At 40.0% G+C, this 113,789-nt stretch overlaps 1 protein-coding gene and 1 long non-coding RNA gene across 4 annotated transcripts; one reads left to right on the forward strand and one right to left on the reverse strand.

The window, feature by feature from the left end:
• Nucleotides 1–12,634: 12,634 nt before the first annotated feature.
• Nucleotides 12,635–33,845, reverse strand: LOC121947317 (uncharacterized). The gene is made up of 5 exons (XR_006106071.2): nucleotides 33,707–33,845; nucleotides 33,463–33,549; nucleotides 30,057–30,187; nucleotides 13,402–13,478; nucleotides 12,635–12,721 (listed from the first exon to the last, which is right to left on the reverse strand). It is a non-coding gene; the product is annotated as an uncharacterized LOC121947317 (long non-coding RNA).
• Nucleotides 33,846–33,975: 130 nt separating this feature from the next.
• tshz3b (teashirt zinc finger homeobox 3b) lies at nucleotides 33,976–82,987 on the forward strand. 3 transcript variants are annotated; one of them, XR_015777269.1, is made up of 4 exons: nucleotides 33,976–34,508; nucleotides 34,927–35,404; nucleotides 71,687–71,744; nucleotides 71,839–74,764. XR_015777269.1 is itself a non-coding variant. In XM_042484550.2 (3 exons), the coding sequence occupies exons 2-3, from the start codon at nucleotides 35,365–35,367 to the stop codon at nucleotides 81,209–81,211; spliced, it is 3,693 nt and encodes a 1,230-aa protein (XP_042340484.2). In that variant the 5' UTR covers nucleotides 33,976–34,508; nucleotides 34,927–35,364; the 3' UTR covers nucleotides 81,212–82,987. The 3 variants fall into 3 exon arrangements, 2 of the variants coding, with proteins under 2 accessions (XP_042340484.2, XP_042340476.2); XM_042484550.2 differs by lacking the exons at nucleotides 71,687–71,744; nucleotides 71,839–74,764 and adding an exon at nucleotides 77,559–82,987; XM_042484542.2 differs by lacking the exons at nucleotides 33,976–34,508; nucleotides 71,687–71,744; nucleotides 71,839–74,764 and adding an exon at nucleotides 77,559–82,987 and having other exon boundaries at nucleotides 34,648–35,404.
• The last annotated feature ends 30,802 nt before the right edge of the window (nucleotides 82,988–113,789 follow it).

The raw sequence follows: 113,789 nt of genomic DNA on the forward strand, positions 1-113,789 counted from the left end.
GCCGTGCTTTATGAATGATGGAAACCTCCTTAGGCCATCCATATACCTGAATCCCCGGCATCACGACACAACCCCCCCGCTCCCTCCCCACCCTCAGGCCCCCCTGCTCCAGGATGCAGGGATTCAGCAATCTTTCTTGTTTGGAGAAAAATAGATTACCATCAGCCTCCGTGGCTCTCCGGCCTTTGCCCAGCACACACATATACACTCCTTGACTCTATGGCTGCAAAAGGAAAATAGTCACAAATTGTGTGTGTGCAGATCCACACGTGCACTCCTCCTGCTTTTGTGTGAGTTCCCCTATTTTTCCTACCATCAAACCAGCTCCCAGAGTTGTCATAATTAGTGTCGATGATTTGATCGACTTGACGCACAGCCTTTTTTCCGCCATGCTTTTGGCCACGATGACATCCTCTAATACAGAAAAGGTGTTCAAGAGGCTGGAGAAAAGAGGAGCTTTTAAACGGATAATGCATAATGCGATAGATGTTTTAGTCAGTGGATGATAATGAAAATGAGCTAAAGCGGCGAGCGAGGGAGCCAGTCGCTCTCTCACTGGCTGGCCTTTGATCCCATCCAGTCTGGCTTTTAAAGCATCTGCTTCCGTAATGAGGAAGAGTTTACCATAGCCGATGCAGATTCAGGAAATGAATTCAAAAGTTAATGGTGTATTTGTCCCGATGATTAAGAGCCGTGCCTCGTTCTTTATGACATTGCTGATCCTCGCCATAAAACAGGTTGTGTCGAAGGAGAAAAAAAAAAGTATTTATCATAAGTTATAACAATTATCCTAAAATATCCAGGGAGTAATTATCTTTGCTTTAGATGTGGGTACATTCAGTGTAGGTGCTTTTAATGTGCCGGGATGAGCGAGGCCTTGGGCTGGCAGTGCATGGGTTGATCTCTGTTACAGCGTGTGTCAATAAGAAAAATCTGTCAGGGGTGTTTTCATATTCCAAGATCACAGTGCAGCTCATCTAAAGGCGTCAGTGGCAATTTGAGAGTAGGGCGTCATATATAAAGATGTCACAAGCCAAGGCCCCCAGCCGAGAGGTTGAAAGCAAAAAGTAGATCGACAATGAATACTTGCCGGAGTTTTCTGGAGGCTATGAAATTTAAAGGCCTCCCCTTTCATTTCTTGCTTAGATTAAAATATAAAAGGAAAGAAAAGGGAGGGAGGAATTGAGACAACAGAATGTGAGTACGACTCAGAGGAAGCTGGGACGGGGGAGTGAGAGGACGAAATAGAGGGGAGCGTGAAGCCTTTACCGTTAATCTTAACTTTTCAGATTGATTGGTTCAAGCTCCCTGTAAATCAGCACCTGCACGGCAGTCGTCTTCTTATATGATAATCTGGGTGTCAGCAGCAAAAGAGGGAGAACAAAAAAGGTGGGAGTGAGGGAAGGCAGAGTGTAGTCGTCCGATTGAACCCGGCTGATAGCTTCCCTCCCTCCCTCTCACACCTTTCCTCTATCCCTTTTCTCCTTGCTGAGAGCAGAAAATGAGCAGGAAGAGTGTTTAATGTTTCCTCTGATGCCACAACAGAATGAGCTGAGCCCTGCACCTGTGCGAGGAAACAAGCTATATGCCGATGATACTGTAGTTTAGAATATTCTATTGCTGGAAGAAGCTAGATCTCTTGTTTTATCACTAAGAGAACTGGTGTCAGGCATCACACACACACACACACACACACACACACACAGTGTGATTAATGTATGGTAGTTTTATGCAGCGTAAAGAGTTTGCCACATACAGAAATCCTGATTTCAAAACTGATAGATGGATATACTTTTGATTTAGGACTGCATTTAAAAATTATTTTCAACATCAATTGTCTTAAACTACACCCTCCTAGAGCCCAGATTGACACATTTAAGGGCACAATACATTTCCTGTCAATCAGTTTATTTACTGAGGACGGTTTGATGCATACGAAGAAGCCATAACATAATAGTGACTTATCACCACCTTATGAATGGCAAACACATTAACGGACAATAACCTATTCACATATCCAACAGAAACAGTTTTACTAGCATCACCGAATATCTTGGGGTTCAACATTCGCTTTCATTTAACCATTTGAAACCTGGATTGACATTAGTTTTTTTATGTTGTGTTCAGACACCTTGCCCAAGCATTTAAACCACATGGAACCAGAGTAAATTGGTTTGGTTTATTTTAAAAACATGGTAAAAAAAAAAGGCATTGAGCAACGTGGCAAGAGATGTAGAGTTACTAGAACAATAAAAATGACCTTAAAAAGAAGAGAAAGATCAAGAACATTAGAACATTAACAGAAAACTATGGGGGAAAATCCATTCATCCAATATGATTATAAGAATGATCATATTATAGAAGAAAAAAAAATTTAAATTATTTTTAGCACATTTTCAGGTAATTTCTTAGGTTGTTTTTTTTTTTGTTGCTGTTTAATTATTTGTTATATATGGGTTGTTTTTTTTTAAGTTTTCAGGTATTTTCTTGAAACAGTTACTAATTTCTTGCCAATATTTTGGGTCACTTCTGATAAAGCTACTCATTGCCTTCTTCACATATTCTTAACAAGAATCAGGGTAATTTGATTTATTTTATTTTAATTATTGTTAGAGGAACTATCGCAGTTTTTTTTTTTTATTACATAGAAAAAATGTCTGTTAGATTTGTTTTGTTTATCAGCTATAACTAGTTAGTTCATAAAGTTTGGCTACTTCAGTAGTTTATTATGGTTAAATTGGACTAGGCTACACACAACATAGACACAGACAGAGAGAGATAGAGAACAACAGCCCATCCTGCCCTCCACCTCAATGGGTACCCATAAGATTCTGAAAGTAAAAAGTTAAGACATTGTGAAGTACTCTCAGGGAGTTTAAACAGTTTTATGTTCAGCTTACAACATTAGCTAGTTAAGTTTTTGTCCTTGACTTGGGGAGGATGATTGTCACGAAGATGTTGGAACATATTCAAAGTTTTGGACCCCATTGCAGTCACTTTTTTAGCATGCTTAGGAAGTTGAATATCCATCTTCTACAACTCCCTGGTCAATCCCAAAAAGCTCCCACACTGCCGATTTAAGGCATTTTTTTGGCAGATATAAGCCTGGAATGTTCTTTTTTTTTTGCAGCTCTTCTGCTCAGTGCTTAAGGTGAGTGGCATGTCTCACACACACACAGAAGACACGTTACGTACCATGGGAGAGAAGATTGCGCCGCACACATTAACAAAGCAATAATGAAGTGATCAAGTTGGGCTGTGTTCTCATCAAGTGAAATGAAACGTGGCAGGATGAAATGCTGCCAGTAACGGCATAGTATGAAGAGAGGTGGGTGGGGGTGGTGGTGGATGGGTCCAACAAACCCTGGACTTTCATGCGGGAGTTCAATGTGTACCTCCTGTCTGAATGTGATTTTTTTTCCCCACACCTTATCATGTGCCTCCTTCCCCTAATCTTAACCATCTGTACCATCATGAGTTCCAGCATCAAGCAGCTAATGTCACCCATTGGTCTTTTACAGGATGAGATCACATTGTGCTGTGTTAGTTCATGCTATCCAGGCAGGAAGAGGAGGAGAGCCTCTTATAGGGATTTTCCTTTCATGTTGTGTCAAAAAGCTGATCAGTGCCCATCAGTTGTTAGTACTCCCCATCCCCCACCACTCTTCCTTCCATCACACAAATTCTAATTCTTTGGAAAACACTGAATGCTCATAATAATACACTCCGAATTAGAGACAGCATTGCAACTGTTTTTGCAATTTTCACTTGCACATGCAGTTTCATTGCAAAAAAATTGCCCTTGCAACATACATCATGATATTTTCAAAGAACTGCCACAAAATCAGGCATTTTAGGCTGCAATAATCACAAAAGGACGCTACAAATGTTGAAGGGACTGTTGAATGCTGGGCAGGAAGTGGATAAAGAGTTAATAGTTTTTATTACTCAAACAGCTTCTCAGGACTAGAAGCTATGCTGATGAGAGCCATGAGACTGAACCAAAAAAGTAAAGTTGTTGCTGCCAAGCAAAACAATGAGCTGAAAGATTCTAAAACAGTTCGTACAGCCGAGCGTAACTGTAGATTACAGTGATAGTTCTCTATGGGTTTGTCACCATTGGCGACACCTTATTCATTATACATGTAATTTGAGTTATTGTTAATATATAAATATTTATTGGTGCCACTTTATGTATCCTTCACAAATTAACTTTTATGACCTTAAACATTATCAGAGCCCTTTGTTTATTATTTCCTCATGAACAATTTTATGACAAAGTCCTAACATATAACTTTGACTAGTTATATGTTAAGAAAAAAAGAAACTGTAAAACCCATGTTTTACAATTTCATAACAGATACCATTTTTGTATGGAACAGTCTAAATGCTATTGTGGGCAGACATACCAACTATCTGGAAATATATTCAGAAAAATGACCACACAAACCTTCATTTTCTTTCCCTGCCACACAAACGGGCAAAAACTGTACCGCAACACACACATGCACCACAGCTGGCTGCACCACCACACACACGTACAGTATGCACACCACACACACACATGTACAGTATGCACACCACACACACACACACACACACACACACACACACACTTTTCCTCCACAGCAACAGGGGATAAGATTGACCAAGAGATACAGTATCTGTGCAGCAGCCGCAGCAGCAGCAACGACGGCGGCAGCAGCAATGAAGCCCTCTCCTTGTTTCCCCTGAGTGTTCTACATTTATTTTTCCTTTATATATTATTCAAGTTCAAATAATTAATTCAGGATATCAAATCAAGATGTAGGAAATCAATCAAGAGCCTTTTTCAATCTGCCTTTCATTACGCTGAACCCCCGGTCCTGGCTGAGCCTGTAGCGGAGCTGGCCTGGACTTCTATAAAGACAGACTGAAACACTTACGTGGCATCCCGTCCGCCGGAGAAGATGACTGCTTCGCTTCGCACGGCCATGCTGAAGTATTTAGGCTGCATCCGATTGGGTGGTTGGAATTATTTTTGTTTAGTGCTGATATAAAAATGAACCACATGGCAGGCTGGGATCTAATGGTCCACTTGGGTAATGACTTTTTTTCATCGTTTATGCATACTTTTTTTTTTTTGTTTTGTTTTGTTTTGTTGTTTTTTTAAATGTAGGATATCACTTGCTGTATTGTGCTTTATGCTTTTACAGAAAAAAAAAAAGATTCTGCCCTTGGTTTCACTCAAACTTTATTGTCTCAAGGGAAAATTTTATTTCACAGCCCTAAAAGGAGTAAAAGCAGAGCATGAAACACATCCTCTTTCTAAAAAAAAAAAAAGGATACATTTGTGCAAGATGCTTGTAGACTGAGCTGAGATTAAGCAAGAACAGATGTTATTATAAGAAACGATCTGAAGTCACCAGACATGTATACATATTATCGTTCTTTTTATGCCCCGTCCTCTTCCTTAGTCTGCTGTCACCACAGCCACCGACTCTACCCGCTCTGATCCTGCGCGAATCAATAACCCCAGTTCAAATGACACAGAGGGCCTCGATTCATCTCATCCCTTTTTAGGTGGATACTTTAGCCACATTTGGTGCAGCGATGACTCTCCCGTCTTGAGGCAGACGCAATAATGTCGTGGTAAAAATGTCAGTCAAAGAGCACGAGGGAGGAGGGCTGCAGACAGGTAGTGAGTTGTGTGTGGTTGTGCTGGGCAATTTATTGAAGGAAATGTATCTATATTCGCATTGAGCCACTGCGAAGCCGAGATCTCCATCGCAGTGATAATTCGCGGTTGTTAAAATGACACAGTGTTGGTAGGGCTGGTTCGAGGCGAGGAATGTGGGGGCCAGACCTGACAATTAGAGCTCTGTATATCACACACACTCTCAAAGGAGGGGTGGAAGAGAGAGGGCAGGAGAGGTCAGGACACACACAAGCACAAATACACACTCTGGGGGGGAAACACACACTTGCAGAGACAGGCAGTACTTTAAATACAAGCACGGAGAAAGAGGTCAGAACATATCGTGCTGCACTCGGGCACATGTATACAAAGCAGATAACATATGGCTTTTATTTGTAAAAACACAGAGGAAACAACAAAACACTTCTCAGGTATAATAGAAGTTAATTTAATTTCCTCAAGCTGCTCATTTCTGAGTTGTGAGGAAAAAATGTGACTGAGAAAAATCCCTTAACATGTGTATTTGTATCATTGGAATCTTGTTTTACATCGTGAACCATCGCTTTATCTCACTCTGCCTCAGAGTAATGTGATCTAATTGGAGGGGCTTTGTCCAGCACATAATAGACACCATTCCCATGCAGGTAAAAATCTATTTCCGACACCAATACACTCACAAAAACATGCACATGCTTAATACGCCCTAACCCTTTATTTTCCCATTGAGTCTTTTTGGGTGCATCATCACACAACCCGTGCAGAGGTGTAAAAGCAGGAGTCGATATGTGTCTGTGATATGAGGGTGAATAATTGTTGTAATTAATGACCTGTGGGTATTAACTCCAGCCATCTGACGGACCTCTGAGGCTAATTCTGCCACCGACTCTATCTGGTATCAGGTGCATCATCCACGCTCTCAAAACAGCATATTAAAAGATGCGGTACTTTGTTGCACAAACACTTTATGCGTATTATGAATGTGTGTGTGCCCTTGGGAATTTTCCCTGGGTGTGTGTGAGCCCGCTGGTGTGTTGTTTTCCGCTCACGTCTGGCCCCAACTCCTCTGTGACACACACACAAACCTGTCCAAAGTGTCTGAACTTATTCCATGTAAGATAGCTGGAGCCATTAGCTTCCTGTGACCTTTTACCACTCTTTCTCTGCCGTCACATTCCGCCTCGTCTTTGTGTGTGTATTTGTGTGTGTGATTGTGTGTGTTTGCAAAAAAAAAAAAGAATTTCCACAAGCACCAATTGATTCCAATGCCTCCAAAATAACCAGAACCTCTCGTAGATATGTATAGGTATCTACTGTCTTTGTGCAGTTAGGTAAATGTTGGTGTAGATACAAATCGCACACACACACACACACACACACACACATGCAGGCATGTATTTGCAATGGATTTTCCTTTTCTTTTATTTGCTGTAATTGGAAAATAATTCAGGCAACGTCAGGGAGAATCGATAAAGAATTAATGAAAGGAGAGGGGGAGTCATTAAAGGCAATAAAGAGGGAGAGGTTATGATGAAGATGGCATCATGGAGAGACACAGAGGAGACAGACGCCGACGCTGCTGCTGCATGTGTGTGAGAGAGAGAGAATGAGGGAGTGTGTGGAGAAATGCTGTCCATGGTGCAAAATAGGTTGCAGGGTTTTTTTGTTTTTTTTTCTCAGTTTCTTGCTGTAAAAAGCGACAACAAAAGTGAATTACGCAGATGTTATTTATTTTCCCTCTTAAAAATGCAGCAAATAAATAAAAGGAAAATAAAACATTCAAAGTTTGGTTTGATTATAGCAAAGTATACTTTTATGTAACTGTAACATCATTTCAACAGCACATCTATTAATTATGTACGCAAGACACATTTTTTTATCATATCATTTAATAAAAGGGCCATCCTATTCTACCGTTTCAACAGCCGGTGTCACAGTCAATCATTCAAAAGGGTAATTATATGACACTGCAACGCTAAAATACCTACAGTCCCTTAATAGGATCTGAGCCATCGAGATCCAACCTTAAGCTTCCATCCCGGCCCCTACCACTCATCTGAACGCCGTAAAGCTGCCAGAGGAAACAATACTGCCTCTCTCCTCACCGCTGAGGTTAATGGCAAATGGGGCTATGGCTGCCGGTGATATTGTTGGATAAATGATTATTGATTAGGTAAAGGTTGAGCTAATCATTAGGCTTCATCCATTTTACAGACTCTCTCTGTGACCTTTCTGCCTGGCCCCCTTGGATCACCAGGATTTCTCCATACGATGATTTGATCGCCCCGCAGATGGGCGCAGGGGAGGAGAGGAAAAGAGGGGGAGGAGGAGGAAGAGGAGAGGAAAAGCAAAGGCGGATTATTGGAAGAGAGCTGCGAAGGAGCAATGGAGGAGATGAGTGTGGTGAATGTGTGCATCTGTTAAAATAAGGCTGATGCAGAAGATGAAGTCACTCTTAAATACTCCACCTGCCCGCCAAACCGTGGAGCATTGCATTTTCTTTGCACCCTTTATTTGTAGAATTTTTTAATTTACAAAAACACAGATTGGGTTGATGTGGTGCAGTCTGTGTAGTTTCTCAATTGCAAACTAAGATGTAAGACATTTTTTTAAAAAACATAAATAGCTATATTGCAATTAGACAGCATTCCTCTGCAGCATCTAATTCCAGTTATCTAAATTTTGTATACATTTTTGCAGATGTGGGGACTGCAGAGGTGTTGGCATTCATATGTTTACAGTGAACATTCAATTCTTTTCAGCAGTTACAGATTCACATTCCTAAAACACACTTTTTTAACCTTTAAATGAGGAATTATAAGACCTTTAGTCTGCATTATATGTAGTTATATGTGGCAGTAAAATAAAAAGTATAGTTTTATTATGAACGCATACACAAGAACCTGTCGCTTATGAATGACAAGGTCATGATGAACATTATTAAGAGCATGATTTTGGTTTTTGTTCACCTAGATGATGGGACATATTTTTGTATAAAACAAAACAAACAAAAGATAGATGATATCGACAGATAATTACTAAATGACATACAACCCCTGAAATACATAGTAAATGTGATGATTTGAGTTCTCCAGTGTGCCAGAAGAACCAAAAATAAAACAGGGCATTTACTTTAATTTAATATGGTCATGTCCATTGATCATAACATTTCAGTTTTCTTACATAAATATACATATATATATATATATATATATATATATATATATAAATAATTTTATTTATTTATTTTTTTCCTTTTCTGGTAAAAATGCTGACTAAGTCATGCTGTATGTAGCATGCATCTAAATCACGCATGTCTTGGTTTCTTGGTTGGATGGATGTATTCAGTATTTCCCTCATGTTATTTATTTGATTAAATCAAAATCAAAACAGGAACAAAAGGAACTTAAAATAAAGAAAAAAAAACAAACCTCATTCATTTGCCTTTAACCAGAATATTTTTTTCATTTCATATTACTCATAAGTGTCTAAATATTATATGTATATATATATATATATATATATACATATATATATATATATATATATATATATATATATATATATATATATATATATATATAGAGAGAGAGAGAGAGAGAGAGAGAGAGAGAGAGAGAGATAGATATTTATATGTATAATATGTAAATATATATTGGAACCTTAGAGCCTTAGGTCCAAATTGTTATGCAACACCATTTAAAAACCCATATAAGTGTAAAGTCTATAGACATCTGTAAATCCAGCACTAAATTCATGTTCAGTTTCATCATTCGGTCTGCCGGTGCAGAGTTTCAATAGCAGCATTCTTGAGTTACACTGTTTTACATTGAGCTGAGTGTATAAGCTCAATATTAGATCCACCCAATGTGAAACATCCGCTCTGAAACCTTGACATGGTGACAAGGAAATGCCTTGCTCCTAACAGCTCTATTTATTGAATTGTAGCGAATATTCCTGGCAGCGGGATTTTAACCAAACCCAGACTGGAGCTCACATCTGCACCCAATCAGCACAGGAGAAAACCCCTCTGTTCCTTCTCCGTTCCATTTACTCACAAAGTCCAGCACTGGGAAACAGAATGTTTATTTGAAGTAATACTTTGGTCTGAACTACTGGATGGTAATATGTTAGAATTTTCATTGCTACATGAAAAACCTGTTGTGGAAAATGATGAAGAACATGCTTTTTTTTTTTTTTTTTTGGTCCTGTGTTTCTCTTTGTGGAAATAACTGGAAACTGGAATGTATGCCACTTTTCTTTGCTATTCACCTTACACAATATGACTTGAAGTATAGCATGCAAAATTGAAATAACACACTGCATATTAAATCTTGATTTTCTTTTTAATCACTTTGTTTATGAAACACTACAGGGCACTGTAAAGTTTTATTCACTTTTGTTGCTGCACATTTAAGTTTGTACAAGCTAACAAACTCCCCCACCTTCACAGACAGGTCTGATTTCCAGCTTTGTAATTACAGTCCTTTGCAAGCAGGACTTAACATTCAGGGGAACCATACAAGTTAGCGATGCAGCATGAAGAAACATAAAATAAACTGCAAACACAAACCCATGCATGCATGTTTATGGGCATATAGTCCAATGATGTGGGTTAAGAATATGCATACACATACACCTTAACAAACACACGCATGCATGCTTAAATAAGCATTTGCACAGCCAGCATGCAGCTCTGCACACGAGTGGATGAGAAAATAATTAAAGCAAGCTTATACAGCACGTGTGGATGATTGAATAAACAGCACACATATATATACACACACCTACCAGTTCTCCTTTATTGTGTTCTTTTTCTTGGGTAGGAGATGGAATCAATAAATTGAATTACAAACTTCTATCTGAGATCCTGTTTTGCAATTTTGAGGTTCCAAGCTTTTAGATCTCATATGGCAGAAAGTGGTGTACAGTTAAATTCTCTTTTAAATGGGCAAAATCACAGGCACCTAAAAAGGTGCTCTAATGATACAACATGAAAATCCTTCTAACATTTTAGATGAGGTTTTGCAGATAATACTAATAACAAATTTTCTGTTTGGAGGGGTGACTGTGCTAAATAATAATTATAATTTTTAAAAAAAATACCATTAAGTCTTACTTTGTTTTAACACATTTAATAAATGTATTAATTACTACAAAATAGTAATAATATAAGGTACATATTTGGAATAAATTAATAATTTAATTAAAAATCACACAAAAAAGTCATAAAATCTTTCTCTCCTAATTTCAGCTCATTCTTTTGTGTCGTGTTCTATGCTTTTTTTGTGTTCCTCAGTGTCCCACTTGTCTTCTGTTCCTCTTTTTTGGTGTCCATCTTTTTTTGCTCAATTTGCATGTACTATTTTTACATGGACAAACTCAGGTCATCACTGTCGGTGTCTGAGCTCTGAATGTCTCCACTGTTATCATTTTATGTCTGCAGCTGTAGATGAGCTATAATCAGACACCAACTCTGTTAGGAGCTCTGTAGAGTGAGCATCAATTCACTGACGTTTTAAACTTATATTCATCTCAGATCCCTGCATATATAAACAAGTGTGGATACGCTGAGTTATTAATAAAAAAACAGGAGATCTTGTAAAACTGGCAAAACTCTTGAATGTGCTCAATTTTATGTTTTAGCTTCTAGTTAATCTCAGTTAGGTAACAGGGCAAAGGCAGGAAGAGGTGGGACTTTATTACCTGAGCACTGGTTGGCTTTGCAGCTGAAACTTGTAAAACCAAGTTACAGAATGACTTTGAAGATAATACCTTTTCTTCTTTCAAACTGTGGAGGCATTCATTCATGAAAGTAAGAAAAGAAACATGTGAGTAACTGATTTGTGGCTTCAAGTGACGCCGCCTGTGGTCGTTGCATATGGACGCGCCTGGCTGTCTAACGGTGTATAATAACACCATCGGTTCTGTCCAGGTGCATTCTCAGCTAATGCCGTTCGGCCGCGTTCCAGATGGCTTTTGGTGTCACTCATGTGCGCCAAAACGCACACAGAACGGAAATATTTGACAACTGCGAACAGACTGGAACATCACAACACTAGGCAGCCTCTTGTCCCATTCAGCACAATGAACTGGTGGCGGATCCCATCGTTGAGAGAAACCATTCTTATCTGCAGTTCAGCTCAGTGAATGAGAAGAGTAATTGAGGTAAGGCAAGAAAACAAATGAATGAGTCTGAGGAGTGAGATTAAAACTTCTTCTATTAGTGAAGCTTTTCTTTAAGCCATTGAGCTCTTACCAGAAAAGGTTCTTAATTGTTAGTGTTATTGTGCACTAGTGTACGGTATGTTTTAAATGTGCTAACTAGCTAACTAGAGTCTTAATTCGTCTGGTGGGTCTTCGGTTTCCAATTTTAAATGACAATTACAGACCACCTCTACCTGCAGATATGGAGAGTTATTTCTAATGCAGAACATGTGTGCTGGTTTGCCATCTGTTGTCATCTTTGGGGTTCATTTAGGTGCAACTCTTTGGTCAAGACACAGGTGGTGTGAGGTGTCTTGACACAGTGTCATCACCAGTTCCTTGATGCCACTGTGTCGAGATCTTTACAGAGCCGTGCGTATAACAGAAAAAGTCTGAGCCCTGTAATTCTAAGGTAGCAAAATCACTGTAACAAAGTTCTATTTTATTTGATTACGTTTTAGATTCATGAGCAGCTGAGCTGGCACCATGCTGGAAGTACTGTGACACGTACTGAGACTTGCTGATGATTTCAAGACAAAGCGATGTGATCTCACACTATATTGGTATATTTCTCTTCAGGCTACTTCGGTAGGTGAAAGCCAATTCATCTGCACTTCTTGTCGCACGGCCCTCTCTTTGCCAAGAAAAGAAATCCTTCACATTCTGCTCACCATCTCAATATCGTCACTCTCTCCTTCCCTCGTCCTCTGTCCTATATTCTTTTCTCTCTCACCCCCCTTCACCTCTTCTACCCCTGCCGTCTTTCATTTAAATATTTCATCCAGTTGTCTTGCGGCTTCTACAGCTTGCCAAGTGTCATCCAGATCCCAGGGCCCGACACTAAAATGGAGCACGGAAGTCATTTTTAGAGGCGTGTGTGTGAGAAAGAGAGAGAGACAGAAAGAGAAAAGGAAAAAAGGGTGGGATGAGGAGAAGCAGCTCGGCTGGGGTCTGAGACATCGGGTGGTGATAAGAAGTGAAAAGGTGGAGAAGACATGGGAGTGATAACTAATGTACTTCCTGTGTACTTCCTCTTCTGACCTGTCAACCCCTCACGCTGCCAACAACCCCCCCACACCACTCCTTCAGCCTAAAAGATATAACTGATGTGTGATATATTGTGTGTGTGTGTGTGTGTGTGTGTGAGTGAGTGAGTATGTGTGAATCTCAGGTGACGTGTGATGTAAAGGAGTCGGTCTGTGCGTGAATGCGAAGATGTACATTTATGTTTCTGTCAGAGAAAGTGATGGCTGATGCGTAGGCGTGTGTGTGTGTGTGTGTGGTTGTGTGAGTGTGTGGGTGTGTGTGTGACTACCTGATGGCTGATGTGAAAGTGGAATAGTAAGGGATGGCATGGACAGATGAAAGAACAAGGGAGGACAGATGAGTGAAACTTCTACTTAGCAAAGAGTGATGTGTTTTCTCTATTTAACAGATGTATGTTTCTTTGCACGCCAGTGTGTGTTTTGTGTGTGTTTTGTGTGTGTGTGTGTGTGTGTGCGCATAACGTTCGCTCTTACCCAGGTGTATTGTTGGTTCCGGTTGTGGTCAAAATGCACTGGGTTATAACAAAAGATCTCGCAATATCCACGCCAACCTGCAAAACAAAGCACAGGAAGCAGAGAGAGCGAGAGATGAGATTTTGACCACGTAGCACCAATCTGAGACGCCCTATTGTCCTCGCCATAACACCGACTCATGTTGTAGTTTAGATCGTAGCTGTGAAAACATAACGACAAACATGGTTTGGCTTTTAACACATTTCTGCCTGCGTTGTCAGGTAGCTCAGCTTCCCCCGCAGACATGCACCGCCTGCCGCTACAGCACCGTACGCTGTGGTACGATACGTTAGGAGTGGTAGAATCACACCGACTGTACATCATTATTATTTCTGCACAGAGGATCGGCTCGTCCCAAATATAAATGAAAGTCATGCTTTTGTCGCTACAGCATAGTTTGACGGGGTGAGCTTACTGAGTTTTCATACATAGAGAAAAGAGAGAGAATTTTCACAGTTATAATAAAATGTCCACCTGGTCACAGTTAGTAATAAAGTACCTATTAACATGAAAAGTATTACTAGTGTAAAATATCATGGTATGCATGTCACGTGCTTAAGTCCGTTATACATAAGACTCGACTTATTGCACTTACAAGACCACTTATCAGAGCCAGTACATAATTGGTGCAATGAATCAAAACAGAAAAAAAAAGTTCTTCACTTTTCTTTTTATATTAATAGCAAGAATTCTGCAAAATAGAGTTTCTTTTTTTTATCTATATTTTATTTGCCATGCCAGGAATGCACCTGCCATTTCACCTTGTTCCGCAAACCTCAGCTTTGTTGTTTATTCAATTCAATAGTGTGTCTTTATGTTGTTGTATTTCAATTTCAAGTTATCAACATGGCAAAGTATAGCTGGTGTCATCCGACAAACTATGAAGCTTCTGCAGCTTTCTTGTTCAACATGTTGAAATCTGTCTTTAGTTTTAGGGGAGGAAGACATTTCTATGATGATCCCTCTAATTTAGGCTTTAATACCTGGAATAACATTTTGTGCTGCACTATTATGAATTTCACAAATATATATTAATTTTATTTTAGTTATATATATAAAATCATATTACAGGATACAAATAATTGCACTTTCTTGAGGTCATTTGATTGTTTGTTTGTTTTGCTTATTTTTAGGTAATTTTCATTCATTTTCACTGTTCACCAGTGTCTTTCTTTTTGCAACTTTTTGACTACTTCTTGTTAATTTGCTTGTTGACTTCTGCCCATAAATTTGACCAAAAAAAAGTCGAGGTAATTTGCTGAGGTATCAAAGGGCTAAAGGATACACTGATTCATCCAAGTGGGGATTTACATATTCAATGAACTGCTGGTTGGCCAACAGTTTTGATAGTCTGGTATTGTTCTTGCCAAATAAACATTTTTATTTTATAAACATTTCAATATATTTAATTAAAAATGGTTAAAATGATTAAAAAAATCACCATTAATGTAAGATAGAGAATTTGGGGTCGTTGTGATTAGGACAGTAACAATTCAATAAAATGACTTCATCAAGAAAGCCCCTGCCAAACATAAATTGAATGTTTTTATCACTTAAATCTTCAGGGAGAAATGGTAAGTTCTGCCCCATGAGAACTGCAACACATCTAGAGTTTCTGGAACAAATATTGGAATATGGAATATGTTGTGTGATTTTAAGCAATATCATTACCTTGCTTAACTCCTTCACAAAGAACCCTGTCCTCTGGAGCTCTTTGGATTTGGGGCCATCCAGTTCACAGAAGTATCATATTTGGCAGCTGTAGCAGGACGGCTCATTGTCTGAACTGTCCATATTGTTATAATTCAGTATAATGTGTGGCGTACAGTCCCAGGATTTATATCCAGTAATTGACTTGAGTATTTGGAAAATCCTTCAAATTGTCCTGCTCGACACCAGATGAAGGACATAAATTTGTAGGTGCAGTGCAGCTTGTGTAATTTGAAAATGTATCTTTTTTTTCTTTTAAATGAGACAGAGACATGTGAATTCATAAGACTCAACTTTGGCATTTTTTTTTTTTTTCAGGAAAAAAGAATAATAGATTGTGTCACATGGACCTGTACCTCTACTGTAAAACTTTCAAACCCAAAGTTGGCCTTTGGTTTAGTTCCGCCGATCCTCCGCCGACACTCACTATTTTTTTCCCAACCTATTCCCAACCTAAGGGTCAGGACCAATGTGAAGTCATGATTACTGGAAAAAAAAAGGGAAATGAGAAAACAAAAAAACTTCCTGCACTATTTTTTAGACTTTTCTTGCTTTTTCTTGAAAAACCACACATTCTTTTAACTCTGAAGGCTTCAAAAAAAAAACAAAAAACTTTTCAAATTAAACATTCTATTAAAGTAAAATTACTATTCGATAAAACTAAAAAGACATCATGAAGGTTTGCAAGTAGACCAAGTAGACCTTGCTTCGTAGTATGGGGTCACAAGTAAAATAGGCTAAGAACCATTGTACAAACCTAGATTCATTAAAGGCCTTTAATCCTTAAACGTTTGAGTGAATTGGATTCCTTGCGACCATGACCCTGTCATGGATCACCGTCATCACTCCTGTTCCCATTCTTTTATTCCATTATTTTACTTTAAAGCACAATCTGCTTACAGTCAAGATGGTCTATGCAAACCGTATGATTCTACATTTTAATGTTTTAAATATTTTCAGGCTCGCCTCATTTGACTTATACACACACACACACACACGTGCACTTGCACACACACATACACACACACACAATAACTTACCCTTGTGTTTCTGTGTGTATGACGCTTTCGTTCCGCTTGCCAGGCTGCTCACTGACCCCCCACATGTGTGTTTGACCTTTCAACTGCATGCTTCCCCCTCAGGAGAAAGGCCCTGCTCTATGATGCACCTTTGTACACCCAAACAGACACACACACGCACGCACGCACACACACACACACACACACACACACACACACACACATAAAACTGATCCATCCTTCGAGTGTGTCTGGATTTAGCCATGCAAGGCAGTCAGGCTTGTGGTCATCCACGGTAACAGATAAAAGGATATATCACTTCCTCAATTCCTAAAACCACAAGTGTGGGCTCTGGGACGCGCACACACACACACACACACACACACACACACACACACACACACAAGCACGCCAGGCACTGAGCTCCTGAGTCCCCTGCTTAGCACTTGATCCTCTCCCTGGGAGGCTGACACTTCAGAGGGAAAGCCTTCACAAACTCCTTTGGTCTACACACACACACTTGCTCTCAGACCCTTCACAGAACATACAGTGAAAATCCAAAACCTCGGAGGCCTGTTCATGGTGATCTGCTGGTCAGCATCTGTTTACTGTCGAGGACGCTGCTTCCTATTTCCCTGACCATCAGTCATCGCTTGCACCAAATCCACATCTCAGCCTTTGAGGTGCGGCGGACACATCAAGAAAATGTCGCCAATAAACAATCATCTGTGTCACTAAATATCCTAAAGCTAGGAGTCTTTGCGCTCTGCAGAGGGGGAAAATCATTTGAGTATATTGACCTCCCCTTTGGACTTCCCCGAGGTGGGGCAGATTGTCCGGCAGAGAAGCGCTAATTCAGATAGGCGTAGAGCAAGCGTGGAGCAGACACGGACGTCAAGTCAGCTAGCATCTTTGCAGGGCCCTGGGGCACCTGACCACCAATTTGTAAAGGAGACGTTGTGGCCACAGCACCCTAGGGTACCCACATTTAACACAGTGTCCTATCTACTGTTTGTGCAGAGGCGTGCAGAAGCATATGGATGTTGGTTCAACCTGAGGTCAGGGAGAGTTTATGTTAGGAGGGGGGCCATGCACACACTTCGACCTCCACACAATTTAAGTGCAGGGATGACTAAAGCTTATTTTAAATGACAGACATTTCTGTGCAGGATAAGATGAATTTTATTACATACTGTAACTACTACAAAACCCTATTTCCTATTAAAAAGATAAATATGCATCTAATTTAATTTTGGGGTGATGGGTAAGAAATTTATGGGAATTCCAACGCGAGGTGTCTTCGTGAGGTATTGGGCCATCGTGAGCCTCCAGAACAGCTTCAGCACTGCTCATAGATTTTCAAAGTCTCTAGAACTCGACTGGAGGGATAAACAGCATTCTTCAAAGATATTGCTTCATTTTTGATGTTGATAGTAGAAAGCACTGTTTTACTGTTCGGTCAAAAATCTGCCATAGGTGACTGCAAAAGCCATAGCATATGGTTGAAATATTTTTCCTAGTCATCAGACTATTCAGTGTAGCAGTGGAAGCATCTGTTTTTGTTGTTTCTCCAATTTTTGTACAGTTTTTTATGCCACCATTGCGGGGATAAACAAGGCCGGATCAATTATACTTTGGGGTTATCCATATGTCCGTTGTCCATCCATCTATTGTCTTGAATGTAATATCTCAAGAATGCCATAAGGGAATGCAAAAACCTCCACTTGGACACAAGGATGAACCAATTATTATTATTATTATTATTATTATTATTATTATTACTATTTGACTGTCATAGATAAAGGTCAAGGTCACTATGACCATCTCTGTCTCAATCTTGTGAATACATACTCTCAAAAACACCTTGAGACACTTTTTTTTTTCAAATTTGGAACAGACATTCACTTGGATGAAAGGATGAAGTGTTTAGATTTTGGTGGTCATCGGTCAAAGGTCAAGGTCACTGGGACCTTGTTTGTCTCAGTCTTGTGAACGCAATATCACAAGAACACATTGAGGGAATTTTTTCAAATTTAAAAAAAGAATGAAGAAAATGTTTTGACTGGACTCAAGGATGAGCTGATCTGATTTTGGAGGTCCAAGATCAAGGTCACAGTGCATTTGTCTCATTGTTGTGAACGCAATATCTGAAGATTGCCTTGAGGGAATTTCCTTTAATTTGGTGGAAGCATTTAAGTGAACTCAAAAATGAACTGATTAGAATCCATTCGACTTCAAAAATGTGATGCCAAAGGAAAGAGCAGTTTGACTCCCAGGGAATTAACAATGAAAATATTCTGGATATAGTGTACACTTAGACCAACATAGATTCTTTTGGGGGTTTTTTTTAGGCTTAAATGTATTTTGCTGCTAACCCCTGCCCACATTAGTATGTAGGTTAGCTAATACAACTTCAATATTTGGACCTAAACCTCACAAGTCTAAAAAAGACACAGACCCAAACGTACATTCACACTCAGCTTTTCTTTCACTGAAACTGTTTTACAAATGTATGCAGAATCATACTTCCCTTGTGTCACATCAGGGCCTCTCATAAGTGAGACAGCATCAGCACTGTCACAGTGGACAAATGTCTGAACATTTACTCTCTTTCTGTTTCTCTCAGCGTCTCTCTACGACCATAAAATTCATCCGTCTCTCTTACCATTTAGCAGGTATCTTAAGCAGGGTAGGAGTGGATGGAGGAGGGGAGACTTTGGCGTAACAGCAGGGAGAATGTCACAGTAAGATAAACACCGGGTGCAGCTGAAGTGGCTTTGGGCTCAGCACGGGCTGACGTGACAAGAGTATCGGCCCGTGATTTGTATCCACTGAAGCTCTCAGTGTGGAGTGGCTCCCACACACTCGCTATACATCCTGAAATATACAGCGTTTGACTCCTAAGTGTTTCTGTAACCTAGTGCTGTATAGCCAGCAATATCGTAATATACTGGATCACAGTGAAGCTGTTAATGGTGCCACACTCAAAGGGGCTAGTATGAGGCGATGCTGTATCAATCAAAACCTCTCAAAAAGAATTTTTCTTTTATCGTTGTATTGTGACGTTGCAGACATTGCGATGTACTTCTTGATCCAGCTGTCCAACTGTAACTATTTGATGCAATAAAGATAAAATATGGCCTCAGGTCTTGGGTTGGGTTCTGGCCTCAAATTTGGCAACACCAGAGGTTCAGGCGGGTTGGATAATAAAGGACAACCTTGGATTATTAAAACTTGAATTTTACTTGTATTGCGTCTGACATTGTTTCCAATGATATTGTATTCAACGGAATATTCCCGAGATCTCAGAATGCAGCCACATTGTGTTTTGGAAGTAATGTGCTTTTTGTGTAGTTTTATGTTGTATTGCCTGTCTTGTGTCTTCTTCTTTGCATCACTTATATCATGTGCTATTGTGTGTATTATAGGTCTTGTGGGTGTCTTTTATTTTCTCCTCCTCTTGTACAACTTTGTATTATCATGTCATTGTGTTGTGTTTTTGTTCTGACCTGCCAAGGGACTGCAAATGCGGATTAGCTCTAAACTATAATCTGGTACAGTGCATCAAATGATAACATTTATTTTTTTTAACTGTACATGGTCCCTTTTAAATAAAATTAATAAATAAATAATACTGTGATGTCAACAAAGTCACTTGGCGGGATGACACAGCACATGGTTTAAACAACCCAAGCACATGGCAACCAACATCGGAACGTCAAATAATGCATATGATGCCACATAGTTAGGATTAGGGAGGAAGGCACATTAAAAGGTGTAGAAAAAAATCACTTCTGGTGCCCTCATGCTGCTTATATTACATTGTTGCCGGGAGTACTTCAACCTGACACTGTTTTGAGGTGTTTCTTGCAAATTCAACCTGTTTTATCTGGCCACAATCTCAGTCGATGCCATCCAGGGGCATATCATGCAGGCATGAAAGGTGCCTTTTGGCATTGGGAAGTGCGCCAAAAGCACTCATTCGTATGGTTACTCATTCTTATGTAATACGGAGCAGGTGGACCTAAAAGCAGGAAAAACTTGAAAAGGTCACGCTTCAGTTCAAAGGAACAGCAACTGAACACCACACAACCAAATCAAGGAACTAACAAATACTGAACTGAAGGCTAGGACTTATATACAAACGGGACTGACGTAGGGATGAAGTTCAGGTGGAGAAAAAGGGCAGAGAAGCTTAAGTGAGGGGAATAGGGTGATGAGGCAGAGGAACAGGCAGAGAGCTGATTGGCTGGAAGTAACTGAGGAGCAGGAAGGACTAACGAGGCGGATGCAGAGCAGGTGTGCAGCTGGGTCATTGAGGGACAGGCAGCACGGGAACACAGGAGGAGAAAACACAATAAACTGAAACCCCCAAACCAAAAAACAAACAAACAAACAAACAAACAAACAAAAACCCACAGTATTCTCAATAGTAATCTGACCAAGTGAAAACAAAGACAAACTTACTAATAAAGGCAAATTAATAGAATTGTATGCACCAGACCAGTCTCCCCAAAAGTCTGAAGAAATCAGGACACAGACTATGACAAATATATATACAAGTATTTGGAAGCAACCCAATAAGCAGAATAAATGTTGGTATTGTATTTTTCAGCAAACCATGCATTTGTTACGTATATACATTTTATACATGGTGGATATGTTGAAACCTTACTTTTCTACATTGTCATTTTCAATTTCATCTTGTGACAACACTGTGGTTACTGTGTGGTTAGGTTTTTGCACAAATATAACCTGGCTGGGGTTAGGAAATCATGTTCTGGCTTAAAATACACATTTTTTTGGTTAAAACATGGCTGTACATTTCCAAAACCTCAAATTAAAAATTCCCCGCTTTTATCACTACAAACTTGGCTGAAAATGTCTCAACCTGTCGTTTAAAAATATCCATTTTTGTTGTGACAATAATTCTGAAAATGTCCAAACTCTCCTTCCTTTTTTGCTAAAAACACAGCTGGAAATGTCCCAAACTCTCGTAAAAAAAAAAATACCCACTTCTGTTGCTACAAACATGCTGGAAATGTCCTGAACTCTACTGTTTTTCTTGCTACAAACGCAGCTGGAAATGACACAAAATCTTTTTTAAAAAAACCCACTACTGTGTATATTAATAGAGATGGAAATGTTTTGGCTTGTTGTTAAAATATATCAGCTTTTGTAGCAAAACCACGCCTGTAATGTCCCAAACTCTTGTTAAAAAATGATTGCTTTTGACGCTATAGACAAAGCTGGCAATGTCCTGAACTCTCATTAAAATAACTGCTTTTGTCATTACAAACACGTCTGCCAATGCCTCTTGTTAAAAAAAAACTACACTAAATCTACATTAATAAATAGCATTAAAGGTAAGAAGAAAAATATGTAACTTTAATTTTGGGGATAAGCTGTCCTTTTAGCCTGTTTCCTTTGTCAATATGAATATGTATTATAATTTTAAAGCATTCGGTCATCATCTCAGAATGGATGTTCCCTTTGGAAGCTCTTTAAATGTTTCAAAAAATATAGTGCTGAACAATCTTACAATGACATCTTTGAATGACTCAAAAAAAGATCCATTTGCACAGTTGTGCCTTTTTAAAAGCTCTTTTTATCTCAAAGAGGCATTGGTATGAGCCAAAAGATGTATCTTTGTGTTTTCAAAGGATCTTTTGTAAAATATGGTTTAATATGTAAAAATACAATGACACAAATATGCGTGAGATTATTACAGCTAACCTTTTTGAAGGACTTAATATATCCCTCTGGCTTTTTAATACAGATTCATTATATGATGAATCTTTGCCATTACTGTTATTACTGTTATTTTGCTATTTTTAGTGGCCTAGTGACTGCAAACTGCAATTAGTCTGATCCCCAGATTTAACCTCACATCAGTGGGTGTACTTTATAAAGCACCCAGTATTAAAAAACTGGTATCAGCAAGCCTGTAATTGCCTTGGTGGACAAGGGTCATGCCTTCTCCAATATATGAAATATGGAAATCTGATCCCCCGAATAACTGTAATGACCAGACACATCATCAAATCCCCCAAAAGCTGAGAGAAAGCTATTTGTTCGTCTGAATAATAAGAGTTAAAACACTGGCTGCGTAGCTTTGACTGAGCTCTTCCTGCCTTCATGTTGTGTACGTGTCCTGTGCACACAGGTCAGGAGTGTGTGCCAACATTTTTTGTATCATCTGCTCACCCTGCACATACCTCTAATGCACAAGTTGACCACTCGCATGTCTTAGCAAGGAAAACACAATCTGCTTGATCTGCACCATCTCTGATACACATGTGAGATATGAACCACATCTGGACTGGTGTTTTTCAGTGTAACTGGCTGTAAGATGATAAAGTTTCACTCAGTCACTGTATATTAAAAAATGGGTCTGTAACTGATTTGTCGCTAAACTGTGAACGGCCCAGGTTATGTTGGGTGGCAGCCCTGAAGCATGCCCCAGGGCACACACTGTCTGTGGTGCATGGTGCTAATCGCCCATATACTTTGTTCTGTGTTTTATTGAACTTTGACATGTAGCTGCTGATTTAAGAGAAAAACACAGCATTCCGCCACTTTTACAAAACAAGCTCTTACGCAGTATTTGTTCCAGGTGTGTGCACATTTGGATACAAACACGAGCCCGACTGGCCAGTACGACTTCCAGATAGTGTCAGACTGTTGGGAAAAATGTTTATAAAAATTCTAAACTTTTTTAACTGCTTAAAATGTCCTAAATAATAAAATGAATGCGCAAAAGAATCTTAGCAATGCATAAACTGAAATTTATAGGTTAGGAATTAAAAAAAAAAACCACTACCTTTATCACAAGGGAATTTAGATATGAAATACTGCTACAGTGTCAATGTAATATCTGCAGGCAGGAGTTGCACCACATGTACTTTTTTCACTTATTTTTGATATGTTTTTAAAGACACAGATGTCTAATAATTTCCCTTCCTTTGATGCATTTCCTTTTGCATTGTCCCATTTGCACTTTTCATTTGCTTGTAATGAAGCTTTCTGCTTCTCTCTACTGTCCTCTTTCTTCCTCAAAGTGATGTGTGTGTCTAAACGAGGAGGGAGGGATGGCTGGGAGAAGCTTCAGCATCCTCACGTTGAACATAATTAATAAAAGCAGCCTGTTCCAATTTAAGAGGCTGATTAATGCAACAGATAGATCACAGCGTGGAGTGGACCATCTCTCTATCTCTCTGGTCATGACAACACAGAGACAGAGTTTGGCATTACTAGGTTATGGCAGAATATACTTATAATAAATCTTTGTAGATAGATTATTTTTTTCTATAACCAAGTCTTGCAATTGGAATTACAAATATTTGTCTATGCCGACGATACACCCATTTACCACTATGCCGAAGCTTGTAAAAGCCAATGAAGAAACTCAAACTAATATAGATTTTATATATGACTTGCCATCAAATAATCAAAAACTGTATCCTGTTTTGCTTTGGGGTTTTTTGTTTTTTGTTAAAGTGAAAACTTCCAGCCAGGCCATTTTTCATTATGCAATGTTTCAATCTAACAGAGAGCTTCGTCTGGCATTTTTAAATCATCATCACAAAGCAGAACAAGCGATGTAAAGACAAAAAACGCATTCATCTCTCAGGTTTGTTTGTTTTTTTAAGATAATGTTATATATATTCAATGTTACTTTTGGTGTGTTGTTTTCAGAATAATCCTCATATAGTATTGCATGTTTTTTTTTTGTTTGATTCTTTCGTTCTTTCTTCTCGTGGAGACATGTTCTTTCCCCCCATGTGGAAGAGTCAGACAGTGCCAGTCAGCTTTGCTTTGACTGGCCCAATCTGACTGTTTCGACCTCAGAATGGATTAACTCTCAATCAAGTCGATCACCATCACTAGAGAAATGTTTTAACATTTCTTGTTCTGCTTTGTGATGATGATTTGAAAATGCCTGATGAAGGTCTCTGTTCAAAACATTGCAGAATTCAAAATCACAGGGAGCTTTTAATACAGTGTGAAGATCTCCTGTCTGATTATATTGATTGATTGATTGATTGATTACTTAATTTGATTTACCAGCACCTGTTAAAGTTTTTTGGGTGTGGGTGCCCTCAAGCTTGCTTGTAATTCTGACAGAACCACATTCATCACTGCAGCTCACATGTATGAACTTGGTTTATCAACTAAGACTGGTTTTGTGATATATGTTTTTGTTTTAATAACATTGGTTCTTATCCAACTTAGAAACATCTGGGTGTATTTGGCTTACTCTATTTCACTGCTGTTTTCTTTCCTTAAAATATAACAATTCTTTTAAATATTATTACCATGAAAACAATTAACTGATCCTCTAATGTATAAAGCCCAAATTTAGGCCATTCCTCTGTGCCATAGAGAGGGTGCAAAGGTTAGTAGAATGGATCGAAAAGTAATCAGAGCTGACACATTGTTGATTTGGGTATTTTTCCTGAGATTTGTAAAATAAAAGAATAATTCCAGCTTTAACCTTCAGTCTTGAAGCAGACTACTATTTAATCCTCTGTAATGTTTGAAAAAGTGATTTTCATTTTATTGATAGTACAGTAAAACTTAAATTTGACACTTTGATGTTACAACACACTTTTGCAAGCTTTTTTTTCTACTTCTCACTTCCACAGTACGAATATCTTTCTTTGCGGCATCTCTTTGTTTGCATCCTCCCTTTCCGTTCTTTCATGATGCTGCATTTTTAGATCGTCCGCAGTTTAGCACACATTTAAAAGCCGAATAGACACAAAGAAAAGAGCTCACCTCCATATACTACTGCAAGTGTAACTAATATTATCCTAACTGCTGCTACTGCACAGCAAATAACAGGAAAAACAACTGTTAGATATGATACAGTGCTATGTCGGGATTCTTGAGTGCTTCTCGTAAGAGTCGTGCAAATCTTAGAAAAAATAGCGATCCTTGTGTTCTTGTGACATAGAGCTTCAAATAAGTTAGATAAAGAAAAACAGGTAACTGGCCTTTTTTTATGTAATGAGGAAAGCCCCAAGGCTCTCCAAGGAGCCCTGGTGGTCCCTGAACCTGACTTTGAGAAACCACTATTTTCAAGCAGTGTAACCAATGAAGTACAGTAATGGAGTGTAGTGGCCTGAAGTGTAGCTATGAAGTCTTCCCTAATGACTCTAGCACATGTGTGTCTGGCTTTCAGCCCTCTCATTAACGTCACTGGACACTGTATACTCTGTGGCTCCGTGTGTGTGTGTGTGTGTGTGTGTGTGTGTGACGCTGCTGTTTGCCAATTTAGAAAGGCTTAGAGTGCTCCAGTGATCTCATCTCCTCTTAAGTTTGCTCACCCTGTGGCTGGTTTGTGTGTGTGTGTGTGTGTGTGTTTGTCTGTGTGTGTTTAAGTGAACACACACCTACACAACTGTGTTTGTGTACTACATGTAAAGGAGTATACAGTACTTCATGCACAGGTGAAGGATGTCTTTCATTCCCAGCAACTGGTAGGATGGAGTGTGTGTCACCTGCTTTTATAGAAATTAGCTTCCTTTTTCTACATTTTTCACTGAGAACTAAATGTTTAGTAAATGTTTCTATATGTTTTTTATCTTTATTTTTTTTTTGTTGCTGTTTTTTCAGTTACAGATGTTGCAGCTCTGGTTTATGAATAAGCGAGACCTGTGTGTGTGTGTGTGTGTGTGTGTGTGTGTGTGTGTGTGTGTGTGTGTGTGTGTGTGTGTGTGTGTGTGTGGTAAACAGGGTGGTTTGCTCTGTGGAAGAAGGAATTTCCCCCAGCAGTCCCCATCAGTAATAGTGCCTGTAATGAGCTGCAGCTGTCAGCGTGGTTTCCGCGCACACATGCACGTAAAACACACACATGTACACAGCGAGGAGGAAGCAGTGACTCACTCAGCAGCGCGCCGTCACACTGTATGCTGATAAACAGTGTAACTCATCAGACTTGCATCAGACATGAGACACAAACATTTCCGAAGAAATACCTACTTCTAAAAATACCCGAGCCTGTGAATTTACTTTACAGTTTATGACTATTGTATAACCAAAAACACACTGTTTGGGCTTCTCACTTACGATTCAGTGGAATAAAAAATTCAAGTTCTTCTCCTGCGTTTTTTTTTTTTTTTGCTATATCTTGGCATATGTTTAGTATATGCCAAAACACTATTTTTTTGAGTTATTAAAAATCAGTTCCTGTTATCTTGTCTCTGCCCTGTTTAAAATGCATTTTTCACTGCATTCAGGGACGTATATCAATCCATCCAATCAAATCGCACTATGAGACAACTTTTGGCCTCATTAGCAAGATAGTTGTAGAAGCTAGAGGATATCAGCAAAAACGTGTCTGATTGCAGTCTAATTTCTCCCTCGCTCGCCCCCTCATGATCTGACAATGTGAATGAAGAAAGATAAAACAAAACAAAAAAGGAGCTTAGAAAAGATATGTAACATATTAACTTTGCTAATTTTATGATAATTGCTTAGAAACAAAATTTTGAAATGATGGCATATTTTCAAAGGCTCTGAAAATTACATTTTTTTTCTGGGTGGTTCTAAAATATGCAGAAAGTAAATAGATTTCCATATGCTTCATGTCCGCTATTGCAGTTCAGAGTACTTTTTATACAGCATCTTTCTTCCAGAAACCCAAATAATGCATGCATAGCCCACAAAACACAAAACATTTGGTATTACTTGGTGTAATAACAAAGCTTCATCCTCATTTCAGCACATTGTGAGCTTCATCAAATGTGCATTTTGTGTCAAAAGGAAGGGTTTCTACCATTTCAATAATTCCCAACATTTTCATATTTTCTTTTGCAATCTTGTTTGCAGGATTTTAATTAAATTATGACAATAACGCAAGCATTGCGGGGTGCTTTGATTTCATTATTATGACTGTTGTTGAGACCAGTCATGGACCAACATGTGTCTTTTCTTGTTTGTTGATTAATTTCTGATTTTATCGCATTTTAACCAGAAAATTAGCAGAAGTGGCAGTTTAAAATCAGGGGCGTAGCACAAAATTTTGGGCCCAATGCATAAGCATTCTCTGTTGGGCCCCCACCTACCCACCCCTTCCTCTCTTGATACATGCCTCTCAACCATTTTTTTTTTTTTCATTTTATAAACTCACTTTCCTTTTTTTCATTCATTTCTGTACTGGGACCCTAATTTCCCTCCCTTGGGATAAAATGTGTCAATGCATATGCAGTCATTCACTTGGCTCTAGCTGCATTTTGTGCAGGGGGCAGACTAAACCATTTTGCACCTTTAAAGGGTGACAGGGGCCTCAAGAAACTTCCACTGTTGTACAAAGTTCAGTCTTTCAACCGATTACTTGGGGGTGGTGCAACTTTCCTACTTTCTTCCGTTTTGCATGTCATTTTGCAGTACTGTTTGCAGGGTTTTAATTAAGTTAAGACAAAAATGCAAGCATTGCTGGGTGCTTTGATTGCTTTAGTTGAGACCAGTCATGGACCAACATGTGTCTTTTCTTATTTGTCAAATCATTCCTTTTTTACCATGTTTTACCCAGAATCATAGTAGATGTGCCAGTTTATAACAAGGGGTGTGGCATCAAATTTTGGGCTCCATGAACGTCCCGTGTGCCCCCCCCCTCTTTCCTTCCTCTCTTAAAGCATGTCTTTCTCACTTTTTTTTTTTTTTGAGCCCAAATTACCCTTACTCAGGAAGAAACATGAAAGTTGTTGCTCCAGCAGCACAAGCAGTCTGTGTTTAGAGATGAATCCTTGTGCAGGGGTAGACCAAATCATTTAATCACCTATACAGGGTGATATGGGCCTCAGACAGCTTCAAATATTTTTTTTTACACAATGCCAGTTTAAATGTAGTAATGGCACTAATAATTTTGCCATTAGCAAACAAAACCAAACTACGACGCCCCTGTTTGTAATATCACATTAACTGCCTTATTACAATTTTATCTTATTGGCAATAGTTACAATGGACATAAATCTATGGCTACTAATTCAGTCCATCTTAATGAAACATCAGTTAGGATTGCCCTCATTGGCCCTCCCTACAGACCTCTTGGCGCTGATCCACCAGACTCCCCAACAAGTCCATCTATTAATTTGACCATTTCCTCCAAAAAAACTAAAATCACAACCACGGAATATTGAGACAAATAATTAAAGCACCTCACATCAGCCCAGCTGAGCCACAGCTTTGTGTTTTGACTGGCCTGGCCCTCAGTGACCTCTGCCAATTTTTTATCTCATTTCACTCTAACTTTGTAGATCAGACTTTAATTTTGAAGCGCGGAGCACAGGACAGTGATGAATAGGCTACATCAAGGAGGGCTTAAATTACCCCTCTCCCTGGTGGCAACACTGACCGCAAGGAGAGGTATGTGTGCATGTGTGTGTGTGTGTGTACGTGTATGTGTGTGTGGTGACCTAGTAACAGCAGACAGAGAAAGAAAGAGGGCTGGTCAGCACTTGCCCTCTCAACCCTGCTAGCTCCGCAGCACACCCAACTAGGTGCGGGGGGGGCACTGGGGAGAGGGAGAGAAACAGAGAGAGAGAGAGAGAATGAGAGCATCCACTCAATCTTTTTGTTTCAGCTTCTCATGTCGATGTGTTGTCTTGTTTTTGCTTGGACTTTGGAACTTTTAAGGTTATTTGAGGAGAGTCTCACCCTGGCCTCCTTTCCTTTCTTTCTCCCTCCATGCAAAATAGGGTCTTTTTTTAGTGAACACCACCACCAAAACTGGAGAGTTTTGGAGGTCACTCAGATATCGACAAAGCCTTAACACTACATAATAAAACACTCGGTGTCAAATTGAAGTGGGAAAGGCAGAAGGGTTTGGCCAACAGCCACAGGCACGGCCTTAGGCTGAAAGGGAGAAAATCAAAAACGGTGACAAAAAGCAGATATTTTGGAGGGAGAGAATTTTTTTTATAAAACTAAAGTAGGAGTTAAAAGGATGCTTGTGGACTTCTCATTTCAGCCTGTCCACATTAATAAAGAGAATTATTTTTTCCCATTAACAATCTTGTCAGTACAGGAATTTATTTGAACTGGTATATATATAATTTTCTTTATGCTTAAGGAAACCCGTTTTCTAAAAATAAATAAAGTCCTAACAGAATTCATAGTGATAAGAACTTGTTTTGGCAATGTTTGGGGAGCTCCTTTATCAGCAATAATATTCATCAGTTTTGTTCCACTTTGTTGTTGTTAAGGACAGATAAAATGATTCAGGGGCTGTGCTATAGTTTAGGTTTTAGGGTATACTATTTCTTCTATATTTCCTGCGTGTTTTTTTTTCCAGCTGCTCTGCGGACTGTCCCTCCCCCTGGCTCTTTATCCAGTCTACTAGAAACCATTGTGCCGTGAAGCCGGTGCGCCATGCCGCCTCTCCACGCCAACATGATCATCGTAGAAGAAGCAGAAAAAGGAAGAGAGAGAGAAAAAAAGGAGTAAATCGCGGATGGTAGAGTGGTGGGGCTCAGAGATAAATCACAGTAGTTGTGCTCTAAACCTCCCCCTGTTTCTACTGAACCGAATGCATCTATTTGCGTTGTGAGGAGGGGGCGGATATTCACCAAAGCCTAATCTGGACTGTGACAAAGTCCCTGCAGCTAATAGAATATGGCATTGGAACTTTAAGAGTCGCATTAACTGGTGCTGTCTGTGAAAAGAGGTGTGTGAATGAGACCCTAAAAACATATTTTTTCTCATCCCTGTGATAATTTATTTGTTGCAGGTCACCAGAAAACATCTTATATCTGTGCGTCTGCGCGCGTTTATATCTGCACTTAGATGAGATGTATGCATGACTTCAATTAATTTTGACTTTATCTTAGCTGTTATTTGCAAAATAAAATAACAAAATGACAGGATCGAATTTGGACTCACCAAAGCGCAGCGTGAGTGCCAAAACCGCCATGCCGTGCGTCCGTGGAGAGGGGTTTGGAGCTCCGAGTTGTGCGTAAAGGCACCAGCGGCAGAAGGCAGAGGCGAGGTCCCGATTCCCTCTCTACAGACTCCTTTTACAACACACACACACACACACACACACACACACACACACACACACACACACACACACACACGGGATACTGAGGGAACATCGACATGAATTACTGACCTTTTGCGTAAAACAGAGGTTTCTCACACTAACACACACACACACACACATCGAATGGCTCCTGTGTAAAGCCTTTAAGACTATGTGTGTGCGCGCTGCTGGAATCAACAATATAATTGCTTATGATTAACGTAATCAGTTTTGTAATAATTTCACTCACGTTCTTGAACAGAGTCTTTGGCTTAAACACTCAAATATGAATCATCTACGCGGGTATTTCTATGCTCTCTGCCTCTATAGAGTCCGCGTCCTATAATTCCAGCAAAGTCTTTAATATGTCAGCGGAGATTTATTTCGCTGTATGATGCATATTGTTTTTAGGAGGGAAAAGTAAATTCATCTCATCAGTGAAAGTTGAAAGTCACAGATGTGAGCAAAGAAAGGGGAGAGAGTTCAATTAAATTCGTTTTAACATCAGTGAGAACATAAGGACGCACCAGGCACAAACACAGAGTTATATTTATACTACAGGCCCACTGGCAATAAATAACTATCTGAAATGTGAAAATATTTTGTATTGCAGTAGTTTTCTTGTGTGGCTCGAGAGGGACACTAATTTACTCAAGTAATTAATCAAAAAAATAAACTTTGCTTAGCAATTGACAAACGAAAAGAAAATCAAGAAACGCACCTCTGCGTCATGCGTAAAACCATCTTTGCGCCACAGACGCAAAGTTCTGTTCTCTTTCACAAAAGAAGTTTAAACAATTATGTACGCATGAGAGGTTGATTCAATGAGGTTCCCAGATACACAGTAAAGTGCCTAATCTGACCCAGAATGACACTGCAAGTCTCTTCAACAGCAAACTTCGATTCCAGACAGTTCCTCTACATCGATGGGTTCTGGTAACATCAACAATTTTTAGCTGTACCTGCTATGAAAGAATAAATAACTTTTGATGGGAAACGTTTTGTGTTTGATTAGAGCTTACGCGCCGTGCAGCTTTTTAAATCCATTTTTTCAAAATAGTTAGGTGTTCTGGAAAGTTTTATGTAAACATTTTAATCTTGTGAATAATATGGATGAACCGTGATTCTCTCTCTCTCTCTCTCTCTCTCTCTCTCACACACACACACACACACACACACACACTCACGCGCGCGCGCACACGCTGTACGCCACTGACTTCATGATCTTTCCTACAAAATTGATAAAATAATTAGAGGTTATAACGAATATTATCAGTCTTTCGTAAGAACAATAATTATTGAATAAAGTCCAAGAAAAATGTACTCGCTAAGAGATGACGAACTCGCAAAAACAAGGACGAAAAGAAAGAAAAAGAAAAGAAAGAAAAAGATGTTGTCAGATAATAAACCTATTTAACTATGACTCCCCACAAACGTCCCTTAATTCTGACCTCACGTTACCTTCAATTTAATATCCATACTATTGTTTCCACGAGTTACACTTGTACACGAGTCTCACCAGCACTCTGACTTCGTGATTTCATTTCACACATCGATGGCTGAAAGGATTAAAAGTCCTAAAACTCCGCAGATGCCACCGTGTGATATTTAACAGCCGGAATTTGCCAGCAGAGCGAAAGTTGAATGAAGTCCCCACAAACACATCCGGCACACAGGAACTGTTGAGTTTTCTTCTTCTTTTTTTTTTTTTTCCTACCTGAACCCAGTTCTCCACCACACTGGTGTAAATCTCTCGGTCCAGAGCGCAAATCAGATTCCATCTAACAGTTTAAATTGTATAAATTGTAGGATAATACGACGTTTAAGAGGATAAAGAATTAACTTGTGATATTAAATTTGAGTTTTGTATTCAAGTGTTTGGCAGCTATGTAAATCAACGCGCACCCCCTCTCTCTTTTCTCTTCTCTCTCTCTCTCTCTCTCTCTCAGACTCAGTCCTACAAGGTGTCTGAATGTCTGCAGCCCCGTTCACAATGTGCAAAGCACATTCAGGCGAGGATGATCAAATGACACTAGAGTTAAATTGTCAAAACACAGCAGAAATAACCAAATATCTCCCCAAATCTGCAGCACAATGTGAAAAGAGCAAAACATGTTAGGCCTGAGGAAATTTTATTTCATGAGAGTAATGAAAAATCCAAACGAGTTTGGGATAAGTTTGACGGATCATAGCTTTTTTGACATATTAAATGATACATATTTTAGCTCAACTGTTACTTTAACTTGATGCATATAAGTTGTAAAGGTTTTTTTTAATTTTTTTTCAGGTTTTTTAAAAACATCGTTGCATTTTGCTGCTGAACAAAAGACAAAATTCGCTTTTGCCCTGGCACCTTAGCAGGTAAACACCTCGGTTATTAAGTAAACATCCTTTATTTGCTTTTTTTTCTCTCATACATAATTATATCGTGAGCAAATTGAAGTTTTTCATTAAAGCGCAAAGCACGGAAAACCCCGCTGCATCTGGCAGAAATATTTAGAAATGTTTAATACAGAGGAAGCAAAAATATTTCTCTGTCTCAACACTGAGTAACCTGACACACGTTTTTTCTGTTGTAGATATTTAGGGAGAAGAATAAAATGCTGGAGCCGCGAGAAGAAAAAAAAAAATAACACTCGGACTTCTATTTGGGAAAGAAAATGTCAAACAAAAACGCAGCACGCTCGCTGACGGGCTTTTAAGAAAGTGGGCTGTGTCAATCAGACGGAGAGGAGAGCTCTCCATCGGCCGCGAGCGCGGGCGCGTTGTGTGTGTTTGCGCGTGTGAATGACTGTTATGTTTGAGTGTACGCTGTGGGGTGGGGGGGGGGGGGGTGTAGTATCGCAAGGAATGTGCGCACGGCAGCTGTGTGTGTGTGTGTGTGTGTGTGTGTGTGTGTGTGTGTGTGTGTGTGTGTGACACTGATGGATGCGCCAATGGAAAGACGGACAGATGCTTGGGCGGATCTAACGGCATGCAGTGGTGGAGCGGCGCACATAGTCGCGGCGAGATTAGGGCGAAAACATCCTCGATCGGCGGAGAGTCACCAATCACCAATCCTTCCAGCTACCCCGGTGAACGGAGAAGGAGCGGACGGACTCCCCGGTTTACCCGAGGAGAAAAGAGATCTGATTCCCTCGGCGGTTCCGACGAAGAAAGCTGTTTCTCCGGCTATTGATGAGCGCGAGAGACGAGGCGCAGCAGCACCACATCTGGCGCAGAGGAAGACAGGAGGTGAGAGACAGACAGCCCTTGGCAACTCACCCTCATTGCTCTCTCCCTTGTTCTTCAATCCCCTCTTCAATAATCCTTTGTTTTCACCGCCGTGAAGCCATCCACGCGGAGGATTGCCTGAAAAATAAAGGAGGATATTTTTTTTTTATCCACTTCAACTCAATCCCCAAAACTTTTATTCCTCACCGTGAGGTGAAACACTAAAAAAAGAAGAAGAAGCAACGACATCACCAGAAGAATAAGAATAACCCACAACTGAGGATTTTGATCTTACCTGTGAAGACAAAAAACTACTTTATCCCATTCAAATCAAAGGGACAGCGCTTGGTGAGGGGTTTTTGCGCCTCTCCGGTCACTTGAGGCGCAGGAAGGAGCGCAGTGTTGGGAGACACGTCTGATTCGCTGCGTGGCTGATTTAAATAGCTCCTATCAGGCCACGCAAAGAAAAAACGGGAGAAAAGTACCATCAGCGACCAATAAAGTGTTTTGGCAGAAGGCGCTCGAGCTCGGCTGATCCGTGCGCTCCAGCCAGCCAGCCTGCATGCATGGGAGCAGCCTGAGCCCGTCCCCTCCGCCTCCTCCTCCTCCTCCTCCTCCTCATGTACATTATTACAACAAGGGAGACCCAATCAAGCACGTATCTCATCGATTCAGGAGCAGACACACGCGCGCACTTACACTCACGCGCACGCGCGCACACACGCATACATACTGACTTTGTGACTTGCCCTCAGCGGATTTTTCAAAGCGCTCTCGGACAAAATATCGTATAGCCGCCGCGCCAGGCAGGGCAGCGTGTGGGTGACCAGTCCCGGTCGTCACCTCCTCCTCCTCCTCTTCCTCCTCCTCTTTCCTCCTACGCTGTCGGTCCTGAGAATAACAAAACTGAAAAAAGCTGCTTTTTTCTCATCACCACCAACAGGACTTGCCAGAGCCGAATGGATTTTTATGAGATGCTTTCAGGCACGTTTGAGCTGGTCCACCTTTTGGCTTTGAATTACGCGTGATTGCCGGAGGAGGGGGGAAAAAGCGGAAAACCTCATGGATAGCGCGGCGGCGGAGGATCAGCCTGTAAAGTAAGTATGCATTTCCGTTCAGATCACGCTGTCAGCCCGTGAGTTTGTGTGTGTATGTGTGTGCTTGTGAATGATACTGTATGTTTTGTTAGGCTACCAGGTGTCTTTAGATCCATCTGCAGCGTGAATGACATTACGCGCATTTCCAACCTTCTGATTCGGAATAAACGGGGACAGAATGAGGCAGTGAGTGACAGAAAGAGAGTGAGAGGGGTAAGAGACAGGAGAGGCAGAGAGAGACAGAGAGAGAGAGAGAGAGAGAGAGAGAGAGACAGGGAGCTACGTGACGCCTATCAGCGGCTGAGAGGTTGAACCGTAGAGAAGGCGCAGAGCTTCAGTTGTGTCAGCTCTTGATGTGCTGTCCGCTTGTTTTCGGACTTTTGACTGACGCGATCGTTTGGTTTTTATCCCCTTCAAGCTTGCCTGTTGCAGTCGCCAAGTGAGGAGGATCACTCGGAGGCACGAGGCGCTATTTTTTAACAACCTCCGGACTCTGTTTTTCTACCGCGAAGCCCCCCTCTGTGTTCCCACCGCGTCCATCCAAGCGGGCAAGAGAGAGCGACCGACAGCCAACCGGAGGAGTCACGCTGATTTTTTTTTTTTTTTTTTTTTTTTTTTACCCCTCATATCTCTTATTTTTTTTATTATTATCTTCGCATTTGCTGGCTCTATCTCATCTGATTTTCGAAAACTGCACACCCTCCTCTCCTTTGACACACACCCACCCCGATCTATGTGGGAGCCCTGAGAGCGCACCCGGGGGGGGAAACTGTGTATCAAAGCTCCGCGGATCCCCCAGGCAGCCTCGAATCACCGGGGCCAGAGAAGAACTCCCTGCCGGGCCCCCGACGCCGACATGCCGCGGAGGAAGCAGCAAGCGCCTCGGCGCGCCGCAGGTACGGACTGGCTTTGGTTTGAATGCAATTTGCCTCCCTCTCTCTCTCTCTCTCCTTCTCTCTCACTCACACTCTCTCTCTATTTCCCCCCTCCCTTCTCCTCCCCACCTTCCTCATTCACTTACTTTTCATTAATATTGTCTCTCTCCCCGCAAAAAAACATATTTTGTTGGCGAACTAACAAGGAAAGGGCAAGACAGACAGCACTCTGGATTCTACTTTTCACAGCTCTCAACACAACTTTTACCCTTTCATACTCAACAGATCCTCTCATTTCTGTCAGAATTCCTCCTATTATACCCAACACATGCCTCTATTATACACTGTATCACCTCACTTTAGAATCCCAAAGACCTTCAACCTCACATTTCTCTCATTTTCTGTAGGTGCAATTTGTAAACAAGGTAATTTCTTTTGTAGTGGAGCTGAAAAGATGAGTTAATTAATTTATCCACAGAAAAATGCATCTCTAATCTTTCATCATTTCGGTCACTTTTCAATGAAAATTGTCAGACATTAGTTGTTGCAGCCACTTATGCATCTCTGTTGTGCATCTATGCAAATTTTAAATCTCTTTGAGTTGGACAAAACAAGAACACTTCGCGCGCTGGAAAACTTAATTTCTGAGGTTGTACACACAAATAGACTGAATTGATTTAGAAAGAAAAGAAGGTCAGATCAATTGACGTTGAAGATAATTGTTAGTGTGTGGATTATTCACATTTTTCATGCACCTGTGTCACAAACAACACACGTTTACAGGTGTGACCAAGTAGTTGGAGAGATCATCCCTCTAAAAAAAAAAAAAAAGGTCACAGGTCAGCCTCAGCATACCAGTGCACATGTCCTGGAAGAGTGTCAGTGTGAGTGGACTCAATGTAAAAAGCCTTTTTCGCTCTCCTTCTTCACATTCTTCATTCTTCTCTCCTCGCCTCAGAGATCTTCAGGTCTAAATTTTTTTTTAACTCCTTTATGGCACCTCCTTCTACTTGTAGATATCGACTGTGGAATTACGAACGTACACTGGAGAGATTTGGTTGAGCCCTAGGGGTCAGCTGACTTTAACGGAGGCCTTTGATGCGTGCTGATTTCTTTTGGGGAAGTCGGATTAACTCCAAAACGTCAAAGGAAGTTGTCTCTTTTTAGCCACATTTGTCTTTTATAATCAGTATTTTTCTTTCTGTTCTTATTAAAGCATCCGTCCATGATCCCTAATATAGTCTATAGTGAATCTGTTAAACCATCATGTTGCTGGAATATTCTCAACAGGAATTTGGTGTTTTGATACACAATGTTGGATTTTGGTGTATTTTCCAGGATATTTTATCTTGCATGGTATTTCTTAAAAACTCCTCTTAGAGTTTGCTTTTTGTCATTACCTTCTATTCCTTTGAGACTTTAATATTATAACTTCTCTGAGAATTCACCATGCCTCCTTTTTTCATCGGGGGTCCTGCTTGTTTTCTTTCCCTCCCTCCCCTCCGTTTCTGGGAAAGACTTTTCCTTCAGCCTAAAGATTATTTCACAGCCCGGGGTGGGAGTGTATACTGGAAGAGAGCTTTAATGGACAATTGCCATCTTTGATTTGACGCCTGATTGATCGCCTGTCATCTGGCCGAGCCTTTGATCTGTTCATTCCCGATAAGTGTCAATAAATCACCCCTCCCTCCCTTCTCTTCCTCCCTCCCGCCATCCCTCCCCCTTGTTCATTCTGGTAGCACAGCAGGGCCTGCTGAAGTCACGTCTGGCCTCACAAAGTTCTCGCCATTAACACCATCATTTAATTGCATCTTTGTATCTATTTTCTCCCTGCTTTTATTAACTTTGATTTCTTACCCCCTCCCCTTGCCTTAGTCTTGAGGAGGATAAAGTGAACTCAGCATTTATTTTATGCTCCCGTTGAGGTGGACAGACTTTTGGTGTTCTCATAGGATCTTTTATGACACCTATAATTTGTGTTCATGTTAAAAATTTTCTAGGGTTAGGGTTAGGGTTGCTTTTTTCCACACATCAAATACATCTTTGAAACACTAATTACTGCTTGTATTTATTATACTGAATTAGTAATGATTTTTTTTTTTACGTTTCACATTTTACTGTAAACTGCTTTACCTTTGCACACTCTCGTCTGCAACTCTGTCTCACTGTCAAGGAAATACAGCCTCCGAATTTCGCCCACAGCCTACCAGCACACACTCTAACACACATAATTACATATGAGCAGTGGTGCATGCACAGAAGACATGCTGCAATGACTTTATAGTAGCCTACATATAAACAAGCATGCAATACTTTTTTGCCGCACACACACACACACACACACACACACAGAGTGCTATGAAAAATGTAACTATTAGCCTAATCGTGAGGCGGAAGACTGGTTTGCTCCATCAGAAGGGCCCGTCAGAGAGACTTTGTTTCATATTTGATTTAATTGTCTGCCCTCTGACAGCCACATTCATCAATGGCCCTAATGGTCAATCAGAGGCTGGCACTGAGAGAGAGAGAGAGAGAGAGAGAGAGAGAGAGAGAGAGAGAATGTATTCTCAGCCCTGGGCCTTACTTGATCAAAATGTTTTAGCCGTAATGGACACAATGGGTGGGGGTAAAGGAATCGGTGGACGGACAGATGGATGGATGGATAGACGCATGGCGAGATGACTTTTTATTCATCCGGAATGAGCGAGTGAGTGTGGTGGCGGTGCGAGCGGCAGAGAAAATGAGGCATTTATTTCTTTGATGAGCGGACGAGAACAAACACGAGGCAGGCGAAGGAGGAGTTTCATTTTAGACTATTGGCAGCTTCTTATTTTTTTCATTCCTCCTCCTCCTCCCCACGTCTCCTACCCCTACCCTCCCCGTCCCTCCGCTCACAGCTGCAAGTTATAAGGTTGAGGAGAACTGCATGGCACACAAAGAGTGATGACAAATTGATTGCGCCGTAGTGATGGCAAGAGTTATGGGAGGATGGCAAATGATAGGCCTTGATTAGGAACTTGGGAGGAGGCAACCTTGAGTTTCTTTCCCCCACTTTTGTTCTCTTTTTATGTCTCTGCATCCCTGATAAATTAAGCATTCTTTAAGGGTTTGTGGTTAAAGGCAGCAGATATATCATAGCGAGCTTCAGTGATTCATTCAACCATCAAATTTGTTCAAACGACATCAACTCGTAAATCTGGCTAAAGGTCAGCGCGCTTATCGAAAGGTTCCTTTAAATCTGCTTATTTGGAGCTTTTCATGTGCTCTTAATTGGTCATTACCCAAACCGACCATATGTAGATCTGGAACATGGCGTCACAGCTTCTGCAGCTCTAAAGGAATAACCAATTTATTTCACTTTTACACATCTCTGTGTGTGTGTCCTCTCCATGATCCCACACACTTCTTCCTCTCCTCTCTCTCTCTCATCCAACAAACCTCGGCGCACACTTCCCACCCCGGCAACAGAGCGCATTCAGCCGTCTAAAAAGAGGAGTTGTTTTGCCAGCTTCATTAGCGTTCTCCTAATTAGCCGAGCATCTGATGGATCCCTGACAGGCCTAATGATTGGAGATGACAAGCTCAGCACACTGTCACGCTCGCCAATTAGGTCTGCGACATAGTTGGATGTAATCAACTTGATCTTACACCGTCCTTATTTGCCCACCCCCCCGCCTGCCCGCGACTTCCTTTTTTCAACCCCAGCCCAGGTGAAGCTGTGGACAGTGGCGGCGCCGTACGAGCGTGAGTGTTGAAGCCAATCCAGGTCATTCCTAAAATTGAGATTAAGATTTTTCAGGTGTTTGTGATGCCTTAAAGACTTGATTCTATAGAAGTTGTGCACACATGTATACGTGCGCTCACACGCAGTTTTGAGGTATTTATTTTTTCAGTGCTCCAGCATTCAGGAAAGGGAAAAGCTCAGGCGCGCGTCAGGCTTTTGTCTGTGGGCTTCAAAGCCAGGCAAGACCAAACAGATTATTGTTATGGTAGGAGGTAGCTTAAACATCAAACATAAAGTATATTTTTTTGTACCAGTTTTATTTTTTTTTTGCACTTCCAAAATGTGCACATCTTCACACATGCAAGTACAAATCAGTTGTTTCTGTTTAAAAAGAAGCAATAGCTGCAAGGTGTTAACATCGTTTTGTGTGTGTGTGTGTGTGTGTGTGTGTGTGTGTGTATTGTTCCCCTACGAGGCCCGCTGCAGATTGATGACGTTGACAGTGGTCATTATTAGCTACTCAATGACACTTTCTCAGAGTGGGAGGATTTTTCACCCCCGCGTTGATTTTTCAGAAACACCTATCATCAGCATGGTGTCCAAAGAGGCTAAGCATGATTTATGTAAATATTAACATCAAGACAGATCTGGTTCTGTCCAACAAGAGATAGATGGCAGCCGAGGAGGAAAAGCAGCTGATTTCTGTGATTTCTCTGCTTCTCTCTGTGTGTGTGTGTGTGTGTGTCTGCCAGCGTGTGTGTGTGTGATTGATTGTAGATGAGAGCGAGAGATTAATCATGCTTGATGTGTGTTAACGTTGCACTCGCAGTGGATCTAAGTCGAGATGCAGTGGCCCATTTAAATATACTCACTCAAACACACACACACAAAGATTCACAGGAGGGAGCGGGTGCACTCACAATACAGATACACACATTGTTCAGCTGAGAGGAGGACACATTTTAAACAGGAATTTTGAATTTATAAAGGTAAAGGGCGGTCATTTATAGCGCATTTTATGCAAGGGGTTTGTTCAAAATACATATTATAGCTTGTATCAGAGCCTGTAGTCCCAGCCAGTGTGTGGCAATGGGATCTAATGAAACATATCAATATAATGAAGCTAATTAACCTTGTTTAAAAAGGCCCTGATAATTGTATTAATGATGAAGAGAGTGAAAAAGGATTTTACAAACAGCACCTTTCACACAGCCCTTTGCATCAGCCCACCATTAGTTATATTTAATGTTATAATGTAACAGAAAAGCACTTTTTATGTCATCTCAGGCAGCTGCTATATTGAATAGTGAAATGATAGCATGAATCATTACATTGTACAATCTCTAAGCATGTTACATTCTATCTTTGTCTAGTACTTTTAGCTCGTACAAAATTCTTTCTTTTTTAATATTATTTTGTCTTTTAGATAAAAAATGCACCATCTCTCTTATGACTTATTTTATTTTTTTCACCACTTTTGCTTTGTCTACTCTCCCTCTTCAACGTTACAAAGCGTGTCGCCTGGAAATGACATATAAGACACGCTACAGGAATTACTAAAGTCCTTCATTGAGAGATGGAATCCAGAGGTTCCTCATCCTTGAAGTGAAAGTCGTCCACTCCAGTTTCTAATGAAGTGGATGTATTTGAATAACAGCGCTTCAAAGTTTTCCATCTGCAGTCCATTAATCTGAAAGGTGGTGGTCCTTTTATGCTTCGGCTGCTTCCCACCTCGCTCAAACTAAAACACATTAACTCTTTTTTTTTTCTTTTTTAAATGTACCGATCACACATTGGATCATTCTCAGATGTAACTGTGACCTGAGGAAAATAAAAATGAGGAGTTTTGTTTTAAATGAAGTGCAGTAAAAGTACATGGTTTAGTAAACCATAACAGTATTTGTTCTGTTAGTATGACACATTGTCCTGCATGGGATAGAATTACACTCATCAAACATGAATCTAAAGCAGACTTTCTCTTAAGGAAGACATTGGGAGGTTGTTTTAAAAAAAAATTTTTTCAGACTTTCGAATGGTTCAAAACTGACTTTTGATGAGTTTTCTTCATTGTGGTTTACTTCATTAACTTGCTCAGACTACAAGATCATGGTCAGATTTGCCTGGAGAATACTTGCAAAAAATATTTAACATGTTTCATGCTGTTGCTGTCCTGAATGATCTGACACTCCGGTGGAGGATAGAACTTTGGACTTGGTGCAGACTATCCCAGATCTTTTAAAAATTAGTTGCCACGGCAAAATCGGATGTGTAATCAGGCTTTTATTTGTCTTTTTTTTCTTTTTAAGAATAGCTATTAATTTTTATAACTTTTGTGTGGTTGGCCTAACAGATTTTGTCATATTTTTAGAATTTTGTCTATGCCATTGGTTCTCAACCTGGGGGTGGAGACCCCCACATTGGGTCACAAGATTTATCTGTGAGATCACCAGAAAATTTTAGTGTTAAGAAATAATAAAAAGCAAAATTCTGCAGCTTGAAATTATTTTGAGTATTTATTTTGAAATACTCTGAGTTTGATCTGTTGAAGTCTCAAAAAGATATTTAAATTAAACGATATGACTAAGGAAAGTCACTCTTGGATTGTATTGCTCACTGCTCACAGATATGCAATCTGTGATGAGAAGTCAGAACTTGCTTTGCAGCGTGGTCTCAGAAGGAAAAAAGAGTTTGGAAAAAAAGGTTGGTAAAACTGAATGTCGTAAACTGTGGTTCCCAGAGGGCTAGCTTGGTATGTTAATTTTGTCCCAAATCCCAAATCTGGTTTCACTAGCCAGTCTCTGACTAAAACTGGCTTGTCTTTTTTTGTTTGTGTGTTTTTTGTAAAGGTAAAGAAATGTTGTCATATTTTCAGAGTTTCTTCTATGCAAGTGGTTCTAGGAGTAAAAAAAAAAAAAAAATTCAATTTTTAAAGATTTTGGTTATTTCTTGTACAATACTTTATAGTCGGATCTGTCCAGAACACCAAAAGATATACTTTTAACTATTGTTCTTACTCAGGTTTTTAGATCTAGATTAGTAGGGTTGTTTTTAACAGGAAGTTTTTAGATTTTTTTTTTTTGTTTTATGTATGCACACACAAGAAAAATGACAAATTGAATCTAAAATGAAAGTCACTCTTCGATCAAACTGCTCACTACATACAGATCTGCAACCTGTGATCAGGGATCAAGCATCGTTTGGTAGCGTGGTCTCATATAGAAAAAAAAGTTTGCAACCACAGTTTCATGACATTCAGTTTAACGAGCAAGCGAACGTGGTTGGTTAAAGTTAAGACTAAAATTTAGCATGTTTCTTAACATTTGCATGTATGCTGAGCTGCAAACACATCAAGTCTATCAGTGTCTGCGTCCCAGCCTCAGTCCTGCTCCGTGCATTACTTTGTGCAGAGTGAGTCTTTCCCAGGCAGCTAACTGACATTGTGATTAGTTATGGCCTTCTTCTGCTTTTCTCAGTGCTCCTGCCCCACTACGCTCTGCCACAATGAAACAAGAGAGGGAGCGAGAGAAAAGATATAAAGTGGGAGAACTGTTGCATAGTTAAATATTCTATCATAGGGAAAGACAGAAAGGTAATGAGATTGTAAAAAAAGATTATGTGCACGGGCGAGAGAAAGTGGGAGCAAATGAAAAAGCAAGCAAGTAGACAAACGACAATCATAGCGAGAGAGACAGAGGAAGACGGAGGGAGGGAGGGGAGGGGAGCTCCAGCTCCCTCACCCCCCCTCCTTCCCTTCCTTGAGGATAAGTGGCTGATGGTTTATAAACAGTGTTTCTTTTCCTCCCTCTCCCAGAATCTTCCGTCATGGCTCCCATTAGGTTGACAGCTGTCAATTAGAGCTCCCTTGGTCTGGCGCACTGCACTTTATTGCAGGCGGTTGATGCTGTCATTTTGCTCCCAGTTTCGCCTTGAGCGTTATCACGAGCGCTCAAACAGTCAATAGCTGATGCATCAGCAGTTATTTCTTAAATTGGCTCACAAGGCTGCATCCTTTCCTCATTTTTATCCTCCCCCCCAATTCTTCTCCCTCTATTCTCTTTCTATCTCCTCCCTGTTCTCCTCTTCCTCTTCCCCAAAGATTATTTTGTGAGGAGAGAATGGGATTGTGTCTGCAGAGGGCTGGGTGCAAGAGTGGAGGAGAGGTTACACAGGACGCATACATTCATACACAGACATATGAGTTTGCATCTGTATTTTTTTCTTTTTTTATACTTAACATAAATTTAAGGCAAAATACATGATGCAACTGAACATGTGTTTGTGGATGGCTGCGAAATAAAGAATTGAGAATAAATTAATTTGCCATGGTTTTTCCCAATAATAAGAAGAGGAAGAGGAAAAAATACTTTGTGTCTTTTTGGACATATTTGTTGTATAGTTCTTAGTAATAGATTAGCAAACAAATTAGAAACCTCTCTTACAATAGCTGTAAATTGTGTATTGCCAGTAGCATTACATTAATGCACATCTTACACTGATACCTTTACACATACCCCAGGATTCCCACACATTTTCATGGACAAAATTTCAGAGCTTTTCCATGACTTTTCAAGGACCCATAATAACATATAACATCCATTCACTACAACATGAGCACATTTGTATGGTAGTGAAATCCCATGAGTATGCCAGGTTTTCCATGAAAGTGGGAACCCTAAAACTGCTGCACATTTTGGCCATCCTGCACATCCTCCTTTTTTTTTATTTATAGTACTTTTTAAAAGTATCTCTGTAATATTGTTTGAGTACTTTGGCTTATTTTTTAACCTCTTAATTTGTGGATTTTACAGTTCAGTCTTTGCACCAAAACCCAAAACAAGTTCTTTGTAAACAAAAGTCTATGTGGTAATAAACTGTATTCAGATTTAGATTTTTATGTTGCAAATACTGTATGTGATACAGAAGTATACAGTTCAGAGGTGTTCTTTGTGACATGCTTGTACAATATGTGCACTGAAATGCATGCTGGAATACTCTTAAGCAGTACTAAAAAAATCTAGTGTGTATTTAAAGAATAGCATAAAAACAATGATAAAAAATAGATTATTAATAAATTGTATATATATATATATGAAAATGAAACATACATACATTGTTTTAGTATATAAAAATGTGAAAAAGAGGGACTTCCTGCACACTGTCAAATTAATTGTTCTTTTATTCAACCTGATGAAGGTCTGATGACTGAAACGTTGTTTATTTAAGAAAGTTTTTTTGCAAGTCATTGAACATTGTGCGGGAATTCTCTCTTTTTCTCATACAGGGACATTTTCCTTCTGTGCACCTGTCCATATGTTTTTGTGAAGATGTACATTAGCCTCCACAGTTGAGTATATGAAAATGTAAAATTTACACTATTAACAGTTTTAAAGCAAACCAACATCAAAAGTTTGGATGCACTCAAATGCAAATATGCAAATGCCCAGGGCGATAGAAGTCTATAAACTGTTTGAATATAGAATGAGATATAAAATGTTGATGGCTATTGATTTAAGTAGTTTTGTGTCGGAATAATATTATTGGTCTGTGTATCTTCCCATTGCAAGAAAAGTTAAACCACACACTAAACTTTAAATTTACCTGTTATAATGGGGATCAGAGGTTGTTGGCTTTATTCCCAGCAGCAGGACATTCGCTGTGAGGTCCGATTGGCTGACTGGGCCACACCAAGGCACCCTGGGAAAATGGCTGAAACAGGAAATGGAGTGATCTCCGCACATACACATGCTTCCTGTGCTGACACAAAGCAGATATATGTGTATTTACTGTGATCCCATAGTGAGCTCTACACCAGACCTGCTGTATACAAAAAAAAAAACTGTTCCTGGGATGGTCTGTCCAGAGTATGTCCTTAAGTCCAAGTCATCATCAAACAATGGATGTGAATTAAGAATGACATCAAGCGGCTTTTTGACTTTTTGACTCATTTTAGAACTTTTTTAATTGTCAGCCAAGTGCTGTTTCCAACAAGACAACCGGCTTCTGTTTATGGTTAGCTTTATTATTTATTTACTTTTTTTTTATAGCATGTACAGCCTGTTGTACTTCCTGTCATGTTCAGGAGACAAGGGATGTGTGAGTGTGTGTGTCTGGAAAAGGCTCATGGAGTTAAAGAAGCTGCAGGGCCAGTAGGAGGACGACACAGTATCAAGACAAGGTATGTGTGTGTGTGTGTGTGTGTGTCTGGTGTGTGTGTGTGTGTGTGTGTGTGTGTGTGTGTGTCTTTTGAGTGTCATCTGGGCTCGGCTCCAGGTCTGGGTTTCTTCTTACCCTCAGTGGGGGTTGCCTTTATGTTGCAAAGTGTGTGTCTGTGTGCACGCTTTACACAATCAGAGTCCCCTTTGCTTCCCTTTCCCACGGAGGCTTTGGCTGAACCGAGACGAGACTGGCAGCCATCAGTCTCGTGTGTGTGTGTGTGTGTGTGTGTGTGTGTGTGTGCGCATGCACACCCGTGTGTTACGGTGGCTATGATGAAAGGCAGGGGAGCCAGCGAGGACCCGTTTGAGGCCCTGGTAATCAGGGCCAGCCCGAGCTGACATCCTTCTCAGGCTGACAGCGCCTTCCTCTTCTCTCCTCACACACACACACACACACACACAATGGTCACCACTCAGTCACTGCCAAAAGACAGTCCAACATGCCTCTGGCCCTCCTATTCCTCCTTCTTGTTTCATGTTCTGATCAGTTTCAGATGCCGGGAATTATCCTCACCCTCTGCAACATAGTGTGTGTGTGTGTACATATGCGCATGTGTGCAATCTGAAGGGGAATGCAATGTTTGATACGGTCTGGTTTTACAAGGGTGTGGTAGGAAACGTGTGTGTAAACCAACACCTCGGCGTGTATGTTTTTGCGTGCAAAGAGGGTTAAGATCGAGGAGGCAGGTGAGAGAGAGACAGTCGACCGTGCTGAACGGGGAGAGAAAAAAGTGCAAGAGAGAGAGATGAGAGGAGTGAGGAGGAAGGCTGTTTTATTTTATACTGCGAGGGCCTGTTGCTAATTAATGTTTCTTGGTCGGTTTCTGTCGGAGCTGAGTAATGTTTTTGATCTTTATGCCTGATAACTGCATACCTAATGAGATTTCAAAGCTGGTGGAGATGGGAGTTGCTGCTCCCTGCAATTATTGACAGATGCCTTTTCTCCGCCACTGGCTGCCGCGCCATAAATCCTTCCTCAGTAATGAGCTTGAGAAGTGCCACCCTGCCAGTGAGCTAATGAAACCGAGCAAGGGGGGCCGTCTGTGTGCGTGTGTGTGTGTGTGCATGCGTGCAAAAGAGTGCATCACACTCCTCTGACACATTTTTTTCTCTTTAAATGCACTCTGCAGATGTCAGCCACCTCGCCTGCTAGCGACAAAGAGAGAAAAGAGGCAGGAGAGAGATAGTCGATGAGGGGAGAAGAAAAAAAAAAGAAATACAAAGCTGAAGCCGCTCTATGTTTCTTCACTTTATGAGAAGTTTCAGGGTGGTGCTGGAGGGTGCTCAGGTTACAGCCCCATGTTAAGGTGATTTGTCTGGGTTTGGCTGTTTTATTTGAAATGCTAGTATCTTTGTTGCAAACCGGACTGTGATTGATATCACTGTGCCCCTCTCTCGCCGCTCGCCTGCCCAGATCCTTCTCTCTCCTTTTCTTCTCTTTTTCCTCGATTAACTCTTCCTCTCTGTAACTCAGCCAAAGGGCTCTAAATAAAAAAGGAAAGAAAGTGGCACGTGAAGAAAAAGAGATCCCCCAAAAGAAGAGAAAAGGAAAAGCAAAGCTGCCTTTTCTTTGCACATTGTGTGTGGTATCACAGTACCAGGGTATTTAGAAACTCCAAAGGTATGTTTTTTTTTAATACTGTCATAAATGTAGGCACTCCTCTTTCTATGAAACTCATTATATGTAGTGCACAAAATGCACCACCAGAGCTCATTCCCCAGTCTCTACTGGTGGAACAGCTGAAAGACACCGCAATGCCTTGTGGTGGAGGGATAAGTTACAGGACTGTGATCAGCCTGTGGCCAACAGGCAGAGAGAGAAACCTTGGGAAATAACGGCAGTTTTTTGACATCTAAATGATTGTTGGAAGTGGACTGACTGACGAGATTACAAGCAAGAGTAACCAAGACGCTTTGGATGAGTTTAATTTTGTTTCTGTTGCGTTTGAATGAAGTGTGTTTTATGATGACTTAATGAGGCAATTGGGCTTTGACAGTCTTGTCAGTAATGGAAAGTTGAATTCAAAAGGTGTACAGTTGTATTTTTCTGTTTAATAAGGGGAATAGGTGTCTGAATATTGCTTTTCTTAACATTCTGTTGGATTCTGTTGTGTATTTATTAGTCAGAAAAACTGAAAGTAAGTAGGGCACTTTCCGTTGGTACTTGCCATATTTGGCAAAACTGCAATCGAAACACCTTTTTTCGCTTTTATAGGTCACATGATGCTATCGTCGGTAGGAACTGCAGTAAAAAATAAATCTGCTAATGTTCTGAACATCCATCACCATGCTTCTTGGAATGTTATTGCGAGAGGAGAAGTTGCATAACATCACTCAGTAGAAACACAGTAGTTGCAATTGTATTTTATTGACACTTCGAAAGTATCGCTTAAGTTTTGCACAGATCTGTAATGGAAACCTGCCATGCTATAAATGAACTACACTATGGTTGTGTCACCATTGCTACGAGGCTGTAAAGCCGTGTTCGGCATAGCTCGATGTGATGACCTTCTGTAGTCTCATTTAGCCACTTGTTAGCAACCGCCTTTTTTAAGACACATAAAAGATTCAAAGTTTACAAGTAGGATATTTACATATTTTATGTCAGAGAACAAAACGTGAGAGTCTCATCTTGTATTAACCACAGACCTTATTTATGACTTCAACCCAAAAACACATTAAAAGAAACTCACTGACTTTGAGGCAATGGGGACCAGAGGTGACAAAATGCTAATTTATTTCAGGTTTTAGGACTCATTTCTGGGGTTCTGTGTATCATCATATACCGTATACCCTGGATGAATGTCAGGAAAGTATGAAATATAACATACCGCCCAAGCTTACCAGACAGAAAATCTGCTGCAGGTTTGTACTTGTGCATCGACGTGTGTTTGCGAGTTAGCATGTTGATGTGAATGCATGCATGTTCGGTACGTGCTTTTTTCCAGAAACCAGAGGAAGGAGAGCAGCGAGTAGACGAGCGCCGTCTCACTGCCAAACAGTCGATTTCCCCCTCTCATCGTCCACACCATACATCACCGACCCACCCTTCTCTCCTGACACAATGACGTGTGTCATTTATCAAACAGGGCCTTGCCAGGGCCTCACATGTGTGTGGGAAGCGGTGTGTGCAGTTGTGTATGTTTACAAGCACATGTGTGCGTTTCAGTGTGCAGGGCAGTCCTTTCCTTCTGTCTCCGAGGTCCCCCCCTCCAGGGAAGGAGGAAGGGAGTGAGGGATGAAGAGTGAGAGCAAGAGAGAGAAACAGACAGAGAGAAGGGGATTATTGGTAGTAAATGAGTGAGTGAGTGTGTGAGAAGTTGGGGTAGTGGAGGAAATCGGCAGGACTAGTTCCACTTTTGGCCCGGCTACTTTCCAAATCCCCTACGGGTGGTCGGAAAAAAAAAAACTGTGACTGCTTGTGATATTGATACAGCAACTTTTAATCGTATTTTACACACAATTACTCACATTTCAAATCATAAATAAGTATAGATTGTAAATCAGAGCTCCATTAATCTCCATGATGCATGTGTAGGCAGGCATTTGTGTTTGTGTGTCAATAACAATCTGTGTATGTCTCTCTCTCTTGTGCTCGTGTGTCTTGGGGCTTGCTTGCAGGCGTGTATCAGTCACAATGTCTTATCTATCACACACACAAACTCACAACCGCGCGCAACTCTCTCCCATGGGCTCGGGCAGTGCAGTCTTTCTCTCTCTTCACTTCTCCCTGATTCAAAGGGAGGCCTTATAGAAGATGGATGCTCCTTAAAAAAAGAGCCTGTTGATGGATATGAATCTGGCCCTGCCATTCATCACTGCTATATTATTTAGACTGGATCACTACAGAGCTGTAACCTGAGCTACGAGTGTGTGTGTGTGTGTGTGTGTGTGTGTGTGTGTGTGTGTGTGTGTGTGTGTGTGTGTGGGTGTGTGTGTGTGGAGGACACGGCAGGTGAAGGAGGGGGACGGGGGTGGAAGGAGGGAGGGGACAGCTGTGGTCTCAACAAAGGGAGGGAGAAAAAAATAACAGTGAAGTGAGCGGAGGAAGTGACCAAAAATTGTGCAGCAAATAAAAGAGAAAAGAGATGGAGGGTTGAAATACACATAAAGGTCCTGAAAGGTTAAAGGTTGGTGTTGATGATGGATGATAAGGGACACTTCCCTTTTATCTGTTCTCTCTAAAGGCAATGCACAAATATTTAGATGAAGGAAGCAAATTGAGCAATATTTTTTTTAATTCTTACATGGTCCAAACTAATATCATTTCTAGTAATATAATTTCATTGTGGATGCATTAGGCCCTTTATACATGTATACTGATATTTTGGAAAACAAAGATTTTTCCATGCAGTTTTAGAAGTATTTCTATCCACACTTCTTTTTACAATATACACAAACTAGAGGGCAAAAAATGACTCAAAACGCTTGCAGGTCAGTCTACCCTGTCACAAAGGTAGTGCAATGTTACTTTTTTTCAAAATACCTACTTGAGATTAGGGATTGACAGATTATCTGCCTGGCCGATTATTGGGTCTGATATTTGGCATTTTGTCGATTATCTGTATTTGCATTTTATTTTAATGATTATCGATAACAATAATTAATCAAAAAATGCAAACAAAGTGTCAGCATGGAAGGAACTGTTTTTATTTATTCACTTTTAATTAAATTTTCAGTTGACTTAATAAAAAAACGTGCTGGGAACTTGCTGTATATGATGTTGAAATAAATATATGAAATAAATACTGACAGAAAGATTTTCATTTTTATTGTAAATGCACATTGGTTTTAAATACCTGTTATTGATATCATTAACTACTAATAGTTGGTATGGGTCCTGAAAAAACAATATGGGTCAACCCCTAGTCAAATGTACAGTCTAACATTACATTTTTCAGTGTTACTACCAGAGATCTCATCACCACTGATTCCATTTCTCCATGGAATCAATGTCAGAACAAAGGAGCTTGACACAACACAACACAAAAGTGATGCTCTGGACATGCAAAACTTTTCCTTCCACCCCTCATCAACAACAATCCAACTCTAGAAAGTGTCCCATCTTCTGCTGCTTCAACCGAGGCTGATCCACAACTGGTGTTTCTGGTAGACTAGCAAAAACACTGGGAGCAGCAGACCCTTCAATTTGTCCATGAAGTTGTGTAACAATACAAAGTTCAAGTGTGAAGTATTAGACTAAGATGTGTTAACAAAATGTTAGCAAACCTGCAGTCTGTCAGTGTTGTTTATAGCGTATGCTCATTGCACAAAGCAACAATAGGCATGCGTGAATTGAGGTGAGGACAGCATTGTTTCTCAACTGTTCTATTTTACCTGTCCTCACGGATAAACAGTAACAGGAGTTTTAAAAAATCTACACCTTAGGAGACATTTCGGTAGGCAAAATTCTAAATTTGTTTCCAGGTGTTGGGGAGTACCAGTGCAACAAAATTTTAACAAAGTTGTCAAAGGTCTTTGTGGCGCCAGAGGGAGTTGCATAAGGCCTTGGGGCTTAAGATTGTAGCTTAGCTGTTAGAAAGAGGTAAGCTCACAGACCTCTGTAGCGCACTTCTCATCTTTGCTTAATGCTAGCAAGGCTACATTAGCCACTGCTTGCATAACACACCAGCTATATCAACTTGGATGCATTTTTTAAAATAATTTTTCAAGTCTCCAGTTTGATTCTAACACTGTTACAGGAGTGCAATGCTACGCCAGTGGAGTGCTCTTTTATGAGAACTGGATACCATGTTCCAAGATGGTGCCTCATTCTTTCCAATTGAAATTAGATGCCTAAAACTTCTCAGCCTTTCTTTTGCTTCCTCATGTTTTGGGTCTGTAGAGCATGTGCATCAGCATCCTCCCTGACTGAGTTAACTGAAATCCGGCTACCTTCCCATACACAGATATTGCACAAATTATCATAATGATGAAACTTTTTTCCTTCTTTCTAATTTTTTTTGTCAGGCCTAATGAAACGAATTCTGATAATGCAAACAGTTAAGCCTATTTTGTGGCAATTCGATTATTGTCTTTTGTAGAGATTGTTTTTGGGATGTTCTGTGTTACATGGCCAGCGTTTCAGACTTTGGCCAGTACGTCAAAATCACCCCACAGCCTCACAGCTCAGTGCTGTTTCTGGAGGCGTTCATGCATTCCTTTAATTATAGTCCAAAGGTCTAAAGGAGGCAACAATGTGTCGGAAATCTTGGCAAGTTTAAGATGACAGGAATGTCCTCTCGCCTCCAAAAGTGCTGACTTTGGTAATTGCTGCAACTCACTGTGGTCTTTTCAGTTTTTTATTGCTGTGTTTTGTCTGATTGTGACAAATTATGATAATCAATGGATTTTGATTTTTTTTTATGGCAATTAATACAGTCAAAATACTGCAGTAGTTTGATTAAAATTAGACATGTTTGCAAACGCCTTAAACTTGAAAAATAACATAGTGGGTCCATGAATATGATTTGAAATGAGCGAAAGACTACACTGGCTATAATCAATTGGGGATTTGCAGCTTTGGCAATGCCATATTCACCCAAAACTACCACCATACCTACCAACTATTTGTCTGTCTGTCCCAGTACACTTGAGGCAGCCATGAAGCTAGCATGCTAACTGTGGCAGATAATTATACTGAAGGACATCATGATGGCTTCATCATGCACACATTGTTGTAAATAGCAGGTCTCGTGCTTTTTTCATCCACAATAAATGTTAGAGCCCTGCCGATACCCCTTGTCAACCCTTCATGTACATGTAGTGAATGACTCATGTTGAGTTTGTGTGATACAATATTCAATACGTGGACACAGTCAGTGAAGAGAAGGCTGCTCATTATTGCTCTGAATGGTATCGGTCTGAAACCATAGCAATTTGGCTTGATTTCCTAAAAAAAAAAAGGGAAGAATGCAATGAGCAACGTTATAAGAAATGACAAAAAAGCAAGATATTAGTAAAAAGTACTAATATAAAAGAAAATTACTTTAAATGAGGAAAATATATAAACAAACAAGAAAATTACCTCTAAAAAAGTGCATTAAAATGATAATTCATTTTTTTGTTTTTTTACTTTCTTTTTCTTTTTAATTTTTCAAACAAATTTTCTGGTTATTTTCTTGTACTTTTTATTCATTTCTTGTTAGTTTTGGGGTCATTTTCCCTTATTCTGCTCATTGGCTTCCTCCCATGTTTTTGAAAGAAATCAGCCAATTTTCTCAGCTTTCTAGGGAATAGATACTTGTGAAAGGCATCTATGCAGTACAAGAAAAGTGTGATCCAGGTTTCAAGGGGTTAAAAACCTACCAGTACTACATTACTTTACCCTGAGAGTTTCTTTGAATGAAAAGGATATTGGGAAAAAAATACCTGTGTGGAAATAATTTTATTGTCAGTGTAATTTCTGTGTTGACTGACTATTTTGTAACACAGATTTAGAATTCATGATATAAAAAAAAAACAAAAAAACATTTGCATTATTGGCATGTTTGATGCATTGCATCACATAAAGAGTTTTTAGAACTGGTGGCCCATAAATCCATGCTTAAACAAGAGATGTAAAAGTAAAGAAGCGAGGGAAGAGGGAACCACAACAAACTCCTTCTCAGAACTCCTTCCACTTGGCTGTAACTGGTTTAAATAACATTTTAGGTTGGTTTTTTTTTGGTATGTTCCCTCCTTCCCTTCCCCTCCATCTCTCTCACACTCTTCCCAGGTTTCTATAGCGCCAAGGCAGACGTGATGATTTATTGTGGCCATCCATCTCTGGTACTCATCCATCACCGGCCGGTTGCTAGGCGATCATGGCAGCAGCTGTTTGCTTTTGAGTTCAACAGAGGGGCCGTCAGTCAGCGGCGGCAGGTGAAAAGCATTACGAACGCGCCGTTGTCACGCCGAATAATTAATCAAAGGCGGGAAAGATAATTAAAAAGATATGACCCTTGCTGGTACTTGGTCCTGGGTTTGCCCAGGGAGGGAGGGAGGGGAGGAGGGGGAAAATGGAAAAGGTGAGAGGAAAAGGATTCTTTCTTTGTTGCTGCTTTGCTGCAGTATCATGCTCAAATGCTTCTTTGAGATTCTACCTTATTTCTAACAAGTATTTGATGACATTGCCGTAGCTTTAGACCCCTCCTCCTCCTCCTCCCTCAAACACTTGTGGAGGAGTGGAATGAGTGAGTGCTGATAAAACAGGCTCTCCTGTTAGTCAGTGGCACTACTCCATTTAATTAGGAGGAGATGGGCTGGAAAAAGGAGAGAAAGGATTTTTTTTTTTTTTTTTTTTTCAGAAAAGGCCTGGCAGAGAGAATGAGCGAGCTCTTAAAGCTGGTGTGGATTCATCGTCACCTCCAGTTGCACTTGCAGCTATATGCAGATACCAGACTGAGCTGGAGCCACCTGCTCTGTCAGTGTTTCAATTATTATTTTTGGTGAGGCTTTTTGGAGAGTTTGGAGGGACAACTGATGGTAGCACAGCTATGAATTGTTGGTTCTAAAAACGCTCTGAGAATGGTACAATGCAACCACTGAATGTTTTAGTAACGTTTTCAGCGGCAAGTTTTCTTTATGTTCCCAGAACGTTCTTCTTAAAGATCAGGCAACATTCTCTACAAATATAAAAAAAAAAATGATTTTGTTACATTTTCATCTAAAAATGGTCTGTAATCTCAATCCTTAATAACATCTTCTGAATGTTGCTTTGAAAACATTCTTCCTTTTGTTCTCATGTAACATTGTGGGAACGTTTTATAAAACAACAGTCTATGATCTGTCCCCTCTCAACATCCTCAGAATGTTGCAACTGTCATGTCTTAGCCAGCGTTTGACCTTACATGAACATTTTTTGAAATGATAAACATCCTTAAAACATTTTTTGAACATTAGACTAAAATGTTTTATTTAAAACATTATTGCAACTTATAGGTAATGTTAGCCAATCTTGTGAGAACGATAGCTTGGAGTGCATACACACAGTGGCTTTGCGCTCCTCTTTGCAATTTTATTTTGCTTGAACAATGGAAATAAAGTTCTGGAATCTTAAAAACAAACAGGCGAAAAAAGAGAGGAGAGAGTGACATAACAGAAGTCTGATGTGTGATTAAGCCAGTTAAAGGCTTCATGTTACACACACACACACACACCAATGTATCCTCATAGACCGGCTGATATGATATCCTATAAAAATACACACACGATGGTTCGTATGACGTCCTGCAAATTAAAGATGTTTCATCCCAAACGTAAGGTTATGTAATTGATATAAAGTTACTGAGTTTAGGTTTAGGACAAGAAACAGGGTGAGGATGTGCCTATAAGTAACTCACAGAGTTCACACGGTTCTGAAAACTGGTCTCCTGCAGGAAAGACCTGTGTTTCATGACACATCCAACACCCCAACCTGCCTCCTCGTGGAACGCTCGCAACCACTTCCTGTCAGCACATTAGTCACATGATCATAGCTTTTAAAAATACATGGGTTTTGCACAAATTACTGGTTCATAATTACATTGGATATGTATGAATTTTAGCGCATTAAAAGATGCTGAGAAAGTGAACAGGATTTGAACTTCGATCTCAAGTTTTCTTTTTAAATTCCAAATACATTAACATGTGCAACACCATGAAGGAAGATGGATTGTCCAAAACTGTGCACCTTTTATCATGCTTAAAAAAATAAGACTTGTAATGGCAAGTTTTTCACCCTGAATCATCTAGACACACTTTTGGTGCCTGATGTGACCAGACAACATGCTTTACTATTACTATTTCATTTTTTACATACTAGAACCTTTAATTTTCCAATCTGTGATTTTTATTTCCTGGTACTCTACCCTTAATACCTTTTAAAGGAACTAGAGAGAGTCCTAGATCTGATATCACATCTAGCTATATTATTTTTAAAAAGACTTCAAATTCAAATGACTCGATAAGTAGTTTTATTTTGTGTATCAAAAGTCTGTCCATCAACAGTCTGTTCCATGTTTCTGGTGTGTATGAGTGTGTGTGTTCATGCGTACACTTTGCTTAGAGTCATCTTAGCCTTTACATGTGCATTTCCATCAGTGACGAAGTATCAGACAGGATCTCTATTCTTCTCCTCTCTGTCACATCTTTGATCTCCGAGGCCGGGTCCCCGTGTGTTTTGACGTCCCTCATTTTCTCACCACCATTTATTATCTGGAGTTTATACAGAGCCAACACACCGGCGGAACCAAACGTTCTGTGAACACAACAAGCCGGGGTTTGAGACATAATAACAGCACGGGAGAGGAATACACGGACAGACTTACAGGAAAACAGATTATCTTGTATTTGTCTCATCTGGCTCATTTAGGGATGTCTGAAACGGTTTTGCTGCAGTATCAAATTTATATTTTAATGTTTTTAACAAATAGAGTTTGTTTTTTTTCCCTGAAATATTCGACAATTACTTGAAACAGGAAATAGATTCTAGTAAGAGTCACAGTTTTTTTTTAAATTAAAGTATGTAAACCTATTTTAGTAGCCCCTCAAAATACAAATATGATCCCCAAAATGAGCATTATAAAGCCTCTTCAATATTCATAATTAAGTTTTCATTAGTGTATAATCGCCTGAAACTAAGAATGGTTGCGTTTTTGTTAGCTTAGATAGAGATAAGGTCATTTGTGTTTTATGCTTAAGTGGCAGCTTGTCATGTAATGCAGAGCAGGTGGATAAAGCAGGAGACAAAAGAAAGTCAAAAAAATCACTCTTAAACCCAAAAAACAGCTACTGAACAACACTCAACTAAATCCAACAAAGACTAAAGTGAAAACCACAATTTAAATACAGACTAGAATAATGAGGAGATGAAGTGCAGGTGGAGAAAAAGGGTGGAGAAGGGGAATGAGGTGATGAGGCAGAGGAACAGGCAGGGAGCTCATTGGGGAGAAACTGATGAGCAGGAAGTTACTTAAGAGGCTGATGCAGGACAGGTGTGCAGCTGTGTCAATGAGGGACAGGCAGCACAGGAACACAGAAGGGGAAACATAGTAACTGAACCCAAACCCCCCCCCAAAAAAACTCTGCAATATTCTCAATAATAATCTGACCAAGTGAACACAAATACAGATTTACTAATAAAAGCAACTTTGCAAGACATTTCTTGCTATGTTGCTCATTTAAGTTTTTTTTAACGTTTTTTGTGAGTGTGTGTGTGTGTGTGTGTGTGTGTGTGTGTGTGTGTGTGTGTTTCTCAAGAAATCAAACCAATATTCTCAGGGTAAAACACCAGTGAAAGGTGTCTAAATGCAGCACAAGAAAACTGATGTCAATCCAGGTGTTAAAGGGTTAAGGAGTCTATCATGTATTTTATTTAAGCAGGTTTTCATGCATTTCAAATCCTGCATATGCAGACTTATTTGGTGGGAATAGGGTAGAAGGTGGCAGGGGGGTGTGTGAGTAAAAAAACAGAATGAAGGAAAGTGCATTTTTTCTTTATCAAAAAGCAGTTGTTTTAAAAGAAGGAGCAGTGCAGAGAGGTGTGAGGACATTGGGGCAGAGAGGAAGTCTCAACAGATTGACATATACTTACACAGGTAGTTAGGAAGGACAGAAAGAGAGAGTGTGTGTGAGGAAGACGCTCATTTTTAGGAATCCACAGAGCGGAGGAAGGGAGACAGAGCAAGCAGCAGAGCTGGAAGCAGCAGACACAGCAGTCAGTCAGCATTTAACATTTTGCTTTCTACCTTTTCTGCCACTCTTCCAGGAATGATTTAGCCTCAAGCCTTGCCCCAGGTTATATCCAGTCTCACTGAACTCTGTCTCTCCCTCCCTCACACACACACACACACACACACACACACACACACATGCTTGCACATTCTATCTTGTAAACATCACACAACCCAGCGACATAAATGAAAGTCTCTGTTTTGATTGAACTAAATGAAAGAACACAGGCTATTTAAAAGCACATTGGCATGCAGAATCACGAGCAATCCGCAGTTGGGGAAACAGAGAGAGAAAGAAAAGGAGGGGTGTGAAAGTGTGTGTATGTGTGCGTGCCTTTCATTAGCACTTATAAACCCAGTCAATAGACACTTGATTGGTTAACATGTAGCTATTGATTCATCGACCATTATAAGCTCGAGTGTTAAACGCCTCCGATACACAGCTGCAACTGCTACTGTACGAGTGGAACTCTGAAACACTTCACACTCATATCTGAAGGCCTGAAAAAAATGATGGCATTCACTTTTAGTCTCACTCTTAAAATCTTATTTTTTTCTCTTAATCTAAGAAAAATCTGCTGTACCTTTTAAAGAGGTCTAATCCTGGTAGAAATATAATCTGGGTGTATGAAGACTAAATTCTTGAAATCAAAATAGTGTTTCTGTGGAATCTCAAAGCATTACTGCAATGGCGTCCATAAGGGAGCTTCCAAGGGGACCCAAGGCCACCCTGATGCTGGCAAAAATAATTTGAAGCAAACATCATTTAATGTAGCGCAAAGGTATCAACCATGGCATGCTAGCTTGTCAGAATGGGGGCTCTATAATGCCCCAAATTTGGGCTAAAATTTGGTGAGAAAACAACTGACATGGATATTTTTAAAGGGGTTTCATCTTAAGAAAAATGGGTTCTGTTGGTACCCACAAGTCTACATTAAACTTGAGAATGCTTGTTCCCAGTTCCCATGTTTTGTGTCCTTCAAATTAAAGTTGTATATTTGTCTTTTTAAGAAAAAAGATAACCAGCCACACCGTAAATGACCTGTGAAAAGTGCTTACTCAGTGAGCAGGGAACATTCCCACAACACTGGCTAACATTACCTACAAGTTGCAATAATGCTTTAAAGAAATATTTTTCATCTAATGTTTTAATAACATTTTTATGATGTTTATCATTTCAAATAATGGTTCTGTAAGGTTAAATGCTGACTAAGACATAATGTTTCAACTACAACATTCTGAGGATGTTTTGGTGATGTTGAGAGGTGACAGATCTTAGAATGCTCTTTTATATAAACATTCCCACAGTGTTACATGAGAACAAAGGAAGAACATTTTCAAAACAACATTCAGAACATTTCATTGATGCCATATATACATAAATAAATAAACAAATAAATAAAATGTTTTGATGTTTATTGAGAATGTTACCCTAATTTTAAGAAGAACATTCTGGGAGCTAAAAGAAAACTTGCTGCTGAAAACATTACTAAAAGATCACCAGTCCCATTCTCAGATTGTTTTTAGAACCAAAAATTGCCATCGGGGTCAAAATTATTAATTTTGTAACAGCATTGTAAATATGTGGTAATGAAAATTATTAATACAGTTTTTCCATAGTTTTTCTTTTCTCTTTGCACTTACAGCTATATGCAGATTTTTCCCTAGTTATTTTAAAAATAATTTTAATCAATCTGCTTGTTTGTGGAACATTTCTTACCAAGTTTGTCATTTTCTTATTCCCCATATTTTTGAAAGAAATTTTAGGTTTTTTTTTTTTTCCATACTGACATATGCTTTCAACTAGCCTATGTACTCCAACAGCATAATCTAATACTTGTAATTCAGTTATGCTTTTGGTTTTTGGTGTGCCACCCGAAGATTTCTGTGGCCCCATCTGGCCACCCCGAAAAGTTTCTGGGGCCGCCACTGCATTCCTGAACTCTTCTCAGCCATGATTAAAAAAACCCAAAACAAACAATGTGTGTGAAATAACTCCCCTGTGTCATATGGGCTTCATTTCACTTGGCTGTCCTGTTTGAGTCGTCACAACATGACTTAAGCCAAAGCAACCATTACATATCTCAGCTGAGAATTTCGGCAATTTAAGACTGATGGATTCATCCACTCTGACTTCCATCATGGGGAGCTGAAGCCGTGTCACTGTGGAATGAAAGAGAAATGAGATATCCGATGTTTGAGAAAATTCAAGAATGATTGCTGGTCTCAAAGCTAAACTCACTGTGAAATGTTATTGAAATTACAGAGCATCTCGAGGCTTAAACTTACAAGCTGCTAACTTCATAGGAGATGTAAATATTTGCGTATTAAAATTAATGAGCATTGACTATGAGATAGTTTTGTTTGGTAGTGCACAAAGCATAAAATTAAAAATACTTCCAGCTCTCTTTGAAAGATAGAAGCTCTGTCAAACCATGTTTCTTCTTTTCCATTAAATTAAATTTAGTGTTTGAATGAAACGTCTCATTCATCACCATCTGTAACATCAGATGCTCAAATAAAGCACCAAACCAGTTACGCAGTTTTTTTTTTTACATCCCTTCAATTCCGACTCATTCAAATGATCCAAAATTGTCTCCTTTTGGTGCATGTGCATTTTTAAAAAGCTGTCTGGTCAAATTCATCAGCATTTTGCCAGATAAATGCGACCCATTGTTTTGTTCCCAGTGCCCAGGGTGATGAGGCACAAATGTAGCTTTGTGTGGTGCGTGATTTTCTTTTTCTCGCAGATAATGTGATCAAGTCTAGAAAAAGCTCCTTTACTTTTGTAGTCGAGGTATTTTTAGTTGAACACCACGAAATGGGGGGGGGGGCTTTTGTTAAAAGAGCAATGTGGCCAGTCTCTAATTAAATACACACACACACACACACACACACACACAAAGGTTCAATGTCATTTTCTAAATAAACTAGATAACTTTGTTGAGATGTGTCGGAGTAATAGTGACTGTGTGTGTGTGAGTAAGAGAGGAAAGTTTGTCACTTCCCGTCAAAGAGGAAATAACATTACACGTAGTCTTGACAAGACTTTATGGATTCCACAGGCCTGATGCAGACCCAGTGCACACAAACACACTAACACATGCAAACACACATCTTGCTGACGGAGAGTGCCTTTGTGTGTGTGTGTGTGTGTGGTTGTGGGAGTTACGCTGTAAATCACACTAATCAATTGTGGCCTGTGTCAAGGCATGCCAGACATAGCGAACGGTCTGTTTTACATTGGGGGGGATGTGTGTGTACGTGTTGGTGCATATGTGTATGTGTGCAGCTGTCACATGATGTCCTGCACACAGCTGTCACAAATCACAGTTATGTGTCTGCAGCACCACAGTCACCGTATGTATCCTGTTGGTGTGTGTGTGTGTAAGTTGTGTAAGGCTGTAACATGGAAAATCTTCATGACATGATGTTGTGCAGTGGTGAAACGGCTGGATATAAAGAAAGGGCTGACTTGATCACACACATCCACACACACGTTCTGGAGAACATGATGTCAGCATTTTTTCCCATGTTTTAAGATGGACATCCAATCACCATCTGTATATCATCACTAAGGGTTTAATGACTTGCTCAAGGATTCATTGGCAGGAGTAGATAGCAATAAGTTTTTAGTTATTTTTATTTTTTTTTAATTACTTTTATTGACTTTATAATATACTAATTCATGTGAAATGCATTAGGCCGCTGCAAAATCCACATCAGGTGTGCACTAATTATCTGCTCCCGATTTATAAACAAAGTTTAGACGTGCTCATAGTGCATTTTAAAACAGTGTTTATCAGTATTATTTACTTATAGTGGTTCAGTTTAAATGTATTGTATTACACTGTTAAATCAACTATGAGTGAAATCCTTTTGGTAATAAATACCCTAAAATGTACCTTTCCATAATCAAATTTCAGTATATGTATGCACCATCTATCAGTAAGCTTTGTTTGTTGTTTTTTAAAATTACTTACTAATTATTTAATTAATGTTTTGGCTGTGAAATTTGCCACAAATATATTTATGTGTTTTTACATATGATGTAAATAAATACTTATTTTAAATTGTATTAATTTTATTTAATTTATTCTTTTATTTAAACTCACCGTAGCACTGCAGGCCACTTTGGCTGTTTCTGAACACACTGATATTGGAGGTTGATTTGATTAAAGTTACATAACACATAACTTAAGCAGGCAAACTTCTCCGAATAATGAGATGATTAGATTGTACAAGGCAGTTATTATAATATGCCAATATAGCCACCTCCCTAAATATATTGCTTAAAAAATATGAAAGAAATAATATTCTACAACAGACAGCAACTCACTGCTGTCCAAAATTACCATTGGCAAATAATGTAATCATACTAAACTTAAAACAAATTGGCATCAGCCTATTATTAATATTTGTTCTAGTATTGCGGTATATTGCAATACCGCATGTGGTTTGTCCTAGTAGTGCTGTCATACTCCAGCAGAACATGGCTTGCTGGCATATTCAGTTTATCCTAATGTATCTATTGTGTTATATTTGTCAAAAGCTCTTGTAAAGCCTGAGGAAAGTGTCATACATTGACATTGCCCCAACCCCAAGGTTGACTCCTGGGCTATGGCCCTGTGATTTTAAAATGTTCCTTTAGTACCCTGCAGGATGTCAAATGCAGAGTATCCTCTGGTTCATTTTAGCTGCTGTATGGTTTAAACAGGAAATGCTTTTCTAACTCATTCTGCCACATATATTGTTGTTGTGATCCATTAATCATCAATATGTCTGGATCATTGCAGCATGCATAAAAAGCTCCTGAACTCTTTCATCTCTTCTTGTATGTACAGTGTGTGTGTATGTGTTTGCATGTGCATGTGTATTCCCTTAAGGCTTGGTTGCCATAACAGCACTCTGATGTTGTGTAGTTAGACAGGGCCTCATTGGCCTTCTTGCTCTACCTGTAGCCTGGGTGACATATCTTGTGGATAACATACACACATGGAAACACACACACATCACTGGTGCCATTTTAACTTGGTTCGCATGACATAAAAGACCTTTATTCTCGTTTTTTTTGCTCGTCTTTGGGGCTAATTACATGATTAAAAATGGCAGTCTCCTTCCTGACATAATTCATTGCTGTCTGTATATTTACTGCCCTGCTAGAAACACACACACACACACACACAGTTGCAGACACACAAATCCAGTGCTTTGAAACAGAACCCCCCCCCCGACAAACTCGCACACTCTGACACACTACACCCTGTGGCCAGAAGGAAAGGTGTTGATGGTTTGCGAGGGCCAGAGATCCATCATGTGACATATCTGCAATCAGACTAACATGCTAGCAACACACTAACTACAAATCAAAGCCGAGGAACAGCCTTGTTTAGTACTCGCAGGTTGCGTTTTAATTGCGTGTTACAACAAAGACGATGAAGGAGTTACGATGTAAAAAAAAGTCAAATGAACAGAGACGAATCAGCAACCCTTTGGTAGAGAGCGACATGCCCCAAGCTACAGTATCAACATCTTATAAAAATGTACTTTTATTGAGACCGTGGAACAATATAAAAGAGTAGAGACCTTGTGGATCGCATTATGTGAACCCCTCTGATATTTTAATCTAAAAGAAGGCCTTAGGTTTTTAAACTGAGCATGAAAATGGTCTGAAATGCCATCGTAAAAAACTATTCAGTTCAAATGATGCTCTGTACTTGCTTCGGTGTCTCGTTGTGTTTTCATGTGTGTGGTTACTCATCGTAGAGACACACTGTGGAATGGTGGCGACTTAATTATGGCTTTTTTTGGTTCGAATTCAGTATGCAGCTCTTTCTCTCTCTATTGGCGTGACATGCAGCAGTGTTTATTGCCAAAGCAGAACGCAATGACAGAAACTGTAACAAGAATAAATACCAAGTTTGCATGTGATGCATGTGTGTCATAATTGTGGGGTTATTTATAAGAGTCAAATGACTCAATTCAGCAACTCAGAGGTCTTCTCTTTCTCTGCTGGTCATCATATCTTTTTACATATTGACCAGATTTGTTTTGAAATGTTGGAAATGTTTTTTGTGATGTGTGCTGCGTAGAAAGAAAAGAAGCTGTGTGTCTTCTTGGAAGCAGAGAAAGTGTTGATCGTGTTCATGGTGTCTGGGTCTTGTCAAGGTTTTTCTCACATTGACCAGGTACTCTGTCACTGCGTACTTGTCTTGTCAGAGTGCACTAGTTTCTTTGATTGCTTTGAAAATATGGTGTAATTGAACATGCAAACAAATACAGTTTTTGCCCATGTGCACACATTGTATTTAAATATTTGCCAGCAAGCACTTCCATTGACTACATCAGTTCCTTAAAGGAATACTTTACCCACAAAACAATCACATTTTGACGAAACTTTTGCTTTTCTTACATGCATCTGCAGCAAACGAAGAATCCAAAAACAGAAAATATTCTCGATAAATTTTGCTAAATGGGGTCCACGTTTAACCTGACACTTCTAAACATTTCTGCATCCCATTAACACTTTTGGGCAAGTATGTGTGTTAGCTTGTGATATACCGGTACACATGATGATATTTAAAGACTGAATATGAATACCATGTTAATAATGCACATATGATAATACTGTGGAAATAATTCAGCGTCTCTTGAATATATATATATATATATATATATATATTTTTTTTTTTCTTTTTTCTTTTTTTTCTCGCTTTGTGTTCCTTCCTCAATGCCACCTCTTTGCCCTCTCACTATATACCATGCACATGTAACCTTGCTTAACCCTCATCCTACCCTTATCTTAACCCTAAGAAAATGTGTCTTTAGGGTTTTGGAGGCGAACAGTCTCTCCTTTCTATTATGATTCTCACCAGCCTCTGCCTCTGACAACATTTGTTTCTAATAAGTATAGAATTACAACTGTAATTCCGTCAGTCGCCCTAAAACCCAACTTCATACAGGCCTCTTTTTCAAACATGTCAGCATAGATACCTAAATTGTTGTTAAAAAAAATGAAAGCCAGAGGAAACAGGCCACAATGTGTGTGTGTGTGTGTGTGTGTGTGTGTGTGTCCACATTAAAACATGTGTGACTCTGAGCCTCATTAAATGAACCTCATACATGGTGCTGTAAACATGCTAATATTTCTTAATGGCACTTTCCTACATTGATATGCATGTGAACTCCAGACTGTTAACCCCCTTCAGCCCAACCTACTGCTCATCAACAAAGACCTGCACACACATACACAGACATACACACCCACCACCACCATTACGGGGCCCCCTGGCTCTCTGTTTTTCCATTAATATCAAGTGATTGAGCGTAACATTAGCAGATAAAGCGGAGACTAAGATGACATATATGCCGTGGATGGAGGAATTAAAGCCTAATATAATCACTCGGCCTTGCATAGGGAAAAACCACCGCTCGTCACTATGCCTGACATTTTGATTTCCGACGTTTCTAGCACAGCGAGAGCGGCAGGGACAGATGGAGACTGATTTCTCTTTTAAGTAAAGAGATACTTAAGTGATTGTTCAACACACACTTAAACCTCCCGCACAAAAGCACACACTTCAAAACAAACATGCACAGAGTATTGATCTTTTTACCTCTTAGGAAGGCGCACGTGTGTGTGTAGGTGTGTTCGTGGGCAAGTGTGTCTTTGAGCTCTCGGTCCGGCTGGTTATTTTCAGAGCAAATGGAGAGCACATCAGTTTTTATTAGCTTAATAAATCACCTTTGTTGTCAATCAAGCAGCAGAGAATAATTGGATATGGTTGAAGCCTTGCGTGATGGATTATAAATCATTCAAGATTAAATTAAAAGATAATGCACAAACTTAATGGTTTGTGTTTTGCAGTCTAAATTGCCTCGGAGCAGTGCTGTTTTCCAGCTTTATTGCTTGCCGTTTTTCTTTCCTCTAAAACCCCTCACATTTTACACCTTTTATAGCTCAGACAGAGCTTCACCACTGCTCTTTTACATCTGCGTTTTGTTTGTTTTACGGATTCATTTTTTGGGGGGGAATTCTCTTCATTTTTTTAATGCATTTCATTTTTTTAGATGCAGGACGTGTTTTTAGTGAGAGCACATCTGTCTACGTGTGTGTAAATGTGTGCGTGGATGGTGCACCCTCTTGTTTCATACAGATTTAAAGGAATCTGTCTTTGACTGACGCTTGCTTTCAATCTGTTCTCAGCAGATGCACAGGCCTGTACCAGCGATAATCAGAAAAAAGGCATTATTGCACAAGAGACAAGGAGGAAAAAGAGAAAAACATAAGAAAGACGACACACAGAGGCAGGCAGGAAGAGACAGGAAAGGAGCTATATCATGTACATTACGCTCCAGCCAGTGAATTTAAGTGTGTCCGTTTGCGTTGGAGCAGAGCGGGCGTTATCATAATCGCCTCCTGCCTACTTGACAGGACCTTAAAGTGATCCTGTCGTTTTATTTACACCCAGACCACTGTGTGATTTACTCCCAAACACACACGTGTGCACATACACGTACACAAACGTTCCCCCTTGCTAACTTCTCCAGCGAGCCCAGTCGAGTAGGTCGGATGACATCTTTTGATCAGAGCTGTCCAAAGAGATCAGAGCAGACTGACAGGTAATAGATACCCGGCAACTAACCAGAGTGCAATGCAAAGAGTGTGTGAACATGTGTGTTTCTGACTGTGTGCTTGTGTGCGGTGGAACTAACACAATCTTAGCAAATCTGGCTCAACATGCAAAAACACTGATATTACTGCACAATTGTTGCTGGCATATATTTCATTTGCAATGTCAGTATGTGTCATAACCCTCTGAAAAGTTAGCAAATTGCCTTGATTTCTTTCAAAAAACATGGGAAGAAGGGGGAAGCTTAACAAAAATGGCCCTAAAATGAGAAAAAAAAACAGTAAAAATTACAAAAGAAATATCTGAAAATATTTTTGGAAAAAGAGTGAGAAACAAGCAAGAAAAAATAAGAAAAGTGCTAAAAACTAAATACTTTTTTTTTGTGGTGTGATTTTAAATAAATAATTAAGAGAATTGTGAATGTAGTTTTCTGGACATTTTTACCTTGCTCTTTGATAATATCTAACAACATCCCCCCAACCTCCTCCCAGTTTGTGAAACATTTCTTGCCAAGATTTCCCATGATTTCGAAAACAAAGTTAAACCAATTTTCTCAGGTTTGAGCAGTTAAAATGCAATTAACAGGCATCTGAATGCAGCACAAGAAAAGTGATGTTGATCCAGGTGTTAAAAGAATTCATTATTTTGGTCCCTTTATTGTGCATCAGGGTACTCTCTTGAGTTGTGTGTGCGGAGACGAGTGTCCACTAGTATGTGCACCCTTGCCTTCTTGTCAAGTTTGATCTCTTCTCTTGGAGAATGATGAAAAACCTGCGATAAATTTTGAGAAGGAAAAGTAAAGTTAAAACGAAAGAACTATTCTCAAAGTGAAAGAGAAGTAGCAACCCTGTGTTTGTTTTTGTGTGTGTGTGTGTTTGGTGGGCTGGAGAAGAGAGAGGCAGAAGAAGAGAGATAGATAGAGAGAAAGAGGCAGGAAATGGCATTTAGAGAGAGGAAGAACACAGGACGAGTGGGAGGTAAGGATTCAGAGAGGAGAAACAAATGGGAGATGGTGGAAATGATGGATCTCGCTCAGCCCTGCTTGGCTAACTCTGCACATCCCGCTGTTTTTTCACACACATACACAAACACACACACACACACACATACACACACCACACATCCCCTGGGATGAGTGCTCATGACCCTGGGTTGCCCTGTGGGCTTTGAGAGTGTGGCTGCTCCAAGTGCAAGCTATCTGAATAACAAAGGACAGGCAGAGGATCGTTTACTGACAAACAGTCGCCCACTGATAATATTTGTGTAGTGTGAGCGAGATATTGTCGCCTGTGTGTGTTGATTCACACACACATACTCACATGTTGTATTTCTATATTTATTTTTATTTATTGTCATGTTTTAAAACCCTCCATGTGTCTCCAGCACACACACACACACACACACACACAGAAACACTAACACATCATCACAGTGAGCCCTGTGTTGCATATATTATGTTGTACAGGGCTTTAATTGGGCCAGCACTGAATGCTACAAAGTACTGGCACATTTGGTTTTCGTCCAACTGAATACTTTTACTACACACTGCCGGCACTTTCTAATGAATGGAGATACACATGCTGGAGTTATTGTGAATGTGGAGCAAGTTTCCTGCTCAAACATGGCAGGAGTAGCTGTGTGAGGAACTGTGTAATATGTGGTTTATTTCAGTTCGAGAGCTGCTAAATAACAGCTTATATTTCTCCAAACCTCTGTCTTTAGATGGCCTCTGCAAAGCTACTCTTAGAAAAAGGGCTACATTTTGCTTACACTGATAACTATTAGTATTATGTTTTATAAAATAGGAATGGGCTATACATATTGATATTATATTGATATTAGTAGGTCATTGTCCTCTGCAAAGTCATTGACCCCCTCTTCAAGCAAATTAATTGGCTGTCCACTGAGGAAAAATAAGAGACGAATTGCGGACTGTTATCCGCAGGTAGTAACTGTGGTGAGGTGCTTGCTTTGCATCGAGTGATGCGTAACAACTCGTGAATGTTAATAACTTACAGAAACATTGCATGCAATCGCCCACCTTCCACTTTCTCTTCCCCAACACATGCAGCAGCACTAAGTCCTACCAAAGTTGGGTTGGGCTCTAGTTGTGGTTGATTTGCATATATGGTTATCAGTCACATCATGTTGAAGCTTTGAATATCTGAAGCTAACTACAAGAAGCACTGGAGCCCCAAAATTGTTATTTGGGACATCCCCATTTGACATTGTGTTGTGAGACTAGATATAATGTTAAATTTTGGTTATCGCAATATAGGAATTGTTGTCTTTGTCCTTTCTTAAAAGCTGCATCACTACTAAGTAATGTCATTTTCTGAATTTGCTCAACTGTTCTACCTGTTCTGTTATTTGCGTTTACTACTTAATCACTACATCCTCATTACTGACAATTATTTAGCAGAAATTTCATTGTGTAAATACTTTTTTAAATCACCAATAGTCAACCATACAATATTGTCCCAATATCAATATAGGTACGTTGGTCAAAAATATTCTGATTGTCATTGCCCAAACCTATTATGAGTTAGTAATTTATCATTAAATTAGCATTTTTTGTCTACGATTGTGAATGCTATTCAGGCTGGTTTATATTCCAATTCAAGCACTGAAGTTGTGGCGAGCGTACTGTAGCCACTGCACATGTTAAAAGTTTGAAATTTTGAACTTTTAGCTGCTCTAAAAATAAATGAGCAATTTTAAATGATGTGGGAGTTGTTTTGTCTTCTTTTTATAGGGAATAAGTATTGCAAGCTGTCAAAATATAACTCAAATCAGTCTGTGAAATGCTACTATAAATAAAGGTTGTGTTCTTTTAAATTTAGCTAAACAGTGGGCCCTGACTAACATCTGGAGTTTTCCTTTGACATCACACTCAGCATTGATTCTCTGTGTGTTCTGATGGTTGTTGGAGCTTCACAGTGGTATTTGAAATGTGTTTTGGTCTATAATACACACATTCAATTCTCCTCCTGTTCATTTGATTCAATTACAATTTCATTTTTTATTGGGCTTATATGACACACTCTGTTTCTAGCAGCTAATGCACGAGTGCTGACCGAGTTATTATTTCACCTTTCATAGCATGTGTGGCATTTGTAATCTAGCAGAGGAGCACCATGTGAAATTAACCAACATTATCATGATCCAGTCACACCAGATAGAATATATGCAGCATCTATCTCCCCTTTCTTTCATTTTTTAAAATTTGTTGTGCAAAGGTTTCTGCCAAACAACAACTACAACAACAACAACAACAACAACAACGATGATAATAATAATAATAATACTAATAATAAAAATAATAATAATAATATAGATAGTGATCTTTGTGTTGTAACAATTTCTTACTTCTATAACTTATTTAACCAGCAGCTTTACAGTCAGTGAGAGGTCACATAGAGGCTCAGTGCTACTGACGACAAGAGTGTGTCAGTGTGTGTAAGAGAGAGAGAGAGAGAGAGGGAGGGAGGGAGGAAATTATTCACCTCTCATGTGTTTAGGATGCCAAGAGTTAAACAGATCTGGAAATACTGACTTGATAATTAGCTGGAATATGTTTTTTATACTTCTGAACTTTTGATACCATTTTTTTTTATAAATAACTGAATATGGCTGTGTTGAGATCAAACAAACCCACACACAAATGCTAATTTACACAGTTAAAAGTCAGTGTTTAAGTGTTGACTTTGTTTCGAAGATAAACTAATTTGAAAGGGTGCTGCATTTGATTTATACAAAATTGATCTGTTTTGCTAAATAAATACTGCACAAGTATAAATCAGCATGCACACGCACACACACACACACACACACACACACACACACACACACACAAATACATACACACACAGGCATCATTGAGTTTGTCAGTAGCTCTCTAGCCCAGACATACAGTGTTGTATTGGCACTGTAACAGCAGCATGTAAATACAGTGTCAGCAGCTCCCCAGCTGAGTGGCATGGGGAGATGATTAGCCTGGCTAACACACTCACACACAGCAACACTCTCACACACGCACACAAACATTTCCGCATGTACACCAGCATGCTACAACAGCTTGTGTGTTTGTGAATAATGGCAGTATTTCAGTGTGTTGCGACGCTGCTGCTGCAGTCACAGACAGACACACTAACTGTTGCCACTCCAAATCTAATCTCCCCTCTCTCATCCTCCCTCTCTCTCTCTCGCTAACGCCACTGCCACTATGTGCTGTATATGCTAATATTATCTACGCTTTTTTGAAAGGCATTTTGCATATTTCGGACTATCGTGCTGTTCATTACGGCTTATCAGCATTGGGTTTCACATGGAAATAATTCATATACAGTACATACAGATACAGGCCAGAAAAATAGTACATTTTAAACAAAAATCTAACAGCTATTATTGGACTGCATTTATATAGTGCTTTTTTTTTTTTTTACCTTACTGGACAAAGTGCTTTACAATCTATTTCCCAGTCACCCATTCAGACAAAAACACAGATGATGGCGGAGTTGCCATGGTTGCCCTCAATGGGCAGGTGCTGGGGGAAACTTGGGGTTCAGCGTCTTGTTCAGGGACACTGTAAAAATGCACACAGAAGAATCAAACCACCAACCTTACCACTGCTATTGCAATTTTACAGGAAAGGCATTTTATAAATAAAGTTCAATAGAATTGAATTACAAGACGACTCATTTTACCTTATGAGCCACAGTCGCTGTAACTGATACAAAACAGGAACTTAACATTTAACTGAAGCAAGCAAGCAAGGAAACACATTTGGAGAAGAGCTTTGAGTTATTTGTTTTCATCTCAACACACTATGTCCTCATGTTATTAGAAGATACTGCTCACACACAGAAACTATAGCTACAGCATGTACAACTAAAACTACAACAGCATTTTCCGTGAATGCATATAAATTACATCAGTGAAAGCATATATGATTTTATGCATGATTTTAGTAAACATATTTCATTGTTTTATATTATTATATTATTCTCCTTATATAAATATTTTTAAAATACCCCAAAAATGTACTTTTTATCCCAATAAACTGTTGTTTTCTTTATTTACCCAAGTAACCTTCTGTGCCATGATCAGCTGAATCAGTCCATATGTATATATATATTTTTTTTAATTATTAATTTTATTTTATTTCATGTTTTAATTCATTGCATAGAAAATCTCTGACGGTTCCTGCAGTTTGTGTAGCTACTATCATATTGCTACTATACCCCATCTGACAAATTTCTATCACTGGGCAATCTGATGATAACATGATATGATGCAATATATTATGATGCACCATCCCAGATTTTTTATTTTTTATTTATTTTTGTTTTTTGTTTATGTTGTAGTATCTATCGCTTTAATATCTTAACATGCATTGTGGGCAGCATTGCCCTTTGCCAATCAATAAGCAGGAGAATCATTATGACAATATTTGGATTTTTTGGTGATTTTTTTTTCATTAGTGTGATTAAGTACTTTGGTCTGATATTTAATTTATTGGACTAGAACAGACAGACTGGTCATGTGTTTGAAGCAGTTTCTTCATAGATAAAAAAAAAATCATGTCAACATACATATATGCCAATACTGTAACCAAAAATCACAAATTCTGCGACATATAGCCTATTGGAGGAATACTAAGCTTGAAACATGCTGTGTCAGTTTGTTATGGAGCAGTTGCCGTTACAATGACATTGTGACATTTCACACAGCAGAACTGCAATTGTTTTGATAATGGTTTGTTTAAAAATGTCCGAAATTTATAGTTGTAGCTTATGCTCATACTTTTTCTTCATCAAAACAAAAACAACATAGCAGTAGTATTGTATTGATTCCAATTCTGGCCTGGAATTCTGCAAGATTAGTACGATTAGTACCAAAAAAAAGTCTCTATAGGATTGTAAAGTACATTTCAAATGCCTCAAGTGATATGACAAGAATGTTGAAACATTTAGGAGACAAAAAAGCACAACTGCTATAAAGTAAACTAATTGTAATGTTGCTTTTGATCATCACAGGCGCATTCTCATTTCCTGCAGCACGATCATGGAGATTTGTGCATGACTCATTACTACAGTATGTATGTTCGACAGTGTTTCTAGCAACATGGTGTGCCAGTGGAGGAGAAATTAGTGCATCATATTGCAATGATACTGTAAATATGTTACAGGTCCGGTAAGTCATGTAGCCGGTCCAGGGAACAGCTCCATTCATCAGGCGTCTGGGTCGATGGAACACCTCTCGAGATCGATGGCACGCCTCACCAATCCCAAGGCGCTCACTGCAGACAGCCATGCCCCTTTAACCACCCTCGCTGCACGCACACACACACACACACACACACACACACACACACCCACACACACAAGCCATCCCACTAATTTGTCTGCGCATGTCAAATTGCAATAATTAAGTATTATCGATCTCAGATTCAATTAACTTCATTAATGTGGGTTGCACCAGTGATTGGGGAGGGATGAAGAAGGGTTGGGGGGGGGGATTATGGGATCTCATCAAGTGGAAACTGGCAGCATGGTGGATGCATGTAACACACAAACATGTACATCTACAGTTAAATGTGAGAAAGTTCAAATAGGGGTTGCTTTTATCTCAGACATGTCTTAAGCATTGTTTTAACAAAAATGTTTCCCTACATGAGACTGATGTGGACAGTCTGTCTCTGTCTCTCTCTCTCTCACAAACAAACACACACACACACACACACACACACACAGAAACTGCACAGTTTAAGCAGAAGTGTAAACAGGCAGCGCTGACGTGCCTGTGTGTCTGATAGGGCTGTTAAGTGGTTATATAAGCATGATAAACTGTTTCCTAACATCATAACATCTGCAGAGTGCATAAGCATTTCCTCACTTTGCGCACAAACGGAGACTTGGTTCACAAACACAATATTTTTTTTCACTTGTAAATCCAAAACGTCCATTTGCTTTTGTTTGGCTGCCTATTATTAGAATTATTTGCTATTATAGCAGCGATTTGTAATTTTGTTCAGATGTCAAGAATCATTTCCGAGCCCTTCGAGCTCTCCCGGAAACAACTGTGGCGTTTGCTAGCTCTCCTCCAAATCAGCAATCTCTCCCGGCCCCCGAAAATGAGATCAAACCGCCTCTTCCACCCTGCTGACAATTCATCTGGAACTCTTTCTCCCTCTCTCTCTTTCTCTCTACTAATTAAAAGAGCACCTGCATACCTGGTGTGTTTGGCCCGTGCTTCTTCTACTCCAGCGTATTTTATGCGAATGTGTGTGTGCGCATGTGTGTGTGTGTGTTTCTCCACACTTAACTCCTGGGTCATAGTGTTGTGAACCTTGCAGCCTGGACCTAAGCCAGTAGCCTTGGGGATCATCTCTGCACGTTCATGATTGTGTGTGCAAGTGTGTGTGTGGCCCCAGTTCTTGACTTCCTTCCAAGCCCCGCCTCCCTCCTCCTCCTCCTCCTCCTCCTTATCCTCCCTTCTCCTTCTCCTCTTCTCTCCCTAGTCTCTTCTTTTTCAACCACATTTATTCACATCTCCTGTCATCTTCTTCTGTGTTTTGCATTATAAATTATGCCGCAGCTTTATTTGACTGCATCAGCTACAACAATAAATACAATAATGGAAAAGGTGTAGATGTCTCTAAATTCATAAAATCATATGCTGTGTCAAGTTCTGGCCAAAGAAAGAGAGGGATTATAGGCTATATCAGTGATTCCCAACAATGGGGATATGTGAGATCAGAGTAACTCAGCTAATTTATGAAAAAAAAAACAAAAACAAAAACTTGTTACCCAAAAAAAAATTTTGGGGGGGAAAATAAACACATTTTTTAAAAAATGTATTCATTGTTACAATAAATAATAGGCTACTAGTGACTACAGACTCACACACACACAGCCCACAGCACACACACTTTAGGTTCATTATGTGGTGTTATTGAGCAGCCCTGTCTATTAGAAATTACATTTATATACTTTTTATTTAAAGCAGCAAATAGTTTCTCAGGAAATGTAATGCAGATTGCATTATGTCTTCTTTTTTTAACATAATGAGAAAATGTTTCATATTAACATACCTGGCAAGCTAAAAAAAAAGTGTTGATACTGCATATTCACTGACATGTGCAATTCAGTTGTAGGCAATCTATTAATATACCAGTCAAAGTGACAACATTATTTTTTAAAACCTATTTCTTTTAAATTAACATTTATCCACTGTCACAACAGTTCCCTAAGATGTATTGTCTTGTTGCCTAAACCTGAGAAAAGAGTCTGTTCTTATTATTAAAAAGTAACCAAAATCACAATCTTCCTCTAACCTTAATCAAAATTCTGTTTTTGCCTAAACCGAAAACAGAAGTCTGGACATGAATGTAGAATACTAGTGTCATGGTCCTGCACTTTGTAGGCTCCGCATCCTTCCAAACCAGGCAACAATTTAATTGCCACAACATAATTAAGAAAGCAGCTCCTCAAAGGTCTAGTGTGTAGGATTTTCAGGGCAGCAATCAACAGGGTATTTATTTTATGACGTCACAAAACAATGCAGGCACCAGTAGTTAAACCTGAACTATCTTTGCGGCTCATTCAGTGCAAGCCATACCATAACACTGCACCAATTAAATGTCAACTATTTCCACATTTCAACATCCTCTGCCTCAAATAAGTCCAGAAATCAGTCGTGCGCTTCCTGCTCCATGTAGGTGGATGTAGCCTACACACTGAGGTTTCATTCAGCGCACACTGGTCTTGCTGGCAAACACAATTTTCTCCCTGATCCTCTGCATGTGTCTCTATACATATCACACACTTGCAGGTACACAGATGGGCACACACACATACACACACACAAACACATAGCGTGTTCTTATCACACAAAGGCAGCTAATTTGAAGCGGAGAGCGTACGTTGTGTTTTAAAGGAGATTTCACATTGATGTTTGGCCTTGATGAGAGCGCCGGGCTGCTGTGTTCGGCTGTTTCCTCAGCCAGAGCATTGTTCTCTTAAACAGCTGTCGTTTTGGCTGATTCAGAACAGATGGCATGTACATGTGGGTCTGCTCGGCTGCACGTATGTGCAGGCGGGTGGATGTGTCTCCGAGACAGGGTGGAGGAGAGAGAGAGAGAGAGAGAGTGAGAGAGAGACGGGGAGGGGGGTAGGAGGAAGCCGTAAGAGAGGGGTGTGTGTGTGTGTGTGTGTGTGTGTGTGTGTGTGTGTGTGTGCGCGCATGTTTTATGTCCATAAATGTTAAACCATGCAGCTGAAACAGATCAAGGTTTTAAGATAGTTGTAAATCAGTCAAGTAAAAGACAATCCTAAGTGATGTGGAATGATTACAGGTCATGTGACTAGGCAGTTTTTAAAAAAAAAAAAAAAAATCACACATAACAGCATCAAATATAACAGAATGTGTTTGAAGTGTTTCAAATGGATCCTTTTTGTTTGACTGAGGGCTGGAGCAAACTGCATGTTCCACACACAAGTTCCTAAAATCGCCTGAAGGCAACGAGTTGTTAGACTACAACAGTTACAGTACAACTGTGTGTGTGCCTGTTTGTGTGTGTGATGGGCTCTGGGATATCTGTGTCTCTGTGCATCTGTTTGTCCCACGGTGGTGTCGTATCATCGCCAATGGCAACCAGTAGCCTGACAATGACAGAGACTCCTCTCCGTGTTGCTGCTGATGTGGTACCAGCTCATACACAAATACGCATACACACTCCTTGCAGTGCTCAGTTAGAGATGGGAGTTAGCAACACCTGAAGTGTGTTGTATGATGTAGTTGGCAGGCTGCGTAGGTATTACGTGGTGAAAGCCTGTATTTTCCGTTGTTTTCAGGCCCACATTTTCACATATCTGTCGGCATAATCTTCAGTTTTGTGTCATGATTTTACGGTGTATTATCATCATAGATATAACACAGTTTTACCATTTAACTATATTTTTGTTGTAATTTACCCTTTGTGTGTTAGATTCTGGTTGAATATGTGCTTCTGTGCCACACCCGTCCCACTGACCTGCTCGCTCTGTGTTTACATACCAGCTCAGATGAGTGATGGCCTGTTACAGAAAGGAATGCTAGGCACAAGGCCACTAACGTCCACACACACGCTCATCTTCTTTGCCAATGTAGTTGCTAAAACAAGAGTGCTGTATATGCATGGGTGTGCTTCAATTGTAATTCAGAAATCCAGGCTTAATTGCAAAATGTGAGCATGCAGCATTTCTCGTGTGATGTTGTTTTATCCCTTTGATAGACTTATTAAAAAAACAAAACATTCATAGATGTACAAAGAGGCGAGACTGCGATTTGTCTTGATACGTATTTTCTCTTTATGATTTCCATTGTATTATTCTTAAACTAGAAGGATTTGAATATAAATTGAAAGCCTCAAGCCCACTCCCCGAAGCTAAACTGTAAATAATAACTCTAAACTTTTTTCTAATCTTTGGTAATTGAAGCAAATGGGTTTTGCGGGGAGAGATTTGTTGCAGGCAAACGTACATACATTCATTTTTATTTACGAGGAGGCGAGGGCTGAGCAGTGTAATGAGTGAAAATGCATGCTTAATTTAAATGGCGAGTGTGTCTGTTAGGGAATGCATTAGAGTCTGCAGAAGAAGCGTAAGACATATTAATTGACAGACAGGAACCGCTGTCTCCGAGGTTGATACAAGTAATTTATTACTTCAGAAACGAATGCCACCGCCAGAATGTGCTTCATTAATTTCAAATTTAGTTTTAATTTCAAGCTGTTGCCCCTTGAGAAGAATAAGGTGGCAAGTTCTGTGTGAAGAGACATTTTTCCCCCTCTTCCCCCCTCCCTCTCTCTTTCCATCCTCCATCTCTCTCTCTCACTCTCTCTCTGTCTCTCTCTCTTTCTGGCTGTATCTGATTTTCTGCAGTACAGAACAAAGACCTGGGGGTGGAGAGAGAATGGAAGGGGGCGGTAACTTGATTCCAATTTGATAATAATGTCAATGTTAAAGGCAGAAGTTAGAAAAGAATTACCGCAACAGTTTATGATAGGAAATACTTGGTCTGTGAATGCCATTAAATGATTACTCCTTTTGACTAAGTGTGAAGTTGGCTTTGGCAGTATGTAACATTTCATTCCATCATACCCTCCTAAAATTTCACCTGGGTACACAATACATAATGGTATAATTGTGCAGCACTGACACTTATAATCTAATAGAAACCTACAAAATGTTAAGAAAAATAATATCCTCATGCCTATTTTCCTTATTAAACAGAGAAATAAAATTGTACACCTTTGACTTCTACTTTCTCTCAGACTCTCATCAGAAGTCTGATGTCATCATAAAACACACTTCATTCAAAACAAAAACAAACAAAATAAAACTCAGCCAAACCGTCTTCGTCACTCTTGCTAGTAATCTAGTTAGTAAGTTCACTTTTCCAGAAATCTCCAGCTCGTGTTAGGTTGAAATAAATTCTCAATTCACCAAGTTAGATGTCAAAAACATGCCGTTATGCCATACAGCCTCTGCCGTTGCTGGCCAGCTGTTAAAAGTCCTGTAACTAATCCCTCCACAGCTGCCTGTTCCACCAATAGAGACTGCAGACTGAGCTCTGGTGGTGTGTGCTGTGCACTACTTACAATGAGTTTGATAGTAATAGGAGCACCTGTATTTATGATGGTATTAAAAAACATAGCTTTTGGATTTCTAAATACCCTGGTAAAACGTAATATCGTGATGCCCCCTAAGCCTAGTGTGAATGTCAATATCTTGTATTTCTATCATTTGGCTTGGTGAGGAAAAAGAAGTGCAGCATTGTTGATCTCCATCATTAGATGTGCTGTCAGTATGATTCTAACAAATCTCTCTTTCTCTCTCTTTGTTTTTCTTCTCTCTGCCTAAGCAGCATATGTCCCTGAAGATGAGAAGGAAGCAGCCCTATTGGATGAGGACCTGGATGGAGATGACTCAGCTCAGGAAGGGGAGGAGCCTGCCGCCAAGTTCCTGTGTCAAGACAAGGACTTCCTTCTAAAGGACAGGCCAGGATCCACTGGCTTCCATGACTCCCCCAATGCTGCTGACTTTTCTGGTCAAGAGCTGGACAGTGAGTCTCACCTGAGTGAATCCAGTGACAGAATGTCTGATTTTGAGATCTCCTCACTTAAAAATGAGGATGATGTTCTCCTTTCTAAAGACCCCTCAAATGCCCTGTCCCTGTCTTCCTCGTCTGTCATGATGGCTGCTGCCAATGCTGCTGCTCCTGTAAGTGGAGATGAGGCCATATTAGCCACAACAGGGTCTGTGGCTGACAGTCTGGAGAAGATGAAGGCCATTTACACCTCCTTCCTGACCAACTCCTATTGGTCCACACTGAATCTGAACCTGAGCCAGCCTCCTGCAGAAAAACCCCCTCGCAGTCACAGCAGCAGCAGTAGTAGCAGCAGTAGCAGTAGCTGTGGAAGTGGAGGCTATGACTGGCACCAAACAGCTATGGCTAAAACCCTCCAGCAGGCCTCACAGAACCACAACAACAGACTGGGTCTAGTTCAACATCCCCCAGTGGCTGTATCTACAGCGTCTACAGAACCTAACCTCTTTAGTACCGTCCAGCTGTACCGGCAGAGCTCAAAGCTGTACGGCTCTATATTCACTGGTGCCAGCAAGTTCCGCTGTAAGGACTGCAGTGCAGCATACGATACACTTGTGGAGCTCACAGTGCACATGAATGAGACAGGCCACTACCGCGATGATAACCATGAGACAGATAGTGAGGGTACTAAACGGTGGTCAAAACCCAGAAAACGTTCCTTGCTAGAGATGGAGGGTAAGGAGGACGCACAGAAAGTTCTGAAGTGCATGTACTGTGGGCACTCCTTTGAATCCCTTCAGGATCTAAGTGTCCACATGATCAAGACAAAACACTACCAGAAAGTGCCTCTGAAAGAGCCTGTTACACCAGTGGCAGCTAAGATTATCTCCTCGGCTCGAAAGAGAGTCCCTATGGAACTAGACATCCCTAGCTCACCAGACTCTAATGGAGGCACCACACCTAAACCCACCTCCCTCAATGACTCTAATGACATACTCCAGAAGGTCACTAACCCTTACATCACACCTAACAACCGCTATGGACACCAGAACGGTGCCAGCTATGCCTGGCAGTTTGAGTCCAGGAAGTCACAGATCCTCAAATGCATGGAGTGTGGTAGTTCTCATGACACACTGCAAGAGCTTACCGCTCACATGATGGTGACTGGACACTTTATTAAAGTCACCAACTCTGCTATTAAGAAAGGCAAACCCATTATAGAGTCCTCCACCCCAACCCCTACGCCCAATTCAACAGCTGAAGAAAAGGTCCAGTCCGTTCCCCTGGCTGCCACAACCTTCTCCCCTCCACCTGCTCCGGTGCCTCCTCCAACCAGCATCTCCCCCACTGCCATGGTTGTGGAGATAAAAAAGGAGGAGAAGGAGGAGGAATGCACTAAAGAGACCATTATCAATAATGGTAATCTCAACAAGGAGAAGAAAGTAGGAGGTGAGGAGGAGGCTGAGGAGAAGTTTGATATTTCTTCAAAATACTCTTATCTGACTGAGGAGGATCTGGATGAAAGTCCAAAAGGGGGTCTTGACATTCTTAAGTCCTTGGAGAACACAGTGACCTCAGCCATCAACAAAGCCCAGAATGGAGCTCCAAGTTGGGGTGGATATCCCAGTATCCATGCAGCCTACCAGCTCCCAAATATAATGAAGCTCTCACTAGGCAACTCCGGGAAGAGCTCTCCCCTTAAGTACATGTTCCCTGGGGGTGAGATTCTCTCTCCAACTGGTAAGATCCAGCCTCTGGTCTCCCCTCCCAGTCGCCAGAACTCCCCGTTACCCAAAAACAACTTCCATGCTATGGAGGAACTAGTCAAGAAAGTGACAGAAAAAGTGGCCAAGGTAGAGGAGAAAATGAGAGAGCCCAGTGGTCTTGTGAGGGAATCTCCTTTGAGACGCACCACGCCCTCACCCTGCAACAGTGAGGCAGGGGACTCGGCCCAGGGAGAGTCGCCCAAAGAAAATAGAGCAGGAGGCTGTAAAACTCCAGAGAGTACAAGTGGAGCTGAAAAAGCAGTAAGTGATGGAAGTGGAGCCAGTCACAGAGATTCAAATGGAGATATTTCCATAAAGGAATCTGTGGAGAATGGAGTGGAGTCTGCTGCTGTGACATCCCCCCTGCCTGCTTCCCTGTGTGGCAGCACAGCTATCATCACAGACCATCCACCTCCGGAACAGCCATTCGTCAACCCTCTCAGCGCCCTGCAGTCAGTAATGAACGTCCACCTGGGGAAGGCCGCTAAGCCTGCCCTGCCCTCCCTCGACCCCATGAGCATGCTGTTCAAGATGAGCAACAGCCTGGCAGAGAAAGCAGCAGTCGCTGCTTCCACCCCACCAGCACAGACCAAAAAGCCCAGTAATGACCGCTTAGACCGTTACTTCTACCAGCAACATCTAAACAATGACCAACCCATAGACCTCACCAAAGGCAAAAATTCTGACAAAAACAGCAGTAGTAGTTCTTTGGGTTCTACAGCGCTTTCTTCTAACACCACCACCCCATCCTCAATTTCTCCCTCCTCCACTGTCACTATGACCAAAGCCTCAGCTGCAGTAGCTTCCTTTATGTCCACATCCCCTTTGAGAGAAAATGCACTGTCAGACATATCCGACATGTTGAGGAACTTGACAGAAAGTCAGACTGTCTCCAAGTCCTCCACACCTACCAGCTTGTCCGAGCGCTCCGACATTGAGGGCGTCACACAGGAGGAGACGGAAGATGTTTCACCAGCCCAGAAACGTAAAGGCCGCCAGTCCAACTGGAATCCTCAACACCTCCTCATTCTACAAGCCCAGTTTGCTTCCAGTCTGAGACAAACAAGTGATGGCAAGTACATGATGTCGGACCTGAGCCCACAGGAGAGAATGCACATCTCCCGTTTTACTGGCCTCTCAATGACAACGATATCCCACTGGTTGGCTAATGTCAAGTACCAGCTAAGGAGAACCGGTGGCACCAAGTTTTTGAAAAACTTGGATTCAGGTCACCCAGTGTTCTTCTGCAGTGACTGCGCCTCTCAGATCCGCTCACCATCCACCTACGTCAGCCACTTGGAATCCCACTTGGGCTTCCGTCTGCGGGACCTGGCCAAGCTTTCTGGGGAGCAGCTGCTCAGCCAGATTTCGCAGCAACATCATCAACAACGCCACACCAAAGGACTATCTGAAAAACTGCTCTCTAATCTTCACCCAACCAGTCACCCTTTACCCTCCTCTCTACCCACATCCCTATCCTCTTCTGTACCAATCTCCCTGCCCTCGTCCTTAACCACCTCTCTGCCCTCAACTGAATCTCCATCACCCTCCCCCGACGATGACGACAGTGGGGCAATGTACCAGTGCAAGCTCTGCAACCGGACTTTTGCGAGCAAGCATGCAGTCAAGCTTCACCTGAGCAAGACTCATGGGAAGTCCCCTGAGGACCACCTCATGTATGTGTGCGAGCTGGAGAAACAGTAGCACTGGCTGAGGACATTGCTGCGTTCTTTTGTAATGGCTCACTGTTTCTTGCTCTGTCTCTCGTAAGCCTTTCACGGACATTTCTTTCAAAGAAAAGAAAGGATTATTAACATGATGGAACTGCACAAAGATGCCATGCAACTACTGTTTTGAGTTTTGGCACATGGTTTTGAATTTTGTGTTGTAGCAGTTGTTTTTTTCCTTTTGTCGCTGTGTGAGGTAGACTCACTCTGCCCCAGGACGCTCAATTTTAGTGATCTCCTTTGACAGGAATAGAGTGACTTTTTTTCAAAATGTGCAGATGGAGGCTTTTGTCAGTGAGAAGATACAGTATATGAAGGTTTAAAAAAAGAGATTCTAAAATGAAGTGGTGTGTATTTTGAAACTTGTGTAAATGGAATTAAGTTACTTTATATTTTGACATCACTGGGATGTGATAAGCTGCATGCATAAATAAAACAGTTTAGTTAAACATTTTCTAACTAAATCTGGTGCACTTTTCATGATTTTGTTTTTCTTTTTACTTAATTTGTTTTGTGTTGTTTTGTCCACTCTCCCGCTTGTTCTTTTTTTTATTAACATTTTTTTTTTTTTTTTTTTGCTGGAGTCAGCATTTAAAATTTAACCCTCTGAGTACGTCAAAGCACTTCTACACCTAAGATCCAAACACTATTTACCCAAGATTTGTGAATTATTGAAGCTATTGTGTGAATTAGACAGACAGTATGTGCATTGTATCTGCAATGCCTGCTTCCCAGACATATAGTATGTCTGGGATAATCCTAGACATGAAAACATTTTTTTAAAAAGCAGATTCTCTATTCACTGCAAGGTTTTCATCTTGGACTTAATGTTTGTTTGAGATATGTTCGCAGGACTTGACACAAGCATTGTAGCTATGTGGTTAGAAAAAAAAAGAAAAAGAGAAAAAAATGTACTTTTACTTTGGTCGATCAGGGACCTATATTAATTCAGGTCTGTGTAAAATATGTACATAAAAAACATATTAACTAATTCCTGTCTAAATTATGCATAATTTCTATATTTTTTAATTTAAAAGGATTATGACTATCTGCTGGTGCACAGTATATGAAGACATAAATAAAAATGTTTTGCACAATAGTTTTATAAATGTGTTATTTAATCAAAGGATACGAAAAAAAAGATAGGTAGCAAAAGGATGACAACAGGTGAATCTTTTTATTCCCAACTCGTGCTCAAAGGGTTAAAGACTCTTTTTACCAGACACTACTCTACATGTGCCGCTGTATGAACACTAAAAAGATAATAAAGGTTGTACAAAAAAGATGTTACTTTATAAAGATATTTCACATGTAAACTGTTATTTATAAGCACTCTTGGTTGTTTCATATCGTTGAATGCCTTTTCGATTGGTCCTATTTTTTTTTTTTTTTTTGTTCTGTCTAATTACTCTGCCATGATTCCACACTGCAGCTTTATCTTTTTGGGATATGAAAGGTAACCATGGTTACACTAACCTCTTGAGTGACAAGTTCTGCTACATTTTTGGCAGTTAATTTGCTGAAGTAACTGACAGCTGCCAGGGTAGAGAAATAAAAAAAAATCCTTATGTGTAAAATATCGGCATGTAAACAGCACAGATACTGTAATGCATTCTGTGCCGTTAGTCTTTTTCATTTCGTTCTTTCGTTTTCTGTTGTTGTTGTTCTTGACAATGAACCCCCATTATATGACTTCATATAACCTTGTTTTCTACTGCAGCATTAAAAAAAAGGAAACTGTTTTTTGCAATAATGTGTGTATGCATCGTGTGTGTGTCATGGCTATCAATTATGTGTGTGCTGTGCAGTCCCTAATGAGCACATTAGACTGGGAGTGTGTCAACGTCTGTCTGTGACGAGCTGCATACTAGTTTACAGTGAGTGGCAGCAGCGGGGCCATGTGGGAGACAAACACACGTGCACACACACACACACACACACACACACACACACACACACACACACACACACATCCAGACATATAAACAGACACCATCATTGCTGGGCTTTCCCAGTAGCCTCTTCTGTTGTCCTTGGCTTAGACTGAGGCATATACTGCATATATAAGACACAGTTTGCAACAAAAGGCCTCAGAAACAGTAAACAATCAAATGACAAAAAGTTGTTTTATCATTATAAGGGGGCAGTGGAGCAATCACACATCCAAAAAGCAACTGAGCTGCCCTTCTTTCTCTTTCAACACCAGATATGGAAATATAAGGACCCACACACAAAGTTTCCCTTCCATATCTCCAGCTCTATAATTACCTCCAACGTTCATTTTGTGACTACTCTCCGCGAGGTAAGACACCTGGTAGACATATTTGTTTGGGATTCATGGGAGATGACAACAATGCTGACAAGATGAGCAGGTCCTTTCAGATGTTTATTTATTCATAATTTTCCCTGTCCGGAGCTAAATAGGAATTGTGTCACTATCAGTTTGATGATATGTGGCACACAACAGTTCGATATAGATGAAGCAGATAGAATGGAGAGTTTAAGAGGTATTTCAACAATATAAAGAGGGTCTTCACATAAAACTAAGCCATAGATGCAGTAAAAAGACACAAATACTTTTGAACTGTTACATGACCGGAGAAAAATAGAGGAAAAAGGACGGTGGTATTCATTTTGGATGAAGAAATACAGAACCTACAACTACAAGAGTGCACTATGCCGTACCAAACAAATAAAACACTCCCGCTGGTGGGTGACGTACTACAACTTTGTCCGTTTAAGACCATGGTGGCCAGCTGGAAACAAACAATCCTGAAAAAAATTAAACAGTGAGATAAAATATATTTCTGAAAACAGTTTGAGTAAGAAATAGGCAACGCAGTAACAGAATATTTTTGGATTTGATCAGCAGTGCTTAGTTTTACCTCTTGATTGCATTTCAGTCTGTGTTTGAAAGTGAGAGAGAGAGGAGGAAGGGTTTGTCTCTTGGCATGGGCTGCAGGTGTTATGACAATGTGGAAGTACCAACACGTTCTCATCCTGGATCGTCACATATTTAAGTTTTGCAGTGGACTTCTGCATTGACATATTACGTTCTAGGTATTCTATGTCTGCTTTTGGGATGCTGCTACTCTGATGTCAACACAAGCACATGGTGGGATTATGCTGCATGGGGTTATGTTAACTCAACAAAAGCACATGGCAACTATTCCCAGGACATCAACAAATGCATACAGGGCATGGATGGTTAGGATTAGGGGAAGGTCGCACATGGTCAAGTGTAGAATAAAAACACCACATCCAGACAGGAACTGGATTCCTTCATGAAAGTCTGAGGTTTGTTGAATCCATCCAATGAACCTCCCTCCTATATTACATCATTACATAGCATTTCAACCTGATGCTACCCAGTGACATATCATGCCTTCCAGCCATGTTCTCAGCTGACTCTGTCCAGCGGTGTGTCAGGCACTTGTAAAAAGTGCCTTTTGACATCACACAGTTGCATCAGAAGCATTGTCAAAGTAGCACTATTTTACGAGTTCAGAATGAAAACGGGTTGCATTAGTGATGGGCGATGCAAAAATACTTGAGTACAGTATGACAGTATGGAGTATGACATACTTCCCACACTGTTTTGATATAAAGCTGGTTGAAAAAGTATCTCTTTATTAAAGTATTCAAGGGAAAAGATTTGTGAGAGCTGTCTTTTGTTCCAAAGATCTACATCAGAATCGGTACATGTTCCACAAGGATAAAGGAAGGAGAATACAAAGGTAGGTATTAGAAAGAAATGCTGCAGAACTAGCATATACACAGTGTATCATCAACACAAATATGCCCACACATTATATAGACACACGTGACGTATACATAGCGCACATTATAACACAAAGTGAAACAGTGCAGTGTGTTCCTGAACTACATCACTTTTTCTGCTATAATAATATACATACTACAAAAAAAAAAAATGTGCATGTGCTACTACACATAGTGACTCTGAATTGTACAGACCAAGATACCAAATTATCTTCTTTTCTTTACACATGCCCATAGACGCACAAAAGGCCAATACACACACACACACACATGCGCACACACACCTCTCAGCAGCCAGGTAGAAGGACTTCATCCGCAGTGACAAGGTGCCACTGTGTGTGAAAATGTCAGCCTTCACCAGCGCAGCCTGAAGTCTGGCACCGTATTTAAGGCTCTCATTAGCCTCAAAGAAAATATGCATGAAATTGAAGTGTAAGAAAGCCCTTTTCTCTCTCTCCCTGTCTTCACATCCGGCGAGTTGAGGCAAGGGCTTATTAAGGTTCAAAACTACCACAGAAGAGACAATGGGCACCACCACTGGGATGTGCACACACACACAAACACAAATACACAGATACAAACATATGCATGGAGACACAGTCATGCACTTACTATGTATCTCAGTGTAATCATTACTTACATTAAACTGCAATAGTTTCAGTGAGGTAAAATGATGAGTACATGCTTATCTCCAGAAATGTATAATTCTGAGACAAACACCAACTTTGTCTTTTTGTTTTTCCTTGAAAGCACCCTAAGCTCATGTAACTTTGGTTCATCTTAGCTGAAAAAAACATTATGTGCACCATATCTGCAGGTCAATGATTTACAAGAGAGTTCCTACTAAAGTAGAAAAGCTGGTAGAGGGTCTAGTCTTTATAATTTCAGTCCTGGTTGATCTGACAAAATGTGGTTACTGGTGGTTATAGCAACTGCAGTTCCAAGAGTTCCATTTGAAATAACATATTGTATTAGTACATTGACCCCTGGAGACAGTTAGCACACCTTGGTACTAAAAACTACAAGCTTTACTTCTGTTTACAGAATAAACATGACATTGTATTAAAAGACAGAAATCGTAAGAAGACAGCCATGACTGATGTTCAGTTCCAGCGTCAGTCACGGCCTAAGCAATGACATAATACAAATACAGTTATAAACAGTTATAAAATTTTGACCAAAACAAAAATGTGTTTGATGTAATGGAAAACCTAATTAGCCTAACTTAAACTTGACTGTAAAAGCTCCTGTATAGTCAACAATATGCACCCACAAATATTTCACAATAAAAATCATTGTGTCATAAACTGAAGGGATTCTGCTGACAGAAACATTGTCAGAGTTTTTTTTTTTTTTTAAACAGACAGAAAGGTTGAGTACAACATATATGTTTGTATTTTGTCATGTCTGTGACAGACAGAGAAATCAGCTGCTCATGCGCTGCAGTGTGTTCCATCTGTTAAACTTCTATTTGCAGCCATTGCATCATGAAAAACAACCTTTCAATCACTTTGCAACACTCGTGTACCTCGATGGTGTAGCTCTAACTTTTGAGCATGCTTTCTGCATGACTGTTTCAGGATATTTTTTTTAACATGAAATGAAGATAAACATAATCAACATCTTGTACACAAGACCCTTCAAATAGTCTGAAAATGCATAGCAATTAAACATGATTGCCTATTCTGTGGACTCTACAATGGGAAGTAGGCTCTCTGAGATGTAAAAGGACTGCAAAGCCTGAAGCCAGCGATGCCAGTGAACATTAACATCTTAATAGTGGTTTTGGAGATGGTGCTGTGTGCCAACATACCACACCCTCATTGTAGCCCACACAATGCAACCGTCAGAATCCCCCAGGAACATGGAGAGAGCCTCCACAACAACAGTAAGCTGCTCACATGCATTTGAGGAAGGTGTGCTGCAGATCCAGATAGCTTTATCTGAAGCAGGGGGCTGCTGGGAGGGTGGGAATACAAGCTCAGTGGATCTGCTCCGCACAATGGAATCACATGGCATAACACAAATAAAGCCAGGGTACAAGCAAGCGCACTCCTTACACAAAGACACACAGGGAGAGCGCCCTGTCCATCTCACTTTCTCTTCATTTCTTTTTCTGTTCTCATTTCTTCGCTCTCCAGTTCTTTCTTTCGCTTGTACACACACTCACAAAAACCCAAAAGAAAGCAAGGCTACTGCTTCAAACTCATTATATAGTTTTCCTATTAAACACAATATAACAGTTCTAATTGGTAATACTTTATGTCAACCTGTTCAAAGGAAGCCTCATCTCTCTGAATAGATCTGATTGGCTGAAACCCACTAGGAATAATTTGTCACAGCAGGTGTATGCCTGATATCAGATAGAATCGTCAAATCCATACGCTCCATTTCCATCTGCAGTCTGACATTGGATTCACTCTGACCAATTTCCGTGGGGGAGGGCAATTTAATGTTTCCTAACTAATCACTAAAGGCAAATCTGCCTGAATCTAATGCCATGATAAATCCACACAACTGCGGAGCCATACTGGAGTTTCAAGAGTGGAGCCAAGCAAAGTAAAATAAACTACGATTCCGAGAGATATTGAGAAGACATGTTGATTAAGAACGCCCAAAGCAGCATCTGTCTTGTCTGTAATGCTCACCATTGGCTCCGGCAATGCACACACAACAGTTCATATGATATCTTACTATGACCGGCCCACTAATAACAATATATGCTTAATGTTACTTTATTAGTGGAAAGTTACAAACTTTGGGTTTAGGCAAGCAGAGTTGCTGTGAGGTTTAGGAAAATAAACAAAGTGTACTTTTAAATGACTCAAAATTTAAACAGTTCAAAAGACTGGTATCCTGGGGTAAAGTCCTGAGTTTTGTGACCCATCCATCAGCCCAAACTGCTTCATAACTGGACTGTTTGCTTCTTTCTAAACTCCTGTCAGCACATCAGTCATGTAATTGCCTTCCAAAATATGTGGGTTATTCACTAATTACTAGCTCATTATTATGTAGGATCTGTACAAATTTTGGTCCACAACTCTTTGCAGAAAAAATGTACAAACAGTGCATGAGAATAGCCTGCAGCTTGTCAGTGTTGTCAGTCCCACCTGTGAAGCTGATTGGTTGATTGAGTCCCTTGGTGGCGCTAATTGGTTATTTTTTATTTCAACTGAGAAACCACTCTTTCATGTAATGATGCCAGACAAATCAGTCAACTCAAACTCGGTGGAGGGAGCGGATTTAAAGGTCTGGAACCAGGAAAGGTGTAAACCCAGCTGTGTTGATGATGTCAACAAATTCTCTTATTTATTTATTTTTTAACAATTTTGGTTGTGTTCATGCATATGGCATACGTTTTGACAAGATTGTGTATTTTTGTTTAATCTTGGAATTTTTTTTTGTACTATCTTCTGCCTGATGAAATAATTTTTTTAAACCATTTTTGGCATATGGAGAAACTACATGATATCTCCACTTTGTGCACTGTCACAATCAGTGTACAAATCATTGACATATCTCAGGCTCTGATGATAATTAAAAAAATCTGCTTTGGATATATTATATTGAAAATAACTCATTTTTGTGTTTTTTTCTTTCCATCTGAAAAGAGTGGCATCATGACAAAAACCTGGCATTTAAAGGGTTAAAGTTCTGGAAATAAATTAATCTTTGATATTTATGAGTAAGTACTGATTTTGGTAAAAAAAAAACTCAATGAAAGTAGAAAATCATATTAATTTATATCATTCTTAAAACTTGATTTTTAAGCAGTCCCTTTGGGTTAATTAGGCCGGTGCTCTTTGTCAACTAGACATCATTGATGTGCAGCTTGATGTCACAATACGATTTGAGTTTTTGTCGTTAACTACTTTGTTGTCTTCGCCTCACTTTTTCACTTGTGTCATGGCACTTGTAAATATGTACTTTGGACAGCATTTCTCAGGAAACTACTTTTTACTTTTAATAGAACAATGTTCACTATATCGTGTAAGTGAATCTGCAGGCAGCATCCTGGCTTATCTGATGAGTGCCATAGCAAACCAGTCCAAGAACAACAGTGAGAGCACATCCTCTGTATGGTTCATGCAGGACTTGGGACAGATTGTATCTCCACAGGAGAAGAATAGATTATATTTGGTAAATGATATGGTCTGGACTCACTTGCCTGCAACCCTCCCTCACTCAGGAGAGCTATACTCCTGATTACACCACATCCACATGAAGAGCCACAGAACTCTGCACTCTTTTTTTTAGCGATCAATTACAAGCATATCAAGCATCCCTCTCCCCAGCAACCTTTTCCAGCTCGTCCTCGAGAATCCTGAGGCGTTCCCAGGCCAGATGAGATACATAATCCCTAAAATGTATTCTGGGTCAACTCGTTAAATATTGCCACTTTGTCAATGCCAGTCTCTACTACATATTTATTACTATATATCCTCCTACATTTGTTGTTGATGTCCCGGGATAGCGGGTCAATTTACACCATTTAAATGCATTGTGTCTTTTCAAAATAGATGTCCGTTTTCATAGGAAATGTACAGCTTTTGCTCGTTAGATGCATAGTCTATTTCAAAATGAACTTAAGTCTGTAAAAAACCTATTTTTTATGCTTTTTTCAACCTTGTGCAACATACACACATGGTTAGGTTTAGCCATGGAAGCATGAGGTTAGGATTTGAAAAAAAAACATCATAGTTTGTCTCAACATTTATATGCAAAGCAAACAACAGGCTTCTGGGAGAAAGTCAGGGTTTGTTCGGTCCACCACCCCTCCTGCCCACTCTATAGCTCTTTCCAGCTCCATATATTAAGTAATTACCAGCAGTTTTTCAAGTCGACACTGTGCAGTTGAGTATCATACTGCTGCGACAAATTCCATCCAGCTGCCTTATAAAATGAGGTGACGTTTCCGCCACGATCAGTGCCACCCGGCTGACCAGGCGTATCATACTGCCGCAAAATGTCCTGTCCGGCCAGGTCATAAACTCAAATCCCACTGCAATGAAAGGTGGTTTTTGGTGTCTGCGTCTGATACCAAAATCACTGACCAAGTGGCAGTATTTGACAATTTCAGGGTGAGCATGGGCTGAAATAGCTAACTGCTGCATAACACATTTGCCACTGCAGCTATTGAAATGGCTGGTATTATGGAGGTATTATGAAACAGAGGGCTGAGCACAATGTAGAATGAACAATGTCAAATGTTGTTTAGAATTCTACAATAAATTATAAAAATGCCCATGAAGTCCATCTTATTAGCATCTGATTTGTGTCACGTGGGCCTACACACAGAGAGACGCACACACATATGCACACAGCTTGCATAATATGTTTAGATACACACAGAAATATCAAACTACACTGCACAGATCACATGAAATATACATTTGACTCATAAGCAAATCATATGTACACAACACAGAGTACTTGAGGACACACACACACACGTATACATTAAGTACATTCAGTGTTATTTTAAAGTGTATCATCCATACACACACACACACACACACACACACACAAGCATGCACATTCAGCATACATCTTCTCGAGCGCATGTGTGTCAGAGCGTGTGACTGGGATTCTATTTGTGTCGGTGAAGTGGCTGAGCTGTGTTTGTAGCGTTTAGAGGAAATTACCCCGCAAGCGTTGCCTCGGCCACAGTAGATAGCAGGTCGCCTCTCTAGGCTGCATGGCATATTGATTTCTTGTTGTGAGGAGTGCTGTTCAAGCCCCATTTAAGATTTCCATCCAGCCCACAGCCCTGAGTACGGCAGCCAGCCGTAAATTAGGGAAATTGCACATTCATCACATGCGTTATTTTAAGATACTTTGGAAACGTGTAGGGCCAGAGAAGATCTACAGTGCTGCAGGTAACAGACATGCACAATGACTCACTGACTCTTCATTAGAGCCGGGACGTATAAATTTAAAATTCATATCACAGCATACTTCGAAACATGGTAGTTAGCGTGGGAAGTGGTAGCTATCATAGCAGAATGAAAAAAAGAAAAAAAAAGTCATTTGCAGTGCAAGAACATCACAAGGTCCAAAAAGTTAACTTGTTTTGAAAACTGTTGTCCAAAAAATGGTAGAAGCAACTAATAGAAATGTATGCATATCAGCTCTTTTCAAGTCCAGTTCATATGAAGATATGCAATTCAATGGAAAAGAGAACATTTTATGAATGTGGATCGCAAGAATGTTACACTTTTTATAGTCTCAAACCCCACAGAGATAAAAGTACAGCACTTCAGTTGGAATTATTATTACATGCAGGGATGTGCTTTACTGTCATTATGACAGTGATGCGCACTAAAGTATCACTGTCATGCCAATACGTTCAAGTTACCAATAACAGTTACCAATAAAATAAAAGATAGAATCACATTGTATTCATTCATATTGTGTGGTAATTCTCTATTAAATCAAAGCACCGTTATCTCCAACCTTTTTTACTGACCCAGCAACAATTTCTAATCCCTGTTGAGTAAGCCAGCCAGCTTGAGCTAATATTAATACTTCCATTCCATACATGTTAACACAAAAGTGCATTGCAAGCTTAATCTAATTGTAACTAAGATATCTGCTGTTTTTTTTTTCTTTTCTGTTTGTTTGTTTGTTTGTTTGTTTTCCCAATGGGCAGATTTAGCTACTACACATATCACAATAAGGTTAATTTGAGTTAAGGTTTTGCCATGTTATGTTTTGGTAATAAAAGCACATTTTAACCAACGCAGGGACATCAACACACGTAGTTAGGTTTGGACAAAATAGGCATGTGTTAATGTGTAAAAAAAACCCCATTACATTCAGATGAGAAGTGAACACTGGACTCCTGTATGAAAGTCCGCATGAAAGTCAGGGTTTTGTTGGATCCAAAGGGGGATCTTCATGCCCCATGCTCCTCCTCATTCGTTCTCATCATTATATGTTGTTACTGGCAGCGTTTCCACCTGAAGCCATCCAGTGGCGTATCATGCAGACGTGACAGGTTCTATTCGGCTGAATTCTTAACTGACACCGCCTATTTGTGTATCATGCTGCCACAGCAGGTGCTATCCGAATGTCCAGCAGTATATCATATCACCACAAATGATTCTGTCCAGCTGGTGGGTGATTTTTGACCCCTAAAATGATAAAGGGTTAATTATGTATCAATATTGTAGCCTGTTGGATTTTGATTCAGCTCTGGACATTGCAATGATAATGGCAGGGTAATATTTTTAGTGATGAGGAAGGAGTGCTGTTATGCTGATTAGATCATGTTCTAATTTTAATTAAGATTACAATCTCAATATGCTCTGCTCGATATGGGCCTTTTAAGGTGGTAGTGCCACAAGAAGAGTCATTCTCCCTTAATGACACTTAATTAATATGGTCTGCTCTTATGGAAAAAATACAAAACTACCTTTGTTAATAGTGTCCAAATAAAATAAATGAAGTCTTTCTAACTTAATATGTTCCTTACGTGTCTCTAAGTGTTTTGATGTTGTTAAAGAGAGGTCTTGCTCATAACTAATTCTTAAGTAGTTTGACACTTATTAACCCATTTTTATTTTATTCCAAACTTGCCTCCTCTTCACAAACCCATTATGGCACACAACTACTGCAATTAACAGGGCCTCTTCTTAAGTGATGGGTTACACCTTGAAAAAACTGAAGGTCTGAGATGCATGTGTTTTATTCCTATTGAAAAAAAGTCAGTACAGAATTATCTCCCTTAATAATGGACTACTTCACAGGTGATCAAACTTATCTATTAAAATATGTTTCAAGTGTTTTCAAGGCTAAAAAGATATACTGCATAAACATGCTCTATACTTTTCAGCTTACAAAGCTTTTTGGTGTGTAAAAGATTGCCCAGATTTTTTGTATTTGTTATCATACTATATGACATGCTTATATAAATACTGATATACGGACTCAATATTCCTTTTTTTCAGAAAGAGGCTCCATTGAGATACCTAAATCCAACATCTGATGGCAGGCCACGTAGCGGAGCTAGAGACTTCAACAACAGTTCACTGCCTCTGCATCGTCAGCCGTAGGATTTGGGATGGTAAATAGTTAATCACTGACAAGCCTGAAAGTGTATAAAGTCACAACTCAAACGCCAATAAAATATTAGCATTACACATTTTTGCAATCCATTGATGTTGCATTTGTGGAGGATACATGTACAGTATGTTTTTTAACAATGCTGTGGTTGAAGTGTGGTTAGGTTTAAGCACAAAAACACTTGACTAGATAGTGTTTGTCTTAAAATACCGACATTTTGTAGCACAAAAGTCAATGGAAAAATAGTAACTACAAAAAATGTATGTGGTGTCACAAAAGCAGCTGGATAAGTGGCAACGGGTTGTTAGAAAACAACCAGTGCTTTTTTTTCTTGGTCTCGGACATAGACTGTAAATAAAGATGGACAACATGACAGTTCCTCGAAAGTGTAGCTTTTCAATCTGGATTGTCCCCTGGTGTCTGGCTGCAGTATAGGTCATAAAGCCTATCCCTCCATGTTGGTGACAGGGACACAGGCCAAAATAAAAACTTAATGTACACGCCAAATAAATTTTTCCCAAAGATGGTTTCTGTCACTGAAGGTAGTGCTCATCACTCTAATGTTTGTTAAAGTGATCATTTTTATGATAAGTTTGATTTTAATAAGTTGTTAAATTCTACAAAAAGTAGATTTTCCACCATGACTGACAGCTGTATCACCCACTGTGCATTTGTGTTCAGTGGGGTTGCTCGCGACTGGTCGAATGGGTGGTTTGGCAGGAGCTCCCCCACTGCTAAGTTAAAAAGCCTTTAAGAAATGGGCTTGACACCAACACGTTTCAACTTAAAGTTTTCATCAGGGCATGCAAGCCCATTTATTAAATGCTTTTAAACTTTTGCAAAACAGTGTGCTTTGGAATTTTTTGGTTTTGACTTACTGACAAAAGAAATATCAAATCCCACCTCTCCCTCCTTTTTTGGGTCCTTTTTGTCCTTGAATTAAGAGCACCTGTTTTTGAAACCCACACTTGTTGAGTAGCACTCCTCAGCGAGTAAGAGTTCTTTTTCTAAATGTTATATCTATTTTGAATATAATTTATATACATGCACTCATAATGTATAATACCTTAATCTCTGCCTATATAAAAGTGTCCCAATTTGTTCTTCCTCTTGCATGCACCAAGAAAGAAGATTTGAAGCACCACAACCTTAAAGTTAACCCTTGTAAGGATTCTTTAAATATTTTATTAAAAGAACAAGTAAATGTCATGATTCTACCTTCTAGCTGCTTCTGATGTATGACTTTGATGTGCAACTTCCCCATCTCTTGGCACACTTCCCATAGTCTTCTTAGGGGATCTAGCCCAAGAACCAGCTGAGACAGAATTTACATATGCCATTCCTATGATCTGAGACATCAGTGGTTGTACAAATGAATAACTCTTTCCCAGAGCAAGACATTAGCGAATCAAGGCCCCGGTAATGTGACCAAGAAGATTTGCTCTGGTGAATTAATGACTAAGAGACTTGAAGACAGCGAATCCGAGAGCAATCTTTTGGTCTCTTAGAATGTTTCTTTGATGTTTTACATCCAAATGACTTTAATTTGATTTGTTACTGTAGCATAAATGCTTCTGCTGCAGACACGGAGAAGTGCAAAGGTTATTTTGAAGTTACAGGTGGTTGCCCACAGCCAAGATGGCAAACAGCAAGTTGTAACTCAAACTTTAAGATTAGTTGCAAATATGGCTTTGATTTTCCTCACGATGACCCGACAGCTGCCCTGGGATGTCTGGAGTGTTTTTCTGCCTATTGACAAACTTCTGCAATTCAAGATGCCAAGTGGGAGAAATCATTGACCACAAAGTATTTCCATATGTAATACATGTAATTATCTTACATAAACTCTTTTTCCCCAATGAACAGCTTGTATTTGTGGAATTTTGGTTATGATTGAACACAGCAACGTCGCCCATATCTCTATATAATTAGTGCTCGCCGTCAGTGTAGCCACATAAAAGTCTCAATGATATAGCCTGAGAATTTGTAACAATATTTTCTTTTTTTGTGTGTTTGACTGTAGAGAGTGTAGCGTGAGGTTGTTGGAGCTAGATCCACAGTCCAACATGTGAATTTTAGGGGAATAATGACTTTAAGTAACAAGGTGAAAAACATGCAGAAAAACAGTATGTGGACTGGTTGGATCTGACGATGCCGAAGGAAGGAAGACTACCCTTTTACAGGCTCTTGCCAGATATTTGTAAGGAAGCGCTCTTTGAGTTGCAACCCCAGTCAATCAATATCAACTGAGTAAACAGGGTAGTTGAAGCTTTGCATTTTCTTTTGGCCTCAGTTGCTAAAGGCTCAATAAAGTGAATGGGGCTGTCAAAATATTAAGTTTTCATGTATTTTGGTAAAGCATAAGGGTAGGGACTGCAGCCATGACTTGTGAGGTTAGTTGGGTGTCCATCGTATGATCACTGTCCCTGATGTGTCTCCGGAGTTTTCTTTCCTTCTCAGAGTAATATTTTGTTTGACCGACATGTTGTTGGCAAAGAGCCAGAGTAGCTGTAACTTGTTAAACTTCTGCCCCCCACTGAGTGCCTGTGTGTTTTCTGTAATCTTAAAACGATGCACACAAAATACTGATGTAACTTCTCTCAACACCAACAACTGCACCTGCAACCTGGCTTGTGAGAAGTACTGTAAAAACTGTGCATGAACAAAAAAAAAGTCATAAATGTTTTATATTTCAAAGAAATGTTTTCAAGATTAACCCTCTGAAACCTGAGCTAATTGGCTTGATTTCATTCAAAAACTTGAGAAAAAGGCAATGAGCAATGAAAGCAGAAATGACCCCAAAAAACTGAAAGAAATTGGCAAAAAATACAAAATAATTACCTGAATATTAATTAATTAATAATAAGAATAACAAATAAAAATAATTTATAAATTGAATTAAATCTGTTTAATGTTAAATGAATAAAATGATAATAATTTCGTAACATCATTTTAAATATACAACTGTGACCATTTTAATATTTTTACCCCCAGCTTTTTGTCTTTCCCTTGCTATTTTTTTTAAATTAATTTATTTTTAAAATAATTTTCTAACTCTACTAACATTTACAACCAAGTGTTTAATTGCCTTTGTTCCCATATTTCTGAAAGCAACTGCGCTGATGTGCTCATGGTTCAAAAACTTATATACTTGTGAAAGGCATCTGAAAGCAACAAATGAAGAGTCAGGTCAGGTTTAAAAGGGTTAAACTTTAAAATTTTCCAGAGGCTTTAACAACCATCCTAGTGACTCTGCACAGCATTGCTTTGAGCTAAATGCTAATGTAAATATGCTAATGTTCTCACGATGACAATGCTATTATGCTGATGTTTAGCAGGTATAATGTGTACCATGTTTACTATCTTAGTTAAGGGTGTTAGCATGTGTACATTTGCTAATTAGCAAAGTACACAAACTACAGCTTAGATTAATGGTGCTGTCATCTGTTGTGCGGGCATTTGAAAGTAGTAGACGAAAGAAATGAATTTTGCACACTTAGGTGTGTAATTCCTTTTTCATACCATCTGCCATTCACTCCTCGCATGTATTCTCATTCATAATTTCTTATTGTCATTATTGGGGGCAGTAAAATAGAGACATCAGCTCGAACCAATAGCACAGCGACACACTGTCTTTGTTAGCCTATCTTATTGCCTCTTGTTTTAAATATGGTTCTCTTTCTGTGTGTAGCTCGTTCATGCCGTAGTTGTGTGCACCTTCTACCTCACCATCACTGCCTAGTCTTTGCAGATTCTTTAGCATCATCAGCCATCACTCTCAGAGTCATCAGCCACCACAACCACCAGTGTCTGGACTCTATGGGGGATTTATCTTTCTGCTACTTAGATGCCCCTCGATTACACAATCTCCCTCTGGTGTCAAAACACTGATGACTCTCTGTCTTATCTTAATCACGACATCATCTGTTTATCTGTTAATTTATAATCTGTATTGAATAAATATCCTCACTTGACTCACTTGGTCACTGAAATTAAAATTTTGACCTAATGATGATGCCAGATGAAAAGTCAAAAATCATGACATGAAGTACTGTTTGTATTTTAATTTAAAAAAAAAAATAATAATAATAATAATAATAATAATTCTTGGCTGAAAATGATCTGTTTGGACTTAGTTGGACGTACTACTTCTGCCTGTTGTTACTTTGACATTTTGACAGAACATAGGTCTATCAAGCTCTACAAATGTATCATGTTGAAGAAATTGAGCAAGAAAATGAACTTTTTAGTAGTGCAGCAAAACTGATGAAAATCCTAAGGCTCACGTTAACAAGGATTTTTGGATTTTTTTTGGGGGGGGGGTACATTGCCAAACTGGAAACAACGCATTAACTACGCCTGTCACACAGGTTCCAAAGAAATACCACCCTCCAGAACTCAACCACTATTGGCCAGTTGCACTTACCTCAATAATTATAAAATGCCTGGAAAAACTGGTGAACACCACCCTGCCAACTGTCAGTCTACAGCTGGATCTCCACCAGTTGCTGACAAGGCTAAGAGGGAAACTGGGGAAGCAGTAACATGCATCTTCTATCCACTATTCTATCCCCTGCAACAGCCCCTAGAATTACTGAGCAACTGTCCTCATCGACTTCAGCGTGATCCAGGGTCAACCCACTTCTCACCCACTCAGCTTTCTCAGTGATGGACCGCAGAGTGTAGTGATCGGCACAGCAACATCTTTAACCATAACCACCAACACCACAGCCCCACAATACTGTATCCTCAGCCCCTTCCTCTTCACCCTGTACATTAATGACTGCAATAGTGCATCTTCCATCACCACATACTTAAAGTACTCTGATTACACTTGCACCTTCTCAGTGATGTCTTATTAACACTCCAGGTCTCATTTTATCGAGTGGTGTCACAGTAACTATCTACAGCTGAATGCTAAAAAGACATAGGCATTGGTTATTGGCATCTCCAACGCATACTGCACTCTCCCAAAACCTTGTTTCCAGCAATGGTTAAACAGTCGAGCAGGTTGACAGTTTAAAATATCTTGGAATCACACCAGACACTTTTGACTCACACACCACTGACATCCACAAACTCTGCCAGCAAAGACTAACGGCCATTCTTAAACTCAAAGAACTCTCTGTTGCTTCCACCTTCTGTTACTGCTTTACAAAAGCATAATTCAATCCAAAATACTCTACGGCTCCCGCTGTTTTCTCAACATGCTGTCCGTCTCCAGCAAGAACAAGTTGTCCCGTATTACACACCCTGCTTTCAAACTCATCGGTCTACCAGCCTCCAGCCTCTCTGATCTCAATAACAGAGGCATCACTTGCATGGCAATCGCCATAGCACATGACTCTGAACACCCTCTCTTCTCTTTTTACACTTAGATGTAAACAGATTGATTTTAGTGGAATTTGTATCTGCAGTGCTAAATTCATTAGCCTGCTAATCATATTAATGCATTTTTCTCTGCAAATGTATTTATGTTGTTTTCCTCCTACTCCAGTAGCCTGGACTCACTCGAGTGGTAGAAAATTGATGGACAGTTAAGATAACAAATTTTGAAATATATTTCTTAGGGAGCCTTGACTGGAGATCTCCCTGTTTTTAGAGATCATAGAAAAATTTGGACAAGAATATTTTATTATGTTAGAAAGAAACGGAGAACAAGTATTTTTGATTGACGTTACCTTAAATAAATCAATGTTAACTCTTCTTACATGGAATTAACACACTCCTTAAAATGCATTATTCAATTGTATTATCATTATTATTATTATTATTATTATTATTGTATTATGTAATTAAAGGTTTCGTGTCTTGACATTTTTAGATATTACCTATTACACATTTGATCCAAATTGATACTGCCACTTTTTATTTGCAGCCACTTTCCAAACTCCCCTCTCATGTGCTCCTCATGACCGGATAAAGTTAGGAGAGGGAGGGTTCGGGCGCTCCCTTTTCTGTTTGCCTGATATCCCGGAGATCACACCCCTCTCACTGCTCCTTTTCAAGCTCATTATCGCGGTTAAATTATTTCCTCCCACAAGAACGTTAATTAACACACACGTCCAGACCACGTCTGGCACAAATTGATTATAACATCAGAGACAGTGTGTGTGTGTGTGTGTGGTTGGCCTCTACAGGAACAAAAGACGACTGGCCCTCAGTGGGGCCTGCAGGCCTCTAATGGCAGCAGAAACATATTACATATGCCACACATTGTATAGCATACTACCCGCAATCTGTGTGTGTGTGTGTGTGTGTGTGTGTGTGTGTGTGTGTGTGTTAAAAAGAGTTCATGTCTTTTATGCACATGCTAATGAGAGCAGGGAGGCATACATGTAGCTTTAACAAAGGGATGGTGGTAATCAAGAGGTATCAAAAGACTAGATCTGTGTGGGGGCACAAACACACACACATACACAGACACACACTTCAAACCGAGGATGTGGATTTTGTCATTACGACAGAGCAGGGTGGGTAATTTCAGGTTTGGCCTCAATCACCAGTGTTAAGCATAATTTCAGTCCTGAAGGGGTTAATTAGGGGCTGTGAGGAGAGGCCTGAATTAATTGGCTTCTGCCTGAAAAGACAGAGAAAATAATAGAGGGGGAGAAGGGGGACGTTCTTCGTGCATCAGAAGCAGTTGACGTGTTGACTTGCCATGTCTACGGCTGTACATATAAGAAGTGTTTGATGGGAAGTAAGCGACTGATGGATGTTAAAAAATTAGGGTTTGGGTTATTCTTTATATTTCTTATTGTCACCATATTCAATGAAAAGACCAAAATCAACATCAAATTTATAATACTAGTATTAATTATGACTAGTCTTAATATTACTATTAATTATATCCAACACCAGATATATCTTCTTTTTCTTTGCCATAGAAATCCCTTACTGTCCTAAACTATTAAAAAACACACCAATGAGCCACACTTTTGCGCAGAGTGATACATTCCTTTACAACCATGTCCACAAATTTTATTTTTTTTTTTTAAATTTGGTCTGTTCTTGCGTTTACTGACGTCTGATTCCATGGTTGGAAAAACAACAGAGCCAATGAAATGTTTGTAGGCAGAGAGAACTGGGACTTCCTGCTGTCTCCTACACAAACATCTTGTGTAGGAGAAAGGGTATTGGAAGGCAATGCAGATGAGAAGAATAACGTATACATTATAACCAGTGCTTTTTACTAACGTTATTTTCTCATGACAGAGCAAAAAGCGTGAAAGATTGCCACATCTGTACCAGTTGTTGTAAGCCAACTACAAAAATCCAAACTACTCTTGAACTGGCGCATGTCTGTAATTAGAATGCAAAGCTAACTGCATCCAGCAACCAGTATGCAGTTATTGTAATGACCACAAATAAATATTGGTAGGTCGGATGCATAGCTCATTTGGTAAGGAATAAAAAACCTGCCCCCATCAGAAAACAGCAGACATGAAGATGATGTCAGATTATCGGACTAAACTAGCAAACTTTGTACATCAGTCTGCAGGTGAAAATAGCTTCCACTTTTTCTCACCAAAACTAGAGCTGACTAAGAAGGAGCTAGATTTTCTTTCTTTCTTTCTATCTTTCTTTCTTTCTTTCTTTCTTTCTTTCTTTCTTTCATTATAACCTGAACAGTGTCACCAATTAACTTACATACTGTGTGACAAAGTTAAGCTTTTAGCAGTGCAGGTGGTGACCGACTGTTACATGTTATCCCCTCAGGGCCTACTATAGTGGTAAGTGCTCACCTCTGAGTCCGTTCAGCTCGACAAACCTGTATACTCAACTTGACTCAACTGCTATTCATGCCAGCTCCTATTTAATACTCACTGCCCTCAACACAAGCAGCATGCATGATGAAGAATACCAAAGAGACCAGTTGGGATCCTTGGGGATCGCCAGCTTTTGTTGTCTCTAGTTTAGCTGTCATTTTTGTTGTAATACCACATACATAATATTTGTTTTTTATTCACTGTAAAAATGATAAAATAATACACATTTGCTAAACACAATTATCACTGTATGTTAAGTCACCCATAGACACTGCTTGACTTCATGAGTTGTTACTTTGTGTAGCCTACAGGTAAAGTTTTAGGAAGATAATGAGACATATTGCTTTGCTTCTATTCACTAGCTGAATATGATGTTAATGTGCCCTGCAGACTTGTGGGCTTAAAGTAAACAAGTCTGAATTCTAGAAAAGTCTAAATACTGGACACATTTAGGAGTCTAGACTGTGTATACTGGAGCAAGATAACATTTGAACTTCCAGCACCACTGAAAACTACAGTGCCCAGCTTTTGTTGATGTTGTTGTTGTTGTTGCTGTTTTTGATAAAATTATATTTTTTACATGTTTTTTTTTTTTTTTTAATATTTAAATCTTAAATAACAACCTAAGGTATAGAAAGGTCGGCACGCACCAGATATCTCAACACTGTCTAGCGTTAACTACAAGTTGCAATAATGTTTTAAAGAAAACGTCTTAACCTAATGTTCAGAGAACCTTTTAAGGATGTTTATCATTTCAAATAATGTTCCTCTAAGGTTAAATGCTGTAATGTTATAACTGCAAAGTCCTTTGGACATTTTGGTGATATTGAGAGGTGACAGATCATATAATGTTTTTAACATTCCCATAATGTTACATGATAATAAAGGAAGAAAAATTTCAAAGCTAATTCAGAAAATGTCTTCAGGATGTTATTGAGGCTTTAGATTAGATAGAAACATTTTTATATGAAACATTCCTGTAATGTGGTATGGGTGAGTGCAATATGTGTTATGTGCAATGTATGTGCAACATTTGTGTGCATAGTACATCTGATGTTGTTTTTGTTTGTGTTTTTAATGTAATGGTGTGATTATTGTTTTTATCGTGCGGAGGCTATCTGTACAGCACTAAGTCCAAGGTAAATTTCCCTACACAGTCAATAAAGTATATGGTACTGTATCGTATCATATCATATCATAAATAGCATTTTTGTGGCTTTTAAGAGAATGTTACCCTATTTTTGAGAAGAACATTCTGGGAACTAAAAGAAAACTTGCTATTGAAAACATGACTAAAACATTGAATTGTGTCATTCTCAGAACTTTTTTTAGAACCAAAAATTGCTAGTGAGGTTATACTGTTTCAGAAACATAACTCAATGCAAAGACAGAAAGACAGAGTTTAGAAAAAAAGAGGCCTTGATATATGTGAGCGTATCTAAGACAAATGATCTTGCACCATGGGTATTTTTTCTTTTATCCCTTTATTTATCTCTTCTTTTATTTAAGCAGCGTTGCACTGATGGCCAACACACCTGAGCATCCATGATGCAGAGTTGGCAAAGAGCTGATGGGGAAGAAAAAAAAAGAGTCCTCCATCCCCTCAGTCTGTTTCTCAGTCTCTCTCCCTTCCTCTCTGCAGTACTGAAAGGCTCATCAGGACTTGTCATCGCTCTAATGAATATCATTTAAATTGCTTTGTGTATGGGAGTGAGTTTGGATGTTGATTTAATTTGCGCATGTGTTTGAGCTCTTGTGCTCGGCGGGGCGGACGGACAGAGAGCGGCAGCCCTAATGAAATAGGCCTCGGTGACAGGCTGACGAGGCCCGACCCGATCAGACGGCTTTGAAAGGAAATTCTGACAGGGCGATGGAGGTAGAGAACACAACACACACACGCATGCACACACAATCATGCAGACAGAATGGAGGATATAAAGCTGCAGAAAGACACACATTTACACACATACATGAAGATTAAGACACCAGATACACACTTATGCAGGAATATTAATGTGTACCTATTTGCATACAAACTCAACTAAACCCATGTACAGAGACAAATATCAGCACACATCACATCTGCATTTCGGGAAATAAACTGACTTGAAGCCAGGTTTGTTTTATCGCAGCATCCCATTGCTAGGGACGCTAGTGAAGCACCTGTCCTAATTTGCAGATCCTATCCCCCTTTTAGCGCAGCCGTGCTAATGATGGCAGCTCAGTGTCCCTGAGCTGGGGGAATATGTAAAATAACACCCGCTCCACACTGCTCAAGATGAGCCACACCAGGCTATAAGCATGGCCTTATCAAAATGAAATTACAATATATGCTGATACCGTATTCCAGCAACCCAACCCCCCCTACTCCAAATCCTCGCATGTGCACTCCCACCGCCGCACACCCTGGTGAAATATTACAACCTTTCCCAAAGCAAAAGATATAAATCCGCATTGAGGAATTGCAAAAACAGCACAAAGCATTCCCAGGCCGGCCTCTATCTAGTGAGGCGCTTATGATTTAGCATTGCAGGTGTATCAAGAGCTAGCTCCCCCCCCCCTCCTCTCTCTCTCTCTCTCTCTCTCTCTCTGCCTGTAGCACACTGGCGAGCTTGGTCGCGCTGCTGCTGCCACCCGCTCAGCCGCAGCACCCTGTTTCATTACTATCACCCAGAGGTTTTTTAATTGAGTCAGATCCAATTATGAGCCAGCAATTAGCTATTAATGTAATCAATTACTCCTCCACGCTTGTCATGTCAGAATATGATGCAGATGTGAAATGTGTGTACGGTGCATTCAGTGTATAACCAGCTTTATCACAAAGTGGGGAAAAGGTAAAAAATAAAAATAAGACCTCATTAAAAGAAATGGGAAGATAGCACTACTACTCAGCTGTCTGAAGAAGGACTCGGCATGCAATCATGTCCCGGCTGCCTTTTGTACATCTCTCGATTGGTTATAAGACAAGGCTGCTTTTACTTTGAGACAAAAAAGCAGTTTGTTTTTTATCACAGTGTTGCAGTCCTGAATTTGTATTTCACGTGCACACTTGCAAAAACTCTGATGAGAAACACTGCCACAGATAATTGCATTTTAACCTTTTGAAACCTGAGCAAATTGGCATGATTTCTTTCAAGTGCAACTAAACAAGACAAGATCCAAACATTAGCAAGAGATTGGTAAAAAAAGTAAAAATTAGTGCAAGTAACCTTATTTTAAATGTATAATAACAGTAATTTTAAATGTAATTTTCTAGACGTATTCCTCTAGTTTCTTTTTTGATAATTTAATTGTGTCATTCTACTGTATAGACCATCTTTGCAGCAGTGAAATACTTCCTTAATAATAAATAAATGATTTATTAATCCCTTAAAATACAGTTACAGACCATCAATATGACCGTTTTTGGTTTCCCCAAAATGGTGTGCCAGGTTGAAGAAAAATCCACCTAGCTGTCAGCTACAGTTTACAATGAATGCATCATAAAGTGTATGTGGCTTATCATAAAGTAACACCGACTTTTTTAAACTCTCAGCTATTGATGTCAGTATTGGCCTAAAAAAAAAAAAAATCTAAATTTGAGTTATACACAAGCAGCAACAGCCAAGGCTGAAAAAATTAGCAGCAGCTCTTAGGATCTACAATTCAGACATATGAGGCAGTTAGTTTTAACAGTTCAACTCACAGTTTTTGATATTAAAGGGGAGAGGGGGGCTGGGCAGATGGTCCACAGAGAGAGATGGAAGGTGAGGCTGGATGTGGCTGAGCAGAGTTGGTGAGTTTGGCAGATCTGAAGCAGAGAAAAAAAAGTAAAAAAAAGTCTTCACATAAACTGATCAAGATGAAGGCTGAGGTGTTACCACTAAAGGCTTCACAACTAACTCGCGTAGACTGGAGCGGACGTCTGGGGTTAAATCAGGTAGCTGGCAATCAGAGTTTATGATCGGCAGGTGTGTGTGAGGAGTTCAGCTGGAGAGAGGAGCAGCATGAGACACACACGGCAGACAGATGGGGGAAACAAACTAGGAGCAAACATTCGTACATTTGAAGAAGGGGAAAAACTTGAGAAACAAGGGGAAACAGACAAATTACTGCAGACCCGAACAAACGCAAGAGTGCCACGAACTGCAGTTCCACTAATGGCCACTTGAGGCTGCATCTTACACAGAGTCATTCCTCATAGACCCTCATGTTAAAATGTCCAGCTTTACAGCAGAAATAAACATGTTTACAGCCTGATAAAAAAAAAAAAAAAAAGATTTGGTCTCTGTAACTACTTTCAACATTCATGACAACATTTAAGTCTTAAAGTTAAGCACAATAGACCTTTTCACAGCACACAAACTGACTTGTGATTATAGGAAGAGCACAGGTGTTATTAATGTCACTAACGATGGCTTTGTTCTGTTCAAGTACCCCAGTGAGAGTGACAATAAGCTTGCATGCAGGATTCAAGGATCCTAAAATCAAAGCAGCTAAATGGAATTCAGTCATGATTAATTTCATTATTTATACCTGTGTTGTTCCTATTAAGGGCGTGCCATCTTGAATGACAGGCTGTCTGCAAGACATTACCACTGTCAATGTGTCGGATCCACCCCTTACACCTCCACAGCTCCAAATATGGTCCCCTGGCTCCAAAAATCCAAAATGGAGATTGGCAAAATGCAGAGCTTGAATTTTTAGTCCACAAATCAGTGGGTGATGTCAAAGTAGGTATGTCCATATTTTTTTTTTTGTTGTTTTTATACAGTCAGAAAGCTGCAGCCAGACTTAAGTGGAACAAGCAAGATAGATCACTTTTGTAGTTTAGTAGTTTAAGATTTGATTTTATGATTTTCTCAATTACCCTGGTCTGGCTCCAAAATACACTTGTGAGCTTTTGTGTGTGTGTGTATATATATATATATATATATATATATATAAATATGTTTACTGCCAGGGCCACCAAACGGTGGAACAAAACACAAAAACACTTGTTGCCGTAGTGACTTCTTTTGAATTGCCAAGAAAAAAAATCTTTCTTGCTTTTTTTTTTTTTCAGTGAGGCACTTTGTAACATTGTTTGAAATGTGCTGTACATATAAATATTATTACTTTTGCAGTTGTCTTTTCCTAAAATATGCATTATGAGGTTCCATTTCTGTAGTGGATGGCTTTTTGTGCATTTTACACATTTTTATACATTCTGTCACTTGTTGAATGATATTTTCCATTAGTCACTTGAAATGACTCGACTAAAGCTGCACATTTTGAGCTGGTTTACATATTATGCGCTTTTGTGTGTCACATCAGCGGCTGCAGATTCAACCTCCCTGAATGACACAAATCATACTCTGGAGGCACAACGTGTCGAATGAAAAAGCATATTTGGGCTGTTACAAACGCTCATAAGCGCTGGAAAATATTGGAAAATCCCAACGAGTGAGAGACAAAGAAAGAAAGGAGAGAGCGGTCCCTGACAGTCCAGGCAACCAGGCAAGTTAAACAGACACACATAATAGGATATTAAACTTTAACTACCCCTTATTCATTCCAATCATCCAGGAGAGAAACGGCCAAAACTTCAGGCTCCAAATTTCATTTGTGTCTCATTGGAAAGGTTGAATTTATGAGGCCTTTTTGTTAACAGAGAGGTATGTGCCGGATTAAAAACTTCTCCAGGCCTTTTTGCTCCAGTCTTTCTCTCTTAGTGACATATGTCTTCATTTGTGAAGGCTCAGCTAATGCCAGGGTGGAACTTTCATTGGCAAGAGCCCGTTTCCCCCAGGAGAACTGTTAAACAGTGCACAGGAAATAAAAAGGAATGCCAAGTTACTTCCTAATGTCATGAGTGATTTCATTACCTCAGACACTGGACTAATTTAGGGCAAGCAAAGGAATGGGATTTCAACATGCAAAACAGCCAACACTTACCCACCAGAAAACCGCACAAGCCTGAATTCATACAAAATTGCATTCATAATTGAAAACAAATGGGGATGTGTTATGTCTCAGTCGTTAGCTTGGATTTCATTAGATATATTTGAAGTGATCCCGGAGGTCCAGGTCTCTCATGTTCTCACTTCTGATTCTGAACTTAAAGCCCAAGTTGTTAGTAAACCAGTGGAAATGAAATGCTGACGCCCCGTGAGTCCACTGTGCAGCAAACTGCAGAGAGCTACAGTGGAAAATACACTTAAAGTGATAGTTCAGATTTTTTGAAGTGGTGTTTGTCTATAGACAGTATATTACATTCAGTAGATGTCAGCTGGCACATCTCCAGTATAGAGAAACACATAGAGGGGGCAGCAAGAAAACATATTTAAGCCTCCTAAAAGAGGTCCCATTGAAAAAAAAAATCAAAATCAGTTTATGTGTGCGCTATATTAAGAGTATTTTCACAATTTTACCTTACCAGAAATTCAAGCTGTTGTATCGTTCTATAAAAAGACAGACTCTCGTCCCAACTCGTCACATGTTGCCACTTTGCAGCAGACATATTATGTCTTAGGTATCTTTCTGCAACTGCTCTTCCAGGATGTCGCTACAGTGATATCAACACAAGCGCATGGTGGGGTGATGCTGCAAGCACATGCTGGCTTGGATGGTTAGGATTAGGGGAAGGAGGCCAGTCAATCAGTCGCTTTCTGTAACCGCTTGTCCTCGTAAGGGTCGCGGGGGGGCTGGAGCCAATTCCAGCAGTCATCGGGCGGGTCGCCAGACTATCGCAGGGCCGACACATATAGACAGACAACCAAACACACTCACAGTCACACCTAAGGGCAATTTAGAGTCACCAATCAACCTGAGCTGCATGTCTTTGGACTGTGGGAGGAAGCCAGAGACCCCGGAGAGAACCCACGCAAACACGGGGAGAACATGCAAACTCCACACAGAAGGGCCCCCGCCCGCGGACCGAACCCTGTTCCAACCGGGTTTCGAACCAGGGACCCTCTTGCTGTGAGGCAACAGTGCCGGTTCTGTATGGCCACTATCTCACCTGGCGCCATCCAGCGGTGTATCATGCGTATCAATGCATTTGGCACTGGGATTTTAAGCAAAGAGCTGTCAAAGTGCCTATATTTTACAACTTTGGAATCAGAACTGGCAGGTATTATATAAAGTAGATGTCAGTCGGCACACCCCAAGTTTGGAGAAGCAGCCTTGAGTCAGACACTGAAGCTAAGCAATGTACTTTTGTGGATGGGGGTCAGTAACAAACAAACAAATATATGCTTTACTGAGAGTATTTTCACTGCTTTACCTTTCCTTCAGTTATTGTGTGACTTTGGTGAATCTGAACTCTTTTAAATGACAACATCACACAATAACACACACACGCAAACGGGTTGAGACAGTGGTAGACCAGCAGCTCCTGTGTTCAGTGATGTCAAATCACAGTTTTTCACTTTTTTAGGTGTGACATTTTTCAAGTGGCTAACATTCATTTTGTTGCTGCAACCCAATCCACAGCAGTATTGCTTATCCTTCATGTTGAATTGGAGCCTGCTTCTCCAAATTTGAGGCATACCAACCATTTTCTACTGTATGTAATATTCTGACCATGGATAGGTACCTCATATAACCCTACTTCAAAAAATCTGAACTATCCCTTTAACCACCTCACATCCTGAGGCTGACTTCTCTTTGGCGCAAAGCATCCTGAAAGGGTTACGAGTAAAAAAAACATGTGATTAAGATCAGGGGGAGAAAGAAGAGGTGAGAAAGAAATGAGATCTCATTGCGGGGCGGTACGTGAAGCTCAGATGATCCCGTGATGAGCTTGTCAGGACGGCGAGGTCGTCGCCAGCCGAGATCTCTCTCCTCTTAACTAACCTGCATCTTGACAAGGCAATCAAGTCCCTCCCTAACTGTAATTAAATGATAAGTTCATATTTGAGGGACAATTGTGAGGCGGCCGGTCGGAGAGCGCTGTCACAGCGAGCTGCTGGCGTGACGAATACCCTTATTAGCAGCCACACTGCACCCTGTCAAGAAGAGAGCTGACCGGGAGTGTGTGTGTGTGTGTGTGTGTGTGTGTGTAGGGGGGGGGCAGGTAGTGAAGGTCCGCTGTTGTGCATTCACACACATGAAATACACATAGTTGCACCATGGCAGAACAGACACGTACGTGCACAGACTCTCTTGCCACAGCCGCCGGTAATCGTTTAAGATATGCCCACAAAGGGCAGATGGAGGTAAAGGGGACATGCACTCCAGCGTGTCAGCGCAACATGCATCTCCCTGTAAATCAATGAAAGATGATGTGAGCTCTGCATCCCAGCTGTTTGATATGCAAACGGCTTTTCTATGCAAATGTGTCTCGACAGCTTTAGAAACAGAGTGGGAGAGTGGCTTCAAGGCCCAGGTGTACTGAGGGATGAGAGGATAAAAAAAGGTATAAAAATCCCCACCGAATGACAAACAGCCGATTTGGACAAGAGGTTTGTTTAAGCAGCACCGCACCTATGATGTTTGGCCCCCCTCCCCCCCTCCTAATGCTGGGATCATCTCAAAAAAGGTGCTTGCTATACACAATACACCTACAGCTATTATGAAAGGGTGAGCAAACATCACACTATTCAAAAAACGTCTTCATCAAAGGGAACACGCCAGATAGCGTTTTGTGTTCTATTTTCTCTGTTGGTGTCTGTGTGTAAGATATATCCCCTCCCTTTCCTTTTATGGGGTGGATCTTGAAGTGTGTGCTCGCTTTAATCCCGTGTGTGCGGCTCGGTGTAGTGCAGGCCTGCTCTCGGCATGACTCCCATTGTGGCGTTCGCTCATTGTGTCTGTGGAATAAAGCTGCCTGTGTTGTCTAGCCAGCTTCCTGCTTCAAACACCGCATGGCTGCTCTGTGGAGATCTCCCTCCTCCCATCCTCCCCCTTTTTCTTCCGTCGCTCTCTCGTCATTCACCCTCTCATCTCAATTGTTTACCTCTGTCCTTTCGGCCTGTCTCGCTCCATCTTACTTGACTCTACAACTGCCCCTCCTTTTCTTCCCATCTTAAGAAAATGCTTTTTTTTGCACAAGCTGTACAGTGAGAGGGATGAGGGAGGAGAATGGAGGGGGTTTCTTTAACAAGAGAGGAGTGGGTAAAGAGGTGAAGGGATAAAATGACACCAGCAGCCAAAGAAAAGCAAGGACCAAAGAAGGGGAAATGAACTGACACATACGGCACCAAAGCATGACTCATTTTTCGTGATTGCTTTTCAATGCCTGAGTCATTTTTGAGCTGCCACTTGAGCTAATATACAAGCGCTAATGTTCATCTGGAGAATAGCTGAGACGAAACAGAAAGAGAGGCATGCACACTGTAAAATCTGTTAAGTTGATCTTGTAAAAGGAAAAGTAACTATTACTCCTATTTTACACTTACTATCTAATTGTTAAGTTCACTCAAAACAGGGCTTGATTTACTTAATTTTGTGAAAGTGTTGCAACTTATAAATAACTAGTCAATCATATAAATATGATTGACTAGTTTGCAACTGACAGTGTACAGATATATAGCTTATAGTTTCTAAAACTTAGGAAGATTGGTTAAATTGAACTTTTAAGTTGCAACAACTTCACAGAATCAAGTAAACATAATAAAATTTCAAGCTAAAGTAAACATAAATTAAGACTATTTGTTATATTTGCTTTTTCAAGGCCATCAGTGGCCTCGACTTTTTAAAGTAACATCAACTTGTCAGATTTTACAGTGTAGCACTTGCCGATAAAAACTCAGAGGCAAACTCTTGAGATTCTCCACAGGTGATACTTTTCTCTCTACCCATGACTTCTTACAGCAAACCAAGTGGCATGGCAGCAAAGAACCGGGCTCCACTTCAGGTTTCAGGTTAATAAATCATAGAGGAGAGGCTTGTTAAATTGAACTTTATATAACTTCTGTGTAAAGGTCAGTGCTCTCTTTTTCTGAGGTAATTTAAAGATTAGAGGAGTCAGTGTTTCCATCACACTCACACACACATTCAGGTGGCCATGCACACACACACACGTGCCGTTCACATGGAGCAAAAGGCCTGAGGTGAGAAGGGGCCCGAGGTGAGACTTTTTAATCATTTCTTCACCCGTGCTAACTTATCTGGGCACCATTTGCACATACCTGAGTGAGGTCCAACTTTAATTCCCAAAGCAGCTAATAATAGAATTTCCATTCTTTTTCTTTGAGTTGAGGTCTTGTTTGACAGATTAGAATGTCATTAAAAGCTGCCCATGCTGAGAAGCTCCAGATGTTGTCATTGATTGGTGTGAGGTTCCTGCTGGAGATGTCAATTGCTGGTAGTGTCACATGCTAACTTGATGGAAACCTTGACTCACTTAACCCTTTGAAATGTGCAAAAGAAATTGTCTGCCAGTGCCTGCACTGATAGTTTTGCTTATTACTCCATTTCTTCAAGTATTTTAGAGTACTTTATATTCCTAAAATCTGTAACCTAAGCTAAAAGGTTATGCAAATCAATAATGGGAAATTATAATTATTTTACAAAATAAAAACGTAAAACATATTGATCCAAAAGATTTTGTAGAAAGTAGAAGTTATTTGTGCCAAGTTATTTGAATTAGGTACACTATTTTGTTTATGCTCATATTTTTACGAGCAAAGTGCAAAAGCACTGAAGTGATTTATCATTCATTCCTCTCGTGCCACAATGTGTTTTTGCACAGCAGTTAGCGCAATGACATCATTACGATTGTACAGCATTTTAAAACGAAAGATGGAAGCCTTAGCTTTCTGCAACAAAAAGAATGAATGTTTAGGAATTCTGGTTTTTGTTTTAGATTGATATATGCAGAGTTATGTCAACAATGATCTCTTGTGGCCATCACAGGGAAATCCCCGGGGAAATTCCACATAATTTTGTCATAATTTTTGTGAAATACTATGTTTGCATCGCACATAAGATAAGGTAAAATAAAGTGATGACATGATGGCAGTGAAGACAGAAGCCATAACTTAAATGAATGACTGCCCTAGCTATTATAGCTTTTATTTTAGATCAATATATCTATACAGAATTATGCAAAAAGCCAAAACATCTAAATATTGGTGCAATTATGACAAAGTTTGCACAGTACGTAAGGTAACATAACATAAAGTCACAGCGTGACAACAGTCTTAGCTTTCTGCTGCAAAAGAAACACATGTTTTAGCTATCATGCATCCTATTTTAGATCTATTTAAACAAAATTATGCAAACAATGACCTCCCGTGGCCATCCGCATTAATCAGGAGTACCATGAGAGTGCACTGCTATGGAACTTGTGATAGGTAAAAGCTGAATCACAAAGTATGGCTGGATGTTATAGGGGATGTTTACAACAGGCATTGTTGGTTGTAATGCTCATCCATTCTTCTTTGTCATCATATCTGAGGTTTCAGCTTTGGTGAGTGCAATGTTATCAGAATTGCACTAATGGCTGAGGTTTCAAAAAATAAAATATGAAAGTTGCAATAAACCATTTTTTTCTTTTCATGTGGGTCCAGTGTTCGCTTCCTGTCTGAATGTGAAGTTTTTTTCTCTAAATCTAACCATGTGCCTTTTTGCCTAAACCTAATTATTCATGCCTTTGTTACCTAATCCTAGGAACATGCTAATAACGTAATCCCACCATATACTTTCAATGAAATCCTGGTATCGTCAATAGGCATCCCTGAACATCAATACCAGATGCAGAAGGATACCTAGAACGTAATATGTAGACGAGAAAATCAACAGACAAAGCGGCAGTGTGTGATGACTTGGGGTGAGTATGTGTTGGTAATCACCTTGTTGAACCAAGAATTTGCTAGAGTTGAGTAAGCTTTCAAAAATACTAACATTTGACTTTTGGGTTTGAACAAAGCAGTTACTTAATGCATTTCTTCAACTGTGAAACTATCTCTTTTTTTTTTTTCACCTGTGAGGTAGTTAAGTACATTATTCTGGCATATCAGGTGTGAATGACTCCCTGATGGCTGGATGGCTTCGAGATGACTGGAGAGAAAGACAGCGAGTGCAGCAAGAGACAAAGAGTTTGAGCTCAGATGTCAATCAGAGTAATACTTTAAAAAAGCACCTCCCTCCCTCTTCTCTCCTCTTCCTCCTCTTAGAGAGACCTGTCACATGCACTTTGCACTGATGGCTGACGGATCGGGCCAAGACACTCGTCTCAGGGCACTCCTCTATATATCGTTAATTTAATGCATGATGACGTGGCCAATTACAGCGGGCCTGCACGCTCAAATAGCATGTCAAAACCTGTGTATCAATCTATTAGATGCCGTCTCCTTGCACATTACAAGGCACCTTAAAGCTCATCCCTGGCGCTGCAGGAAAGTGCTGACCTCATGGGAAACAGGCCTCTAATCCTCTCTCCGGCCTTTTAAAGTCTATAAAAAACATAACACGACTTAAACTGGCATGAAAGTGAGATCAGGGGTAGAAGTATGAAATATATGGCTGTATGGATATGTATGCATGTATTCCAAAAGGGTTGTTACTGTCACGCAAGAGGCTTTTTACCTCTTAGTGTTTGAACACCACTAAGTTGGTTCGTGGTAATGGGAAGCGCTTGGTTGTTGCATTGCAATGATGGGCTGAGCTGGGAAAACTTCTCCTTTGTCTCTATCTCTCTCTCTCTCTGTCTCTTCACTTTCTCTCCTTTTTTGCCTCCCTCCCTCCCTCCTCGTGGGATTTTCTTGCTGACAGGAGGGGCTGTGAAGTTTGACTGGCTCAGCTCAGGCTTTGATGCTGTCACTTCCCATCCACTCAGAGAGTTCAAGGCCATCAAGCTCTTGCAAATGAGCAGACACTGGCGCAAGGAGATGTAGTGAGTGGTGAGGCTAGGGGCATCTTGTCTGTCCCCGTGCCCAACGTTACACTTTCTCAGCCACAGGGTGATGGTGTGCTGCGACCAGTCATGTGCCTTCTACAAAGTATGAATTCAAATGTAATAAAAGTATGCCA

Source organism: Plectropomus leopardus, chromosome 1 (assembly GCF_026936395.1).
Source record: "Plectropomus leopardus strain MGB_pleo_1.0 chromosome 1, ASM2693639v1, whole genome shotgun sequence".
Taxonomy (NCBI): Eukaryota; Metazoa; Chordata; class Actinopteri; order Perciformes; family Serranidae; genus Plectropomus; species Plectropomus leopardus.

Excerpts from the sequence above, each read along its gene's own strand:
- tshz3b (XM_042484550.2), top strand. The coding sequence starts at position 35,365 with ATGCCGCGGAGGAAGCAGCAAGCGCCTCGGCGCGCCGCAG. Across the intron at positions 35,405-77,558 it reads AGCGCCTCGGCGCGCCGCAG|CATATGTCCCTGAAGATGAG; the intron begins GTACGGACTGGC and ends CTGCCTAAGCAG.